Source organism: Acartia tonsa, chromosome 4 (genome assembly GCF_053477335.1).
Source record: "Acartia tonsa isolate MP-2025a chromosome 4, ASM5347733v1, whole genome shotgun sequence".
Lineage (NCBI taxonomy): Eukaryota > Metazoa > Arthropoda > Copepoda > Calanoida > Acartiidae > Acartia > Acartia tonsa.
The window spans coordinates 36,052,245-36,174,504 of record NC_137263.1 but is presented as its reverse complement, the minus strand read 5'-3'; the positions used below and the strand labels follow the sequence as shown (position 1 = coordinate 36,174,504).

Genomic DNA, 122,260 nt, shown 5'->3' with positions numbered 1-122,260 from the left:
TAGGGGTATTTTAATGAAGAGGGGGGGGGGGGTCGTAATATGTCTCTCTAAATTGTTAGTAAAAGTTTAATAAGGATGACAAAATATATGTATATCATTGTATCTATAGATAATTTCTTTATAAAGAGAATTTTGTAGCACTTTTTTCATTTAAATATTTTAAAGCACCTTAACTAGCATCGTCAAATTTAAGGCCTGTAGAAACTTTTGGTTTGTCTCAGGTGGGAGGGAGAGGACAATGGTTGATGAATTAACACACACAAAAAATATTTGGAAGTTATTAATGTCGTATATTGATAACTTTGGTGAATATTTTTTTATCATCAATTGTCTAATCCCTGTATGCCTGAGGTTATGTTGAATGCGTAGGATCATTACTCAAGTGTCAAATCAAATTGAAGATCACATTTATTTGCAGGGCCTTGCTCTTCATTTGATTCTAATAATCCTGATTATTCGGGGAGGGAGGGGACATTGAATTTTGAATATTGTGGTACCCAATGTTCTATAAACACATTCTGTCTTTCGCTGGACAAAATATTTTTTTTTTAAATCCTGACAAAATTAGCAGTGTCCAAACTTTTCCACCAAGATTTTTAATCTTCAGAAAAGGTTACTTTGTATACGTAATTTGGAGTGTGCATAAATTTATCTACCATTGTCTAATCCCTTAAGGTCTCTGAGATTATGCCTTTTTATCAGGGGCGTGCAAAAATGTTTGTTTCTTACTGATACAAAATTATAAATCATAATATTTAAGTACAAAAAGCCATATTGCTAATATTAATGAATAATGGTCATTGGTTATTGGTTATTATTAGTACCTATTTTTCATAGGATGGGAGAAATTTTTCATAATAGGTTTGTTATGTATTTAGGTTTAAAATGGGCTATTTATTTACAAGGACTGTTATTGATGTAGAATATACGTGGATATTAACACAAGGGAAAACTTGTTGTCAATTTAGGTTGCTATTTTCCCTGTCATTTATTGGTCAGTTCGTTAATCCAGTAGATGCTGGGGTAAAGGGCGTCGATGGGGGTATTGTTATTTTAACACGCTGAGAGTTTCACATTCTTAGAGAACATGAAAATCTGGTATAACATCCAAGTAATAGGTAATATATATCCATTAGGACAGTAAAGTCCCTAAATAAATATTTAATCACTTGATCATTCTATTTCATTTTCAGAAATGTTATAACGATTTTAAAAGTAAAATAAATATTTTTTAAATAACTAAAATGTTTCGTCTACGTTGTCTACCTCGCTGGCTGCTTGTCCTGATATCCTGTTTTGGTATCTGCTTTCTGGCAGTCATCATCCAAAGCAAATATGTCAGGTAGAGTTATAGGTTTTCCTGGTCATTTATCATTACTGTGTAATGAATTACTGTTCTTTCTTTAACTAAAATATAATCTAATTGTTCTATTAAAATTACTATAATGAGATATTGGTTATTACAAGTGTCATCACTCACAGAATATATCAGAATAATCAATAAAAGGTCTTGAACGCTTAAACAATTTATATTTGCTGTGTTTTGCTTATTATTCTATCCTATTACATAAAGTATTAAGGTTTTCCTGTCTAGAACTACTGAACTGATTGAGTTTTCTTGTATAGGGAAGCTTCACATCGTTTCCGGGATGGTTTTAGGCTATTTCTTTGCCCCCTACTTAACTATTTAAATACAGATCCCCTAAATGCTAGGGGCGCAGCTAGTGTATATTATATTGCATTGACATATTTATATTAAGGACTGTAACGTGTAAGGTTGATGAGAGAAAAGATAGTTTGGCCGGTCAAGTTGTTATTGTAACAGGGGCAAGCTCTGGTATAGGTTTCCAGATTGCCCTGGAAATGGCCAGAAGGTTAGTTTTATAATATTATTTTGGAGATTATGTAGAATTTAAGCTTTGTGAATAAAAGAAAAATCTATTTGAAAAATTTCAATTTTGAGGTTTAAAGTATCTTTCAAATCTTATATCAATTAATCACAGGAGAGCTAGAGCTGTGTTCGGATGTAATTGTAGACTGTAGAAGATTACTTTCAATTTGATTTTTTAAAAGAAGAATTATTTTTTTGTCGGGTCATTTTTCTCCGGGCGACTGCTAATGGGAGGGTGGTGGTATCCTTCCCCAAAATAACAATAAGCCTCCCAAGGACCTATAATAAGCTACACTGAAATATCGGTTCAGCGGTTAGCGAGATCCTTCTGTACACACACACACACACAGACACACATACAGACACAATTCCTGTTACATTTATATACGGATATATTACAGGGGAGCTAGAGTTGTGTTGGGATGTAGACACCCTGTAGAAGGCCAAGCCGCCAGGCAGTACATCGTTACCAAAACAGGAATAACAGAAATAAAAATAATTAAATATGACATCTTTTTTTTCTGCACATGTAGTTATATTCGGTCACCATTTTTTTTCTAAAGACAGTCTGCATAAGTTTGTATAATTAGCATTCTCTCACCAAATTATGCTAATCAGCCGCTGACGGCGGATGGCAGCTGTGAACATAGATTTACCCAGATTTTTTTATTGAGCCGCAGCCAAATCGTTTTTCATCTTTAGCAGCCCTGAATTGGTCAGTTGGCAAGCTAAACTTTTCTTTTCTCACAAAATTAAACTCGTTATTGTAAAGTAAACTCCCCCATGAAATACAATATTAAAAGAATCTGTTAAAATTGTTAGGAAGTACATCAGTGGCTGTTGTAGGCCTGGATTTAGCTGATATGAGAAAAGTTCATAAGTAAGATTATTTTTATTCTGAAGATTTTTCATGCATTATATTATTATAGAAATGACCAAGTGCTTAAAAAATGATTAGTTGAAAAACAAGTGTACAAGCCATCTAAACCTTATGTACCTCTGCAGATTTAGAATTAAATGTTGTTCAACTTTTAGGTTTCATATTAATTACCAACCCAATTATATAAGGTGGTTAGGATTTATGTCTGTATGTTTAGATCTCGCTAAACAATGAATCCATTGAGTTCTCTTTTATAGAGTATAAATTTTAGGTTCTTGGATAGTTTTAGGCTATATTTTATTCTTAGATGGGTCTTGGGAACCCCCCCGCCCCCCCCCCCCCTCCTCTCTCGAATATAGAATTCCTAGAAGCTGGAGGCTCAGTCGCAAGTCATAGTTAAATGAAACAAACAAACTATTATTATTTAGATTTTATGACAAGATAGTGGAACTGTATGGAAAAGTGGATGTATTGGTAAATAACGCGGCTACTGGAAAAATATCAACTACCAGAAAATTAACCTCACAAGGTAACTCCCCATTCCCTCTTGTTCATTAAGATTGCGGTACGGTTGTACTATCTTGTGTTTTCAACTGGAATTTTAAACACGCAACCTCCTTTTTTTATCCTTATACTAAAGTAACAGGATGTCTGTTTGTCTGTGTGTTTGTACCGAAGGATCTCGCTAACTGCTGAACCGATCGGGTTCTCCTTAACAGGGTAGCTTCTCATAGGTCCCGGGAAGGTTTAAAACTATTTTGGGGGAGGGTACCACCACCCTCCCAAGAGAAATTGCCTCTAGAAAAAAATTTACCCCTCCCCCTAAATTTTTTTTTTACTTTTTCTTTTTAAATCTAAAATAATAAATTGGGTTATCAAATTCGACTCTTTCCTCCTCAATTGCCCCTAGAAGCCTCTAGGGGCGTAGCCGCTAGTTTTTGAATAAAATATTAATTTTGGGCTAAAAACTACCTTGTTCCTCAGTTGTATACTAACTTACTAAGTTATATTTCCATTATTTTAAGGCCTAGAAAAAACTATGGCTACAAACTATCTGGGTCCTATGTATCTTACCAAGTTATTAATTCCATTATTTTTAGGTCTAGAAAAAACTATGGCTACAAACCATCTGAGTCCTATGTATCTTACCAAGTTATTAATTCCATTATTTTTAGGTCTAGAAAAAACTATGGCTACAAACCATCTGAGTCCTATGTATCTTACCAAGTTATTAATTCCATTATTTTTAGGTCTAGAAAAAACTATGGCTACAAACCATCTGAGTCCTATGTATCTTACCAAGTTATTAATTCCATTATTTTTAGGTCTAGAAAAAACTATGGCTACAAACCATCTGAGTCCTATGTATCTTACCAAGTTATTAATTCCATTATTTTTAGGTCTAGAAAAAACTATGGCTACAAACCATCTGAGTCCTATGTATCTTACCAAGTTATTAATTCCATTATTTTTAGGTCTAGAAAAAACTATGGCTACAAACCATCTGGGTCCTATGTATCTTACCAAGTTATTAATTCCATTATTTTTAGGTCTAGAAAAAACTATGGCTACAAACCATCTGAGTCCTATGTATCTTACCAAGTTATTAATTCCATTATTTTTAGGTCTAGAAAAAACTATGGCTACAAACCATCTGAGTCCTATGTATCTTACCAAGTTATTAATTCCATTATTTTTAGGTCTAGAAAAAACTATGGCTACAAACCATCTGAGTCCTATGTATCTTACCAAGTTATTAATTCCATTATTTTTAGGTCTAGAAAAAACTATGGCTACAAACCATCTGGGTCCTATGTATCTTACCAAGTTATTAATTCCATTATTTTTAGGTCTAGAAAAAACTATGGCTACAAACCATCTGGGTCCTATGTATCTTACCAAGTTATTAATTCCATTATTTTTAGGTCTAGAAAAAACTATGGCTACAAACCATCTGGGTCCTATGTATCTTACCAAGTTATTAGTTCCATTATTAACACCAAAGGTATATTTTTATATTAACTGCTCCCTTAGTTTCTTAGGAATAAAATTTCCTCCACCTCTACTAAAGAAATAAGCCTATAGCTGCAGAGATAATCAAATTAATTTATTATTTAGTTACTTCGTTCAAAAGCTTTGTTTAGAAATTTTACATTTTTCATTGATCGTAAAAAAGTGAATGCTGAACATTTTTTTAGTATTTACTATGCGGCTTTAGTTTCCATGTTCATTTTGGTCTTACATTTCTACAATATTGCACTATTGCTTTTTATTTAAGCTTCGTTGGTTATGGAAATATGCGTCCTTGTTTAAAAGTTTTATAATTATTTTTTCAGGGTAAAGTTATTACAATAACATGCAAGGATAACTTAGATTCAGATATTATTGATGCAGATGATTTAAATAGTGTTAACAATTATGATCCTACAAAACTTTATCACAAGACGAAGCTACTCAATATTATGATGGCGAGGTAATATTAAAGCTTATTTTAAGTTTTATATTTATGTTTTACTTGGAAATATTTCTACATATCTAAGACGTTGTTGGTCGAACACTTCTTACATGTACATATTTGTTCAGATTATCAGAAAACTAGTTATTTGGTAGCATTGTCTTTGCCCAACTTTATTATAAATAAACTGCTAACTTGAATATTTAATATTCCATAAAATAAATTGTATCTAGGTATATCAAGAACCTGTTGAAACATGGACAATCCAGCTACACTGTTGACCCAGGTGTTACCTGGACCAACCTGTACGCTGACCTGCACGACCACATGCACCACGATGAAACTGCCACCAGGTTGTCGACGGGCCAGCACGGTTTGCTGGGCTGGATACGGTGGTTGGTCGGGCCGGTAATGCATGGAGCAGCGTGTCCCACCTTGGCTTGGCATGATGCGGTCTGGCTGGCTACAGGTAACAAGACAACTTCTAGAATTATGTGTGTAAATTTTTTATCAAGAAAATATCAATCAAAGAAAGACTATTCTATGATTTGTTCAATTGTTCCTTTATAATTGGGTTAAAGATATTAAAATAAATTACATTGGCAATAAAAAAAAACTCTTTAATTTTAGGAGGGAGTGAGACAGATGATTTGACCTCTGGCGGTCATTTTTCTAACTGCAAAACAGCTGATCACCTGGTAAACAGACAAGCAGACGATACACAACTAATACAGGCTGTGTGGGAGGCCAGCAAGCATCTCATTGAATCTGTTTTTACATCTTAACAATTTTTTGTTTTTGTTTCTGTAAATAAATTATTTTTAGAATGATATGCATTGTATTTAGACTTGGGCTGTGAAAATAATGTATATATGTAATTGAAAAATCAACCATGTTACAACAATTCTTAATATTTTAAGTAAATTTTACACATTTGGACCCTTAAAAAATCTTTGAAATTGGGTAAATTAATGTTTTTTTTCTGATTCTAACTTTTTTCTTTGAAATGCATTTTATATAATTCTTATCTTTGATTTGAATACATTTATATAATAATAACACGTTTCAAATGTCGTAAGATTTTAAACAAAAATGGACATAGAAAATATTTTGACCTTTTTATGTCATCGATTTTTAATCAACTACACTAACATTTAAAATTAATTTTTACCTTTTTTTTAACAAAATTTCTTTTAATTTTTTACTTTAATTGAATGTTGGAGATACTATGTACACTTCTAAATTAAGATAAGAAGATAGTTAAATAATATTAATTTAGATAAAACTAAAAATAGCACATTGATATACCTACTGTTATTACATTGTTAGTTTATCAACAAACTTTGTAGTAGTTAAAAATCTATATTTAAATATTTTCCAGTATGGCTTTGAACCCGTTTATTATCCGATGGATTAGACCGGTTCTCTGCCATACTAAAAAATCATGTATAGCATCGTATTACTCACAATTTTCCACGAATACTCAGATAAAAACCATACAACTATTACCAGTTTTGTTAACAAAACTGGTTTTTATCTTATATTTTTTTTATTTTAATATCCGCGGAAGCTGTCAATAATACGATGCGATAAAATAACATTCTAACAATTTCTACAAAGACATTTTGATTAAATTATGATTATTTGATTTTGATGTTTTATTCGATAAAGATTACTGTTGTATGTTTATTAGAGTAAAAGTATTAAGTTACTTAAATAAAGACTTAAAAGTTCTTTTCTGAAAATAACATTGCTAAAGGGATTTTTAAATAAACTGAAAATTGTTTTATTCAATCAAATTGAAGCTTAAGAATCAAAATTGTTAATGTAATTTTCATCATTTTTTAATGTTTTTAGGAAGATTATGCTGCCTAAAATCTATTGTAGAAATATGCAAATGAAAGCTAGGTGGAAGGGGTTAATGAGCTGTAAATTATACTGCCCCCTAAAGTTTTAAACTCTTCGTTTGCCATTTGTTAGCTTAAAATTTTTGTGGACAAAATGAATCATAATTTGGTTGTAAAAATTACGTATAATGTGTATACCAATAATTTAAATCTACACATTAAATTCTGTGAAATGGAAGACAAAATAATCTTATTCCTAATTCTCCTTAAAATGTTAAAACAGAAAAAAGGATTTAATAAATGTTGGAAATGGAATAATTGACATGGCACTGACCACATCCCTTTAACCCTGAGTATAATGTATATGACTTCACATATTAATTTCAGACTTTTCGTACCAGTTACTTATATTTCTTATTCTTAAACACAAATAAAAATTATTAATACAAGCAAACTTAAATAAAAAAATCTTTCAAGTTTATTATTTACATGTCATGTAAATAAATGTTGTTTAAATCAATGAATAATGTCAGTTTTCAAACTTTCTTTGATCACGAAAAATAAGAACGAATGGACATATCCTATCTTTAAAAGATCTGTGTTATCGAATGGTAAAAAGTACTAATATTTTGTTAACTACTTTTCAGAATATTAAAATGAGTAAGACTGAATTAGTAGAGATTGGGAAAACAGCGCTTAATAATGCCTATGAATTATGCACAAGGTGAATTATGTTAAAAAATTTTAAGTGTCTTAATTGAATCATTGATAAGGTAGGTATTTTATCTAAATATTGTACATTAGAGGATAGCTGGATTGTAGAAACAGTGACATCCCTATAAACTATAGTATGGCATGTGTGTGTCCTACCCTAATATATTTATATCTTAGAGAAGATGGCTGGACTGTAGACACAAATAACAGTGACGTCACAATAGACTATAGTATGGCAGGTGTCCTACTTTAATACATTTATATTTTAGAGAAGATGGCTGGACTGTAGACACAAGTAACAGTGACGTCAGAATAGACTTTAGTATGTGGCATGTGTTCTAATTAAATATTAATATTTTAGAGAAGGTTGCTGAACAGTGACGTCACAATAGACTATGTGTGGCAGGTGTCCTAATTTAATATATACCTATTCTAGAGGTGATAGCTAGACACAAAAATAACTGTGACGTCACAATAGACTTTTGTTTAGCAGTTGTCCTAGATATTTATATTTTAGAGAAGATAGCTGGACTCTAGACACAAATAACAGTGACGTCACGATAAAATGCCAGGTGTCCTAATTTAATATATTCATATTTTAGAGAAGATGGCTGGACTGTCGACACAAATAACAGTGACGTCACAATAGACTGGAGGCCTGGAGAAGCCTTTAATATGAAAATAATGGAAAATGGAGGTAAATTTATTCAACATAAATAAATGATTACTAGACAAAAGCACAACCAAATGTAATATTTTTTACAAAATCGACATATTGATATACAATTACTGAAATCAGGTGTTTAGATTTTTTAGGGAGAGAATATTTCCTTATTAAATTTACGACGCTATTGTCATTTCTTTTCTATGCCAATCCCAAATGAAATCATTGGTTGCTAACAGCTAATTTCATAGTCTTACAGGAGAATGGCGTGCCTGGAGGGTGAAAACTAAAATAGAAGCCAGTGTTGATATGGTATACAATATCATTATGGACATTGATAATATTGCATCTTGGAACTCTTCTTTAACTCAATCTAAGGTAGGTTTCCAGTAACTTTTCAATAAAATAATTCAATGAAAAACGAAGGACGAACTTATATATGTTGAAAATAAATGGAAACTTCTAGAATTATAATTTTTGTGGTTTAGTTGACAACTTACAGTTTTTTCCTACCTATGAAAAAAAACTACTAAAGAGGAGAGTTAAGGAAACATTATTAATTGGGATGGAGGGGAAATTTGTTTATTACACTAGTCCCCAAAATTTTACAATAAAGTTTTCGTATTCGTTGGCTTAACAACCTTGGGGACTTTTATGGAATTGTTGGTTCATTTAGTTGAGTGCCTTAACGTTTAAACTACTAATTGTAATCTACTGAAGTGGTAATTTTGTGTATCATCAATGGGGATGTACATCAATTTATTGGTCATTGTCCTATCTCATTAGATCCCTGCATTACTAACAAGTTACATAACGAACAACATTCAAAAATAAAGATTACTCTTATACAATGATGCTGAGCTTCTGAAGTTATGACATTAATATTCTTGTTTAGATTCTAGAAAGGATAGATGACGTCACCTTATTGACGTATCAGGTGACCAGCGGTCAACGCCCAATAGTCAACCATAGAGACTTTACCTACCTCTACAGAACTGAAAATAGGCAAGTGAATTTTTTATAATTGTTGACTGACATATTAATTTCGGTTAGTTATTAAATTTATTTCTGTTGTTTATATTTAATTCTAAATAAAATTGACCCACATTTCTTAGTTTTTGGCCTAATTTTTATTTAGTGTGTATTTTTTATACCACCTACTTGCTTTAAATATCTGTCAAAAAGATTATATTGCAAAGTTTCTCATCCCATCTATAAAACATCTTGCTAATATTTGTAACCCTAATATGAATCAGGGGAAATATACGGTTAGCTGGCGGCTGTTCAGTTGAAACTGACCTGAAACCTCCAACTAAAGAAAATGTTCGCGCCTGGCAGTTTCCAGGTATTAAGTGATTATTTGTAATAGCATATCTAATTTAAATTTAGTTAGGATTGTTATTGTTGCTTTACTTTTGCAAAGGTAATGGTGGCTTTTGCTTGCCTCTATGTACAAGATTATCGTTTAATTTCTCATATAATTTGTGTGATTTTGACTTTAAGAACACGCTTGATAATCGTTTTTCGTGTAATTTGTAAATTATTTAAATTTTATGTAAAATAGTTCAATCATCCGTTTTACATGAAAAATATTTTACAATAACACAAAACATAAGTAAGACTTATTTTTTAGGTTTGATGATGTTTTCACCGATAGATACAGAAGATTCCGATATGTGTGAATTTACCTGGCTTCAACAATGTCAGTATGGAGGTATGGATAAATAAATATAGATAGAAAGATACACAGTTAGATAGACATTCAGAAAGATAGTTTGATAGAAAGACATACAGATTTATTGAGATTGATAGACAAATAGCTAGAAAGACATACAGTTATTACAGTTATATAGACATTCAGAGAAATATATAGATAGAAAAACACACAGATATGCAGTTAGATAGACATTCAGAAATATAGATAGTTATAAAAGCATAAAGTCAGATAGAAATTTATTTATATACAGTTGGAAAGATATATCCATTGCAATCCTTTTATGTAGACCTAAGACATACAGTTATAAAGACATACAGTCAGAAAGAGACACAGTTAGATAGAAATCCTTTACCCACTGTCAAATAAATGTTACAGGATAGAAGTAAAATAATAGAGAGGGAACGGTTAAATAACTGTATGTTTACGGGGCCGTTGGGGACCCTGTAACAATATTCAAGCAAATATCGTCGGAAATATTAACACTGCCAAGTCGCTACACAAGAGAAGAGAGTAATTGGCTAGCAAACTAAAAAGGTCTCCATCACTTAAACCAGGTAGTTTTCAGGGGTATACTTCTATGCTTATACATTTATTGATACAGGTATGATGCCAGTATCCATGTTGAACCGTGTGTTTCCAGTTGCCATCAAGATGTTCGTCTCATCACTCAAAGCTCAAGTTAAAAAAGTCAAGAAAAAGGACAATAAATAACAAATTTGCTTCACTCATTGATTCAATGAACAACTTGTTTTTTTTTTTAATTTTAAAATTTAATATATAGGTATTAATTTCTTTTATTCTTGTGCCATTTAAGTCTTTTGAATAATTTTCTGATATTTTAAATTTTACATATTTCTTAAAATTAGAAAAAGACATTTAAACAAAAAAGACTGTTCAGACATTTCATCACAAAAAAAAGAACATCATATAACATTTTATTTAAAGACAAATTTTGTTTATAAATTATTTTATATTTATTTATATTTAATGTAATTTTAAATGAAGATTTTTATACATTTTATAATTTTATAGATAAATATAAACAATATAATAGATAAACCCTGTTGCAACGAATGCAAATGGGAATAAAATTCTTGATAATTCGTCAATTCTGTCGACGACATATTGAGTTTCGTCATATAGAAGGTCGCCCTCCACAGGGTAGATGTAAATATATTTGTCCCTGAAAAAATTACTTTATAATTTACTTTGTCCATCTCTAAGATGAAATGTGATTTACTCAGTTGCGATTAGACTTGGACGGCCAATTTTGTTTATTGATATAATTCACTTGTTCAGTCGGTATGCCTGTAATGCTTTTTAGAACATTATTTAAAGGAAATGTGTTTTTCTAGCTTTTACTACAGATAGATGACTAAAATTTCTTGGGAATACTTGTATAACCTCTCAGCAGCAACTGTTTAACTAGCAATGTCCGTACGTTTGTACACTACACTGTAAAGATAGAAGTCTGAAATTTCATGTTTAGATTTCTAATCCAAAGTGCATGTACATCGTTGATATTAAGTCCCTTTGTTTGGCTCAACTTAGATAATTTTTTCCTTGCTTAAAGAAGGTGTCTTAACTTTTATTTTTATAGCTAGTCGGTGTTTTTAGTAAGAATTAGATGTAAAATTTTCCATAGAATTCAGATATGCAATCGTTTTTTTTGTAGACCTCTTATTTTTTAAGTAATTTAAGTTTTTTTTTAAATTAAGTCGGTTTTAAGGTACTAATATGCAACAAAAAAAGAAGAAGAAAATTGCCATTATGAACAACAATAGTAAGATCTTTAATTATTGAAAAAATAAATTTTTTTAACCCACGAGAATAAAAACTTTGAACTTAATTATATCATTACACAGGCATAAGAAATAGGTGTTATATATACTTTTAGAATGAGAAAAATATTACAAATCCATTCTTTAACAACTTTGCTTGTGTTTTGTCAAATTTATTGCTACCTGTAATATGAAAGTAAAATATCCCATGTAGCTTTAAATTTATTCTTATAGCTAGGTCTCCATTCTCTTATTCTTGTGTAGATGTTCACCACAAACCTATTCTCGGTCTCTACCTCCTGAAAACGTATAATTAGGGATTACCTACCCTGTACTGAGGTGGATTCTTTAAAAAAAATTGCCCCACTAATCGCTTAGTGGAGCAAAAATCTTTTCGTGAAAAAAACACCAAAATCACATTAAAAATCTACAAAATTAAACAAAATCATTGAAGGTTTATAAACATAAGATTTTATTTAATTTTTGTAGATTTTTTATGTGATATTAGAGGATTTTTCACGAAAACAATTTTGCCCCACTAAGCGATTAGTGGGGCAAATTTTTTTAAAGAATCCACCTCTGTTTTATTTTATTTTACTGATTTTTTAAAGAATGTTTATGAAAGGTATGAAAATGATTTGCTACATTGCAGTTTTTAAATCACGCGCGGCTTTGTCCTCAGCATCTAGGTGAAGGTGGTGGTAAAGAAATGGTGTATAACCATCCCAAGATATATTTATAATGACCCTGGTACATATGTGAAGCTTCCCTAAAATGGATAACTCAGTAGGTGCAGTGGTTAGTGAGAACATATAATCTTACTAGTTTATATCATAGAAATAGATAGAAAAATTTTATTTTCCATTGAATTATCTCTTAAGATATTTGTTCAAACCTGTATATTTTCATCTGTTTCAAAAGTTACATCTCTATCTGTTGTTATGTCACAAGCTTCAGTTGTTATTTCATCTAAGCATTAGGATGGAATTATGGTAAACTAATTTTAAATATTGTTTTGACTTTTTTTTGTATAGTGATCAAATTAAGACACAGAAATGGCTTCAAAAGATTAAAATGACAAATGTCATATATTTTTTTTATGCTTGGCAGTCGCGAAGTCTGTCGGTCGCTTGAATAAGAGCGTTTGTCGAAGCTAAGCGGTTTAGTCGGATAGTTTTAAAATAAGTTGATGAGACTAATAAGTGAAATAACAGCGAGACTGCATGGTCTTATTCCTAAAGCTTTGCGGCTACCAGGACCTAATACATTCTCTGATATCATAAAAGCATTTAACTGTTGTACCCTAATCAGTATACTTAATTCATAAAGGTTCAAGAGTTGATTAAGAGAAAGATAATTGTATTTTAAGATCTCCATAATCCTTTCCTTCTGCCTTTGCAACAGATATTTTATCAGCTAAATCTTCAGTATAGTTTTCGTCCAAGTCATCTTCAAAAGGATTATTGCTTGTGTTTGTACTTGTTTCAAAGATTTTTCTGTCCTTTGGAACTTCCCTGTCTATACCTATCATAAAGTTATATTAATAACGAACCTTTTCTACATTTAGGGTAGGTCCGTTCGTCCGTGACGGATAGCTCTTACCGTGTTCCAGTCGTAAAAAGCCTGAGTCTATAATCATATACAGAAATATCATGTGTTAATTTTTCATATCATGATATACTTATCCTATTTTCTTGATTCTTAGACTATTGATTTCTAAAACGAATCATTTTAGATCGCTTTGCTAAACAAAATTACCTGTAAATTCTTTTGTTTCTTTTGGTTTAGAATTTAGATTTGATTTCATAATTTCTAGTTTTTCTACTCTTGCCTTTGCTGAAATATACGAATTTGTGAGTACTGATACCTTGAATGCACTAAAATAATTATCATTTGAACAAAATTAATCAATTTTATCTACCCTTTATGTTAATATCTTAAGATTATGGTGCTTTCCCTAATATTGCCTATTTAGCACTTATTCCCCTCCCTTATTTTTAAATATAAATTTAAATGAAGGGGTGTTATAGATTTTTTCCTATGCCTAAAAACTGTAGTTCTACCTTTCTCCGGGTTATCCTCCTCCCACTGTCTGAGCCTCTTGAAGTATATGCTGATGAAGTTGATGATGGCGAACTCTGTGAGAGCAGCGAAGGTGAAGAAAAAACAGATAAAAATGTAAACATCAAGGGCTGTGGCGTATCCTACCTAATTGAAAATAAAATCATGATTTAAATAAACTAAGGTTGCATAGAAGTTCAAGTTCGGAAAACCTAACCCCGAAATTTAAAAAAATTATGTAATATATATATGCATCTTCAATTAGTTTGTGCTTCATTTTACGTAATCCCCCTATCGAGATTTTTACAAATAATATACCTCCTATAGTTAATCACAATTGGGGATATACATCAATTTATCGTTCATTGATCTATCCCTGAAGATCACTAATGTAAGTTAAAATAACCTGTGGTTTAGCTTTTCCACCAAATCCTATTTTTGTCACGCTCAAAATAGTCATCACACCTAAACATATGTATCCAAATCAAATTTGTTAGGGTTAATTTTTATCACTTGGCAACTAATGGAACCCACAACCCTCCCTGCTTTATTCATTTTATTTTCAAAATAATATGTATAAAAGCACCAACTAAAATATTACCTAGGGCAACCCTGGATGGAACATCAGTCTTAACAATCCAGAAGCTGACCCAGGAACACATGACCGCCAGGGTCAGGGGAAAGTAAATACCCAGCAAGAAAAAACCTGCCTATAAAAAAAGAAAATCTGAAATTGATAGGTTGTGTCACACTAAAATTAGTAATACTTATCAACCAGAGACGTGCATGAGGGGAGTGTATCTACCTCTCTGGCATAAGGGGCGTCGTAGCTCTGTGGTTACGCACTGAGTTACGGTGGTGAGAGTTCGAGTTCTGTTCAAGTCCCCATTTGGTAACTCGAATTTTTCAGTCGCACTTCATTCACGCAACTTTCCCTTGGTTGTGTAAGAATGGTGATAATTGGGTAGTTTGGATATTCAATAGTCAAGTACATAATATTAGTGCAACTCTTAACCAAGCTCCTCTGTGGAGAGCGTCATTCATTACGGTGACTTAATTTGGGACACCTGCCATACTTGGCGAGGGTGAGGTAATCAAGAGTAGGTCCATTGTATTTGTACTCGCGCGTGGACCTTGAGCTGGCCCTGGTGCTAGCATACAAAAGTGTCTCGTCCTACTCCATGACTTCTTAGGTCTAAACACTAAGAAACCATGGCTACATATACAAACACCTCTCTGGCATCCCTCCTATTTTTTTTGTTACACCCTAATCACTTCGCTTATCCATCTGGATAAACCCTGTGCACACCAAATGGGTTAAACTACAGCACGAAAAGGATAAGATGCAGCTACATACTTAAATCAGATATAATGTGTACACAAAGTTTGATTTAATCTGCAACTTTGTTCTGCAAGTTATACCTACTCTTAAAACCAATAGCCTATTCTTCAAAATTAGGCACCTATCATAGCCCATTTTAAACTGATTGGTGTGACGTGTCCAAAGTATGTTCTACACTTCGCTACAATATACAGGTAAAAATGTGACCTGTCTTTCAAGATCAAAATTGAGATATGCTACAGAATCATTTCTAAATCCACTTGATAGCTTCCTAAATATATAAAAACAAGGACAATTATGCTCACTTCATTATATTAAGGTTATATACGATACAATAATGTCTAATGTTGGTCATGATATCTACGTTATAAATACAAATGGTCCTTTTAGGAAACTTAATGATATTACCTAACATGGTAAGATGTCATACAATGATCTGAACCATTGGATAATGGGCCAAATCCTATATAATATCTTAGGCTATATTTAGAGTGAGAGTTTCCTAAGTGTTTTATATTCCTGTAAGGCTTAGGAAACTAACCAATTTTACTCTTTTAGGTTTTTCACTGTTACCGCCGTTTTTAACGGTAAATAACGGTGCCAGGGCGGTAAAATAAAATTCAATCCTCCTAAATTTCAATAAAAAACAACTTTGCTTTGTAGTATATCTTAAAATCTCTTATAGTTTTCGAGATAGGAGTAGAGGCATTCAGTAGTGATACCCTTCCAATAAGTGACTATATGGATCACCCTGAAATATGGTTAGTAGATTTTTAAAAGCGAAGCTTTTCTATAATTAGGGTCGGTCCGTCCGTACGTCCGTCCGTAACGGATAGCTCTTTTCGTTAATTTAGGCATGTTAGAATTGTCCTATCGATTTCAAATTTTGCATGGTGATTCCTTTAATAGTTAGGTACGATTTAGAAAGCGTAGCAACTCTATAATCATCACCAAAATGTCCGTACGTCCATTTTAAACATGTTGATTTTTTAAATTTTTTAACAACTAATTTTTATGTGATATAATTATCCGATTTATCTGATTTTTGGTATGTTGATTCCTGGGACAACAAAGTATAATGTAATAAGCGAAGCAACTCTATAATCAAGTCCTAAAAATGTAAGTATGTCCATAAACATTATCCTGAATCAAGCAGTTTTTCAACAAATTTACTTACAATTTTGCTTTGACTCTTATACATTTATATTATTATTATTCAGTTCTGACACTATACAAGTGTTAATGTCCGTTTGTCCTACCGTTTCAGTGCTTCGCTTTTATGGATGTTGTCATCCTTGTTATTATTAGGATTGTTATTACAAACTTTACCTGTTAGTTAGGGTATTATGAACTCCGTATTGCCAGTCTATAATATCATATTGAGCTAATTCTCTATGAAATATTACACATAGAAGTATCCTATTCTTTTTATTTTTGGGGGGGTTGGGGGTGTCCCACCCCCCAAGAAAATAGCTTAAAACCATCCCAGAACCAGTAGGTATATTCCCTGAGAGTAGAGCCGAATCGGTTCAGTGGTTACTGAGATCTTATGCTTCAGACAGACAGACATCGTTCTACTTTGTATTATAGATTGTTTAATAGATCTTAAAGGAATCTTAAATATATTTAGAAATATACTCCAGCTGTTCTATAGATCTTAATTGACAATATCATGTGTAATTTCCTGCTGTCAATAGAGATAGGTTCATTATCCCAAGCGTATAGAACATCACTGCCTGTATAACTGTAGGACCCTTCAATAAATATATGTTTAATAATTTTTTATTGAATTCTTCTTTGTTTTAAAATCAGGGATATTAAGGGATAAGATAAATTAAAGTACATCTTCAATGATGATGAACACAATTATCACTTCTGTATATCAAAATTTTAAGTCCAATATAATTTCTCACCCTATTAAAAATAGATTTATAATGTACATAGATGTATGTATGTTTGTCATGTAAAATCTCGTATATTACTAAAGCATAGTACTGGTCCCATGTTGGTTTCAGGATATTTTGTGAGTATAAGTCACCAAATAAGGATGCCAATACCTAAAGGCTTGTTACAAAGCAATTGTCTTGTTTTCTATAAAGAAGGTGTATCAACTTTTTTTTTATAGCTAGCCGGTTCTTTTAGTAAGTAGTAGATGTAAAATTTTTCATAGAATTCAGATATGCAATCGGTTTTTTTTTGTAGATCTCTTATTTTTTAAGTAATTTAAGTTTAAAAAAAAAAATTAAGTCGATTATAAGGTAATAAAATGCAACAAAAAAAAGAAAGAAAATGGCCATTATGAACAAAAATAGTAAGATCTTTAATTTGACACCTTACTTTTTCAATTCTGTCAGGTAATTATTGAAAAAATCGATTTTTTTAAACCCACAAGAATAAAAACTTTGAACTTAATTTTATTATTTCACAGATAAAAAAATATGGGTTCATATATACCTTTAGAATCAGAAAAATATTACGAATTCATTGTAAGCAAAATTGAAAAAAAAAGTTTACAATATACTATATAAACTACAATAAAAGGAATTATATGAAAATATCATATTATATTGTACAGGCAACGTCTTAATTCTTGAATTGAGTATAAAAATGGGAAGGGGGTAAAGAGGGGGTAAAAAAGAGAAGACGATAGTGTTGCCTGAACAAAAAATACAATTGGCCATTTGTTTAATTTTTACTTTTTTTACTTTTTTTCAATTTTGCTTACAATGGATTCGTAATATTTTTCTGATTCTAAAGGTATATATGAACCCATGTTTTTTTATGTCTGTTTGAGAAAATATTTAGGTCTAAAGTTTTTATTAAACCGAGGTTAAAAAAATAGATTTTTTCAATAATTACTCAACAGAATTTTAAAAGTAAGGTGTCAAATTAAAGATCTTACTATTTTTGTTCTTACTGGCCATTTTCTTCTTTTATTTTGTTGCGTTTTAGTACCTTAAAACCGACTTAATTATTTTTTTAAAAAACTTAAATTACTTAAAAAATAAGAGGTCTACAAAAAAAACCGATTGCATATCTGAATTCTATGAAAAATTTTACATCTACTACTTACTAAAAGAACCGGCTAGCTATAAAAAAAAGTTGATACACCTTATTTTCAATTTTTATCCTAAGTTAGGGTACGAATATACCCAAATAATAGAATAGCCGCAATAAAAATTTGCTTTTCTTACCAGATTCTTAAGATTTGCTATTCATAATTTAATGCTATTTTTGACGAAGCCAAATATGTACCACTTTTGCACCACTTTTGATTCCTGTGACGTCATAAAATGTGGGAGATGAGAGGAGAAGTGGGAAAGAAAACCCCTAAAAAGAGATGGAGAATCCCTCATTTTTATTACGTCACATGAATCAAAAGTGGTGCAATAGTGGTACAAATTTATAATTGCATTTTGTTAACTTTAACAAAGCGTTTATACATACCTAGACTCAAAGGACAGGACTGAAAATCAAAAGGAAATTTTCCTAAATACATGGGACACCTTGCCCAGATGGTAAGTCTCTGAAACAAAATATATTGTAAGATAACTTTAAAAAGTGGAACACTTGAATTAGATCAAGTGCAGTTCACGGTAAAATGTTCCTGGAATAGATTATCTAAAAAGATATTTAATAAATTTAAAGGCTGCTAACGGCCAAAAGCCTGAACCTACATAGCATGTTAGTATAAAACTTTATTTGATAATATAAGAAAGACTACAAATAAATGCGAATGGCCATTACTCAATAACTATAAATTTTTTATGATATTCGTTCACAAACAAACTGCACTTAATCCCATAAATTTATTTTAAAATCCTTTTATGTTTGTTTTCAAAATTAGTCTTAATTTAACCTGCGAATATGAAATTCGTCCTTGTGGAGATATTCTTAAAAATCTGCAAAAATAATTATATATATTAATTGATAAAACAATTATAAGTATTGATTTTAGGTTACTCTCAAAAAAGGTAACTTATTCGAGTATAGGTCCCTTTAGAGGCAACGTCTTTTAATTGGCGTATCGTCGTATTTTCTCAATAGCTTTTCCCCTATTTCTAGCCCCTGCTATTTATTTTACTTCTTTACTTTTTATCCCTTATTAATAATTTTATTCTGGGGGTTTACCGTCACCCAACCATAGGGGGAAGCCACTAAAGTATGTTTATGGATACAGAATTACAGACAAACAGACCTAGACGAATGGCAACTAGAGAAGCTTCGCTTCCAAATACCTGTTTGGCACTGTGATTTTATGAAGGTATGATTTCTGTCCATTCAGAAATGTTGTATCAGGTTTCCAGATTTTTGTCAGGAATTGCCAGTTCAATACCAGCTCTGATACTCCACTTGTGTTAAATCTAAATAGTTGGTTGTGTATTTGTGTGAGTTTCTCTATCCATGTTTCGCTGTATTAGTCATATGAACAATAATACCTATCAAGAATTCATGGCATAAGTTTATGATTATGATAGACTCAACAAAGTATATAGACCAATAACTTAAAAAACAGTATATGTACAAATAACCATAAATAGTAATATTTGGTTTAAAGAATACCTATATTTTGTACATTTTAGTAAAAAAAACTTTTCACAAAATGTTTGATTTTTTTGCCCATATGAAAACTTTTGAAGTCGTGGCATTTTGGCATAAACTATGGTTACAACAATCAGGTACAATTATACTTATAAACTGTACCTTAATCTTTTATCAGCCCAAGATTGTCTGAAATAACAGTCCAGTGAAAATACTCCTTTAGTTTCATCTACTGGTCCCATAGACCTAATCATTTATATTAAATCTTTATCTATCTATGATTGTCTAAAATAACAGTCCAGTGAAAATACTCCTTTAGTTTCATCTACTGGTCCCATAGACCTAATTATTTATATTAAATCTGTATCTGTCTATGATTATATGAAATAACACTCCAGTGAAAATACTCCTTTAGTTTCATCTACTGGTCCCATAGACCTAATTATTTATATTAAATCTGTATCTGTCTATGATTATATGAAATAACACTCCAGTGAAAATACTCCTTTAGTTTCATCTACTGGTCCCATAGACCTAATTATTTATATTAAATCTGTATCTGTCTATGATTATATGAAATAACACTCCAGTGAAAATACTCCTTTAGTTTCATCTACTGGTCCCATAGACCTAATTATTTATATTAAATCTGTATCTGTCTATGATTATATGAAATAACACTCCAGTGAAAATACTCCTTTAGTTTCATCTACTGGTCCCATAGACCTAATCATTTATATTATATCTTTATCTGTCTATAATTGTCTAATATAACAGTCCAGTAAAAACACTCCTTTAGTTTCATCTACTGGTCCCATAGACCTAATCATTTATATTAAATCTGTTTCTATCTATGATTATCTGAAATAACAGTCCAGAGCTGTATCTTTAAATCATTTTAGTGGTGAGCCAGATCGGGGTGAGCCAACTTTTCACCAACGAGAGCACAGCATTTTATGAAATTGTGATCGGCTGAAATTCGGCGCACCCCGATCTGGCTCACCACTAAAATGATTTAAAGATCCAGCTCAGTAAAAAAAACTTCTTTAGTTTCATCTACTGGTCCTATTGACCTAACTATTTATTTTAAACCTTTTTCTGCCTATGAAAATTTAGAAAAAAATAAAAATCGCTTTAAATTAATTTTATTAGTAAACGGCCGGACTAACAAACAAAATACCCCGTTTAAAGAGTAGTTTATTTTAATACCTTATTGCCAAGTTCATTGTGACCTTGATAGGCTCTAGGTCAAAGTTAATTCCAGGTGGCCGCATCTCTTTATTATACCTGGAATTTATAAATTAGCGGTTTTACCACAAAGTGATTAGTAAGCACAAAAATTCATTCCCTCTGACTTTGAAAGAAATTGAAATAAAGAGGGATTATGTATTAATTTAATGTAGCCCTGCAGGTATAGGACATGCAGGGTTAGAGTACCCACAGGGTGCTGGAATCTTGCGCTGTAAGAGAAAGCACTGCACTATTTACAGTGCAATGTGCCTTCACTCTCAAATAGTTAATAAAACAAGAATGCTTTGTTACAGATTAATTATGACACACTAGTTTAGGACTAATTAAGCTTAAATGTTAAAAACAAGAATGGCATATTTCATGAATACGGAGAAATAAATTTTACAGGGTTCTAAGCAGTGGCATGCGGTAGAGGGGTGTCAATACCTCCCTTAATATTAAAGATTTGAAGGCCTGCCTTTGCCTTTGCCTTTATTCACCCCCTGGTGAATCGCTGTGGATGAAAACTTTGTTTTTAATAACACGTGTAAAAAGGATTTTAAAAACATTAATATAATGATTATGTCTCAATTTTCAAATTTCTCTTAATCTCCTTAAAGCCCCCCCCTCCCCCCCCCCCCCTCCTATCTTAACACCCATGAGAAATCTCTGTGAACGGTTTCTATTAAAACTGCTACCTATGTTTGTCTAATAGTTTATCCAGTGTTGAGGATACATCTGCCGCCAAGGCTTTCCCACTCCTTAACAAAATACGATGTAAAATAATGGCGTTTACATATTTTTTCAGATCTGGTGCAGTACATGGTGAAATATTGCTGGAATAGATTATTTTAACAAGGCTTTAAATACTCTGGAATAGCCAAGAACCAATAATGCACATCACAAAGAAAACACCCGTAAGAAAGGGTATTTTTATGCATTTTTGTGCGCTGTGAGTCAACTGTGCATTTTTGAGTATTGTCTATTTTAGATTATTTGTCTCTTTCACTGGTTACAATTATGTTCGAACAAATAAAGTCTGTACATTTTCTTGTTGTTGTTTCTTGTCTATTAGTTACCTGTAAAATGTAGGAGTTGATCTTTTAAATCTGTAAAATTCCATAAGATCATCTTCATCTATTCTCGTCTCTAGTATCTCATTCCCTTAATAATTCAAATAAATAATAATTCCAAATAATTAAATTGCTTTAAGGAAAGAGGAGGAGAAGAGCCGTCCCTCGACTTTTCAGTAAAGTTCTATAAAGAAAAATAGTAATTTTTTATGTGTGGTGAATTTTTATAGGAAGTAATAAACTTTCCCTGTAAAGAAGAACACTATAAAATCAACGGTTAGCGATATCCTTTGCTACAAATACATACACACACGAACAGACAATTCCTTACTTTTATATATCGATATATGTTTATCCTTAATGATGATACACAAAATTACCCTTTCTGTAGATTACAATTGATGGTAAAAACGTTTGGACACTGAACTTCATGAAAAAAAAATTCAAAATTCGATAAAATGTCCCAAAGTTGTTTAAAAAAAGGTAATTATGAAACCTTGGAGACTAGTGTAATAAAAAGCCCAATGTACTCCCTGCATCCCTGAATAGAAAAAAATATTTTCCTAAAAACGTAAGAAAAAGAAATACTATGTAAAATTGATTTTAATCCTTTATTTTGAAGATTTTTTTTTATTTTTATGCATGTTGTTTATTGGGTGTTAGAGTAATCCTCAAGAGTTACTAATATAATATACAGGTGAGATTACATCAATGTTCCTACAATCTTGCAAATAACAAGGATGACAACATACATAAGTTTCGAATCCATACAACATTGAAAACAAACAGAATAACAAAGTGACATAAAAAGTAGATGAAAATAAATCAGATGGATAACCTGAAATAGTCCCACCATGAATTTTTTTTAGTTTATAAGGTTCCAAAATGATGATGGGAATGTTGATAAGAAGTCTTACGGAAACTAACGGACATTTCGAATTATAGAGTAACTTTGCTACTAATTATGCCCATGGAGGATTTAATCTTTAAAAGAATGGTATGTTTTCTTTTCAATTTCCTCAGGGCAAGCATTTCAATGTCATAAACGTCTATAATATCTCATAATGTAATTTAAATTTTTTTATTAAATTTTATATAAATAATTATCTTGTTTCTCATTTCAATATAGGTTTAACGCAAGTTTATACCCTAACACCCTTTTTAAAACGTTCCTTGATTGCATATGATTTAGGCTAAAAAAACAGTAAGTTTGTGAAAACATAAAATTGAAAAGACAGATTTTGCAAATTTGTTAATTCCGCAAAATCCCACCAAATACTTTTATGACTTAATAAACAAATTTGCACACAAAAAAATGCACAATTTTTTTCAAATAATTTTTTTTATATGTGGCTACTCTTTAACTTTTTTGTATGGGTAGTTTAGATCAATTGAAAAGGGCTTTAGATAAAAAGTTAAAAATATTCAAGATTATGTTGAAACTTTTTGTATAAATTAAAGATGATCTTCTATTTTGATATTGTTGATAAATTTACACGCAATTAAAGTTTACCAATCAAAATTTTTTTTCCAAAGAAGTTGTATAAACTTTTTTGCTTTTTATTTAAGATAGCTAGCCGGTTCTTTCAGTAAGTAGTAGATGTAAAATTTTTCATAGAATTCAGATATGCAATCGGTTTTTTTGTAGACCTCTTATTTTTTAAGTTATTTAAGTTTTTAAAAAAAAATAATTAAGTCAGTTTTAAGGTACTAAAACGCAACAAAATAAAAGAGGAAAATAGCCAGTATAAACAAAAATAGTAAGATCTTTAATTTGACACCTTACTTTTAAAATTCTGTTGAGTAATTGTTGAAAAAATCTATTTTTTTAACCTCGGTTTAATCAAAACATTAAACCTAAATATTTTCTCATACAGACATAAAAAATATGGGTTCATATATACCATTAGAATGAGAAAAATAATATGAATCCATTGTAAGCAAAATTGAAAAAGTTTAAAAAAATTGTAATAAAAAATAGAAAAAATAAAAAAGTTATTTTAAGAATTGTAACTACTAAACTAGCCAATCACAAATCGCAAAAATTGACGAATCGGGAAGCTTAATCTATAAAATTAACCTATAGAATTGCCAGAAAAAAAGGAGAACGTTCATACAATATATACAATAGATACTACAATGAATATAGTGATATTAAAGAACATGTAAAGAATGAAAAATTATGAACAAATATGCATCAGTCTGTTTATAAACTTCAAAACAATGCAGTTAAAAATACATTATTGTTTCTTGTGTTTAAAAAATATCTGCTACATTGCATTGTCTTTTGTTTAGGTTTTGTTCAGGTTTGGTTCAAGCTAACCCTTTAAAGCCGAAAATTATGATTCTTAAAATAAACTTATTTTTTTTATTATAGTTTTATAAAACTTTTTCAATTTTGCTTAGAATAGATTCGTAATATTTTTCTGATTCTAAAGGTATATATGAACCCATGTTTTTTATGTCTGTTTGAGAAAATATTTAGGTCTAAAGTTTTTATTAAACCGAGGTTAAAAAAATAGATTTTTTCAATAATTACTCAACAGAATTTTAAAAGTAAGGTGTCAAATTAAAGATCTTACTATTTTTGTTCATACTGGCCAATTTCTTCTTTTATTTTGTTGCGTTTTAGTACCTTAAAACCGACTTAATTATTTTTTTTTAAAACTTAAATTACTTAAAAAATAAGAGGTCTACAAAAAAACCGATTGCATATCTGAATTCTATGAAAAATTTTACATCTACTACTTACTGAAAGGACCGGCTAGCTATCTTAAATAAAAAACAAAAAAGTTGATACAACTTCTTTATCATAAAAAATATCTTAGTTTTACATTGTTAACAAAGATGACAGCATTCATAACAACAAAGCTCTGAAACGGTAGGACAAACGAACAGAACTGAAAAAGCATAATATAAAGCATGTATTAGTCTAAACAAAATTCTAAGTAATTTTGCTGCTAAACTGCTTAAATACATGATACTGCTCAATACCGTTTATAACATTGTACCTTGTTGTAATAGGAATCAGTATTCCAAAAAACAGATGAATGTTTTAAATTTACGTGCAAACTTTCTGGTATCGATTACAGAGTTACTATTTTTTAATCTGTTACAGGAATCACCATGTCGATTGGACATGCCTAATTAACGATAAGAGCTATCCGTTACGGACAAACGGAACGACCCTAAATATAGAAAAGCTTTGCTTTTACGATGTCACATGGGCTGGTGGTTAATATCTACACGTTAAATAGATATACATATTACAAATATTTAATTTAAGAATTATTATGTTTACTCTGTATTCCAGAGGTAATTTGATCAAAGAAAAATTTTACTCCAAAATCAAATTAATTCTGTGTAGGCCCTTTCCCTATAGTTTTTTTGATGCTATTTGATGAATTGTCCTATCGATTTCAAACTTTGCATGGTGATTCCTGTAGTAGTTAGGTACGATTTAGAAGGCGTAGCAACTCTATAATAATTACCAGAATGTCCGTACGTCCATTTTAACCCATTAGTGCCGAACCGGACATTAAAACCCGGTTCCGAAAAATGGAAAAAAAACCGGTTTCCGGCTCCATAATTGCATCATTCTCAGTATGAATCCCTCCTCTACTACCCTGGCTTTCTTTTCCCCCTGGAGCAGGCAGTTAAGCTTACTTCCGTTTTATGGTATAGCTCAACAAAATTTGAAAATCATGAAATTCAAAATACCCCTTCTAACTTTTTTGTTTTTATAGTAAAGTCGCTGATTTTTTTCGTGAAATCTAATGTTTATTGACAAGTGCATCTATATGTGAATTCGTTTTATTCAAATTATTATTTTTTATATGATTTTTTTATCGTTTTTTTACGCCCTATTATGACCCGGTTCGGCTTGGCCATACATACCCGAAAATTTTAAAACCCGGCTCGGTTTCGGTTTTTATTACCCGGTTTTAACTTTTCAACCAATAAAAATAACAATTAACGTCATTAGTAAGGGTTTGAGCCACCATAATAACCCTAGTAATCTCTATAGGTGTCACCCAATAGTTTTATGATCGTTTTCTGATATGTAACACCCAAATTTTAATGTTCTTTTTTTGTAGTGTGTGTCTTTTAAAACTTCGAGCAACGGATTTTTTTCCCGAAACGGCGGCACCTATAGCCGAAACACTAAATTTGAAATAAATCGCTTCGTATTATACTTGTAGCTCTTTAGATTACATGAGGTTGTGTAGTTTTCAATTACGGATCGTATCAAATTTCTAAAAAGTGTTCATCTCACTTTTGGCGTTAAAAAATTACATTTTTCGATTTTTGGTCAAAATAACCGGGTTTATACAGGTCAACCGGGTTTTAAAACTGGGGGAAAGCACCAAAAACGGGTGTTAATGCCTGGTTGGTATTTATGGCCAAGCCGAACCGGGTTTTTTTGCAACTTTCCTGTGCACGCCACTAGAGCAAAACAAAAAAATACGAATTCCGTTTTGACCATTATAAAGCTTCCCTGAAACTTACAGCTCGATCGGCCCATAAAAGTGGCGCTCGGCACTAATGGGTTAAACATGTTGATTTTTTACTTTTTTAACAACAAATTTTTATGTGATCTAATTGTCCGATTGTTCTGATTTTCGGTATACTGATTCCTTGGACAACAAAGTACAATGTTATAAGCAAAGCAACTCTATAATCAAGTCCTAAAATGTAAGTATGTCCAAAAACATTTTCCTGCATCAAGAAGTTTTTTAACAAATTTACTCACAATTTTGCTTTGTCTCTTATTTATTAATTTATTTATATTCTGATTATTCAATTCTGACACTATACAAGTGTTAATGTCCGTTTGTCCAACCGTTTCAGAGCTTCGCTTTTATGGATTTTGTCATCCTTGTTTGACTTTACAATGGCATTTGTCAGTATGAATTTTTATTAGACTTAAAAGAATCTTTATTATAATATATCATTTTAAGATTTAAGTCCATAAGATTTTAAAGGAGTATTTAATTAAAGTCCATGAGTAATACATAAATGTCACAAAATTAGGAACATATGGACATTACCTATTTATATATTAGCTGCACTTTCAAAACTCATATACAGTATATACCTGCAATTTTATTTAGAATAACCAATATTATGACAATGAATATCATTTTAAACATTTACGTTTTTCTGACTTGGAAAAAGCATTTGATACTTGTTGTCACTTTGTATTGTTGTGAGATAAGGAGACAAACTAAGGATTGAATTGTCAAGAATTATTCATTGGTGTGAATATAAAACAACAAAAAGTTGTCCTGATTATGCATAAAAACAGGAAAAAAAGTTTCTATTATAAGAAAAATAAAAGTTAGACAATAAGAAGTTTAGATATATGGATATCTGCATAAGAAATTTTAAAAAAATATCTTCTGTAGCAGCCGAGTAAATAACATTTAATACAACGCTTTATATGTACGTATTAAAAGGCAGACAAACAAGATAAGATATAGAGGAATAAATTGTATTTATTGTCTTTTATGGTATCTGAGAAAATTGCGTTCCTCCTACTAAAAAAATCAATAATAATAAAATGAGTATAGTGGGTGTGCTGTGCTATCTTAATTTTAACTAGCAGCTACGCCCCTAGAGGCCTCTAGGGGCACTTGAGAAGGAGAGAGACGAATTTAATAACCCAAATTCTTATTTTAGATTTTTTAAAAAAGTAAAAAAAAAAATTTTGGGGAGGCCAAAAAATTTTTTTTGAGGGGGGTTCCTCCCCCCCCCCTCATTTTAAAGGGGGGAGGCGGATGTGCCACTTTTTGAAACCAAAACTAAAAGTCAACAAAGGAACTCAACTAAAAAAAGAGTTACAGGTCTGAGATTTTGCATGGCAGTTGCTTTATAGGGGTACAATATGGAACTGTTAAGAAACGGCGGCGCAACCGCCGAAAACCGCCGTTTCCCGCCGAATTTTTTTTTGCAATTTCTCGGCGGTTTTCGGCGGTTGCGCCGCCGTTTCTTCACTGTTCCATATTGTAACCCTATAAAGCAACTGCCATGCAAAATCTCAGACCTGTAACTCTTTTTTTAGTTGAGTTCCTTTGACTTTTAGTTTTGGTTTCAAAAAGTGGCACATCCGCCTCCCCCCTTTTAGTTAAAAATTAAATTTTTTTTATGGGGGGGGATTTTTCATTTTTTGGTGGGGTTGGGGGTGTCCCACCCCCTAAGAAAATAGTTATAAACCTTTCCGGGACCTATGATAAGCTACCCTGTTAAGGAGAAGCCGATCGGTTTAGCGATTAGCGAGATCCTTCGGTACAGACACACAGACACACAGAAAAACATCCTGTTACTTTAGTATAAGGATATTCAGTGTTTTATAAGGACATCTATTCATTCCTTTAAAACAAATCCATGTATTAGTTTTCACGCTAAAGTGTTCGGGGTTGTTTTTCACAGACGGAAATTTTGCAATATTAAATGACTTTTCTATAGTTCTTGATTTTAGTTTGTACTTTCATGTAAGCTTATGTGAATCACATACAACAGACGGAGTCAATATGGATGTCAAATTAATATACAACCCTTTCTTCCCCTAAAACGTGCACAAGACAAGTATTACTTACATATACTTGGTAAAATGAAAGGTTAAAAATAAAAGTTATTAAAGTTATAAAGGGTTCAATTATTGAAAAAGTAGTTTTGTAAAAGGCTGTATAAAAATGTAACTTTTATTTTATTAAAGCATAAAAGGCTTTGAATAATACAGTTGGCCTTTATTTAACCACAACTTTTGTAGCATAAAATTTACTGTAAAAAATCACATGCTACAATTCCTAGTGTTTAAATATCCGAGAAAGCAGAAAAATAATTTTAACTCAAATATAGCACTTTTAATTATTGCTTAGTTGTTTGGCTTAAAAGATAAAGCAAAAATGTAAAAATGGTCTGTTTTGTAAAAATAGGGGGGGGAAGGGGAATTAAAGAAACATTTTTAGTCTTGTGAAAAAAACAAGATTTATTTGAAATTCACAATGCATAAAATTTCAGTTTTGTCCTTTGAAAACCCAAAGGTGTATAACAGACAGACTTAAAAAAGACTGTCAATGTATAAAGAGCACCTTTACTACGAAAAAAGGAAAGCAAAAAATGAGAATAGTCTTTTTAAAAAATATTTGTTACAAGATAACTAAATAAATTAGTTTCCACTTCTACCCGTTTAATTAGATTAACAAATATATGGATAACAGTTTTTGATGGAATTAATTATCCTATAAATATTAAAATTTAAAATTTAACTGTGCAGGGAAATGAGTTTGTTTATAGGTTTTTATTAAGGTCAATCACCTCATATATTAGCAGTAGATAGCATTTAAGAGACCAAGCTTTATCATTTAACTTAATACCAGGAATTAAATTACTAGGAAATTCTTATTTGGAAAGAATCAATTATTATCTAAACTACTTTTGATATCTTTTGATGCACTATATCAATTGTTAAATAAATACCTTTTTTAATGTTTAAACATTCGTAATTATTAGTTCTACTACATTTTGTCAACTAAAAAAATGTGAAATTGTTTTTCAATTTCTTGAATTTCATGGTGTTTCACAAATTATGGCCCAAAATACGAGTTATGGGAAATGCGTTGGGCTGTGCTATTTATAATTCACTTTTTTGTGAAGATACATATTCAATGAGCTTTTCTTATACCGTTGATCTATCACTGGCTTCAAAACTTAAGTATTAAAAGATATGTAAATGATAAGATTTAGATTTCTTGATTGATTTTATATAATATTTGTGGTTAAATTTTCTGGTCTCATCACTTGAAAATTTTCCAAAATATTCAAGTCAAATACATAGCCTTGAAATCTTGTTTATTGTTCATAATTGGCAGGCGGCTGTGGTGAACTAAAAAGGATGAGATAAAATTAGCTAAAGATTTTCAGGTTCATTTCATAAGGGAGATTATACCTAATTTGTTACGGTTATTTTATTGAAATAAATAGGTTTCTTTTAAACTATCTATTTCATATTAAAACTTTTTTTGTCTCTGCTGTTTTTAAAGGATATCTTAAAGCAAAAATTATCTCTCATGCTTTGTCTTTTCTAATGGTTTTCCTATGTCTAGAAGTGGGGAAAATTGAAAAAGTTAATTATGTCTAAAACAATATATTCTATATATTTCTTACTTTACACATCATAATTTAACAAATTTCTATATACTGGAAAATTAGTTATCTGCATAGTATGCCTTTTTTCCGTTTTATATATATTTTACTCTTAATTAAAAAATAAAACCTTTAAATAGTAAAAGTATTTATTTTCCAGAGATCTTACAGCAGCAGAAAATGGTCAAAGAAATAAAATGAACCATACTTCAAATCATGATACACAATATTACCCTTCAAATTAAGATTTAATTAGTGGACTATCCATTGCTAGTTTGTTTAATCCAATCAAGAAATAATGAAAATTTGAATCCAACGAATTAAAGAACATGTCTAAATCATTTTTTCTCCTTTTATATAAAGTAGTAAGGTTTTTTTGTCTAAAGCTTAAGATTTCGATTGATAATGCACTGATTAAGTTCCCCTTTTTTTAGGGTAGCTTCACATAGATCCAGTGAAAGTTTTAGGTAATTTTTTGTCATATTGCCTTTGGGAAGGTTTTAGGTAATTTTTTAAAATTTTCTGTCGCCGTCTTATCAATTTTAATACATAGGGGCGCATCCGCTTGTGATTATATAATTTTGTCAGGTTTAATAGTAGGTGACATATAATCAAAGATCTTTTACTCTTAAAGCAAAACAAAAACTCATTGACAAAGAAAGTAAACAATAATAATTTATGCATAATAAAATAGTTGAAGTTTATTTTGTAAAAAATGATGATTTCTTCGACTCTTGTAAGTTGAAACTTAGGGCGTAAATCATTAAAGTGCACTCTACAAATTTGCATAAATTGAAGTGCACCCTCAAAATGGAAAAATCAAGGAAAAATTTAAACATTGGACTGTAAATTATGGTATTTAAAGCTATGTAAACATACAACAAAATTATGGCTTTTTAAATTCTTGATGTGGTTGTACAAACCTAAAACGTTTCCATCAATAATATTTATCTACAGAGTGGGTATTTTTATTTATCGTTGGTGCTTATCTTATCTTCTAAGATCCCTAGGTGATATTTACTAATTATTGTTATCCCTAATAGTAAGGTATTAAATTTAAATGACTGTTTTAAAAATAAGTTAGTTTGAAAGTCAAAATTACCTAAAAAATTTGTTTATACTTAATGCTTAGGTATATTTTAAACATTTTGTAACGAAACTGACACTTAATATATCCAACAAAAGTACAAAAAGATGATAAATTTAATTTTCTGATTTAAGCGTGAATGTAGTTGCTCTTTTTTGTTTGGACATGTTGAATGTTTTTGTGTAGTGACTGCAGGCCCTCAACATGAGAGCACCTCTGGCTATTTTAGTTTTTTCTATTTTCAACAGGTATGATTACAATTTTTTTAATAAAAATTAAATGAATTCTTAAAATTTTAATCAGTAATTTAAGATAGTAATTAAGCCTTTTTTTATGAATTTGATGGATAGTTAAACTGTCTAAAATAATTTTTCTTAATTGATTAAAATATTTTGATTCATTGGCTTTATGGACAAAATGGTTTTATAAATTAAACTTGAAAATAGTTTTCTTTCCCTGCAAAAATAAAACTTTACACAATAATATTCAAGTAGTAAGGGAGGGGACGATGGGCAATTAATTCAAATTAAGAGTTTTCGCTGAAAAGCAATGAAAACCAGATGTATCCAGAAAACTTGACCAAAATTGTAAAGGGATCATGGTAATATAATTTAGAACACAAATTAGTTCTAAGAAAAAAATCATTTACTTGAAAATTAAATTACCAGTACATCACAATGTAGTATACATTCTGTAATTAATCACTAGAAAAATCACCCTTAGAACTTCGTCAACCCTCTTTATATATTTTCTGCCAACCTAAATATAAGCGGTTCTTAGACAGTTTAATACATAAATATCACAATAGAGTTTCTATACCTTAAATGACATTTTCTTGGGAAAAGTATTTGTTAAAACTAGTCATCTAATAACAAATTTTTCTGTCTGCAATATTCAAAACTAACTCAGCTAGTTAACGGTGCATTGATGCGCTAGTACCCATAGTCAGTCAGAACCTGCTAAATTCTTGCACATTCCCTTTACGCCAGTACCGAAAGTCGGAGACTCTTTAAAAATGAATATTCTATCCATTGTCCCCTTCCTTACTCCCTGATAATATTACATATCTCATTTATTTTGTATTTTAGTTGCCAATGTGTAGACCCTCTCCCTGCAGATAATTCTCAAAACAGGTAAAATATTCAAGATTAATTCCTGTTTTGTTGGCCTAGAGGCTCTAGTCAACAAAAATTAACCTTTTGAAAGCTAATTGAAGAAGATTATTTATAAAATAAATGTATGTTAAACTAGTTATGGTGTTCCAATGAAAGCTGCAGAGCCAGCAGCCCCACCAATGGCAGCTCCAGCTGGTGATCATGCAGACAGTAAGGCAGGAGTGTCAGATTCAATTTTAATACGTCTACAAATAAAAAATTCAAAATGAATAACATTAACTTCATAACAAGCACATGTAATTTTTAAAATAGATTATTTTCTTTATTAAATGTACATTAAAAATGCTAATTTGTCCTTTTTAGCTTGTTTAACTAAATAATTAATAAGTTCTATCTGACATCTACACAAGGCAAAGGATGAATTGCCTAAAGACAGGTGAAGTTTTTGAAATTTTAGATTTTTCCTTATATAAAAAGAACACTTATAAACTTATTATGGGTTTTATATTTAATTTTTATTTACTAATAAATTGTTTATTTATTAGATTGCATCCAGCTATTGCATCAGACGAATGTCAATATATTGGAGATTGGGGGGATTGTGATCCTTTCAAAATGATCAGGTACAAAATTGTATGTTGAGGGGTAAAGACATAACAACAAAAGACATTTTTGTTTTCACTTCTTTAAAAAAAAAATTGTATGTATTAATTTCTAGAATTAATGACTATTCTCTAGTTTTGACACCGGCCATTTGAAAATTTTATTGATAAATAAGTGTGATGAAATAGTAATAAAATTTTATTTTAATGTAAAGAATCAAAGAAGAAAGACTAGTGTATGGTCCTTCACATTGTGAAAGTAGGAGAAACAGCACACGGCATTGTACCAGAGATGATCTGCCACCAGGTAAGAAGAAGTACACATCATTGCACAAGAAAGGTTCTTCACCAGGGACATGACCTTCCTACAGGTTTGAAATGATTTGTTAATGAACTAGAGATGATCTCCTTCTAGGAAGTATGTGACATTGCACTAGAGATGATCACCACACTAATAAATAGGACACTGCATTGCACTAGAAGTATGCAGCATTGCACTAGAAATGATCTCCACCAGGTAAGATACAGTATGCAGCATGGTGCATATGTGACATGACCTTCCACTAATTATGAAATAGTATGGGTTTTGAAGTAAAGATGATCTCCCACTAGGATGTGTGTGAAAATGCTTTATAGATTATATTCCCCCAGGTTAGAAATAGTACACAGCATTGCACTAAACAGCGCCAGCAAAAAAATACTATTTGGAATTAAACTAAAGATGATCATCCTCCAGGTAAGAAAAAGTTCAAGGTTCTGCACTCGAGATTATCTCCTACCAGGTAACATTGCACAAAATTGTCTAGACATTATCTCCAATCATCAGAGAAAGTAGTATCCATTGTTGCACTAATGATAGATTTTGATTGAATTTGAAACTGGTTATCCCTATAATTCAGAGCTAATTATATAATGTTATTGATAAATAGGAACACTATGGTTGATAGAGCAGCATAAAATATGCATTGAAGAATTACAAAAACTTAAAAGCATGATAGAAGATTTACACAGGTTAGTTCAACATTTGGAAAATACCTTTAAAAAAAACTTTTTGTGGTAATTGTAGTTTATTATTATTTAATTATTAAATTTAGATATATTGACCAAATACATCAAAGAGGACAAGCTTTGTTCAACGCTTACAATGATTTAAGAAAAAGGTAAGAACTGTTAAATTTAAATACATTTATCTACATTAGAGTGTTATGGTTTTTTTTATTGTAAAAGAATAGTGAGCAACATCCATAAATAATGTAATAATTTACATTGGATTATGCCAAGTTAAAATATCAAGTTTCATCAAAAAACTTTTCATAAAGAGTACACATTGTAAAATATTTACTATAGTAGTAAATCATTTCATCAATTGATTTTATTGGAGGTTGGGTACATTTGTCTTAAATTCTTATATTGGCAATAATAGGTTCTAAATAATATCAAAATTGAAGGCTAGAAGATGTGAAAAGAGAACTGCTAAACATTGGAAAAGGCAACCATGACAAGGAACAGACTATTATCAGGTAAAGTTTGCCAACTTAGCATTATTCATGATTGAAATGCTTTAGATATCTATAATACAAAGTAGCTTGATGTCTGTCCGTCTGTCCGTCTGTCCGTCTGTCCGTCTGTCTGTCCCTTAAGATCTCGGTAACCACTGAACCGATTGGATTCTACTCTTCAGGGTATATTTCTATTGGTCCTGTGGTGGTTTTAAGCTATTTTCTTGGGGGGTGGGACACCCCCAACCCCCCCAAAAACAAAAAATCCCCCCCCCATTTTTTTTTTTTTTTTTTTTTTTTGCTGAAGATTTCCTAGGTTCTTTAGGTTTTGTAGAAGATTTCCTAGGTTCTTTAGGTTTTCCAGAAGATTTCCTAGGTTCTTTAGGTTTTGTAGAAGATTTCCTAGGTTCTTTAGGTTTTGTAGAAGATTTCCTTGGTCCTTTAACGAATTTCGCCTTAATTTTTTTAATCACCTCTTGGGGCAAAGCCCCTAGAGGCTAGGGGCGAAGCCGCTAGTCTATAATACAAAGTAGCTTGATGTCTGTCCGTCTGTCTGTCTGTCCGTCTGTCCATCTGTCTGTCCCTTAAGATCTCGGTAACCACTGAACCGATTGGATTCTACTCTTCAGGGTATATTTCTATTGGTCCTGTGGTGGTTTTAAGCTATTTTCTTGGGGGGTGGGACACCCCCAACCCCCCCAAAAACAAAAAATCCCCCCCCCATTTTTTTTTTTTTTTTTTTTTTTTGCTGAAGATTTCCTAGGTTCTTTAGGTTTTGTAGAAGATTTCCTAGGTTCTTTAGGTTTTGCAGAAGATTTCCTAGGTTCTTTAGGTTTTGTAGAAGATTTCCTTGGTCCTTTAACGAATTTTGCCTTAATTTTTTTAATCACCTCTCGGGGCAAAGCCCCTAGAGGCTAGGGGCGAAGCCGCTAGTATAATACAAAGTAGAACGATGTCTGTCTGTCCGTCTGTCTGTCTGTCCCTTAAGATCTCGGTAACCACTGAACCGATCGGATTCTACTCTTCAGGGTATCTACCTATTGGTCCTGTGGTGGTTTTAGGCTATTTTCTTGGGGGGTGGGACACCCCCAACCCCCCCAAAAACAAAAAAATCCCCCCCCCATTTTTTTTTTTTTTTTTTTTTTTTTTTTTTGAAGGAGATTTCCTTGGTCCTTTACTATTTTCGCCATAATTTTTTTTTATCACCTCTTGGGGCAAAGCCCCTAGAGGCTAGGGGCGAAGCCGCTAGTATTAATATAACTGGTTTATTTAAATGGTAAAGGTTAAAGGATGAATTAAATAACTGGAGAGAAAAGTCTCAAAAAGTACAGCTAGAAATTGGAAAAATCAATGGTGAAATTAGAGAAAAAGAAATGAAGGTATATAATTTTTTATCAAAAATTATGTATCTGAAGCTTAAGATTTCAAGAACTATTAAACTGATTGAGTTCTCCTTTTTAGTGTAGCTTTAATGGATTGGTTGGCAATAGGCTATTTATATGCCCCCTCCTTACTTATTGTTTCAATACAAAGCCCCTAGATTCTAGGGGCAAAGCTGAAAGTTATTTACAAAAACAATAATAAAATTAATCGTTCTTATCAAATGCACTACTCAGGTAAAATCCTTAAAAGCTGACCAAGAAACACTTGAAAAGAACAAAGATGAGGCTAAACAGACACAGGATCAAAAAAGATCAGAACTTTCAAATCTTAAGGCAGTTAACAGGTATGAAATGTTTGAAAATTTTTAAAAAACGAAAGAAGAGTATTCAAGAAATAGATTCAAACAGTTGGTTACTTTTTTCAACAGTTTTTAAAGTTTATGTAATTGAATATTCATTTGTAGAGATCTCCAAAACAGTTTGATTGACTTTGAAAGATACAAAGAAGAGTTTGATGATATTACAGAAGAAGTAAAGAAGTTGAAAGGCAAGATACAGAAAACTAATGATGAAATAGTTGCCACAAGGTATCATTGTCTTTTATAATGCTTTGAGATTAATATTGTAATTTCAAATTTTATAAACGAAGACATCTTTTCTATCCTTTTATAATTTAGGCAAGAAATCAGAAAGACACAGTTAGAACTGGCTAAACCAGACCCACAGGCCAGATACAAATACAATAAAGACACCAAGGAATGATTTGGATAGCTGTATAAGTTTTTGTTAAGATTTTTATATTGATTTTTTACTAAATGTTTAACTTGAGGTAAATTTTCTTTGGATTATGTCCATTTTATACTTTTACAACTGTCCTAAAATCAAATCTTTGAGGTCAATTTGGACATGGACATGTGGATAATCCACAATATAACTAAGGAAGAAAGCCCATACTACTACCCAGAACTGAAATACGGACAGGATCCTGCTAATTATCCACCTCCCTCCAGCTATGAAGCACCAAAGCCAAAATATGAAAAACCAAAGTATAGTACTCCCAAGTATGAGGAGCCAAAGTACGAAGAGCCAAAGTATGAGGAGCCAAAATACGAGGAGCCAAAGTATGAAGAGTCAAAGTATGAAGAGCCTAAGTACGAGGAGCCAAAGTATGAAGAGCCAAAGTATGAGGAGCCAAAGTATGAAGAGCCAAAGTATGAGGAGCCAAAGTATGAAGAGCCTAAATATGAGGAACCCAAATATGATGAGCCTAAATACGAGGAGCCAAAATATGAAGAACCAAAGTATGAGGAACAGAGTTACACAGAACCATCTGAACACTATGGGGACCAGCCATATTAATAATATAATATAATCATTTTTATTAGATATTTTCTTCTTATTTTATGTGAATTTAATGAAATAAAAAATCACTCCCTTTCTAATGTAATTATCTAATTGGAGCCTAGTTACTCCTAAAACAACTAGCGACCGTGGCTCAACACGTAGCGCATCCGCTCGACGTCGGGGAAGTGATTGGTTCGAATCTCGGCCCAACATCACGTCATAACTAAGACGTTAAAAAAATTCCTACTGCTGCTATGTAATGTGCACGACATATATAATTACAGTAGGTGGAATGCCTTGGCCCAATATGACCAAGATCATTAACAATAATCAACAAAACAATGGTTGACAAAAATAGAATATTTTGGTTGGTTCTGAAAATGATTTTTCATACTATGTGATATTTTTTCTTTTCATAGAAGTTATTGGACCTAATTCAATAAGATTTCCTAAAATAGCCTGGGAGTAAGGGTGACCTTAGCTTTACATAGTTATAGAGAAGAATGAAAGACTTAGGTAACCCCAACAACTAAGCTAGCCTAAGAAATCTTTTATTTTATTTTTGAAATTATAAGACAATTTTCATCGGAAGACTTTATTTTATGAAAGTGTTTTTATCAACAACAAAAAATTCAATTTATAACAATCAAGTGTAAAAATTTCATACTAATTATTCAATAACGCTTTGATTACAATTATTTTAATATGTCTTTTGCGGATTTTTTTTTGTCTAAAATTGAAATTGAAATTAGTTTTAGATTTGCTGAAATAATTTTTTTATCACAATTAACTGTATGAGCATTTGATTAAAAGTATAAGATAACAAATGGTCCATCACCAGATTTTACTACAATAAACAGTATGGCTTTAGCTGCACTAAGAAAATACATAAAATTAACTAGATTTTCAGCCAATTGGAGTTGGCTAAGTGTAATAAAAATTGAGCATTTGGGACTATCTAAAAAGATTCATGTTTTGAAAATATTGCTGGCTTAGAGCTGTATATGGCATCAGAGGAATTGAGTATGGCAGGGCTCGAACCATGTCACATCCGGGATCAGGGGTTGAATATCCTCGGAGCACGCGGTTAATGGTCCTCAACAACGGGTACTTCTCACAGCCGCAGGCGTTGGTAAAGTCGTCCAAGTCTAGAGCCCAAATCATTCCACCGCCAAAGTTATTGTCAACCACCCACTGGGACTTTTGACGGATCATGCTGATGTCGTCATAACCAACCCACTGGTCGCCCTTGTAGGCGTAGGGACCCATACGCTTTTGTGGGTCTTGAACCACAGTCCAGCCCTGACGTTGGACACGCTCGCAAATCTCATAGTAGGCCAAAAAGCCGCCGGCACGGGTGAATTCTCCGGCCTCGCCGCGGCCATAGGCCGGTGAATTTAGTCCAGTGTTGGAGCGCTCCTTGAGCGCAAATGACTGGCCATACATGGGCATTCCTACGACAAGCTTATCCTTAGCGGCACCCAGCTCCACCCAGTAGTTCATCGTGTAGTTAGTGTTGAAGTAGTTGTAATCATCGTCGGGATGCTCAAACATCGGGGCTACGTGGCCGGTCTTTTTGTCCCAGTGGCCGTGGTAGTCGTAGGTCATCACGTTGATAACATCCAGGTACTGGCTCATGGTAGGAACGTCGTAGCCGGCGTCGATCACCTTTTTGCTTGGGCTGACGGCGGCTGAAAGAAGCCAGCCGCGCGGCTTGAACTCGGCGCTGAGCTCCCGGATCAAAGCAGCGAAGCCCTCCTTGTCAGAGGCGGGTCCCTTGTCACAGTCAACCTAAAGAATAAATTAAATTAATAATTAAAAAACAATTGTTTTATAAAAGTTTTTTTCCCGATATTTTGAATACTATTTTGGATATAGTTTATTATTTATTAGAAAGGGTTTAATACATTATTATATGAAATGCCTGTTTTATTTAAAAGTTCGATGTTCTATAGTATAGCAAATATAAAAAATACTAAAAATTTTAACAATCTAATAAAGTAAACGATTTTCCATTGAAGTTTAACTTTTAAGACTTTCAAAAATGAAAATATTTTTTACCTGCCAACACTTGGGGTATTCCCAATCCAAATCCAGCCCCTCAAATCCATATTTCTCAATAAAGTTGACCGCTTCCGTGATAAACTTGGCCCTAGCGGATGGGCTATTGACCAACCGGCTGTACTTGTCGCCCTCAGAGTCGTTCCATCCGCCCAGCGCGATGGACACCTTGACACCCTTCTTCTTGAAGGCGGCCACTCTCTCGAAGAATTTGTTGTCGATGTCGGCCCACGAGTCGTGAGGGGTCATTATCAGTCTAAAAAATTGATGGATTAAGTCACAAATTACAGGAAAGGCTGGGAATGGGATATTGGGGTGTTAATTATACAGTTTCGCAAAGTTAAATGACCTCGTTCTCTAATTAGTTGACTTAAATATTTTAAGGTTTTTGAAAACTTTAATTGAGTCCAAACTTAATTTTGAGGGGATGGCGTTTTGAAGTTTGGGTAGGGATCTATGTCAGCCTTTCCCAATTGTTACATAAAAAAAAGCTGAGCTACTAACAATACTTACTTATTAGGGTGAAGCACAGCAAATCCATAATTGATGTGAGTGCACAGTTTTGAGTCTATATCATCTGGGGTGTACTTGCCCTTGCCCTGGCGGTACCAGGCCCAGTTGGTGAAGTAACATACAACCTAGATAGATAGATAGATAGATATAAATAGTGATAGGTTGAAAAATATAGAGATTGATAGATTGAAAATGAATAGAAAAAAGAAAGAATGATAGATTGGTATTAAAATGGATAGATTTAAAGAGTAATAGATTGATAAATAATGGATAGATTAAAAGAATGATAGATTGATAAATAAATGAATAGATTATAGATTAAAAGAATGAAAAATTGGTAAATAGATGAATAAATTCAAAAGAATGATAAATATAATGATAAATTAAAAGATTGATTAATTGATAGATATATGAATAGATTTAAAGAATTGTAGATAGATAGATAAAGTACAGACAGACAGTAGACAGAAAGACAGAAAGATAGACAACTAAACGTATAAAAAGATATAAAGATAGAAAGGTAGACATAGAAACCGATTATTACAGAAAATTAGACAGATAAATAATAAGATAGTTATAAATATCCTTGGATGATAGACAAACAAACCTACAGACAGATAGACAGACATACAGAAAAATACATTGATATAATTTACCTTTTTTCCAGTATCAGAGACGCTGGCAGGTATCTCCTGGATAGCAGATTCCAGCTCTTCCTCTACCTGGAAAAAAATACCTTAGTATAATAATTTCATAATTATAAGCAATCCAATTGAGCTACTCAAAGTATCTAGCAAGCGAAGGTAACCGCCAACCATTATTTTTAAATAAATTGAAACTAGGAGAGGCGGAAGGGGGAGGTTATTTGGGAATAATTCTGCCGGATCGATACCTGCGAAGCCCTATCCCCGTCAATATTTTTCCAAAAGAGGTCCGTTTTTTATATATTCGATCATGTATTTTGCCATAACTCTGTTAAAAATGCTTACAAAACGGACCTTTTTCGACTTATGATACTAATATACAGTATACGTTACAAAAAATGACCGGTTTTTAAAATGGTCTAGCCCCCCCTGTAATGAAGTTTTAACCCATTTTTTTTGTATGTGTGATCTTTATATACATGTATTATGGTGTTTATTGCAGTAAATTATATCCTTGAACATTTTCCGACATTCAGCAGGCTATGAAAGAAAATATTCAAAATGAAAAAATTCCAACCCTTTTGTATTTTAAGTGAATTTTGGTTAAGCCGAAAAATCATAGATTTTGAGGTCTTGATACATGTTGTTGTTGTTGTTTGTAGCCAACTTCTTCTCATCCATTATCATCATTTACATCTGTTGCCAGGTTCAGGAACCTGGCTGCTTCCTTAGGTCTATGCCAGAGATCAGTGACCGCGAGTTCGGTCACGTTGCTTGGACACGTGAAGAGGTGCTGAGTCGTGTGGGAGTGGTTATTGCAGTTGGGGCAGGTGTCAACAATAGTTGGGTTTAAACGGGCCTTGTAACTGTTGAGAAATTTGCTGTAGCCAGAGCGAAGTTGGGCCAAGGTGGCTCTGGTGTGTCTAGGTAGGTCCTTTTCAGACACATTTATTGGGGGTGGCGCAGATTGGAGAACTTTATTAGGCTCCATATTATTTAGAGCCTCTTTGACAGATTTAGTGTGAATAATTTTCAGCTTACTTTTAAACTCATCCTCAGGGAGATCAGGACGGGACATTTGTCTGATTTCGTCTCCAAATCTGGAGGAGAGAGTCTGCTCCATTTGGCGTGGAGGGGGGGGTCTAGAGAGGTTTACTCTGTTGGGATGGTGTGGCTTCTGAGTAGCAAGTAAGAATTGCTTGCTAAGCATCTCACAGTGAGGTCGGACTTTCATGACCTTCGTTTCTAAATGTAGATGGTCTTCATTGGTCATTAAATGGCAGCCTGTGGCAGTTCTTAGGGCAGCATTTTGTGCTACCTGGAGGCCTTTCCAGGAGGTGTTGCTGAGGGCTGGAGTCCAGATATTACAGCAGTAATTTAGTAGTGGCCTGCCTATGGCCTTGTAAGTATTGACAATCGTTTCTTTCTCTTTGCCCCAGTCTGAACCAGCTAAAGCTTTTAAGACATTTGTCTTAGTTTGGACTTTAGTTTTAAGATCTGAGGCATGCTGTTTAAAAGAGAGTAGATTGTCGAAAGTGACCCCTAAGAATTTAGGTTTTTTCACTGTGGGGACCTTTTCACCGTCAATCTCGATTTCAAGTTCCAAGTTACATTCATTGGAGGCTGTTGTGAATAGAGTAGCAGATGATTTAGCAGGCGAGATGTGAAGGTTGCGGTTTTTGAACCATATGTTCAGGGTGGCCAGGTAAGAATTTAATTCTTCTACAACGGGTTCAATGACAGGTCCAGAATTTAGAATGTTCGAGTCGTCGGCATATGTCTTCAGAACTATATTGCCAGGTGGCGTTGGCATGGAGGACATATAGAGGTTGAAGAGGATCGGGGAGAGTACACCTCCCTGTGGGACTCCTTGTTTCATCTTACGGTATTTTGAGGTGGAATTTCTGAATACCACGTAAGTATGACGACCTCTGATATAAGCACAGAGAAACCGTTTAATGTGGTCGTTTAGGTCGAGCTTGTCAATATCTTGCAGCAGGATGGTGTGGTCGACCGTGTCAAAGGCACGGGAAAGATCTATAGCCACATTAACGGTCCTGTGGACAGGTTTTCTCCTGTTTAGACCATTGTTTATGTGATCTAGGATACTCTGTAAAGCTGTACCTGTCGACCTGCCCTTCCGAAATCCATGTTGATGGTCAGCAAGTTGGACTGCTTCTGTCACAGCAGGAAGTAGCAGGGCTTCAAGAATTTTGATAGCAGGTGACAGAAGGGAAACTGGGCGGTAACTAGGTCCTTTATCTGCAGGTTTTCCAGGTTTCAGCAACGGTATAATTTTACCTGTTTTCCATATGTTGGGGATTATGGATTTCATTAAACATTCGTTGAAAAGATTGGTCAGAAAATTGATGGCATTTGGACCAATATGTTTCAACATGACTGGTGATAAACCGTCTGGACCGTGGGCCTTGGAGCTCTTAGATTTCTTAATGGTGGCTAGGACTTGAGCTGGGGTGAAGATGACAGGGGGGTCCTTTGTTTTCTTTTTAAGAGAGCGAAGGGTGGGTCTGAGAGTCTTAGCAGGTTTGGTTTCAGAGTGGGGGGTATATTGTTTATTAAAACTGTTAGCCATGGATTTAGCACAATTTGAAGTTTTATTATTAAAACTGATACCTTGGTTGTTGGGCTGGTGCGGCTGATTATTAAGACTTTTTATTGTGCTCCAGAGTTTTTTAGATCCAGGTAAACATCCAGATAGATGTTCTTCCCATTTAGCTTTCCGATGTTCTCTGATTTTCTGGGTGATGTCTCTGTTTAACTCTGGTATTCTTGGATCAGCTGGGTTCTGTTGTCGGATGTTATCTCTATCACTAATGAGTCTAGCAGCTTCCGTTGGGAGGGCATTGTAGGTTTTGGGTATTCTGCCGGCAGGTATGTATTTTTTGGCAGCTTTCTGAAGGGTATGTCTAAAGTAAACTTCCGCATTGTGGACATTATTAATTCTGCGGCATCTTTTGAATTTATTTTCTACATATTTGTTGAATGAAGACCAGTTTGCTTTTGAGTAATTAATGAAGGTGACATCTTTGGCGTTTGTTTGTTTTAATTCTGCTGTTATACTTATGGTGATAGGTAGGTGATCTGAACTCATTTTGTTTGCAATCTTCCAGGTGGAACAAGGGATCAGGTTAGATGATACGATACTGATATCTGGAGCAGTGGAAGCAAGGTCAGTGACTCTGGTGGGCAGGTCTTCATTGATGACACCACAGGAACGGTTGGAGATAATATCTGCCAAAGCATTGCCTCTGGGATCATTAGTGGCTTCACTATGCCATAACTGGCTGTGAGCATTAACATCACCAAGAATCATATAAGATTCCCCTAGCCCATCAAATAGATGATCTAGTGGGGGAACATATTGTGCTTCGCAGCTGCTGTGTGGAGGAATGTAAACGTTTCGGATGTATAGAGGTTTATTGTTGGCGCCAGGTAGACTGATGGTCATGGATTCCAGGAACGGGTCCTGTTCCAGGCGGTTAGGGGTTGGTTCTAAGGAGAAGTTCAGGTCCTTGTGTACCAAGAAGGCTAAACCTCCGCCTTTATTTGTACCTCTATCCTTCCGAACTAGAGTGTAGTTCGGTGTTTAAAATGGCTTGGAGTTTTTAGTTAGCTTGGTTTCCTGAATAGCAGCTATGGGGATGTTGTCGGCCTCCATATGATGGAGGAGCTCGTCGATTTTGCTTAAGATGCCGTTGATGTTGTATTGAAGGGTATTCAGGTTTAAGCTTCTGTTTGTAGAGAAGGGGGTGTGATTGCGGGGGGGTGATGGTTGTGGGGGTGGGGGAGGGGGGTTCCCTGGGGGGGCGGGGGGGATTGATGTTTGGGCCGGGGGTCCAGGTGTCGTGGTCTGTTCGCAGCATGGTCCAATCCAGGTCTTGAATTTTAATCTTGCTTTGGCTGATTTTAATTTGGAGCATTTAATATGGAGCCATTGCAAACAGGTTGTGCATTGAACTGATGTTTTTGTTAAAGTTTTGGAACATATTTTACAGTAGTAGATGTCAGGGCCAGGGTTCTGTTCGATGCCAGCTCTTATCAGAAGAAGCCGAATAAGACAGGCTGGTGTTGTCTTATTCTTTGTCAGGTAAGTTAAAAACTCGAGTCAGCTGAGGGAAAATCCTCTTTGTCTTGCATGTTAAAAAAACCGTCGGAAGCATGATGGTAAATGATGATGGTAAGGAAGGTTGGAGATTGGAAGTGTTTGCTCTTGGCTTCTTCTGCTGCTGCTGATGGTGTTGCTGCTGCTGTTGAAGGTAGTTCCGCGGCGTAGACGCGGCAAACGTAGGGACTTGATACATACTTTTTGGGCTCAAATGATTTGTATGAGAGCTAGGAAGTCGGGTAAGGTGTCTATGGAGGCAGAATAATTTTATGCTGAAGATAAAACTCGACACAACCCCTATGCTTAATTCAATTTTACTATGTGATTTTTTGGCTTTAGTAAAAATTACTTTTTAAAATATTTTGAATTTCTTCTTTTAAAGCCTGCTGAATGTCGGAAAATGTTCTTTGATCTAATTGACCGCAACAAACACCATTATACATTATATAAAGATCACACATACAAAAAAAGGGTTACAACTTCATTACAGGGGGGGCTAGACCATTTTAAAGACCTTTTTGGAAAAAGCTTTTTCTTTCGTGGTATAAACGTGGGTATTGGATGAAATGACCTGAAATTATTGTACCTGACTTTCTTCTGAAGCTGGAGCTGGAGCAGGAGCTGGAGCCGGAACAGGATCAACAGTGATCTCAAGCTCACCAGAACTGGATGCGTCACATTTAGCATTGTCAGGCCAATCACAACGATCCTAAATAACATTTTATGTGTTACATACTTTGTTAATGTCAAAAAGACATAAAGAAAAATTAAATTCATTACAAAGTGAAAAGTAGTCAGGGATCTTAAGGGATAAGACAATGAACTATTAATTATTATCTACATTTCTCAAACAAACATACATTTTATATTGACATGAGTGATTTACAGTTTAGACTTTACTAAGTTTAAAATTGCCAATTCAAAATTTAATAAAAGTACCCAAAGGTTTTTAGTCAACCATGAAATAATGTTTATACAAATCTTTTAATACCAGTGTAATTTACAGTCCAATCTATCTTGCCACCCTGACAAGTAGCACAACCTAATGATTTAAAACAATTTGAAACTAAAATGATCATTAGAGTAAAAGCTCATTGTTCAAGGGATTCTTCACGAGAATATTGATAACAAGAAGAAATAATGTAAAGAAAAATAACCTACCCTATTCCAGTGAAGCCCCGGGGGACACTGCTGTACACTGTACTCTCCATTATTACACACTTGATAAGCCCCACAGTCACCAGACACAGGCGCAAAATTTCCCTTGTCACAAGTGGCATAGGGGCGCGGGCTCAACTCGAGGTCGCCGATCCTGTAGTTGCCGACTAGGTCGCAGCTGTTCGGCATGGCCTTGTTGCCACGCAGCACGCTGTTGATGGTGCTCAGTAGAGGGTTCTCGCCACAGCCGCAAGTATTTCTAAATTACAATCATATATAAGACTTCCAAAAAATTCACTTTAAACATTAGAATAGCAAAGATAATTGTTTATCTCCTGAGAACAAACAAATATTTTCAAAACTTTGTAATCGGGTAACTATTATGAAAGAAACGTTAATTTTAGTATACTCGGCCGGACGGAAACCCTAGATATAGATTAGCGGCGCTACTAAAATAAACAGCTTGCCTAAAATCATCCAAGTCGAGGGCCCATATCATGGCACCGCCCAGACCCATCTTCTTGACGTACTCAGACTTGTGCTTGATCATGGCAACATCGTCGAATGAGACCCACTGGGTGCCCTTGAACGCGTACGGTCCCATGGTACCTTAACATTTGGTCAATTGATATCTCTAAAACGACTAAAAAAAGGGATTAATCATATCTTGTATCTGAATTAATATTAATTAAGTAATATAATACCTGTCTTTCTGTCAAATAATATTTCTATAAATTTGGTTACCCCCCCCCCAAAAAAAAAAAAAAAAATAAATAAATAAATAAATAAAAGTAGAATGTTGGTCCCCTTCCTTCAAGTTACCCTAGAGGCCTTTAGTATATAATAGCGCAACAATGACAAGGTTCCAATACATCTATTGAAAAAGAAAACTAATTAGTGTTCAGTCATAAAAAAAAACTGACGGACAAACAAAAATATGCTAGTATAGTGTGGATTGGCTACATAATTATATATACCTGAAGGATCTTGAATAACAGTCCATCCCTTGTTCTGAATATTATCACAGATCTCATAGTACGCCAGGAAGCCTCTGGCCCGTGTGAACGGTCCAGCGGTGCCGCCGCCGTAGGTACGGCTGTTCAATCCGTTAGCACCCGCCGAGGCGAGGGTGAATGACTGTCCGTACATAGGCATGCCCATGATAAGCTTCTTTTTGTCCAAGCCTCCTTTCAACCAATATTTCACAGTGTAATCCTATAAAAAAAAATACATATATAAAGGAAATAAATACGATAAAGTCTGAAGCTTTTTAAAACTCTAAAGCTTGACAAAGAAATATAATCAGACAAGAAAGAAAGGGTTCCTAGGAAAGAGAAATTATTTTAAAAGGAAGAACAGACGGGGGCGACCAATTTTACAAGTAGCAAACATACAGTCACTGTAATTTTTACACAAAAAAATAGATGTGTTGTGTATTTGTCAATTTTAATAGAGGATGTAAAGTTGGCATTAATTCTTTGCTTACTGGTAAAATTACATCGTAACCAATGGCAAAAATATGAAATATGTTGCTAAAAATACGGTCAAACAAAAATACCATAGTCATAAAGTAGCTGCACATACAAAACAATTATTACTTACCACATTGAAAAACTCATTAAAGTCGTCTTCGTGCTTGTACATTGGCGCCACGTGACCGGTCATCTTGTCCCATTGGCCGTGGTAGTCGTAGGTCATCACACTGATGTAATCCAGGTACTTAGATAACATCGGGATGTCGTATCCAGCATCCATGACCTGGAATGGAAGAATCCTGTTAGACTTTGATTTATTCTTGTATCAACACCAAACGAGAGTTGTATTACTATAAGGGAGGGAATAAATATTGGACGTTAATTACACTAGTTCCCATTGTTTTAAAATCAAGTTTTCAGTATGTAAAAATCAGCATTTTTTCAGTGGACGTGAGGATTTAACTGTACTTAACTGTAATAGGATTCAAAATGCAAAGTTAAAATTGATAGGACAATTCTAATTTGTCTAAATTAACGAAAAGTGCTATACTTTCGGATGGTCGGACAGACCCTAATTATAGAAAGCTTTACGTATAAAAGTCAGTGTCTACCTTATTGCTAGGAGATACAGCGGCAGTGACGAGGAACCCGTGGGGGCGGAATGCCTCGGCAAGCTCCTTCACCCAGGCGGTGAAACCAGCCTTGTCAGAATCAGGTCCTACACAATATTAAAAAATTCAATTCCAATAGAATAATGTATATAATTTTTTTTCTCGTACTCTCGTGGATAGGAACCGGTTCTCGTCCATACGAAAAAAAATATGTCTAGCATTGTATTATATCCAGCTTTCTACGAATATAAAATGTACAATCATAAGATTAAAACCAGTGTTTTAGCCAGTGCCTTCGGCACCTCGGGGCTAAAAACTGGTTTTAATCTTATAATTGTACATTCTATATCCGCGGATAGCTGTTTATAATACGATGCGAGAAATAACTAAATGAAAAACAGCAATATATCATTAATTTTGTGTAAAACTGAAAAATTAATCAAAAAACAGTAAAATTACAGAAAATCTGTGAATGGATTGTTTATTGTCTGTTTTATTTTTGTTTAAAGTTACTTAATTTACTCTGATAGTAATGCGTATGGACATACTTCTAGGTATAGTTATAGGATATTTGCTACATAAAACTAATAGATGAAAAACATTTTAATAGGTAAAATGAATATAAAAATCTAAAATAATTTAAATAATAAAGCAAAATATTTAAATCAATAACCGAATAAATAAAAGCCCCCAATGAAAAATATAAAGGAAAAGCTTTATACCTTTGCTACAATCCACCTGCCAGCACTTGGGGTACTCCCAATCCAGGTCAAGGCCGTCAAAATTGTGCTTCTTCAAGAATCCAACAGCATGCTCAACAAACTTACGCCTGTGAAGTTAAATACTTAAAAATTTTACGCAAAGGATATTATGTTATAAAATATTTAATTTTATAAATCTTGATAAGGCGGTACAAAATAGCAAAGATATGGGAGCTAATTTTGTTCATTATAATTGGGGGTTCACATCAATCTATCAATGTCTTAACCATTAAGATCTATAATAAGATATCAAATTTAATTTATCTTTAAGTATTCATTCCTGTTTTCAGGACTGTTGACAAGCTTGCTGTACTTGTTGCCTGCGGAGTCATTCCATCCTCCCAGGGCCAACAGCACCTTCTTGCCCTGAGACTTCAAGCTAGTCACCTTCTTGTAGAATTCTAAACAAAGCAACTATAAAGCCTAATTGTAGCAGAACAACAATATGTAAGAAACTTTTTTTCAACTTTTCAAATATTTCTAAATTTATATCTTCACTAAAAATTTAATATTAAATAAAGCTGTATTAGTTTTAGAATAAAACTAAAATAACTGGATTTTGAAATATTTATTAATTATTTACTTGATTTACTTATTTGTACAATTTATTTTACTATACATTAGTACAAAACACCAATAAGTTGTAAATACAAGTTTTATAAAGCTGTGGGGGATTTCTAAACCTGTTCCAATTATGTCAGTCTGTTTCTTCAGTAAAATTTTTGGTGCCCTCACACAAGTGCCTGTTGATATTATTTTTTCCTATGCCCAACCTTGCAGGGGACTCTAACCCGTCGTTGCTATCTAGAACCCAATATAATGTAACCTAACTAAAACTAAACCTCATATATTTTCAATTTCTTTTCAAAATAGGGAGCTGAGGGGTTCAGTACTCAACATGGTACTTTGTGTGGAAGTGCCACATCTTTAAGTATACAATAAAAATGATTTTAATTGGCGGCAAAATTTGACCAAGAATTGCTTACCGTTATCGAAATCAGCCCATGAGTCGTGAGCTCTAATGACGTACTCAGTGTTGTGTAGGACAGCGAACCCGTAGACCACGTGGGTGCACAGGCTGGCGTCGATGTTGTCGGGGGTATACTTGCCAGCTCCAGGGCGGTACCACGCCCAGTTAGTGAAGTAACATACAACCTGAATACAATAAGTATAACATATAAAAAGTCAAAACAAAAATAAGCTATAATAAAAGAGCTATATCAATATCTAGCGACTGCGCCCAAAGCATCTGCAAGGGCTGTATAGTATATTCGAAGGAGTAGAGAAAAACAAAAGAATAGCCTAATCCCATCTCGATAACATAAACCATTGTATCGATTTCTACAGAATGCTTAAATTTTGATGGGGTTAAAAAATGTTCATGTCAGATGCGACAATTTTTTAATGCGAAAGATGTAAATTTTCTAAAATTTCAAAATAACTATAATTTAATACTGTCTTTGCTGTAACATACAAATTATCACCTTTGCACCTTACTCCGTCTTATAAAAGATGGAATTGTCCTATTAAAATGAAACCCACCTTGTATCCGTCATCTGAATCCACAGTTTTGGTCAAATCCGGATCAACAGCAGCCTCAGCCTCCTCCTGGGTCAACGGATCCGCCATTGGCTCCGGCTCAGAGATCGGCTCAGGTTCTTCGATTGCGGCTGGTTCAGCAACTTTTTGGATCATTGTTGTAGTGTCATCAACTAGTTTGTTGTCGGTTGTTCTGTCACATTGGTTAATTAGATATATTTTGTGGAACGAAATTTTGCGCAATTAACAAATATTTTATTTCCAAAGCATAGACAAAATCAAACTTTAAAAAATATGTTAATCAAAACGTATTTTTAAAAAAAATAGTTAAAAGTTAAGCATTTGAATTATAAGTGACATAAAAGAAAACCAGTAGACCTAGAATGTACACAAATTAAAAATGTACAAGAATCAAATAATCAATAAATTACTGCTTATAAAAATTTGCTTAAATATTTGGTTTAAGTTACAAGTATGACTTTATACAATTATATAAAAATTTTCTTTAAAAACTTTTAGTTTTAATATCTAATTAACCATTCCTAGAATATTGTCCCTTGGCGGGGCCTAAGACTTCCTTGATTGTGTTCATAAGGGGGTGAGCACCCTCCCCACAAGTGTTTCTAAACAAAACATGTTCATAAAGTGTTGTCAAAAATATTCTCTTAATTACAAAACAAAACTATTTTTAAAATAGAAATATACCTATATTTTTTATTGGAGAAACATCTCCCACAAACCTATCCATTTTCCGTACATTTATAGAAATGAAATTGAAAGTAATAATGATTTTTGTGCTATTTTTAGTTTTATTGGCTTATAACTTGTAAATATTGAAAGAACTTTAATTTCTCTATTAATCTTCCTCACCCTTGCCCTTCAATTTGACCGTTTTTTACAAACATTGAACTTGCCTGAAATCATCCAGATCAAGAGCCCAGACCATACCTCCCGCCAGACCCATCTCTCTTACATACTCAGACTTGCGACGGATGGTCTCGACGTCATCATACCCCACCCACTGCCTGTCCTTGTAAGCATAGGGGCCCATCAATCCCTTGGGGTCCTTCACCACGGTCCAACCTCCCTGCTTGATATCAGCACAGATTTCATAGTAGGCGAGGAAGCCGGCGGCACGGGTAAACTCGCCGGCCTTGCCCTTCTGGCCGGCGGGCGCGTTGAGACCGTGATTGCTAGCGCTGTCCAGGGTAAAGGCCTGACCGTACAGCGGCATACCCATGACTAGCTTGTTGCGAGGAGCTCCAGATTCGATCCAATAGTTGATGGTGTAATTCTAGAAACGATAAAAGATTAATATTATGCAAGTTTTCATATTGCAGTTCTTAAAAATTTGAATTCTATTTTAAAACTATAGACTAATGAATATTTGTTGTAAAATATTTACCGTGTTGAAGTAGAAATATTCATCTTCAGGGTGTTCATAGAAAGGAGCCACATGCCCTGTCTTCTTGTCCCAATGTCCATGGTAGTCGTAGGTCATCACAGCAATCCAGTCCAGGTCCCGAGCAATGCTAGGAATATCATAGCCAACATCCATAATCTTCTTGCTGGGGGACACAGCTGCAGAGAGTAGGTATCCGCGGGGCGCGAACGCCTCCTTCAATTCTTTGACCCAGGCGGCAAAGGCATCCTTGTCCTTGTACCTCTCCTCCTTGCATTCAGTCTGCCAGCAGCTAGGATACTCCCAGTCAAGGTCCAGACCGTCAAAGTTGTATTTGTGGATGAAGTCCATGACGTGTTTGATAAACTTGGCCCGGGCGGACGGATTGTTGACCAACCTACTGTACTTATCGCCCTGGCTGTCGTTCCAACCGCCAATAGCGACGGTAACTTTGATCCCGTTCTTTTTAAATTCAGTGACCTTGCCGTAGAAGTCATTATCAATATCAGCCCATGAATCATGGGGCTTGAGCAGCAAGGTAGAGTAGTCAAGAACAGCAAATCCATAAACAATATGGGTACAAATGGTTGGGTCAATATCATCAGGTTTGTACTTTCCAATACCAGGCCTATACCAAGCCCAGTTGGTGAAGTAGCAGACAACCTTGTAGTCACCAGACAAGGGGCCCTGCAGGGGTGCAGCCTCGGTGGTTCCGGCAAATGGCTTCAATGGCTTTGGTGTTGATGGCTTCCATGCTCCTTCATAATCTCCACTTTCCCATTGGCCGTTGTCGTAATCTCCACTCTCCCACTGGCCATTATCATAATCATTACCATTGTTGTTGTTGTCAGTGTTTTCTCCACCACCCACTGATTCTACGCCTGTTGAGCTGTCGCCATTGGAGGAATCACCACCGCCGTTAGAGGTACATCCCGCCAGTTCAGCATGGTTACATGACATGATTTTGGTGTCCCAATGAGTACCTGCCTGACACTGGAACTTCTCAAACTTGCCGTGAACACAGAAAAGATATGATCCGCAATCATTAGGATTGGCCTGGAAGGCTCCTTCTTGGCAGGCGGCCTTGACAGTCTTGTCATCCTGGTATACTTTACCTTCACAGCCAGCATTGATCGGCCAGTCACACAGGCTCTTGGAGGCGCTGAAATGAAGTCCAGGGCTGCAGGATTGCTTCAGCTGGGCACCGTTCACGCACTGGTAGAATGAGGAACAGTCGCCAGGAACGTTGGAGTATTCGTTGCCGGAGCAGGAGCGAGCTATCTCGCTAATGACAGCAATACCGACAGATTCAATTTCGTTGTTCTCAACAATAATAGCTTCGTCCTCATGGTTAAAGACTGAAAAATTATAAATATTGCAAGTTAATAATAGTTATTTCTTGCATCGTATTATAAACGGCTTTCCGCGGATATAGAAAGTACAATTATGAGATTAAAACTATTTTTTTTAGCCCCGAGGTGCCGAAGGCACCGGCTAAAAAAAACTGGTTTTAATCTTATGATTGTACATTTCTATATTCATAGAAAGCTGGATATAATACGATGCTAGACATAGTTTTTTCGTATGGATGAGAACCGGTTCCTATCCACTGGATTCGAATGAATACGAGAAAAAATTTTATAACATTTACCATAATAAGATTTTAAAAATAGGCTAATATTTATGTTCAATATTGTTACCAGCGGCTACCCCTCTAGAGAGTTGGGTTGGTGTGTCGACCCTCTCTCATTATTTTAGTTCAAAAAAAGAAAAAGTAAAAGAAATATGGTGAGGGTGTACATTGTTGATGGAGGGTAGGGGCGATATTTCTTCGAATTGTGGAGTTACTCTCCCTCAAAATAGTTATAAACCTTCCCTGGACGTAAAGGAAGCTTCACTATAAAGGAGAACAGTGATTAGCGAGATCTTAAGCAACTTACAGACAGACATCATGTTAATTTTGGATAGAAATAATGATAACTTACTCGATCTTCTATGACACTTGACATTATCCTCCCAGTCACAGGTGAGTGCTAGTTGATCCCAGGCAAGGCCACCAGCACAAGAGTGAAGCACCTTCACACCGTTCAAACATCTAAATTATACGAATTATATAATATACTCACTCAGGTGTGTGACTAATGGGTCAAGCACATTCTAACTAGGGTTGGGCCGGATATCCGGTGTGGCCGGATATCCGGCCATTTTCAATATCCGGCCGGATACCGGATATTGAAACTATCCGGCCGGATATCCGGTTCTATAATTTTTTATACTTTACACCAAAAATCTCTGCTTTTTAAAATTTTAAATGGCTATAATTTTCTTATTATTGAAGCTAGAAGAACTTTTTTTCTGAACAAGTTTAACTTTATGTAAATTTATATAAGATTTCTGAAAAAAAAAATTTTGCTACCTTAGTATCTGGTAATTTGGCCGGTTATCCGGCCGGATATCCAGTAATTTGGCCGGATATCCGGCCGATTACCGGATATCCGGCGTTTGAAATCAGCCGGATATCCGGTATCCGGTATCCGGCCAAAAAAGTATCCGGCCCAACCCTAATTCTAACATATTCAAACATTATGATTTCTACTGTCAGTCTGCTTATATCTCCTAAAAGTGTTGATTGAATTTCATAAATATTTATAATTGGTCCAGAGCAGGATTAAGGCTATTTGGGTATGCTATAATTTGAAACAGACATTATATACGTAGTTTTCCAATTTTAGTGATTTGATAATTATAGATTGTTCTAACTTAAAAAAGCATGTATAACTTATAAATATTTGATTTTCAACTTTCAGATTTTAAAGAGGGCAATACAAAGCTCTAATTATGTGCTATAAATATAAAAGTTTTGAGATATCAAGTAGCATTTATACACACGGTTGTTAAATTTAAAAATGTAACCTGTAATATTTCTGGCAGCTAGCAGGATGTCTGTAGTACTGTCCTTCCTGGCACTCTCCCTGTCCTCCTAAATTTCCTGCTGTAGTTGTGGTTGTTGTTGTTGTAGTAGTAGTGGTTGTTGTAGATGTAGTCGAAGGCGTTGTCCATGATGTTGACTCCTGTCCTTGATCCTGTGCAGCCTGACTCCACTTATTGCTAGATCCATCATCCCAGGGATCTGTTTGGGAGGCTGGCTTAGGGGCGGGTGTTACAGGCGGTGCGGGGCGGCGGCATCCCATCACAGGTGCTGGAGTTCCCAAGATGACATTACTGATGGTTGAAAGCAGTGGGAAGGCGTCTTTGCAGCAAAGGTTGGCAAAGTCATCAAGATCCAGGGTGGAGACGGCTACGCCGCCAAAACCAGCTGCCTGAACAAATCTTGCTTTAGCAGCGACATCCTGCATGGAATCATAACCAACCCACTGCTGGTCAGCATTGTTAAAGGCATAAGCACCGCCAACTTCCTGCACCGACCAACCGGCATTTCTGATCTTCAGGCAGATTTCATTGTATCCCAGCATACCTGGCTGTTTGGTCCACTGGCCGGCCTCACCGGGCCCAGACGTAGGAAGACCTACGCCGCCAGGATTACCTCGGGTGGTAAAGGACTGTCCATAGAAAGGAATGCCAACAATCAACTTGGCCTTGTCCGCACCTTTGGAGACGTAGGTGTTCAAAATACGTTCCACACTAGGTCCATTGGCGGCCTGCAGGGGAGCATGATGGTTGGTCTCACCGTCCCAGAATCCGTGCATATCATAAGCCATGATGGTGAGGAAGTCAAGGTTGTTGGACAGGGTGGACACGTCGTAGGCCTTGTTGATGACGGCCTCGTAGCCAGCCAGAGTTGCGCCAACCTGGTAGCCGTTGCCAAGAGATTTCTTCAGAGTTGCCATCAATCTAAAGTGAAATAAAATCATGAAAATAACAACACAATTGCGAATTTTCCTTCTTTTCCTTAACAAGTTGCGTGATTTTAACATAAAAAGTAAAAAAAAACATTATTTATGTTTTGTTAGTTTTAAACCTAAAATTAATAAGCTGACATGGTATGTGGAGTTTATCAACTTTGGGAGTCAGTATAATTTATAATAAATAATACCTTCACCCCCATGGACGTCCAAGCTTTTTTTAATTGGGGAGGGGGTAAAAATTAAAAATAAAAAGTTTTTGGGGACCCCCAAATTTATTTGGGGAGGTGGGTAATCACCCCTTTACCCACCCACCCCCTTTGGACGTCCCTGCCTCCCCCCTTATTATCATATTTATTTACATAAAAATTTCTGGAGAAAAAAAATCTTCTAAAAATCATAAAACTTTGTGACCTTGTAAAAGCAGCCCTATCAGAATCCGGACCTTTGGCACAATCACTTTGCCAGCACACAGGGAAGTGCCATTCCATTACAATACCGTCAAATCCATGCACCTACAAATATGTTCATTAATCACAAACATCAAAGAAATAAATAAAAAACGTCTTTAAGCATTTCTTTGTATTATAATATCTAGCTTCTAGGGGCTCTGAATTCGAAGGGATAGGGAGCGACAAAAAAATAACATTAGACCCCCAACCCCAAGACCTTCATTTAGAATTAGATTGGACTTATGATTAGCCTTATGTGAGCTTCCCTGAAATTTTGAACTCAATCGGTTCTGTAATTATCGAATTATTAAGCTACAGACAATAAAAAACACCTTTCTACTTAGAATAATAAGATAATTGCCGAAATTATAGTTAAATCTAATTTTTACCTTCAAAAACTTTTGAGTATTGCTAACAAACTTATCCACATTAGCGGGGCTATTCACCAACTTCGAGTACTTATCCCCTGCAGAGTCCGCCCACCCGCCCATGGCAATCAACACCTTGGCGGCGGGATTGCCCTGTCGCACAGTCTTGATAACCCTGGCGTAGTAGTCATCATTGATGTCGGCCAGGGGACCGCTGGGCGCAGGGCTCATTGCGTTCTCGTCCAGCTTGGCAAAGGCGTAGACAACGTGGGTGCACTTGCTGGCTGGGATGTTCTCGGGGACGAACTTGCCGTCGCCGTCCCGCATACCTGCCCAGTTGGAAAAGTAACAAACCACCTGAAATATTAAAAATTATATTCTAAAAAGGCAAACTTATATATTTTTATTATCTACAAAATAAAGGGAATCTGGGATTGGACGAAGGACATTAAATGAATTTAAATGATGTGTGTGATGTTTTGACTATCAGATTGAGAATATTTAATAAACCGATAATGTTCCCTTTGAAGCTATTAAAAGTGGCTGACTTAGATTTTGACGTCAAAAAAAATTAACCAATAAGAGGCCAGTAAATACTGTAATTGTCCACTGGTAAAATTTATAGTGGCCTCTCATTGGTTAATTGTTTTGACGTCATAATCTAAGTCAGCCACTTTTACTAGCTTCTTCCCTTCAATGAATTTATTTTATGAGTAAATACATTTAGTTTTTATCAAAAGTAATATTTTTGTGATTATGTGTGCAATTGCAATGGATTTATTATTACATGGATCTTACACCAGATTATCGTATACTAGCTCTAATAAAGTGAAACTTGTAGCTGTCGAATCAATGATTCCTACATCAACCCCTTTATACTATTCCCTCCCCTCCTACTGGAAGAACGAACTGAGCAATAAATGATGCCCAAGTTAGCAACTTAATTTGACCACAAAAAATCCATTGCAACTGCAAAGACAGAGAAAAAAATGGAGATTTTATTGTGAGTGTAAAGCTAGATACGGAAACTCTATTTTAATTTCAATTTTGTCATTTTTGCTATTTTTTCAAATTACAAAACTACTGTCAAATTACCTTCTTTTCATTGTTGTTATACATAGTAAGTTGCTGTGATTTGCCAGAAGGCACCAGACCTCCAGGATATCCAACTTGCAGGATGTATCCAGGTATAAATCTAAAAATCAATATCATATTGGAGGTGAAGATTGCCTTGGTAGCAGGCTCCAATAGATCAAGGAAAAAATCAAATCAAAGTTCATAAATAAATTCTCAATCTTTTCATTTTTTCCAAAACCTAACTTTCATTTATTAAAATTTAAGAGCTGCTTAAAAAAAGTTATGGATTAACAGAATCAATTTTTTTTACCTGACAAACTGAACATTGGTGCATGTAGCTGTGAGTGCATCAAAGTACAAACCAATAGGACAGGACATCTGTACCCGTCTGCCTGCGGTACAGTGGAAGAACTGGTTGGCCATCACAGGATCTGTGTACACTCCGTCAGACAAGAGGCCGCAGATTTTATCCTACATAAAATTATTTATTTGAAGTGGTGAAAAAATGCCAAAGTTTTCATTTTCGATTATTAAAGGTGTGTGGGGGAAGGCTTATTATGCAAACAAAATATAGAATCTATGTAGAAAACAATGTTTTAATGAAATGGTTCATATTTTTTACAGAAATATGATATTATTTTTTTTTAGTTTAAAAGGGCTACTTTATAAACTAACATCTTTTTTATCAAATATATATTCAAAAACTAAGATTTACATTCTTAATCATTCTACATATAAACATTTTGGACACTTTAAACATATTTACAGTCGTTCTACATAGCATTTATTGCTTTTTTATAAGTTTCTCAATTATCTTATTTTGCATTTAAAGACGACAATGCTTTTCCAATAATCTTATGTTGATACAAAAGAAGCATCAGAGTAAAAATTACCTTGTAAAGAGTTGGAGTAGGAATGGATGCGCAGGTGACGAGTTCAGGCCAGTTACAGGTGCCCTGCTTAGAGTCGAACAACAAACCATCAGCGCAGGTGAATCTGTGAGCCTAACAAAATAAAATAATTTAAATATTTTTTTTTTAAATATTTGAAATATTACCGAAGTCAAGCTTTAAAAAAGCATTGTTTTTTGGAAAAATATTCCAAAAACTTCTTAATATTGTGTATTGTTATCAAAGCATTATTTTTTTTCTCAATTTTAAATCATTTGAAATAACTGTATAAAAGCCACTTTCTTTAGTATCAGCCAAATAAATAACTGCCTACCTTTCCATCCTGTGTGCATGTGTAGAATACATCACACCTGTCTGGGCTGGCAAACTGTCCCTGTCCTGTGCACACAAAATTATCCTCCACATCCGTAGCTCCAGTGTCCCAATCATTCTCACCTGATCACGGTCAGAAACTTAAATATTTTTTCCCACCAAAAATTAATTTGTTAACAACTTCAATGAAGAAAAATTTGTTTTTAATCTTTCTGATTTTATTTTTAGGACAAAAATATAATTAGATGACAAAAATAAAAAGTTCAAACGAATTTAAGCATGACCTACATATAGAAAACAACAAATTAAAAAACATGCACAAAGCCAAATTATCTAATATAATTATTGTATAAAAACATTAAAGAAACTAACAAACAATCATAAATGCATGAAGATTAAGCTACAGGAATACAGTCACAAAGAAGAAAGCAAGCAAATAAAAAAAGATAGAGAGAACTTTAAAGCTAAATTAGACAAACAGTCATTAAGAAAGTTAAAAAGAATAACAAAAAAAACTAGAAGACAACCAGGTAAAAACACTCAATATAAACACTAACAGGAAGCCTTACTAAAAACAAAAGTACAAACAAACAAAAAATAAAAGAATGAGTATTTGAATTATTACTAGAAAAAAAAGATTATTTAATTGACCAAAATGTAATATTGTTAACACAAATTTAATTAAACATTTAAGTATCCATCCCTGACTGTTGCCAGCTACCAGTGTCCTCCCAGTTGCCACTGTCATAATCATAGTCGTTGCTACCACCCTGGGTGTCGGTAGTCAGGTCAGCTACTACCTCGACGTCCGTCTCTGCAACAACACCTCCCTTGGCTGAAATAATCAAATTGTCATTCAATTGTCATAAATTTAAGTTGCTAACATTGACCTCATTTATTGTTCATCTAGTACGATTGGATTATTTTGGGTTAGGTAGGATCAAGAAGACCCCATAGGGTTAAAAATCTGTTTGGACTATGATTGGTTGAACGTGAAATAAATATAAAATTCTATACTGAAATAGATTGTAATTTTAAATATTTTACTTTTTCTTAAAGTAACTATCGAGAAATAACCCCACCTCCTAATATTTAAAATGAATTGAACATGTCATAACCCGACTTGTAGTAATAAACAAGCAAACAAAGAAATACCCACTCCAAATGTTTTAATTTTATTACAAATAGTGTAGGTGGGGTTATGTGCTCAATATGTCACTTTGAGGAAAATTGCCCAAATGTTTTCATTTGTAATGTAAAAAACATCTTACGTCTAAGAATCAAGTTCATATTGGTGAGGAGGGGAGCCTTGGTGCCGCACACCCCCTTGTAATCATCCAGGTCCATGGCCCAGATCATAGCACCTCCGAGGCCGGCCTTGCGGACAAAGTGCATCTTGCGCTTGATGGCGTTGACGTCGTCATAGCCGATCCAGTGATCACCCTGAAAAACATATTGGAATAATACCAAATATATCATGTTTAAGCCCAGTTAACAAAAGACAACGGTCGACCTCTGAAAATTTTAGGTCGACCTATAGAAGCTTTAGGTTGACTGATTTTATAAAGGTAATTGTGGGTTGTACTTGTTTAGGTTGACCTACAGAAAAAAATCGGCCGACCTTTAAACGTTAATTGTGAACTGGGCAATATAATTTTTGTTTTCTACTTCTTCATTTTTAAGGTTTATCTAATTCTATTTTGTATTTTTTGGCCCATTTCTTCCACTCTTTTTTTTGCCTCTCAATTTCTTTTTTTATACTTTTAGCTCTGCCCCCTTGCATCTTTCATTTGAAAATGTGTTAAATAAAGATGTACATATGAAGCATCCCTAAAAATACATTAAACAAATCGTTTGCAAATCTAACAGACAGACAAACGCCTTATTCATGTTTTTGACTATTTATTTAATTTCCTTTAAAAAAAATCCTATTAGTTTTATACAAATTTCTTAATCTCTAGCTCATTAATGTTAATTTTACCTTTACTCCCTGAATTTATAATTTTTACCTTAACAATATAAGGATTATTATCTGAATCCTTTGCCTCCGTCCATCCACCTTCAGCTAGCATCTGACAGATCTCAAAATATGACAGGTACCCAGGCTCCTCTGTATACTCTCCTCCAGGTCCTATAGATAGATAGATATAAGATATCAAAATATGCCAGGTACCCAGGCTTTTCTGTATACTCTCCTCCAGGTCCTATAGATTGATAGATATAAGATATCAAAATATGCCAGGTACCCAGGCTCCTCTGTATACTCTCCTCCAGGTCCTATAGATAGATAGATATAAGATATCAAAATATGCCAGGTACGTATTTAGTTGTGGCCCGGGTTTAGATATTTAGATAGATGGATAAAATAGGTAGATTGAAAAAAAAACGTACCTGGACCCTTAATTCTGGCGCCAGGTTTATTTTTGCTGGCATCCTTCAGTGTAAAAGATCTTCCATAGAATGGTGTACCAAGCATAAGCTTCTCCAAAGGAGCTCCCTTGGCCTTCCATAAAGCTAATCCTTTCTCCTAAATTAAAAGGTTATTATCAATTATAAACATTTTTGAAAATAAAGAATATAGAAATTGTTTTGCCTAACAGGCTTAAATTGTTAAGGACTTTTTCAATGTTCTTGAATTTTTAAATTTATTAAATTTTGGTTTCTTAGTTAAAATAAATAACCTTTAATTGAATTATTGCAAGCCTTGCATTTTTTTTTATTTCTAATTAATTCAACCCTGTATATCTGCTAGAAACATAGTCCTTACCGTGTTGAGAGACTGGAACTCCCAGGAGTCATGCTCCCTGGTGTGTAGGGGGGAGTGGTGATCAGCAAAGTTGTCCCATGACCCATGCAGATCATATGTCATCACATTGATGAAGTCCAACTTGCGCGCGATCCGAGCAACATCATAACCTTCTTCAACACGGAAAGAAGCTGGGGAAACGGCGGCGGACAGCAGCCAGCCGCGTGGGGCAAACTCCTCGCTCAGCTCTTCAACCAGATCGGCAAAGTTTTTCTTGTCGGCCCACTTGCCGTCGCGGTCCGTAGCGCCCGGGTATTCCCAGTCCAGATCAAATCCGTCGAAGCCGTGCTCTTCCATCATGGCGACGACAGAGGCGATAAAGGCGGCGCGCGACTGCTTGCTGGATGCCATGTCAGAGTATTTCTTGCCACCCTCATTCCAGCCGCCGATGGCAAGCATAATCTTGAGGCTGGGGTTAACCTGCTTCAGACCAACTGCTGATTTGTAAGATCCTAAAACAAATTATTTATTGATGAATTTATTGAAACATACGAATATTCTCAGATTACTTTTTCATTTTATTTAGACTTTTTTCGAAACAATTTTAGTTTTCCTTTTTAAAATTCTAAATCTTTAAAGTTAACTAAATAAATAAAAACTCAAAAAGGGTACTTTAAAAATGTTTCAAAGTTACATAAGCTGTATAGTTTTCTCTTTCATAGATTTATTCAAGTAAAAGTTTTGGTCAAAAGTGAGATTTAGTATTTTCATAAAACAAATAAGTTTGGGGGTATGTTTAAGAGCTACTCTTGTAAATTCATTCTTTTTTTCGTCCGTCCATAATTAAACCTTAAGGGTTTTTTACCCCTTTAGTCGCTTGTTTGTTTTTGAATTTGTCTCAATCTGGTCGTTTTTGCATGTTATACCAAATAGTAGACTATAAAAAAAGAAAAAAAATGATGCAGGTTAGTTTTTAATTCTAAACTGTCCATATTTAAAATGAAGCTTCCTCAAAAAAGATAATCTAAAAGACCGGGCGGTTTTCGTAGAGGCAGCTAGACAGACATTATAACTAATCATATTATGCCCAGATATTGTTATTTTTTGCTAAAATAAAGTCTTAATCTTTGCAACATTGGAAGCAACATTTAAGATCTAAATTGTTTTTTGTTTGGAGCTGTTTTGAAAAGGTCAGGCCTAGGCGAGTTCATACAGATATAAACTACGTTAGGCTGGCTACTTTTTTAGCGCATTTTTAATCCCTCAAATTCTTCATATGATTATTCAATAATATGTAATACGTTCAAGCTATATAGACAAGAGATAAATTTTGTACTTTTTAAACAGGGTAAGATTACTATATATCATCCTTAAACTTGTATTAATAACTAATCCCCATAAAGTAGTTTAATATTACAATAAATTCCATATTTTATGACGTTTGATTTAGTCAACTAATAGCCAATGTCAAAAAAATAATAATATTTTCCATTTTTTTAGATCCTATGTAGTTATTAAGCTTTGACTTAAATATCAATTACAAGAATAGAAAAATAGTTATCATAAATTTTGAGCCAGTCTACTCGTGTGTCCTACATATCTGTCCAGACTAAAAGAAACAGGTTTGAAATATCCAAACTAAATACTAAGGAAGAGAAAGCAAAGAGAAATTTTAGAACATTTTTGCTTTAAAACGTTTTGACAAAACAACCAATTCAGAATATAGCAAACGATAGCTATTTTCTGTCCAACAGAAAAGTAAAGAACCAATGATAGCCAATAATTTAAAATAAACTTTATAAAATAGCATATTATGATAATATTAAAATATTATGTAAAGGTTAGGTATGCCTATTTGTAAATAGATCACCTTTGTAGGGATAAGCACACCAAAGTGAAGATAAGTACGCTTATCCAAAATAGGTATGCCTACATCTTTTAATGTGACTCCATCTATTTTGTTGCATTTAGTTTGATTTGGTGTAAATCCCCAACAATCATACATAAAATTACCCTTTCAGTAGATTAAAATTAGTAGTTGAAATGTTTAGACACTCAACTTAATGAACCATCCAATCAAAATTCAATAAAAGTACCCAAAGTTGTTGAGCCAACGAATAAGAAAACGTTATTACAAAACTATGAGGGCTAGTGTAATAAACAGCCTAATGTCCTCTCCCTCCCTGCATTTAGACTAACAAATAAGTAGAATAAGTTTGAAATATACAGGGTTGAATAATAAGGGGGGGGGGGGGGTCGTGTGGAATAATTTAAGGTCCGATTTTTACAGTACATATCTTTACATATAGATTTTGGGAGTTTGAGAAATAATTCAAAACAAAGAGGTTTTTAAAACCAATTATAATTTAGAAGCTGTGTGTTATAAGTTATTGTAATATTGAACTCTTAACTTGCGTACATTATCGGTTTACTGGGTGTCTCTCATCAAATTTAATTAAAATTTCCTTATTTAAAACCCACGATAAATTTATGTAGTCTTATCTCTCATATAACGCAATAATGCGTGTAACGATAATCGTTATGATAATGACTAGAAAGCTAGATATTTTATCTGAAAGTTTACAAAGATTTTTATTATTGTTTATTGTGGAGGAAAAGCAGAACAAAATAAAAGGGGTCGTCGCGAAAATGCTAAAATTATAACTTTTTTTTAAAATTATACAATAATAAGAATAGTTATTTGTGGCATCGTATTATAGACATCTTTCCGCGGATATAGAATGTACAATTATAAGATTAAAACCAGTTTTTTTAGCCCCGAGGTGCCGAAGGCACTGGCTTGTACATTGATTGTACATTTTTATATTCGTAGAAAGCTGGATATAATACGATGCTAGTCATAGTTTTTTCGTATGGATGAGAACCGGTTCCTATCCACCGGACTCGAATGAATACAAAAAAAGAATTTAAGAAATAAAGACTTTAGACTCTTTCAGTCGCTACACCTGGTCCTGAGTGTCCCAGTATTTATTATTTTTCTCGAGGGGGTGGGGGGATAAACACCCCTTTACCATCCCCTCACATCCCACCCACCTGTATATACTTAATGCTACACTAATGAAAATAAAAGATCAAACCTACCTTTAACAATATCCTCCTCTTTGTCCAGTGAGACAATGGTGAGAGTCTTGTTGTCAAGGCCGGCAAAGCTGTAGATGATGTGGGTGCACGCGAAGGGGTCGATATCGCTGACGCCGAAGTTGAAGGGGGCCTTTCTGTAGACGGCCCACGCCTCGTAGTAACACACGATCTTAAAGTCTTTTGGACTGCCTAAACAAAACAAAAAAAGTTCAAAAGGCGGTTTCCCTCAAAAAGTTTTACATAATAATGTACATAAACAATAAATTCATGTCGACCTCCAATTATATAACAAAAGTACACTGCCTAAACAAAACAAAAAAAGTTCAAAAGGCGGTTTCCCACAAAAAGTTTTACATAATAATGTACATAAACAATAAATTCATGTCGACCTCTAATTATATAACAAAAGTACACCTTCTGAAGATTTAAATTATCTATTGAAAGTATTGGACACTCCTTGCAATTTTGTACTAAATAATCAATATTTAATCAAAGTCCCAAAAGGTTTTAATAAGCGTGTTTATGAAACTTTGTGGACTCTAATATTTTTATTTCTGCCAAAAAAACTGTACGTACTTTTGATCAATGGCTGGCTGAGTTCATGGTAGTGATGACCAGCCTTGTGACCGGGGTTAGCCCGGGCAGACAGGAACTCGCGGTCATGCAGGGACTCAAACTGGGTCTTGTGCTCAGATAGAGACTTCTGGAACAGTCTAAATAATATAAAATTCATTAATACAATTCAAAATTTCGAATTTTTTAGCCGATAATTTAAACCTGTTTGGTTAACTGATTTACCATTTAAGTTTCTATATCCACAAAATCCTAACAAGTTTATTGTCCATACTCAAATTTTAATTACGAAGTAAAATTGAAAAAAAAATACTAATTACCTATGTTAAAATTCAATAACAGAAGAAATTAGTATTTATCTTTAAAGCTAATGTTTTTTACTTGATATATGCTATTCTTTCTTCTTAAAAATGTAAATGATATTTAAATATTTTAAAGGAAGATTCTTCCAAGTCCTAAGGGCATTAAAAAACCAAGGTGTTTTCCCTAAAGTGCCTAGTCGAGCATATAACCCCTCACCACCTTATTTTGAAATAAATTAAAAATAGGAATAAAAAACAGGGATAGCACACCAATGACTAACCTAGAGGAAGAGGCATACATGTTAAGAGGTTCAGGTACATAAACCCTTCGTTCAACGTCGGCCCGCAGGGGTTTCTTCACCTCTCCCACGGGTACGCGGGCTTTAGCTTCCTCCAACATCGATCTAAATTTTAGAAATATAATTGATAAAATCTCTTAAATTGCAAGTGGAGATTAAGATGATTACTTTTTATCACAAATTTCCTTCTATACCCATTTTATTTATACCTAATCGTCGCTTATGATCCTTTATCTGTATCATTGCATTCAACCATCCCTTTGAATGCAGTTTGTTTTTCTATATAACATTGTTTTTTAACGGGTTAGGAAATTCCCTCTACTCTTATAACTAGGCATTAATAAAGACCAATTTAAAATTTTTGGTTCGTCATTCTCGAACCCGAAAACTCATTATCATACCTCGCATATAGGAAAGGATTGGCATTAAGGTGCGTAGCTGCTCCATAATAAGTAAATCCGTCTTGTCCTAGGGAACTTGGAAACTCCAGGTCAGCTGCTGGATTCTCCAGAGTATACCTGATATACAAGTATTATATTAGATTAAAAGTAGTGGTTAACTGTAAGTAATTAATTTAGCTTTTTAGAATAGAGATATTTAAATTGTTATAGATTCAAATTTTTAGATTTTGACATTTTACTAAACTGTGTAGTATAAAATTGCATGGAACTAAAGGGATAAGACAATAATCGATAAATTGATGTACATCCTTAATGATGACACACAAAATTACCCCATCTATAGATAAAATTAGGAATTGAAAAGTTCGAACACTCAACTTAATAAGCCAACCAATCATAATTCAGTAAAAGTCCCCAAAGTTGTAAAGCCACGAATAAGAAAACGTTATTATAAAACTTTGGGGACTAGTGAGTAAACAGCCCATTGTCTCCTCTTTCTCTGATAAAATTGTTGTTCTTTCGAAACTTTTAATTCAACAAGAGAAGGGGGGGGGGACGTATTTTATTTGGCTTAAAATTTTATTTCTAATTTTGGTTTAGGTAGTTAGATTAAAAAAACTTCCCCCTGGGATATAAAAATGTCTACAGGGTCATGAAACAATTATAAGAAAGGTTTACTGAGTTTTCTCTTTTAAACTTTTACATATTTTAACAATTACCTTTGGATATTTTTAAGAGCATCTACATTAGAGTAAGATGCTGGAGAGTATCCCCCCGGGGCTGCTCCCCCGTAATATTTCAAGGATCCCGCCTCCACAAACTGCCTGTTAAATGGTCCTACATTTTCTGACCTTTAAACATAACATAGGTGTCTTTTATTAATCACAAAAATAGTTTTCAATTTTACAATGGATTTATTAATACTTGGATCTTACACCAGATTATCATGTACTGTAATAAAATGAAACTTGTTGCTGGCGAAAAAAAACGATCCCATACCATTACCCCCTTTATCCCATTCCCTCCTCTCCTACTGAATGACCGAGCTGACCAATAAATGTTAAGGGTAATAGCAATCTAAATTGACGACAATTATTCCCTTGTCATAATATCCAGGTATATTCTACATCCATTACCATAACATACCGACTACTCTTTAACTTAGTTTCTCCATTCGACCGACTTTTATATTGTACATTCCCTTTTCTTGTCATGCATTTTTCTTACTCTTCCCTAGCTAAATTTTAAATTTGCTCTTTAACTCTACCAAAGCTAATAAATTTATCTGTTTGTGAAAAAAGTTCAAGCCAAAAAGTTTTATTTTCATTTATCTTCAAACAATATGAAAGTTTTTGCAGTATTATATATCAACATAATTGTTTGTTTAATCAAACTAGATATTCGGATATCAAATTATAGTTTAGAATAGGAATGCAGATAAAATTATAATTATGTGACACCCATGGACCTGAGATAAGGCAGTGAAGCATGTTTGGAGAATGTGGGTAATTTCAGGGAATCAGGAGCAGCCTCCACAGAATCACGACTAAACTTTCCGGGTTTATCCACATCATCTGTGTTATAAAGATTTGAGTAGAGTCTGAGCTGTGGCTTTCCATCCAACAGGTTCTCCAGGTCAAAGTCAGGTGAGGCAGCCTGCACAAATCTGTCGTCCAGAGCTAGGCTGGAGCCAATTAATAGACAGGTAACCCCCGCCCATCCAGGCAGGTCTAACCGTCTCATCCTGAAATGTAAATTTTTGTTAGGAATATATATTTATAATCTTAATGGCTGTACCCCTAACAACTAAAGCCATCCCAAGAGTGAAAGAAGGTGTCTTAACTTTTATTTTTAAAGGTAGTCGGTGTTTTTAGTAAGTAGTAGATGTAAAATTTTTCCATAGAATTTAGATATGCAATCATTTTTTTGTAGACAACTTATTTTTTAAGTAATCTAAGTTTTTTTTTTAAATAAGTCGGTTTTAAGGTACTAAACCACAACAAAAAAAGAAAAAAATTGCCATTATGAACAAAAATAGTAAGATCTTTAATTTGACACCTTACTTTTTTAATCCTGTCAGGTAATTGTTGAAAAAAAATTTACTATTTTGTAGACTTTTTATTTCAATTTTGCTTAGAATGGATTTGTAATATTTTTCTCATTCTAAAAGTATAAATAATTATGCCTGTGTAATAATAGATTTAAGTTTAAAGTTTTTTTTCTTGTGGGTTAAAAAAAATAGATTTTTTCAATAACTACTCAACAGAATTTAAAAAGTAAGGTGTCAAATTAAAGATCTTACTATTTTTTGTTCATAATAGCAGTTTTCTTCTTTTTTTTGTTGCGTTTTAGTACCTTAAAACCGAATTAATTTTTTTTTTTTAAACTTAAATTACTTAAAAAATAAGAGGTCCACAAAAAAAAACCGATTCCATATCTAAATTCAATGAAAAATTTTACATCTACTACTTACTAAAAACACTGACTAGCTATAAAAATAAAAGTTAAGACGCCTTCTTTGAAAATATAAGATCCCAAACCATCCTGGGTCCTATGTGAAGCTTCTCTTATATTGAGAAGCAAGCTTATCCAGGTCAGTGGTTAACTAGATCTTAACATACAACAAAAAAAACCTTACTATGTCTTTATACAAAAAGATATGATTTTATAATGTTTAAATAGTGATATTTTTTTAATTATTGCGCCTTGTGGGGGAATTACATAGCCCTTGGCAATTGACTAGAATTGTGTTGTTTTGATGATTTTAGATAAAATGTGGAGAAATTTAACTTGTTTTTAATGCATAGAATATGAAAGTTTTCCTGACATGCTGTTATAACAACCAACCCTGTGAATTACAAATTAGAGTAGTACACAAATAATTAAAATTGTAATTCTTATTATTGATTTTGAATCAATATACAATTAAAATGTACAACTACATAAGCTAAAAGAATTTGTATTTTAATGAAAAAAAGCAACTGTTACAAAATATTTAAAGTTGAATAATCAATTATTGATGTAACGGGACAAGAAATTTGGCCTGGGGTCAAAATCTAATTCCAAGGCAACCTGTTTTCAGTTCATCTTCCTTCATCAATTTCTAATCCTTCAAGTCGTTGAACTTTTTATCTCTATATATATTTGATTTATTTCTTTTTGACATGAGATATTAATTAAGAAAAAGAGTAGAAAGAGTACAGTTTCGCGGATTTTAGGAGTTAAAATTTCTTTAAAGGTTTTGACAAAGTATTAATTTCTCTTTTATAAAATTATTTTGTCAACAATCAATCAAAAAAAATTTATTAGGATTTTAGATTATATATTTAAATACAATTATAGATTTAAATAATCATCAATTAAGTTTTGTAAAACAGAATATTACTAGCTAGATAACTAAGTAAAACATAATTTTTGTAATAGTTTTCATGAATTGTCCTAATAGACCAACACAAATGTACATGATGCATAAAATGTAATTTGTTATTTTCTACCACATAATAGCATAATAGCTTGTAGAAAGAGAAAGTGAAATTATTTTTGCAACCAATTTCTATTTGTGCTAACAATCAAGAATGGATGTAAAATATACGTGGATATTATGGATATAATTGTCGTCAATTTAGCTTGTTAACATGGACATCACTTATTGGTTAGTTAGTTCCTCCAGTAGATGAGGATGGGATGGACTATGGAGTAAAGGGGGTGGAAGGGAAAATTGTTTTTTTTCCAGACCGCAGCATGTTTCACTTTATTAGAAAATGTGAAAATCTGGTGTAAGATCCAAGTATTGATATACCCATTTTATCAAGATATATTTGGGAAGGTGATAGTACTGAATCTCAAAATTGTAGCTGGCTTCAAAAAGAGTCTAAATTACTTCTGGTAGCAAAATTATCCCTCCTCCATAAAAAAATTATTTGAGATACCCCAAAGACGCTATAAATTTATAGTAGGTATCATGAATTTGGACTTATTTGGCTACTTTATCAGATTCAAGACAATAAAAATTAGTCACATCTCATGATAATAAACGCACAGATATATATGAGTCAAGACTTCAAATGGTTGATTGGACAATTAACTTTCTTTTACAAAATAAGTCACTTAGGATTTTTTCACGTTATCTTAAAGGAAAATGAAATTCAAAAGAAAAGAAAATAGGAAGATAATCATTAAACTTTCAATGGAGGCTTCCCCGCTGGTCATACCAAGGTTTTTGGCTATTTTCATCAGAGATGCGACCCCTCTTCCCAAAAAAATTGCTCGTCCCCACAAAAGAAACCAATGTCTTCGAGTAAATAAGCGCTCATTTAATTACATTGTAAAATCATTAGGTATTAATTACCAAATTTAAATTTTATTGTACTTTGAGCATTAAAAATATGTTCTAAATTAAGAATCATCATATTTAAAGGGTCACATAATAAAAGATGTGTTAATCAATTCAAAATGTCTTCAGTTCAGTTCATTGAACTGAAAAAGTTTATGAAATACAACAAAAATTATGCTAAAAGATATCTTATCCAAATCCTCTAATAGTAAAAGTATAAATAGTATTATTAATTATATTTATACTGATAGTGTTATTGCTATTTGTAAAAGCTTGAAATGGCGTTCTTACAGACTGTATGACAGACCAACTGATTTAGATAATAGCTTTGTTAAAAAATACTGCTGGTTTATCTGAACACCGCTAATATCCTAATAGAGAAATTAAAATATTTTCAGGTTTTCATATCAGATTAACACTTTCATATGTAGGCCTTCTTTTTTATCAGTATGGACAAATATCTTGAAAAACAAAGAAAACAGTTTTTGAAAAACTTTATCACACGATAGTAGTGTTGAAAATCCCGTTGTTGACAGGGACGTTAGACTTTCAATTATACTGGTCCACTAAGATCTATTATAAACACGTTCTCTTATTCGTTGCATTAAAACTTAAGAGACATTTTGATTTATTGAATCTTGATTTGATTTTACAAACTAGCAATTTTTACATCAATCTTAAGAAGGGGTATATTTGTTTAATTCAAATATCCAGTTGTACTTTAAATTGTTAATAAGAAAGTTTGGGAATAGTCCCTTTCGTAACATTGCCCCATAAGGGACGATTCGTCGTATTTTTCAAATGGCTTTTTATAGGTTATTTTAGGTTAGGTTATATTGGGTTAGGTGATTGCCCCGCATGGTTAGGTAATTGGCCCCGCAGGGTTAGAGCCCCCGCAGGGGCTAGAAATAGGAGAGAAGCTACTGTGAAAAATACGAAGAATCGCCATATCAGGGATAAGGGATGGGAAACATAGGAAAATATTATTTCAGGCCTAGGCCTAAAAAACTAGTTATGGGATGGTGCATTATTAGAAATATGACTTTCTCAGGAGCCATTAAGAATAACCTGTTGACGGGTGCAAAAAAATCAGTTTCTTGATAAAAAAAACTTTGAAATCATGAAAATCTTATCATCAGAAAAAAATAAAAGCACAATTATATAAAAACTGCGCTGAAATAATAACAATAATTTTTATGTCTACCGCCGTAAAAATAAATTATCAGAAATAGTTTTGTTAGCAATGATACTCTACAATTTTTAACCTCTTTCACTTTTATGTTCTTGTCATCATTTATCTTAACTCAAACTAATTTGCCAAAAGATTTGTCTGTATGAATTTTGACTAATTGATGATAAGCTAAATCATTGCCATATATTGTAACTAGCAGCTTAGCCCCTAGCCTCTAGGGGCTTTGCCCCAAGATTTATAATTACATTTTCTGTTACCTACCCAGTCAAAAAATGTGAATGGATTGCAAATTTTTGGAAATAAATGGCGAATTCGCAAAATTCGTTTAAAAAAATTTGGGTGGGGGAATTTTTTTTTTTTTGGGGGGGGGGTTGGGGTGTCCCATCCCCCAAGAAAATAGCCTAAAACCAGCACAGGACCAGTAGGTATATTCCCTGAAGAGTAGAATCCGATCGGTTCAGTGGTTACCGAGATCTTAAGGGACAGACGGACGGACAGACTTCATTCTACTTTGTATTATAGACTAGCGGCTACGCCCCTAGAAGCCTCTAGGGGCACTTAAGGTAGGAGGGGGAAAAGTCGACCTCATCCCATTTTAAATTTGAGTTTCAAAAGAGTAAAAATAGTTTTTTTGGGGGGAGGGGGGTAAAGACACCCTTCCCAAAAATAGTTTAAAACCTTCCCAGGACCTATAAGAAGCTTCACTGTTAAGGAGAACAATATCTGTTCAGCGGTTAGCGAGATCCTTCAGGACAGACAAAAAATGCTTACTACTTTATATAATAGGATTATAGATAAATATATTTTTATACACATTTCTTGGAATGTGGTCTTCCTCGAGTTTTAAAAGGATCCTTATATAAAAGTAACAGATGTCTCTCTGTAAGTCTGTCTGTACTGAAGAATCTCGCTGACAGAAAAACCGATATGGTACTGGAAGGTACCACCACCATCTAAAGAGAAATTGCATCTAGAATAAATTCCCCAACCCCCCCTCAAAAAAAGTAGTATTAGTACTATATAAAGAGTTCTTTAAAAAAAATTTATCAATTATAATTCTATAAATGAATGAGTAGTATTTTGTAAATTGCTTGCATTTGTACTTTTGTCACTTGCTTACATTTTCAATCTACATTTGAGAAAATTTTATTTAATTTTTCGCAGCTTTTTTATACAGTTCTCCCTGTTTAAGTTAATCACAGTCTAGAAAACAATTGTACAAAAAATATTATTTTAAGTCCTCAAATAAAAAATCTATTTTTAAATGCGAGGCTTTTCTACATTCAGAATATAAATGCGTACACAACAATGTCCGTCTTTTAGTAAATATTATTAAAATCTTTTATTAGTAGTAAGCAAGGTAGTAAGGAATAATTTCAATCTCACAGTTCATAATCAAAACGTTCGTATAAAACAAGTTTATTTTTGCTTTTTGGAACAAAATTCTATTTGATAGAATTCTAAAATTAATATTATTTTGAAATTGCGATTCCTTGGACATTTATACACAGTTTTATAAGCTTAGTTGTATAGTTACATTTTGTGTCTCTTGTTTCTTTAATATCAAAATAGCAAATCAGTCAATCTATTTTTGTTATTCTCTGATTTGTTGAGCTTCGCTATTATGAAAGTCAACATCCTCCTGTTTTTATACTGTATATTATGAATTATTATCTTATTGGCATTTTTCACAAATCAATTTTATCAATCTTTAATTGAATAAAAAATAGAAATTTTTAAACAATTTCTATAAGAATTTCTCCTATTTTTGGTTTAATTTTTTTTATAAATCCTGAAATGTTAGGGCACTCCCGTTCATGAACAGTGTAATAGAAAGCGATTTTATAATTTTTTGCTATCACAGTACAAATTAATTATGAGGAAGCAATCTTTAGAATGGTTTCGTAGGGATATGACAATTGAGGCGAGTAAGCCTGTCACCCCTTTTTTAATTATGCCTTGAGAAATTATGTTCTTTTCCTTGTTAATTAGGGAAGGGAGAAGACATTGGACTGTAAATTTTACTTGCTCTCAGTGTTTTATAGACACTTTCTCTTGTTCGCAGGCCTAAATCTTTGGGCACTTTTATTGAATCTAGATTTGGTTGTACAAACCATCAGTGTCCAAACTTTTCCACCAATAAATTTAATCTACAGACTGAGTATTTTTGTTTATCATAATTGAGGAGGTTCAGCAATATATCGTCAATTGTGTTATCCCTCTAGATCCTCGGGATAGTTTAAATTTTTTCTTTTTAAAAAATTCATTGACTTTAGCACACAAAAAAAATAATTTCAGTGCGAATTTGCAAATCTTTCTAAATTACAGCTTTGACAATTCAATTTGCATTTTTTAACAATTATTGTCGTGTCGTGCTCGTTTATTATGGTAGCAATACTACTCCATAGTTGCAGATAAATTCGGCATGTTTGTCAGGAATTTTTTGTGAGGGAAAAGCTATTTACTCGGTTGCTATCTAAATTAGACGGCTGATTCAAATGTGAAGATTCTCCAGACTTAAAAAGCAACTATTCTATAATTTACATTTTTACGTCCGTACCTATACGAAAATAATATACTTTAATTGGAAAACAAGTGAAAAATATTACATTTATATTTATGTATTGTGTTAACCGCTTCTTATAAATTATGTTTTACTTGTTAAATCTTTATTTTTCTCCCTCTCTCTATCTATCTTTTAAAAATTATCTTGTTAATCAAATTATCAAAGGTTACGACACAGGATTGGTAAAATTATTCGAGAAAAATATAAAAAATATTTATGTATGCATGCAAATATAACATTTTTAATCATTGATTTTGCTTTTAAATTCTAAGTAGTAATAACTGACCTATTATAACTGATGTCGATACTCTTGTATGGAATTTTAACTATTTTTGTCGGCTAAAGGGTTTTAATAAGAAGAGGTGTTTGATAAAAGATTAACATATCATCGACATTAATCATTACATCTAAAAACCTTTATCCACATTGTAACCTTATTCTTTCCTTGACATAATAGTTTTAGTCTTATGTTAATATAATAACAGCATAAACATCTTGCATTGCATACCTATTGATATATTTTCTTTTATTTTCCTAATTCTTATGGCTACACCAAGTTGCAACATTATTTTGAATGAACGAATACAATTTTGACAATAAAGGATGAAATAAGTTCACAGAAAAAAATTTTCATCAAAATAATATTAAGAATTGCAAAATTCAGCAAAAGGTGTTTTTATTTATTACACAAGGGCGTGCATAATGAGGTTAGGTCACACTTCTAGGTCACAAAGTAAAAGGTATTTAGACAATGGATTAATTATTACTTACACCAGATTATCATAAACTGTAATAAAGTCAAACTTATAGCTGGCTCTCTCAAACTCCTTGATGAGCGAACTGACTAAAAAGTGATGTCCATGTTAGCAACCTAAATTGCGACAATTTTTATTCAATTTACCTCCAACCCATTTCCCCCATCTCCTCCTCCTCTCCTACGAATAGAATAGAACGAATAGACCAATAAATTACAGGGTAAAGAGGAACCTAAAATTGACGACAAGGTTTCCCCTGTCATTACATCCACGTATATTCTATATCCATTTTTAGCCATTTTAGAAAAAATTTAAAATAGATTAAAGCGTCTTTTTAAATTTTCGTCTATCCGCCTTAATCGTAAATTATGGTCTGTTAAAATCGTCCTATCATTTTCAAACCTTGTGCGAGAATTAGTAAAATAATAAGGCGTGGCAGCTTTATAATCGAATAACAGAAAAATCCTCGCGATCATTTGTTTTTTTTTATACTAAATTTTATGGTGTTTGTCATTCTTGTTTTAACTATCGAAATGCTCTGCTTAGATTAAGTTAACCAAGATCGCACCCAAAAAAAAACTATGACAGTCAAGAATAAAGTGAAAAATAAAACAAAATTAATTTTTATAATGGATTAGGACAAATTAGTAAAGACATTTTTAAAGACCAAGGATCTCGCTAACTGCGAAACCAATATGGTTCTATTTACAATGTAGCTTCATTTAGGTCAGTAGAAGGTTTAGAACCATTTCTTTTACTTTTTTCCTTTTTAAAAACTATAATTTAATAATGGGGGGGGGGGGAGGCAACCCTCTCCCCCTCAAGTTCCCCTAGTGGCCTCTTGGGGCGTAGCCGCTAGTACTTGATATATCATTAATGTTAAAATTTTCGTTTTAAAGAGATAAAATAATTCCTATATTTTCAAATAAATGTTAAAATTGGCAAGAGTAAACGTAGAAGTTAAATTTTTTTCTAAATATGGATACAGCTCAAAGGTTAATAGATGGTTGATATACCATAATTTCAAGAAAAAGAGGAAAATCTATTCTTTTAACAAAGATTAGGATGTTCTTATGTGTGCATGTTATATATTACCCCTTAAACGGCTGAACCAACGGATGTTATTTTCAATCAAGCATTGATTTTTTACAGATTTTCAGCTATTTGATTTGTAGACAATTTTTTAATGAATAATTAATATTCCTTTTTAATCTAAATTAACATAAAACGATTTTTTATCTCTATAAAAATTAATAATTATAAGATTTGATTTTAATAGCTTTGCCAAATTTTTTCATTTCAGATTTCTTTAAGATGGAAGTATTCAAAAATTTCCTTAAAAGATGTTATATATGTAGAAAAATTCAAGTAAGTAAAAAGAATGTTGTAACAGCAAATGCCTCTGAAGATATTTTACTACAATTTTGTTTAAGGACAGGCATATCAAAATTTAAAGTAACAACGCTTCAAAAAAATCTAAATCACTATACATTTAATATCACTATAAAAAATACTAATTGTGGTTATGTGTAATTTTAGAGTGTTTATGTGTGTGTTTATAGTGTATTTGTAAGTATGTGTATTTTGTAATATGTGAAAGTAGGAAGGAAGAAAAAAGTTGGTATGTCTTACCCTGCTCACCTTTACACGGTAACTGATACAAGCTTTCTTTTTCAGACCCACTTCACTTTTCATAAACCATCCACACGATAGCCTGATATCTAGTTGCCGAAAGTGTACGCAGTTTCCTGGGTGTTTCCTCATCCTAGCTCAATATTTACTACTAGCCAAAAAAGCTTCAAACTTCAAAAAAAAAATCAAAATTTAAAAAATTCAAATGTATAATGTATAAATCGTTTATACATTCAAATTTTGATTTTTTAAAGGGAAGTTTGAAGATTTGTAGCTAGTAGTAAATATTGAGCTAGGATGAGGAAACACCCAGGAAACTGCGTACACTTTCGGCAACTAGATATCAGGCTATCATCCACACGATACGGTGTGCCCTTTAAACAGCAAAAAAATAGCCCAGTTCTATTTTCATTAACAATTTTGATGATGGTGTGCGCACTTATCCAGGGAGAAAAGGGACTTTGGGCTGTATATTACACTAGTCCCCAAACTTTTGTAATAACGTTTTTATTCGTTGGCTCAACAACTTTGGCAACTTTAATTGAATTTTTACTGGTTTGTTCATTGAGTTGAGCGTCCAAAAAATTCAACCACAAATAGTAATCTACAGAATGTTAAATTATGTGTATCAACAATTGGCCTTCTATTGTCTTATCGCTTTATATCCCTGGTAGTTTCCAGCAAATTAAGGCCCCATTATATTTTCATATTTTTTTAATTAGAGCCGACAAGAAAGTGTTAAATTAACCATTATATAACTTTTTTTGTTTGTTTTTATTTATAGCTAAAAATATTTTGAATGACTAAATGTGCTAAATGTGAATGGCTAAATATGCTGTTTTTAATGTCCACCTGTAATACTTCCAAAAGATATAAAGCGCCCTAGAAAAGAAAGTGTCCTACAAAGCTGTAAATAATTATAGGTAGTCAGATATTTTTAGTAGCGAAGCTACTCTATAATTCGAAATGTCCGTCCGTCTGTCCGTCTGAGACAAATAGGGGGAAACGTGATTTTCTCGGCTCCTAGAAAAGATAGACAGCTGAAATTTTTAGTGAAGATTCTCATAACATATGCCCATCTAATCTATACATTATTGTGTCCATCTGTCTGTTGTTTGGGGTGCTAGATCGATTCCTAGATTTTCATGTTTTCGTGATTTTCTCAACTTCTTTTTAAGATAATAGGCTGAAATTTTCAGGGATTGCTTAAATTTACATTCTACATATTTTCCTCAAGTTTTATTACGGTTTTTATATTAGTTGGGGTGCTAGATCGATTCCTAGATTTTTAGGTTTTCTATGGTTTTCTCGATTCCTATTTAGAATTTTCGTCTGAAATTATCAGGAATTGAATATGCTCATATTCTACATCAAGTTTCATTAAGATTTGTCTATAAATTGCGATGCTAGATCGATTACTAGATTTTAAAATTTTCGTTCTTTTTAAGGTTGCGTGATTTTTAAGGTTTCCTTATTTCCCTATTTTATCAAGATTAATTTTTTTCCGACATCCATTCATAATTTTTAAGCTTCGCTACTTATGGATGTTGTCATCCTTGTTTTTGGAATAATCCCTCCTGCAAACAAAAAGACCACCAAAAACTCGGTGGTGCTTACGTAACCTAACCAAAAGGTGATCACCATAAGATATTTCGGAATCATTAATTTGACCGTTGTTAGGTAAGGTTAAGTAAAGTTATAGTTTGAATATAGCCTAAAGATCATAAGCCTAGTGTGATTTAATTGTGAAATCGACATGGTTTGAAAGAGAACAAAATTAGAAGAACTTATAAAATTCCAGGTTCGAGTCTAAACCAAACTGCGTAATACTAGAAACGTTAAAACGAGTATTTATTATTTAAGACTTTACGGGTAGTACTTCCATTAAAATGATTGTTAAATCAAATGTTTGGTTGTTCGTTTGATATTGATTTACCTCGTGTACCATTATAATAGGCAGCAAAGACTTTGCTACTTTAAAGATTACAATTATGTTGTTTTGGGCAAATACTATATAGAAAACCCCTAATCTGATATAGACTTGTAGACTTGCTTAGAAACCAAAAAAACTCCCTAATTTCCTCCTTAGATAATTTAACCTTTAAATATTGATAAAAAATATCAATAATTTTTCTCTAAATTTATGTAAAATCCTACCTTTGGTAACAGATAAATAGTGAAGGTCAATTTTAACAAATTCCCCGCCCCCTCTCTGGCTTAATAAAAAGATAGATAATTTTATAACTTTAAAAAGTAAAAAAAGTGTATGAAATTGAATTAAGTTATTTTTCTTATCTTTCTTACTCTTTCAAATACATTAATATAACATTTTACTGATTACAAGCAAAAACATTACTATTAAGAATTATGTTTAAAAATCTAAAAATAGTTTAAGAAAAAAAGTGAGAGAGAAAAAATGGGGGCTTGGGCTTGGTATAAAAAAAAACCATCAATATTTATACATTAGTTACTTCAATCTATCTATCAATCAAATAGCTCAATTTATCTATCTATCAACCATCTCAGTCCATCTATCTATCTGCCAATCACTTCAATCTATTAATCATCTAGCTCAATCTATCTATCTATTAATTACCACCCAAATCTATCTATTTATCAAACACCATATATATGTATAATTATATCTTTACTTGTTCAAAATAACCCTATAACTAAAGTCTGTAAGGGACCTAAAGGGATAAGACAATGGCCGATGAATTGGTATACATTCCTTATGATGATACACAAAATTACCCCTTCTGTAGATTACAATTAGTGGTTAAAACGTTTTGACACTCAATTAAATGAATTAACCTATCAAAATTTAGTACAAGTCACCAAGGTTGTTAAGCCAACGAATGAGAAAACGTTATAATAAGACTTTGGGGACTATTGTAATAAACATAGTGTAAATGTACCCTGGTAGTCCCGGTAGTCGATTCATATGTGTTTAAGTAATTATTATGGCACAATAATTCAGGAAGAAAAGGTAATAAAAGTGTAATGATATATTTTTATGGTAAAAACAAAGATGGTATCTTCCAGTAGTATGAAACCCCTTAAATAATAATAATTGTAAGTGATTCTTCTCAAATAAATTCTAAAACCTATCTCATATAGCAGCTTATTTATTTTAGTTCTTCAATCACATGCTGGGCGAAGGAAAGAAAAAGGGAGTCATTAAAATTTTCACAAAAAAATTAACTTGCCTGTATTTGATTTTTTGTTTTACTTTGTTTTATTTTCTAGTCTTTTTTTTGTATGTATCTTTCATAATAATCTTCCTGGTCCGAATTCAGAACCGCAGGACTTGGCAGCCGCTTTCTTAGAGCACCTTGGATGTAAGGTGTAAAAATAGTTAATGACGATCACGATGCTGCTTCGTCAGTCTACCGAACAACCAAGTAAAAAAATGTGGTTCAGCTGCAAACAGCGATCATCCGCATTTTGTTGAAGCTATGACTACCCAAACTATGAACTATTAACTTTCTTGCGGCTGATCGCAACTGCGGTTGCGGATCCCTGGAGAACTGGTTGTTAAATTTCTAACTGTGTCCTTTTTAAATTTAATCTTCTTTTTAGAGTGTTTTTACATTCTTTCATCAAAGAACAATATCTGCTGTATTAAAAATCCTTGTTTCATATTCTATAAGTAGTAAGCTCTTTTGTCTGTAGCGAAGGATCTCGCTAACCACTCAACATATATGGGTATCCTTTACAGTGGAGCTACTTATAGGTTAATAGAGGTAATTAACTTTTTTTTTTGGGGGGGGGGGTACCTCCAACCTACAAAGTAAAATAGGCAATAGAAAAAAATGACATCCCAAAAATTGTTTCCTTTTTTTCTAAAATTGAAAATGTGGGGTGGGTCTTTCCCCCCATATATCGGTATCCTTTACAGTGGAGCTACTTATAGGTCAATAGAGGTAATTAACTTTTTTTGGGGGGGGGGGGTGCCTCAAACCTACAAAGTAAAATAGGCAATAGAAAAAAATGACATCCCAAAATTTGTTTCCCCTTTTTTTTTAAATTGAAAATGTGGGCCCGGGGTGGGTCTTTCCCTCCCCCCCTCCTTACCTCTAGTGCCCCTATAGTCAAATAGGGGCGTTGTAGCAACTAGTTGATAAAAACTAGAGGTGTTTTTTTCACAAACACTTTTGCTAGTTGTTGAAATGGCGGTACCCCTCAAGCGTAACCTACAGACTGACCGACTAATAGACTAAGTAAATTTTGTATTCATGCGGATTTTAATTGTGTAACATTGTATAAACACTTGTTACAAAAATAAGTTAAAGCATTCATGTAGAAGAATTTATAATGTTTTTATATGTCAATTTTCTTATTTTATATTAGAGCTAACTTTAAAGAACATTTTAGGATATAGAATATACGTGTATATTATGTATACATTGACAGGATAAAAATTGTCGCAATTTAGGTTGCTAACATGGACATCTCTTATTAGTCAGTTCGCTCATCAAGAAGAAGGGGGGGGGGGTGTCGTTATTTTAGCCAGCTACAAGTTTAACTTTATTAAAGTACATGAAAATCTGGTGTAAGATCCAAGTAATAATAAATCCACAAGAACATTGAACTATACATTACATACTGTTCCCAAAGTAAGATTTAATCCTGAGCTGGATCTTTAAATCATTTTAGTGGTGAGCCAGATCGGGGTGAGCCAACTTTCTACCAATGAGAGCACAGCATTTTATGAAATGCCGCGCTGTGATTGGCTAAAATTCGGCTCACCCCGATCTGGCTCATCACTAAAATGATTTAAAGATCCAGCTCTGCTGAGTCGTACAAACTAGCAGTGTTCAAACTTTTCCACCTATAATTTTGTTTAATACTCTGTTCTAACCCAGCGAGGTAGTATTCCATCAAAACCCCTCTAAACATTATTTTGCCTAACTAATTAGCTGGGATTTTACTAAATAGTTTGTGGTTCTGTTAAAAGAAAGATTTTATTTAAAAATAAAGTCCAACTCTTTTCTGGAATTGTGCCGGCAGCATCTAGATCTAAATAGCCAAGAAAACTAACTTGGAAGGATATTCTCTAAATTTTGTCTGTCACATATGATCCCAGAAAATAGGTAGTTAGTTCAGTCGTGCGAATAAATATTTGTTTCCAAAAAAAAAATATTTATAGAATGCGTAGCATCTCTAATATTCATGACTAGCGGCTACGCGCATAGAGGACTCTGAGGGAAGGGGAAGGAGGTAAGTCGACCCTACACTGTGAGTTTCAGTATTTGAAAATCCAAAGCAACAGACAGACACGGATACACTTAGTCACGTCAGACACACTTTACTTTCATATAAGGTTAATGCTTTTCCTAATAATATTTTATTTTTGTTAGCTATGAAAACTGTTTAAAAAAAATGAAAAAATCTATTTATCCTTTTTTTTTAATTCAAAATCCTTATTGCCAATATAATTTTTTTTCCTTGTTATTTTAGAAAGCCACTATTAGGGCATGGCACGTACTTTTACAGAAATTTTTCAGGGACAAAGTTTATAAAATGGGTCAAAATATTCAAGTTTTTATGAATGATTTTATTCAACTCCTATACAAGGATGGCCAAGCTTTTTATTCTTGGGGGGCAAACGGTCTAGATGGAGAGGTGCATTTTACATTTTAAAGGGACTATGAACGAAAAAATTTCTGATCAGATTATCAAACCTTAACATCATCTCATACATATAATCTCAAAGATTGAAAAAATAAGTAATATATCAAATACAATAACAAAGCAAAAAACATGTTTTCTTATTAGTATCCAAGTAACTTAAGTCTCTCGCCAACCTTTAATTTCAAATTTGTAAATAATAAAGGTGCAATATTTCTTTAAAAACAGTCTGATAAAAGTGTACTCTAAATCTCCTAAAGTGGGTTATTTATTGTCCGACACAATTAAAAAAGGATATCATCATTTCAAATAACCTCTGAGATTCAACCTTATTTAGACAGTGAGGTATTTTTTGTCAATAATACGAATTAAAATAAATATTTTTATTTGTTTTGTTTTTGAAAAAAAAATATTTATTACCTAATTACTACCTTATTAAAACATGAATTGGCAATTTTATGTCATAGAATAAATTCTTAACAGTAAGTAAATTGTGTAAACTTTATATGACAAGGTAAATATCCCTAGAAACATTTTAATAAAAAAAACGTACATATTTTCCCTGTTTTTCCATTTTTCCCTCCCGAAATGCCGTAAAATCAAGGCATAAATCGTCGATATTTTTGTTAATAGGACGTTTTTGGTTAATCAGTTTAGTGATTAGAAACTGTTAACATTTAATAAATTTGATTAGAAATTTAACATTCACAGTCCCTTTAAGAAGGAGAACTTAGTAACCCCTTTCTACAAAAAAAAGTTAATCCTCTTAATTTGGTCTGCATGCCTTTTATTACATAATAAAGTTCTTTAAGTATAGTTTAAAACTGCAACTAATGGCTGGATGGCAGTTTTCCAATTATGATATTCGATTCTGTCCTAATATAAAAAAGTTTAGAAGTCTATGAGCACTAAGAGATATAAGTTTTCCGGAATTTTAATGTGGGAGTAGATTTGAAATCTGCATCAAATTTTAAGGATTTTTTATAAAATTCGTTTTTTGTAAAATTCTTTATCTAAAAACGAAAATACATTTTAAGTTAATTAATTTTGACCAATAGGATAGGTGGATTTTAAACTACCTGCGCTCTAATTTGTTGAATGATGTACGACATCCAATCAGAGCGCAGATTTTTTAAATCCACCAATCACAGATGCCAAAATTAATTAACTTAATTTGTATTTCCGCTTTTAGATAAAGAATTATACAAAAAACGAATTTTATAAAAAATCCTTAAAATTTGATGCAGATTTCAAATCTACTCCCTACATTACAATTCCGGAAAACTTATATCTCTTAATGAGCACACTGTCTACAATAAATTAAACTAACTCTTCACTTCATTAAGAATTTGATTTTAAAAAGTTAACATATTTCAGTTAAATCCAAGCTTACTCGACGATTCCTCACAGCCTAAATAGAATAGACTTTAAGTGTATTAAACTGTATGTAAGACATTTGCGAATACAAAAAATGAATATTATTTATATGCTTTTTATAATATTTTTATCTTGCTAAAAATCAAATTTAAAAATTGAGTCACCAAAAATGCTTAACTGATTATTTCTCTAGAATCATCATTTTTGGAGCTAGATTGTGCTTAATACTTCATTTTAATAGCCTGTCATTGCTTTATAATATACAAGCTGCCGCTTCCCCCTGAGATGTAAGAAGTTTTTTTAATGTTGGGCCAAAATGGCTTTGCAGTTGTATGTGTAAGTATGTCTAATATCATCCTTTGCTATTTTTAAAATCCAAAAAAATTTCTGCAAGAAAATTGCAAATGTTTGCAACCTTTTTTTGGAATTGGCACCACTACTTCAATCGAGTTTTTTAAACTTTTTATATAAAATCTTTTATACAAAAATTATCAATAATTACTTACAATAAAGTATGACATATGTTAATTTTCATATTTATATATTTTTTCCTTTTTTGACAATAATATATATTTTAACAAATCAAAAAAATAATAAAACTTAAACAATTTTTCCTGAATAATAAGTTTAAAATTTCATTTAACATGCAATTTAAGTGATAAAAATTTCAATAAATCATATTTTAATTTTTAAGAATTGCCAATTTTCTACATTGAAAACAAAATATTGACAGAATTTAAAAACATTCTAACATATAACTTAAAAAATCTTTTATTATTAATTTTATAAAATGATGTTTAAAAAATCAGGTAAAGGTATTAAAACGCATTTTAAAGTACTTAAAATTAAAACAAGAACATCTTTTTACACTTTCTTTGTAATAGAGAATAGTCGTCATTTGAAGAAAATTAAACATTTAATAAACCAATTGAATCTTTTTGTGACCATATTTAAACTATTTAATTTTTACACAAGGTGTTTTTTAATTAAAATCTTTGTTAAATTATCTCTTGCGACAAAAAAAAACAGAGGGATTTTTATTAAATATGGTAGGAGCTGTAGTCCACTACTGCTGTTTAGGTTAATTCCATAAGTTTTGATTTTACAACTAGATTGGTACCTATGCCAACTTGAACTCAAACAATTTGCATAAATTACTTCTCCAGCTTCCTCTGACATGTACCATAGATTTTTACCCCTTGAAAACAGAGGGGCATTTAGGCTGGGTATGAGCAATTAAAACGTAAGATTTTGATGTAATAGACAGATTTACATTTTTAATTGCAGATTTTGTTTCTTAAATTGCCTGCTCAACTCTTGGTCCATTATCAGAATCAATATTTCTGGAATTAAATGCTAAATCTTCAACGGTTTTGGTACACTTAAGAGCAGTTACATAGGGTTTTATTAGATCTTTGTCTATATCATCATTCATTAGAGATTCAGCCTTATCAAGTAGTTTTTCACTTTAGTTTCCATTTAACTGTTCTCCATGTAGAAAGATTACGTGTATGCTAATGTCCTTGAGATTATTCTCCATAGTTTTTTTTGTCATGTTTTGACTATTCCCTCTAAATAGATATGGTTTACAATTCCTTCATAATATGCTGTGCAACATAAGGGCATATAGACTAAATAAGATGATTTTTTTCACCTTTTATAAGACACTTTTGTGTGCATGTTTGGCATCCTTGAAATCACTTTGATAATCATTTACAAGTGCATTGTGGTATTGGTCCAAATCACCAAATGTTGTAAGGCTAAAGTTATTTTTAATATATCTTCATTATTTAACACTGAGTTTAATCCAGTATGGGCAAGGTTCATGCCTTCGCTTTGAGAATCCAACCCAGCTTTGGGATGAACAGATGAACCTACTTCGCACAAACATTCCTCAGAGCAGGGAGCTGCCTATCAAAATCTTTTCATACTACTATCTTAGCATTGCTCAAAAGCATGTTGGCCTGAGATTGCAATCAGACAGATTCAGCTTAGCATAACGCATTTTTGCAGTGCAAATTTGAACGAACCAAGATTTTCGCTAAAGATTAAATTCTGTACCAAAGAAAAATTACTAACATTACTGAAATTAGAGTGATGGAACAAATATTTCTTTTAAGTTTTTTATTGAAAAAATACAAGAATAAATCACTGGTATTAACAGTAACACGTCATATATATGTACAAAAATTGAGGTAGATACAGAATTTTTTTAAAGATCCAATATGTATCATTGCTGGAAGCTCTGGAAATGTAGACTTTAGACTTCTTCAATCTTATTTTAATCTGTGGAATGTTACTTAAAAATGTTATTTTAATATCCCTGTATTTGAGAGATTATTTTGTTATGCAAGAAGAAAAAGTTTGGTGCAGAGACTTTCCTGTAGTTGTCGGATCAGGTTGTGGTTGTTGCGTAGCTGGCCTACTCTGCAGTAAAGTGGGACTCCCAACATTGGCTGTGCCCTGCACACCCTTGGGTTGTGCTTCATTGGTGTCTGTCCTCCTCATAGGCATTGGCATAATCATAGGAAAAAATTAAATCCCTGATATCTTCAGTAGCCCTCTTCTGTAGGGTCCATATTTGAAGACAATCATTCAGATTTCCTGCATCCATTAATAAATTATTTAATTATATCATTATTGGATTAAGTCTTAACTTAATAAATTCTCTAATTATTTTACGTATCGGACACTAGATGTTTTCAGTTTTAGATGTTGTATGCCTTAAGTATCAAATAAAATATTTTTTATTGTTGGGAAAAGCTTCAATATTTATTAAATTTGCTTTCATGGAAGATATTTCTATCTATATAAGTTCTATCTATCTCATATTCTATCTATTCTTTTACTTACATGGAGCATTGGGTCGAATAGACTCTTCTTTAAAAATCTCACATTGCAAAACAACAATACTCTTTAGGAGACCCATTTTTGTTCTGAAATGGTGTTAAATACTGCACATTTTAATTTGATAAATCAATTGCATGCATAGATAAAATTCGATCATTTTAGATTTCATAGATAAAAATAACTTATCAATCTTTCAGATTTCTAGCATTAAGATTTCTTGATAAGTTAATATTTTATTTTAATTATTTCTTAAAGGAAATTAGGCATTTTATACAATATTTATATTGTAGGTGAGAATAAAATATCAATCTTCTTAAAAAGGCATTATTAAGTTCTGGTAAATTCATATCTTATTTTTATGTATGACATACTATATTAATTTCAGGGATGTAAAGGGAATTAAATATCCATTCAATAAATTTTAAAGATTTAGGGGTATAATGACATTCATTTTATTGTTATAGAAATATCTTCCAGGATGTAAAATTATCACTTAAAATTTATAAACAACATATTTATATGAATTTTGTATTGCTTTCACCATACTTCTTAAATTTTTACAAGCTTTAAAACTCATATTTCAAATTGTGCTGTTGAGATCTTGGGCACTTTCTGTGCCAGGCTTAAGTGGTATATCTGGGTACTGCTAAGATAAAATAGAGGCATTTGGAGGCCACACCACCTACCGTGGACCATTGTGGCCTCCAGGCTATTGCCACTCTTGTGAGGCGGTGACTCCACCAGCCTTAAAACTGGTTTTGGAATAGGACTTCCTAATTTCATATTGCAGACAGTACTTAGATGTGATTGAGGTCGGAATTAATCCTGCAGAATCTGATGATATTCAAATACAGGTAAGTAATCTTTATAATACAGTAAAATGATTTCTGTCTGTCTATGTGTGTGTGTTGTGTAACAAAGAATCTTACTAACCACTGAAATGATTTGGTTCTCTTTTACAGGTTAGCTTCTCATAGGTCCTGGGAATGTTTATAACAATTTTGGAGAGAAAGAAGTCCCTGGAAAAAATTGGTTTTTTTTTCAAATTATTATTGAAATTAATAAAAACAAAATATACTTAAGGTCAACTCAAGTAATCCAGATTTTGCTGCTGTGACCCCAGATGACAGTGAGCCTGAGGATGATATAGAGAGGAGCTCATGTAACTAGGAGTAATTAGGTACCAAAAAAAATTTTTTTTTAATTACTTTGGGTTCTTAAAACAATGTTTTTACTTTAAAAATATGTGGCTTTGCATCCTGTTACTGTATAGAGAAGAAAAACAATAAATATTTAACTTATATTTAATTTAATTCATGGTTGACAGATATAAATGTTAAGTACAATTTTTCTAATTATTTAGATAATATCTGATGAGGCTGTGGCTGCTTTGGCAAATTCATTACTACAAGACTTCTCAATTATAAGCAACTATTCCAATCATGAAGTTATAAATGCAGCAAAAATAAGAAGGGAGAAGCTTTGAGTTGGCGACAAAGAAGTTACAAAGAGGCAAGTTTCAAAATTAAAATTATCAGAACGGATGGCAAGCGAACAAATAATGCAAGATTACTGAAAATAAATGAAAAAGATGGGGAGAAATTTGTTACAAAATGCAAAGAAACAGTGGAATATATTACTTACACAATAGAATAAGGTACTTACTATCTATCTATGTATCTTACCAGGGAGGGAGGGGACATTGGACTGTCTATTACACTAGCACCTAAAGTTGTTGAACCAATGAATAAGATAACATTATTATAACACTTTGGGGACTTTTATTAAATTTTAATTGGTTGGTTGATATTTAAGTTAAGTGTCCAAACATTTTATAGGTTTTGATCAACAAGAGGGGTAATGTATTGGCTATTGTCTTATCCCTTTAGATCTTTGGTATCTTAATATATAATTATCCATCTAGCTTCCTTTTATTATCTATTTATCATCTTTTTTCACTAGGTATCTATGTTCTAATATTTAATTCTATTAATTTACAAATAACTGTTTTTTGCAGACAAAACCTATGCAGTCATCAATTCTTACCAATGTCTGGATGATGTTGAAGTGGTCTTGGTGGATAATACTCCAGCCAATACTGGTTTCAAAGGAGGGCAAGTTTATCTCCAACAAGAAATGCTTGGTAGAAAACTTCACCTGATTGGCTGTTCTCTACATTTCAATGAGCTCCCATTAAGAAATTTAGTAGAACACATAGATGGAGGAACTACTTCAGGAACACAATGGAGTGGTTCAATAGGAAGCTTACTAGGCAAGAACCTATGTGATAAAGATGTTATAAAGTTTACACCAATCACCACTGATATGGATGACATAACAAAGGAAGTAGCTGCAGATTTATCTACTGACCAAAACCTTTTTCTGGCCTTTTTTAAAGCTGTTTCTTCTGGGGTGTTAACCAATGATATTGCCCGCAGATAAATTGGATGGTTATGCCAAGCCAGGTGGTTGACATGTGCCATCAGAATCCTCAGCCTGTACTGCAGGTCACAAGATTAATCTGTTGAGCTTAAAATCCTGGTAACATTCATACAGCTAGTCTATGGTAAATATTGGTTCTTATATAAAAAATAGTCTAATTTTACACCTGGACCACAGATACTATTTGATTATATTCAAGACTTCAAGAAAGTTGAGAGCATGTTTCCAGGTCATGGCATATGGGATCAGAACATGAAGGTCATACAGAGAAATGCGTTTTGTTTATATGGTGAGAACTTTCTTGCATCACTTCTCTACAGTGAGAATCCTGAATACAGGGACAAAGCTGTTGATCTGATCCTTGCAATTAGAGAGAAAGGCAATGCTTTTATTGTTCCAGTTTATGTTCCAGATATTAATTTTAATGCTCAATCTTGGGACCAACTGGTTGATGCTGATAGTTTTATTACTAATTCACATTCTTCTCCATGTCTTAAAAATGTCAGTAATGATGAACTGGAAACAATTAGAATCTTCCCTGGTGTTCCTCCCAACTATCCAATTCATTCTCAAAGTGTTGAGAGAGCTGTTAAGATGACAACTGCTGCTGTTCAGAAAGCCTACAGTTGGGATCAAAATAATAAAATTTTTTCAATATGCTTTATCCATTAATATCAAGTAGGAAGGTTTTTTTTGTCTAAAGATTAAGTTCTTGCTAATACTGATCCAAATTGGCAACTCTTTCTAGGAAAGGTTAATAAATGTCTTTGGGGTAGTTTTAGGCTTTGTTCCCGACCTACATAAAACTCCCCTAGAAAAAAAGGATCAAACAACTAGTATTCTATTATTATACAGGGTGTTTTTTTTTAATGGAACAAAAGTATTGCTCAATATAGCCCACTTGCCATTGACAGAAATTAATAATCTATATCTTAATTTCTTCATTGGGCTGGGGAGTTTTGTATATGAAAAAAAAATTTAGCGATTTTCAACAAATTATGCCTTAAAAACCGGTTTTTCCTAACAACCTATTTTTGGAAGATTTTTGGATCATGACCAATTTAAAGAAAGAGCAAAAATGCGTACATTTTTAAAATTTAAATTGTGTGGCTTGTGTTAATAGTAGAAAAATGTTATGTATATCGTTGGAATTGTCATAAACTCTAGTATTTGGGTGTTTAAGAACTATTACTGTGCTACGTATAGTTTAGGAGCTACATGGTAAAATGTCCCAACTTACTTAAAACTTTTCAACCTTTCTCACATTTTCCAACGTAGCTTTTATACTACAAATAGCATCAATATTATACATATATTTTCAAAAACTAGAGTTTATGATGATTCTACCGATATGCATAACATTTTTCTACTATTATCACAAGTCGCACAATTTGAATTTTAAAAATGTATGCATTTTTGCACACCCTTTAAATCGGTCATGATCCAAAAATCTTCCAAAAATAGGTGGTTTTGAAAAAACGGTTTTTAAGGCATAATTTGTTGAAAATCGCTAAAAATTGTTTGCTTATACAAAACTCCCCAACCCAATAAGGAAATTAAGATATAGATTATTAATTTCTGTCAATGGCAAGTGGGTTATATTAAGCAATACTTTTGTTCCATTAAAAAAAAACACCCTGTAGCTTCTAAAATCCTTATTTCTGAACCCATTTTCAAAAAATAAAGGTCTAGCAGCATGGTTATAGGACTTGGAAAACAATTGAAGCAATCCTTATATGCATAGATTAAATCATAACAAAGATAATAAAAACCGCATGAAGATTTAGGGTTCACAGAGTTATAAAATTTTTTAAAAATTTCCATCAAGGATATAAACTTTTCAGATAATTGGCAATTAAAATCCTTATTTGTATCATAAAAGGTAATAGCTGCACTATTATTCCAAATGTTATAGTCATTTTAGAGAATATTGACTGCACTTAATTATTAGTGACCAATGTACACTTAATCTTTATAGAAGTTATGATATGTAACAGTATGAATTCTCTTTTAATCTCACTCAATCTGAAAAGAATTTAAAAATTGTTTTAACAACTTTTAATAGAATTACAGCCTAAAAATAAATGCCTTCTCTGCGGCAAGGCTTGGTGGCAAACGTATTTCACAGCTGCTGATTCTAAATGTCCACAGCTCCGCAGGTATATCAGGTAATTGCTTACAGCTGTTTGCTTTCCTTTAATATCATCATTAGATCTTTTAAAACATGGAATAATACATGGCAACGTTGTTGAAAAGAGACTAACCAAGGAAAAACACACAGCACAATTGTAGGAATATATTTCGATTAAATCATATCTAATCCTTGTCAACCTGCACAAAATTAACCATATTTCATATATTTATAATAAAATCAGATACATAATTCTAAAAAAGTGGGTTATTTTAAAATAAAGAAACCAAAAAAATAATGAAAAAGTGCTTGAAAATACAAAGAATAAGTTATCCATTCTATAGTTATTTCTTGTACAAAAGTTTGTTTGAAACTGAGCAATTTAACCACTGGTTTTGGTGTAAAGGGAAGGGGTAGAAGGGATGGGGGAATAAAAGAATCAAAGTTGTGTACTGTATAACTTTTTTTTTTTTTTTTTTAAATTGTAATTAGCAAAACAGAGAAGATTTAAAATTATACATGAGTGTAAATTAAAGAACTCAAAAATTAAACAATAAGGTATTTAAATTTTTTGTTAAAGGGCGAATATAGGTTCGATATGATATGAGCTTATATCAAAGGTGCCATTACATACTTTTAGAATATCTATGCCAAATTTAAAAATTCAAAAAAATCCTTAAGTAGATTTTGCAATTTTCTGTTTCAATTGAACATATAATAAATGAGATTGCTGACAAAATCGTTTATTTTAGCCCTTTACAAGACTTTTTTTTGACTATTTTGCTTAAGTTTGATTGACTATTACATTGGCACACACCTTAAAAGATAATTTAAATGTTTATTATTTTAGATTATATACTAGTTTATTTAATTTTTTAAAAAGCATAAAAATAATTTGCGTAGAAGGGTGTCAGGAGTATTGACAGGGTAAATAATACGTCTTAAAGTTTATTTTCTGTACAGAGATCTTTGATTAATTCATGATGATATAAACAACCCTTGTGTACGCATTTTCAACACACACACACACGGCCACAAAAAAACAGGGATTTGAAATCATTCTTCCTCCAAGAAAATTTTATTGATTATTTTTTTTACTTTTTACATTATTTGATGTTTTTTTTAAACTTTTAAATAATTTACTTTATGAAGGTAGAAGGAGGGTATATTTACCCCTGATTAATTGGTTTCCACGTTATTACGACTATCATTTAACAAAAGCTTTTTAATTCAACCTTGCCACGAAGCCTTGTGTGATGCTAGGGTGTTAGAGTTCTTAGGGAACCACACTAATTACAAAATATTTTCTATATATGTCAATATTTTTAAGTTATTTATAATCTATGGAATTGCACCTTTGATATAAGCTCATATAATATCGAACCTATATTCGCCCTTTAATAATAAACAAGAAAGCAACAAAATGTATATTTATATTTAGATAAACAAGTAAAATTACAATTTTTTATTTAATCCATTTCTTAGTGTGTCAAATTTATTGATCTACTCAGCTTACCAAATTTTTCTGTAGTTAGATGAGTCCAGTTTACATTTTTGTAAGACTGAAAGCTTCATATTGGCCATGCTATGTCCAGGTAGATTGAAATGTATTCCTGTTGGGTATTTGTCATGATCTAGACTTCTGACATAACCAAGGTGTTGGTCAAAGCATTTAAAGCATTTTAAAATTTAAGTATTTTTTCAATTTGTTATCTAAGGCAGCATTCAAATATGTTTACATACATACAGGGACGTCTAATATGGGGGGGGGGGGAGGAGGGAGGGTTTATGAGTGATTACCAAATTTTTAATTCCTCCCCTTTTTTCCAATTGAAAAAATCCTGGATGTCCTTACCTATATGATATAAAGATTGCCCCCCCAAATGATTTTGAATATTTTACCCCACCCCCAACTAAAAGAGCTTGGACGTCCTTGCATACATGGTTAAAATTTTCTAGAGACTTGGATACTCAGATACTGCATGATACTGGAACTTAAAGTTGAATTGGATACTTAAAATTATTAAATACTTTTACTATTGTAGAACATTTCATTGTTCTTTCAGATTAAAAAATCCTTTTTGTATATTTACAAACTTCCTGAAAGGAAAGCAAACCATTTTTTTTCTGAAAAAAAATACTGTAACTTTTGAAATATTATTATCTTAAAAAAATTCTTTTATATTCATCACATTAAGTTCAACATAATAAAACAATGATATTTTTGAGCATTTTCAATGGCCTTAGCTGCCTGGCGCCTGAGTAATATAAATAGTCTTGTATTAGCAACTTGTTCACTACTGACATATAAAATCTTATATTTGTAAATGCTGTTACATCATAGCCATAAACAGGTTTAGATGATAAAAGATGACAGCTGTTTGACGTAGAGAATGGTTAGAAACTTGTCTTTTGACAACTCCCCTTAGTCAATCACACTTTGATTTCCCATGTGAAATGGCAAAAAAATTCAAATCAGCAGAAAATTCAATATCCATCTGTTAAGGACAAGATTCAGAAAATTTTATCTATTAGATTTTATAAAATATTATGTATATAATTAACCAAAACTGTATCTGATATATACTAATCCTATAGTAGGAGTAATCATTCCAAGGGGGAAAGAGAATTTTTAACCTTAAGATGGTGTATTTATAGTTATTTTAAGTCAAGAAAACATATCTATAGAAGCATTAAGTAATTATATTTTTAGTTATATAAATTGTTTTTAGAAACAAATAAGAACAATGCATAGTAGTGTAAAAATAATTTGAAATAATTTTGCCCATTCAACACCTTCTGGTCAAACTTTAGTGAATGTTTAATAGATATATAAAGCTTCTTTAAAGCCAAAATTTTTGAAAAAATTACAGTTCAGAATGTTAAAACAAAAGTGTGTTTAACACTAAGCAGGTAGCACAGGAAATTCGGTGGGTCAGATGGGAATTTGAGTAGGGTCCACATAGAGGTGGAAACTATACAGAAGGAGTCCAGTAAAGGATTAGTAATTTGAAGGAGTATGTATATGGTTGTTAACAAACTAGTGCCAAACTAAACCACGCGGTGGGGGCGTGATTTAAATGTGTAGTATACTCCTTTTGTTAAACTCAATTTATGGTTTTGTATATGATTGCAACGTATTTATAAGACTTTGGGCAGCAATAAAATGAGACATTGGGTATCCCTCTAACTGAACCGATTTTTGATTAGTCAACGAATCTAAATTTGTCTCGGCTAGGATATAATTAAAAGCCTAAATTGGCCAAGGAATAGCCGAAAACGATATTTTTAAACTTAAAAAATTAAAAATAAGGAGCTAAATGAGCGATTGTGTCTTTCTCTTTTTATCGACAGACGCACTTGGATGTATTATTTTCATAATGAATGATATGTATTTCCTATTTTAACGTCAGCTTATGTATGAATTTGGTGAGCTATATTATTGAGTAGCGTTGTTAAGTTCGGATGGAAGAATTTTGTAATGAAAGCGAAAGTGGGGTAGAGAATAAGGGATGGGGTAGGAACCAGTTACAATAAATCCAAAAACTCTTGTCAGTGGAACAAATTCCACCATGTATATAAGAGGTAACAAAAATTTGGTGTAGGATTTTTAAAGTGGATGTGGGCTTATAGAGGAAGGGGCTAGCCAAAAATAGCCTTAAAAAAGGTGAAAAATTATAATTAGATAATTATTTCTTCCATTGCACATTGGGGCAAATCAACCAAAAAGGGGATTTAATTATTTAGTACCCTTAAAATTCATCTCACAAAAATTTCATTTTATACTTTTTTGTAGGTAATTCAACAACAAACAAATTTGCTTTTATGTTTTTTTCTGGCATTTGAAGGGAACATGGAGATAAAGGTCATTTTATGAAGGTAGAAAGAAAATTACCAGATTAACCCCTCCCGAAAATAGCCCCCCCTTACCCTATCCATCTATCTATCCATCAATCTATCCATCTATCTATCCATATATCTATCCATCTGTCTATCCATCTATCTATCCATCTATCTATCCATCTATCTATCCATCTATCTATCCAAATATCTATCCATCTGTCTATTCAACTGTCTATCCATCTATCTATCCATCTATCTATCCATCTATCTTTCCATCTATCTATCCATCTATCTATCCATCTATCTATCCATCTATCTATCCATCTATCTATCCATCTATCTATCCATCTATCTATCCATCTATCTATCCATCTATCTATCCGTCTATCTATCCATCTATCTATCCATCTATCTATCCATCTATCTATCCATCTATATATCCATCTATCTATCCATCTATCTATCCATCTATCTATCCATCTCTATATCGATCCATATATCTATCCATCAACTATTCATCTCTTTGTCCATCACCTGTCAATTTATCCATCCATCAATCTATCCCTCTATCTATCCATCCATCTATCCATCTGTCTATCCATTTACTTATCCATCTATCTATCCATATATCTATTCATCTACCTATCCATCTATCTATCCATCTATCTATCCATCAACTATCTTGAATTTCGTGTTTAAAATGTCTAATTAGGGGTTTTGGTTATCAGAGCAATATGAGAATTTTTTAGTAGCGCAGCTACCCTATCACTAGCTTTTGGGGCCCTTTAAAGTGTAACTAGGTTAATTGTAGTCCTATTTTAGTGTTCAAAGTGTCAAATTTGGGGTCATGGAATTCATTTCAGTAGGAGGGGAGGGGATGGTGTAAATGGGGGTGGATGGGGATCCTTATTTTAGCAAGCTACAAGTTTCACTTTATTTTTATGTTTAATAAATCCATTATAAATGTGGGCATGATTAACATAAATTTTTATTAACTAATATCTATATTTATAATGATATTATGATTCTTGTTTACTGTTTATATGTACACTAGCGGCTTCGCCCCTAGCCTCTAGGGGATTTGCCCCAAGAGGTAATTAAACAAGGATGACAACATCCATGAAAGAAGCGAAGCTCTGAAATGGAAGGACAAACGAACATTAACACTTGTGAAGTGTCAGAACTGAATATTAATGCATGTCTATACAAAATTGTAATAAAAACTGATTAAATACATGTTACTGTTTAAGGACATACTGACGTTTTTAGGACTTGATTATAGAGATGCTTCGCTTATTACAATAGACGTTATTGAAATAGGAATCAGTATTCAAAAAATCAGATGGATAGGATATTTTTAACATTCAAAACCATTATTTGTTGTCAAAAAAGTAAAAATCAGCCTATTATAAATGGATGTACGGACTTTCTGGTAACGATTATAGAGTTGCTGTGCTTTCTAAGTCGTACCTAACTGTTGTAGAAATCAGCATGAAAAGTTTGAGATCGATAGGACAATTCTAGCCTGTTTAAGTTAAGTAAAAGAGCTAACTGTACCAGACGTACGGACGGACCGACCCTAATTATAGAAATATGAAAAAATTGAGGAGGATTTTTATTTTTGAAAAAGATCTTTAAACAACCACAGGACCAGTAGATATATTCCCTGAAGAGTAGAATTCAATCAGTTTAGTGGTTAGCAAGATCTTAAGGGATGGGCGGACAGACAAACAGACATCAAGCTACTTTGTATTATATATTAACACCTAGGGATCTAAGGAACAAAACAATAACCGATTAATATGTACATCCCCAATATTGATACATATTTAATAAATTATATTACAAAATTATTTGTCTGTAGATGAAAATTAGTGGTTGAAAAGTTTTGACACTCATCTTAATGAACCAACCAATAAAAAATCAATTAATTTCCTGTTCTTAAAGTTCTTATGCTAACGAATATAAAAACGTTATTATAAAACTTTGAAGTTTGGGGACTAGTGTAATTAACAGTCCTCTCCCTTTCTAAATAAAACTGCTGACTTTAAACATGAATACCCTGTAACTTCATAATTTAAAAACAAAGCATTACCAATAGACAGACAGAAGACTACTTGCTAATTCCAATTTAGAATGATTATAAGAACCTCACGTTATTTGCATATTAACTTTACCTTTCCGCAGTGAGGTAGGGGACATTGGGCTGTTTATAACACTAGTCCCCAAAGTTTTACAGTTGTGTGTTCAAACGTTTTAACTACTAACTTTAATCTACACAAGGGGTAATTTTGTTTATTATCATTGGGGATGTACAACAAATTATTGACCTTTGTCTTATCTCTTTAGATCCCTGATATTTGTAATAATCTATAGAAACGATTATTTAGTTACATTAAAACATCAAACATAAAGAGGTTCAGATTTAGGTTTAGCCCCCCCCCCCCTCTCCTCTTCATCATTTAGTGCAATAGAACTTGAAAAAATTTATTATTAACTTTAATTCTAAGTCAGAATAAATATTTCCCAATATGTCTATTTTTTTGTGTCTTTTATTTATTTGAATTATATCTTAAGTTTTGACTTTAAAAGCGCATTTAAACGCCTTTTCTTACAAGCTTTTCGTGCACCCACGTTCAGAAAACGGGCTTAAAACCCCTACGGGGGCGCGGGGGGGTAAATGAAACCAGTACTGGCGATTAAAATATGTCTTTGGGTAATCAAATATCGTTTTTTTAGCCGGCGACACCCGGCGAAAACGTGTTTCCTCTTACTGTCTTCTTAAATGTTGATTAAAAAACAAACAAATATAAACTAAAATCTTGACTTCAACTAGAATTATTTAGGACTAATTTCTTCAATTTGTGTTTTTTTCTTTTATACTGTCAAAATATATGTAATGCATGACTCATCAGAAGTTATTTTGTCTAATTACGTTAATTCTAAGAGATTTTATAATACTTTTAAAATTGTTGGTGAAACACAAAAAGTATGCCTTTTTCTGTAAGAAAATTTTTGCATTTCTTGACTTCCATGCATTAGAATGCTTACTTAAAAAGCGTATTTTTACGATTCCTTTGAAATCTGATGTACATTGGGTATGATAATACTCATAGAATGTTTAAAACTTGATTTGGGGGTGGTGAATTGTTGCCCCTTGTTGCCCCTATGTGCATTGTAATTTGAAAACATTTCTAATTGCAAGAAGGAATTAAAACTTTAGAACCACTGCACTGTCTTACTCTCTTGAAGATCTTCACTAAAAAAGCTTTAAATGACAAATTAAAATGCAATATTATTCATTAAATCCAATACCTTTAAGGAGATTGATAACAATGTTGTTAATATTGTTATTCTTACCCCATCAAGGTTATTTCTCTATAATTTTGTTTAAAATTCAAATATTCACATATATATTCTCAGATGCAAAAATAGAAAAAAAACCAATTGGTTATATCATGTAAAGGAAAGGTATGTTTATGTGCAATTAAAATGGCGAGGATTTGAACAGACTGGTGTCAAGTGCATGGCTTACTAGAGACACCATCCAATTCTTTTTGAAATTGGAATATGACCTAGTTGAATAAGTCATCCTGTCCCCAGCTCTGTTTGTGACCCCTGGAAAGGCAGTGGAGGCAGTTATCCGGTCTCACAGGGCAGAGATAATTAGGGTAACATCAGGTACCCAATTTGTTATGTTTTTTATCTCACTACACTGATGCTCAGCTATTTTAAAATATTGGCTTCACCCATCTGTATCTATGCAGTGTGTAATTGCAAGCAAAAAAATACCCACACACAGTAAAAACATAACATAAATGTATGATATATGTCCCAACATAATGAAACACAGCCAATACTCTAAATGCAACCTCCTTATTCAAATTGATAACCACTACCCCACTATATTCCATAGTCCTTTCTCCCCTAACATTTAGGAAATCATTTCCTAGTGATAATAACTCAAGGATTCGTGTGACGAAACAAACCACTGGAGTCTGGTGATTGTGGATGAAGAGGATGGCTCCCAACATGACAGCATTGAAAGTCCCAAGTCCTTATAGGAGGTAGAGACAGCATTCTGGTCTCAATCCTAAGACAAGTGGGTTACCACCCTCCGGTAAGTGTTACCCATGCGCCTCTACAGAGAGCACGCCAGCTGATGGACAGATGCAATAGTGGAGTCTTTGTTTGTGCCTTTGCGTGGGCATGTGCAAATGACCACCCCCTTGACTTTGACCCTGCAAACATTGAGGATTTCCTGATGGAGATCTTTGGTGAAACACTTTTCCCCCTAACTTTGTGGACTTTCTCAGGTAGTCCCACTGTTCCTTCATATTTTCATGGGATTGTTTAAATACTTAGAAGAGCAATTCATGAAAGAAGTAGAAGCCATTGATATTGTCACAATAAATCCCGATGAAAGAGAAAGATTGATAGAAAGCATTGACAGTGAGAATGAAAAACTTACTAGATGTAATAACCTGTCTAAAGAATGGATTGAGTTGAAACAAATTTCTGAGCTGGATCTTTAAATCGTTTGATGGTGCGCTGAAACGGGGCGATTCAGAGGTGCGCCGATGATGCGCCACATCCACTGCTATAAAACATGGATCTTTAAAAGATTTTCGGCGTGGTGTTGCTAGATTGCTTGCGCACCTCTATACAAGCAGGGACAACTTTATTTCTTAGGCCGTGTCAGTACGGTATATAATATAAAACAATAAATTAATTTATTTGAAAAATAACTATAAAAATGTTTTGATTTAAAGATTGGTATTTATAATTTGATGGTGCACTGAACTGAATCGCCCCAATTCTGCGCACCTCTAAACGATTTAAAGATCCAGCTCTGAACAATTTGCCTCCCCTACAACACCATCAGTTGACTGTAAGTCACTGGTGTGTGGGTAAAAGCTGTAATTATATAGCTTGTGACAGTGTTACATGTAAAAATCTTGATTAGTGGATGCATTCTGAATGTAAAGGTTAGTAATTATTACTTTACTGGGTTATGTGTGGCTTTGGACCTTAAGTTCACTAGGTGTGATTGAAGATGGGTGGGGGGCGGGGAATAAAATATAGTTTTATCCCTGTATCAAACAATGCTTATTTCTATGTGTAATCATATTAATATTCTCAAAATATACATTGTAGGGCTGGCATTTGTACTTGACAGCTGCAGCCGCTTCAGTGTGTGGGAAAACAGCTGTGGATATTTATGAAAGAGATAGATGCATGAAGTGCATTTAACAAGTAGGGGATATTTGCAGAAGTGAACCTTTCAATGTTTTGGTAGAAAATGATATGAATATAGGATTGCCATGAAGATATTTGAAATAAAAACAAAATTTTAGATAAGTTTAAAATTTGAAGTCTCTTAGTCAATAGTTGCAGTAACAGGAGCTATTTTAAGATTGCTGGAGACCTGGAGGATTAGGATCTGATAAAAACTTATCTTTCTTAATTTTAGGAATAACAAGTTTTGATGTTGAAAGAATGAATATTTAAAATGAAGATTTTATCTGTTATAAATGTAAAAAATTAAGTTTTGAAGAAATGAAAGAAGAAACCAGAGAGAAAATGAAAAGGGTCCATTATTCCTTAATAGAGGCTGAACTAGTATATTCAGAAATTAAGTTGAAAAGAGTCAATTCTGAAAAAATAATTGAAGATACTGCATGCCCTATGGCAAAAACAATTCTTGATCTCAAAAAACAATTGAACATCAAACAAGAAAATTAATATGGAAACTTTTAAACAGGTAATTATTTAAGTTTACAAAAAGGGCCAAAATTAAGACTTTTCATGGATATAATAAAAAAATGCCTGGGAACAATACCAAGGCGTGGTAGGGGTTTTCCAATCCCCCTTTATTTGTTTTTTCTTTCATAAAAAATGGGTGAAATTTTTTTGTTTTTTAGGAGAAGGTCAGTCAGGGCTATCCCACACCCCTTGAAAATAGCTTGAAACCACTAGAGGACAAATTCCCTGAAGAGAAGAGCCCATTAAAGTTCATTGGTCACCAAAATCTTAGGCTTCAGACAGAAAGACATCAAGCTACTTTGTAATATTGATAGATATGTCATACTGTGAAAGGAATAGGCAATCAGTAAAACATTAAAAATAATTTATGGTTTTTTAGGTTAGAATACAGTACTCCACTTATCCTTTAGGGGAAAGGAGATACAAACCTTTTTAGTAAAATAAATACACACCATTACATAGTACATAGTTTCAGGTTCTAATGCCATGTTGTTTCTTCATAATTTCCAAACTTTTTTCAATGTGTTTGAAGATAACTTTATATGAGATAAATGGTACAATATCTTCAACACTTTTGAATTCATTTTCACAAGGTGAGACACGCTTCTCCTCAACAGTTTTGCAGATTTAAAACCAACACGCAACAAGCGGTCAATGGATCCTATAAATAGGCATATTATCTGAATCAAAACTGCCAAATTAAAATAAAAGCTATTCCCAACAGTTACCATGGGGATGTGTTTGAGGGCAATGCATGCAGGCAGATGCTTAAGAATCCTGATGTTCTAGGAGATGTTAGTCCTCGCTGTACAGCATATAATAATGGCCTTAAAGGTATGAACAAAATAGTAGATGATTGTTTTTCTACTGGTAAAGTTTCAAAATCTCTATCTGACGATGTTATAGCACTGAACAGGCTTTACAAGGGAACTGAACTTAATGAAACTCTAAAGAGTCATGTTGTCCTACATCACCTAGAGCAATGTTTAAGTCATATAACAGACAACAGAGGTTTTGGGATGGTATCTAAGCAGGCAGGAGAATCCATCAATAGAGTATTCCTGACCTACTGGAACAGGTATAAAATCAATCTTATATAGATCCATCCTATCCTGAGAGACTGCATAGAGCTGTGGTAGAGTTCTCATCAAGACATTTGTAAAATAAACAGACTTTAATTATATCCAAAGAAATTATGTTATATGTAATTTCTGTAAAACTTATGGTTAACCAGTGACAATTGACAAAAATGACACATTATATGTCAAATACAATGACCAAAAATTATAAGTTATATGTAAAAACAGTAAAGCTATTAAATGTATAATGAACTATTCAGTTGTTAACTATTTTGACTATACTTAATAATAATGAGTAATTTCATCAACAATCTATTGTTTATGTGTTTGATAACTTAATGTTTAATACTTTTGGGCATTTTTTTCTTAGATAATAATGTTTCTATATAAAAAAGCATGTAATGTAAGTCAATTGTGTCAATATTTTTTAGTTAAATAATATGTTGATTTTTTATTACTGTTTTTACTTTCTAAGTTTAAGATTTGAAGGTAATTTGAAGAAAAATGCCCTCCTCTATCTATCTATAACTTGTATATTTTACTATTTATATTGATCTGTTTTGTATTGAACTTTAGTTCTAATAAAGCCATAATTGAATGAACATCTGCAATTTCAATCAGGCCACCATTTAAGTCCGCGGAATCTATCAGACCTTGCGCTGCTAAGTAGGGTTCGAAACGGCTCACATTACAACAATAAGAATTGTTTTTGTACTTTAGGTTGTTAAAATCAGAAAAATTTAATGAAGATGAATGCTCTCAACTAAAAAAATAGATTAACAACTTTAGTGAGCTCTGGAATGAATCTTTTAAAAAATATATGTCTAAAATTTGACTGTCTAACCATGGTGATACCCCTATTTTTAGACAACCTTGAAGGTTATACTGGAGCAATATCTGAGCAAAGCATTGAGCGCCTCCTAAAAGTAACCAACAAAAAAGCGAGAACTGCCATCCACATACCTAATCCTGCAGATAGGATTAAAATCTTTTAGAGGTACATATATTTATAAACATATCATAACAAGGATAATAACATCCATAAGTAGCAAGCTCAACATAAGGGTTGCACATCCAGAAATAATTTACTATACAGCATTGAATATCTAGGAATGATATAGCCCCCCCCAACCAATAAGCAAGTCTTTTATAATTTAATGAAAATATGTATATGCAGTGACCTCACACATAGCAAAATCTGTTCTTCCTAAGGAAAGAAAACGAAATTGCAGATGTGGAGAACGCTTCTCTATAAACCATGATCAATGTCCTGTCTGTGGAATAGATTACAATAAAAAATGTAGAAGAAATTTGTTTAATAGTCTTCAAACAGGGGTGTTATTTGTGCATTTTTAATATTTTCTTAGGTTGGGCACAAATATAGAATTCCAGCAACTGATTACATTTTTACATTAAATTCAGTCCTTTATATAGTCCAAATCTCTCAACATAAATTGGTTTAACTTCTGTATAAAAACCACTTTCTGTGTGAAATGTTATGTAATACTTTTTGTAGGGGGTTGGGGTCAAAAACGAAAGTATGCAAAAGAGGGTGTAGGAAGGTATATCAATCCCCTGGCAAATTTCGATATAAAAATTGTACCGTATTAGAGCAACTTCCATGCCAAGTTTTAGTGTTTTCTTCATGTTTTGAAGTCTTAAAGTACACATGCTTTTACGGAAAATAATTACATAAATGACCCCCTTTTTTAAAAGTGTCAGATAGTTTGTTCTAATGATCAGAATGAAATTTTAAAATTATCAGACTTTAAAATTCATAAACTTTAGTTGTCATTTTTGAGACATTTTATTTATAAAGATTTTAATTTAAGAATTAATATAAATAAATAAACTAGTTTTCTCTATCTTAAGCTATAATTTTATGTAAAAAATCGTTTTATTACATGTAAAAAATCACTCTAAGCTTTGGGGAAATATATCGACAAAATGTGGCGACTCTGAAATTTAATGGCTAAATTTGTGACAGAGCACGAATACCCAATTAGTTTTGCTCTAAAGCGCCCTGCGGACTAGGCTTATGTACCAAGTTTCAAGAATCTAGCTCAATATTTAGACCAATTTGCTCACTGTTTAAGTTTAGATGTCATAACGACCCCCCCCCCCTTAGTAAAAACTATAACTGAAATTATGAAAATACAATTTAATACAATATATAATTACTAGCGGCTACGCCCCCTTGAGGCCTCTAGGGGCACTTGAGGAGGGGACAGTCGAATTTAATAACCCAATTTCTAATTTCAGATTTTAAAAGAAAAAAAGTAAAAAAAAAATTTTTGGGGGGGGAGGGGGTTGGGGGTGAGGGAGGTGCCCCCCACCTATTTTTAATTTTAGTTAAAAATGTAAAAAAAAAGTTGGTTGGAGAAATTTTTTTCTAGGGACGATTTCTCTTGGGAGGGTGCTAGTACCCTCCCCCAAGATAGTTATTAACCTTCCCGGGACCTATGAGAAGCTACCCTGTTAAGGAGAGCCCGATCGGTTCAGCGGTTAGCGATATCCTTCGGTACACATAAACAGACAAACAGACAGACATCGTTCTACTTTGTATTATAGATTTTTAAATTCAATTTAAAATCCAAGGAAACATAAATAACAATCTCTAGATAAAATTAAGATAAATAATTAACATATCTCACGTACGTACGTGAACAACTGACAAAAAAGTCAGATTTTTAAATTTGAGTTGAAGTTGATAAAAAGTTGTTTCCGGTGTACCCAACAAACTAACCTACAAACAACACTAGTAGAGCAGCGTCACTGCAGAAGAAACAGGTTCAGTGTATTTATTGAGATGAAACAGAGAAATATTGACATCAGTATTTCTGGAGCTAAACTACTCAAAAATTAACTTTATAATATGAACTTTTTATTGATAAATTTAATATGTCTAAATTGTTAATGCTATTAAAAAAAAACTATCGAAAAATAAAACTCTCAAATGAAATCCTTCTAAATATAATAATGAAAAAGTTTATAAAAAACAAATACCTGTTTAAGATGTTAAAGTTAAGGATTATTTCATCCTCTCTAAACACCTGCTAAACTTTACGTACTGACATGTCGAACTGCGCTTAAACAATTATTTGTGTACTTGTGAATGTTTGTTATTTATTGGGGTAAAAACATTATCTGTATATCTTTAGTAAGGTCCAAAATACAGGTTGATTAATAAATGACACTGCATAAATACAATCAAAATGTTGGTTCTTTAAATCCTTCATTTTTTAGAGAACTATCCTTGCGGGGATCTCACTAATCTTATTTAACCTAACCTAATTAAAAGAATTGGGACAAAATAAGTTTTTGTACATTTATCCTTTTGTCAGCGTTTTCTGTGCACACACCTAAAACAATTTATGAATGTTTCTACCTGTATAAATGTTTTTGAAATCTTTAAGTGACAAACATATTTTTTTGTGTTTCCTTCTTAATTTTAAATATGTTTCGTTTCAATGGGACATTCAATGTATAACTTTTTTCAACAGTTGAATGAAAATTTAATCTAAAGCGAAACAGTCTTCCAAATTAGGTATGAAACTTCCCGGGAACCATGAGAAGCTACATTGAAAAGAAGATGCATATCAGTACATAGTTAGCGAAATCTCTCAGTTACAAACAGACAGACTCATAGAAATAATGTTACTTTATAAAAGGATAATATTTTAAACAAACAAAAATAAGTAAAGGAATCTACTTTTAAGTGAATGTCCTAATTCTTTTTTGTTAAACATACTTACAAGTTATTTATGTGTTTCTTAATTGATACTTTTCTCTAGTATAATGTCTTTTCTTTATTGAATTAACTTTTTAATTTAAAATTTACTTTAATTTACTAAGATGTGTAAGCTTTTGATGAGAGTTCTTTTTCATAAAGTTGTCTGTCTACAACCTCATGTTGTTCGTTCGGAAAAATACTTTAGGATTTTGATTAAGGGTTTTAAAAGTAAGCAATTAATTATGCATGGTTATAGCTCAAATTGGTATACATTTAAAAGTATTTAAAGGATTAAAAAACGGCTGAAAACTAATTTCATGGGGTTCCTCCAAACTGTATATGATACATTTTTATCACGCAACCTCGCCGTCAATATTTGATATTTGGTTGGTTTACCTGACCACCTGCTATAATAAAAAAAGTATTCTAGTATTGTTTCGAAATTTACATAATAACATACATAATAGCAAGTATTGTTTTGAAACTGATTAACATTTGCTGTATTAGAACCGGTTCTTAGCCATTCTGAAAAATTATGTATTGCAGACAATTTTCCACGAAAGTTAGAAATAATAACTAAAATTATTACCAGTTTTGTTAGACTGGGGCTGGTTTAATCTTATATTTTTTTCATTTTAGTATCCGCAGAAAGCTGTCTATAAAACGATGCGACAATAACTATTATCACCTTCTAAGGAAGGTCAGGGATATGAACAGGGGTAAAAATTGAAAATTCAAAATTTTGGGGGGTGCCTACGTCATTTTGTATTCTTTATATCATATAGGCAAGGACGTCTAAGCTTTATAATTCAAATTCATTGGGGGGGGGGGGGTAATCACCTTTTTACCCTCCACCCTTATTGGACGTCCTTGTATATGAATAAGGCAAAGGATAATAAATTCCTCTATCGGCCCCCACCCCAACAAAATTATAATCGTTATTTGTAGGCGAATCAACATTAATTTGATTTAAAGAAACAAAAGATGTAAAGAATTAAAATTAAACCAGATTTTCATTTAATATTTTAATTTATTTGCTTATGTGGTATGTGGATATAATATAATACACGATAAAAAAAAGGTAAAATAAGTAGTGACATGATATTAATACTCAATAATAATTTTAGTGATTAAAAATCAAATATTTTTTTTTAATTTTCGGTTTAAATTTGTTCAAACATACTTAAATATGTATATCTCCTAAATGATTTTTCAAAGAATTAAAATTTGATTTTGTTTTTATTTTATTTTAAGGTAGACTTGAATTTTTATCAAAAACAAACATTGGTAATTATTGGTAAATATTAATATTTATTTTTTAATACATATTTCATATTTATAAAATTTTATCAATGAATAAATGTTAATAATATATAAGGGACTAAAGACTACAATTCAAATCAAATAATAACCCCAGACACTGATAACCTTAAACCTGGGGTCGTCGTTTTTTAAATATTTTGATTCAATATATAATAATAAATATTTAATAAATATTGTTCTTAGCTGACATATTATCGACTATTATTCTAATATTATCATTATCAATTAAATTACATAAATATATGTGGCAATGGCTGACATCATGATGCCTTTGTAAGTACAATTTCAGGCTTGTGTTGACAACTTTTAAAAAATTTTGGCAAAATTTTCAAAATCTAAGGATAACCATTTTGTGGCTGGGGCTATTATTTTACAATGATTAAAATTATGAGCATGTTTTTTTTATATAAATTTGATTCTAATATACATTATAGTTATCAACTAATTACAGTGTGGCATTTGCATGAACTTCAGTTCACTTGTGCATTTAAGATAATATTTATTTAGAATTCTTTTCTATCTGTTTTTACCACAGTAGCGTGCTTGAAGGTTTTGAGTTTTACACTACCCTGACTATAAATTCAATAGGAGGGTTAGCACCCCCCCCCCCCTTACTGCCTCCCATACTTTGTCTGAAAATTATGGATGGAAAATTTTCCTTGCACTTTTTCCTAGACTTCTGGGTAACCCTGTATTATTAGTTATTAGAACAAAATTATCCTCATACACAAGTGAGCAGATGTCTCTACAAATTCCTAACTGAATAACATTCATAATAATACAATTTTTGGATCATATGAAGGAAATGAAGTCATTCCTAAAAAGGACAGAAATTCCCTTCCTTGGGTATAGGAAGGCTATTTCCTTTCCTTTTTCTTACAAATTCTCACTAAGGAAGGTAATTTCTGTCCACTATCTTACAAATTCTCACTAAAGGAAGGTGACCTCTGTCCACCATCTTACAAATTCTTCCTAGTTCTTAGAAATTCTTCCTTATCCTCACTATTACAACCATGTTTAATCAATCTACCTTATTTTTCCAAATTCTTCCTTATTCTCAGAAATTCTACCTTAATTACACAAATTCTCCCTTATTCTCAGATAACTTACCTTATTCTAAGAAATTCTTCCTTATTCCAAGAAAATCTACCATATTCCCACAATTCTTCCTTATTCTAAGAAAATCTACCTTATTCCCTCAAATTCTTCCTTGTTCTAAGAAATTCTTCCTTATTCTAAGAAAATCTACCTTATTCTAAGAAATTCTTCCTTATTCTAAGAAAATCCACCTAATTCTCCCAAATTCTTCCTTATTCTAAGAAAATCTACCTTATTCTAAGAAATTCTACCTTATTCTAAGAAAATCTACCTTATTCTAAGAAATTCTTCCTTATTCTAAGAAAATCTACCTTATTCTAAGAAATTCTACCTTATTCCAAGAAAATCTACCTTATTCTTCCTAATTCTTTCTTATTTCCCTAAATTCTACCTTATTCTGAGAAATTCTTCCTTATTCTAAGAAAATCTACCTTATTCTAAGAAATTCTTCCTTATTCTAAGAAAATCTACCTTATTCTAAGAAATTCTTCCTTGTTCTAAGAAATTCTTCCTTATTCTAAGAAAATTTACCTTATTCTAAGAAATTCTTCCTTATTCTAAGAAAATCTACCTTATTCCCCCCAATTCTTCCTTATTCTAAGAAATTCTTCCTTATTCTTACAAATTCTTCCTTATTCTAAGAAAATCTTTCTTATTCTAAGAAATTCTTCCTTATTCTAAGAAATTCTACCTTATTCTAAGAAAATCTACCTTATTCTAAGAAATTCTTCCTTATTCTAAGAAAATCTACCTTATTCTAAGAAATTCTTCCTTATTCTAAGAAAATCTACCTTATTCTAAGAAATTCTTCCTTATTCTAAGAAAATCTACCTAATTCTCCCAAATTCATGCAATATATAGGGGTCCCAAACTCAAAAACAAAGTTTCAGCGCGATCTGACCACCTGTTCTTGAGATACAGTGACCTGGTGTCCTTGGTATCCACAGTAATATTTGGGAAATGGTTCGAATCCTTAGTAAATCTGGTCCGAAGTCCAAAAATATTTTGACACTTTTTTGATCAAAATTATTTGTCCACCTGGGTATTTTTTCTTCAAAATTTTGACTATGTGCCAAAATATTTTTGGACTTTGACCAAATTTACTAAGGATTCGAACCATTTCCCAAATCTTACCGTTGGTACCAAGGACACCAGGTCACCATATCTCAAGAACGGGTGGTCGGATCGCGCTGAAACTTTGTTTTTGAGTTTTGGATTCCTATATATTGCAAGAATTTGGGAGAATTAGGTAGATTTTCTTAGAATAAGGAAGAATTTCTTAGAATAAGGTAGATTTTCTTAGAATAAGGTAGAATTTCTTAGAATAAGGAAGAATTTCTTAGAATAAGAAAGATTTTCTTAGAATAAGGAAGAATTTGTTAGAATAAGCAAGAATTTCTTAGAATAAGGAAGAATTTCTTAGAGTAAGGAAGAATTTCATAGAATAAGGAAGAATTTGGAGCAATAAGGTGGATTTTCTTAAAATAAGGAAGAATTTCTTAGAATAAGGTAGATTTTCTTAGAATAAGGTAGAATTTCTTAAAATAAGGAAGAATTTCTTAGAATAAGGTAGATTTTCTTAGAATAAGGAAGAATTTCTTAGAATAAGGAAGAATTTCTTAGAATAAGGTAGATTTTCTTAGAATAAGGAAGAATTTCTTAGAATAAGGTAGATTTTCTTAGAATAAGGAAGAATTTGGAAGAATTAGGTAGATTTTCTTAAAACAAGTAAGATTTTCTTAGAATAAGGTAGAATTTGGGGGAATAAGAAAGAATTAGGAAGAATAAGGTAGATTTTCTTAGAATAAGGTAGATTTTGCTATGTTTTGCAAGAATTTGCTATGTTTTGCAAGAATTTCTTAGAATAAGGTAGAATTTCTTAGAATAAGGAAGAATTTCTTAGAATAAGGTAGATTTTCTTAGAATAAGGTAGAATTTCTTAGAATAAGGAAGAATTTCTTAGAATAAGGTAGATTTTCTTAGAATAAGGAAGAATTTCTTAGAATAAGGTAGTTTTTCTTAGAATAAGGAAGAATTTGTTAGAATAAGGAAGAATTTCTTAGAATAAGGTAGATTTTCTTAGAATAAGGTAGAATTTCTTAGATTAAGAAAGAATTTCTTAGAATAAGGTAGATTTTCTTAGAATAAGGAAGAATTTCTTAGAATAAGGTAGATTTTCTTAGAATAAGGAAGAATTTCTTAGAATAAGGTAGATTTTCTTAGAATAAGGAAGAATTTAGGGGAGTAAGGTAGATTTTCTTAGATTTAGGAAGAATTTCTTAGAATAAGGTAGGTTATCTGAGAATAAGTGAGAATGTGTAAGGAAAAGGTAGAATTTTCTTAGGAGTAGGAAGATTAAGTGAGATTTAGGAAGGTGATTTTTATTCTCTTTTTCAGATATGTGAGAAAAAGGAGAGTGATTTTTGTCCATATTTCACTTATCTGAGAAAAAGGAAGATGATTTCTGTCCTTTTTGGAATGAAATTTCTGTCCTTTTAAGGAATGACTTCATTTCCTTCATATGATCCCAATTTTTTTGAGCAATTTTTCTTGAAATTTCAACTCTTTAGTAAATATTTTGTTAACAACATTTTATTGATATATAATAATTAAAACTTTTTTAACATTTATTTTTTGTAGAAAATATCTATTTAGACAATGCTTGTTATGATATCTTTTTTCTTTTATTTTGGTGGCTTAAAAAGTTGTGCGAATCAGAGTACCTTTATGGGAGATGATATACCTACCTAAATTTTATAATATTTTAAATTTTTTATAAATTTTTAAATAAAAAAAAAGTATTTGAACAAGCAAAGTCTAAATAAATCCTTTTAAAACTTTTAAAAATTTCAACAATTTTAAAATTGCAAATATTTTTATTTGATAAATTGCATATCTTAGATTACATTTTAAACAATTTTATTTAAAATGTTATTTTATTGCAGTTTTTTTTCAAAAGTTCTGTAAAATGGTTTTAGATATTGTTATTGATGATAATATCATTGAGAATATTGCTTCTTTCTGTTACATAGCTAGTGGGCTTATTATTGCTTTCTGAATTTTTGCTTTTATCATCTTTATCAGCTGCTTCTTTATCATCTGAGGCAGCTGTGGCTGCTGTAGCTGCTGTAATCATTGATTCATTGTTTGTAGTTTCTTCTTGATGACCATCATCTGTAATAGCAGTTTTTGTAATTCTATTTTCAATATTTAGTTAGGCTTGTTTTTATTTAAAATTTGGAACTATATTTTAATCAGGGGGGGAAGAAGACAATGGTAGATTGATATTTTCTCTGTATAAAAGTATTGAAGGGGTGGGGAAGATACATTCCCTTATCCATGACCATAATATCCACTTAATATCTTGTAATTTTTTGAAATAGTTATTTATTGCATCATATAATAAACAGCATTTCGCAGATAGTCAAATGAAAAAAAAAAGTTTTGTTGCCCCGAGGGACCGATTACCCGGGCCAACAAAATCGGTATTAATTTTATGATTTTATTTTTTATTCTTAGAAAATTGTTTATAATACGATACGATTCATGTTGGTTCAGTATTGCTCAGAACCGGTTCCAATCCAGTAAATAATAATCGGTTTCGAAGCCGTACTGGAAATAAAATTAAGTATTAGACTGTCATGAAAAGAGAACAAAATATTAACATCTTGAACAAGCTGTGTCCATATCTTGTTAAAACAAAGAAATACCTTTTGAATTGTGTTGAGAATGGTTGATATTATTGATAGGATTCTCACTCACATTGTTTTCTTCAGAGTTATCTTTAATAACAATATGATTCAGAAAAAAAATTTAATATACTGGGCAATAAGCTAGTAATAATTGATTTATTTATGAAATTACTTATTATCATGTACTCTACTAAGATGAAACTTGTAGCTGGCTAAAATAACGATCTCCCCCCCCCCCCATCCACCCATTTTACCCCATGTCCTTCCCTCCACTGCACTGGATTAACGAATTGACAAATAATGATGTGCATGTTAACAACCTAAATTAACGACAATTTTTCCCCTGTCATAAAATCCACGTAATATTCTAAATCCATTCTAATAATGTTTCCATGTATACGCAAGGATCTTCAGGTATTAGCCAGGTATTATTGGACGATAAATTGAAATACAACCTCAATGGTTATAAACAAAATCCCCCTTCAGGAATCAGTAGCTTAAATTATTGATTGAAAAGTTTTTACAATACTAGCTTGTAACCAACAAATTAAAATCTAATAAAAGTTTTGAGTCAACAAACAAATTAACTTAGGGAACCAGAGTAATATACAATCCATTGTCCACTCCTTCACTGTGTTGTGTCTATTAGTTTATTCCTTAACAAGCTTTAAAAAAGAAATGAATATTTAAAAATTCTGGATTATATATTTAAGTCCACTTGTTTTGGTTGAGTTATATTTATGATGAAATTTTAATTAATTAATTTATGGTAACTTTTTTTTAGCAACAGAATTCTTTTTGAATCACATTGTACCTTGATTTTCAGCCTGGATATCAATCATATTTTCACTCCGGTTATTATTATCATCATCAATTCTATTATCAGCTTGATTGATATAATTATTATCAATAATATTGTCAGCCTGGTTGTTGGAAGACATATCATCATTGGGAGAGTTGTTATCCTCCAGCATGTTTTCACTGTCATCATGTTGATTTGAATCCTCACTAGAAAATAATAAAATATCATGTATGAAAGACGACATTTACATTCTTCTTGAAATCAAAATTTTTATCTTACACAAGCAGTATGATCTTTCAACAAGTTTTTAGCTTTAAATTTTAATTGCTAGGGGGTTATAACCTGAGACTTGTCTCGGGAGGGTCCACGACCCTAGCCTCGTAATTCTTACCCCCTTTATGTTTTAAAACGTACAAAAGGAAAGTTTTTTACTATTCACATGCAAATCTAAATGTAATCTATATTATTCTAGAACTACCTGTTATGAGGTGGAACTGTTTGTTTTGCCTCAGGTTTACTGGTAAACTGAACCGGAATTGAGTCACCGAAGGCTTTGTAGTCTATACAATCGTCAGACTCACATTCCTACAAATATTACATATAGAGTGGTTGCGCCACTAAATATTATTCTACTATAAAAAGTAATACGTCGGTTTTTATCGCTAAACCTATAGAGTTCGCCATTTTAGAGAACTCCTAAATTCAAGAAAGCAAATAAAGTAACTTTGTGACAGGTATCATAAAAAATTTTCAATTCTGTAAAGAAAAAATACCTCTTTAAGAACTTCATTGTGTTTAGTGAGCTCCTCCCTAGCCTTGAGCGCCTCCAGTTTCTTGGTGTAGCAGATGCCAACACAGGGTGGAGGACCCTCACGTTTCTCATCTGGAAAATTACAACAATATTATAACCGTCGCAACGATGATATTTATCACACAGGCACAAAATGTCTCAAGAACCGCAGTTACATTCAGCCACAAGCCGCCAAAATTATATTTATTTAGAAAATAAAACTTACGTTTTTTCTTAATAAATGGAAGTTCATCATCTTTTCTTTTTTCCTCCTCAATCATTTCTTTCACAGCCCAGGGAACTCGTCTGCTCGCACATACAGAGGTCACATTAAAAATCTTTGATATGACACAGTCAGTCAATAAATTAAGATTTTCAATTTTACTGATAAAAGTATATTTTAATGGAAACCTTTAATAATATTTATATCATAGAGTTAGAAAAAGAAAAAGGTAATGTTTTGGGCCAAGGAATTCCCCCTTATCTTACTCTTAATATCTCACATCATATCTAACGTCTTTGGTTATGACGCAATTTGAGCCAAGATTGGAACTATATATCTTTCCCATCAAGTCTCATCAGGTCATATTATAAGCTATATTTGGTTTGGGTTTCCCCCATCTGGGAGCAAAGCAGCTCTATAATCTAATAGTGACCGCTATGTGCTGCCTGGTATGGTCAAGTTGATTGAGATGAGCCGGCTTCTTGCCCAGGGTCAGCCCTATCCGTGACATCAACGAGCCAGAGCCACTGAAATTTAAAAAGAACGATTTTGTCCAACCTATATAAAGTACTAAGATTTTTATTTTCTAAAGCTTAAGATCTCAATAACTACTAAACTGATTGAGTTCTCCTTTTTAGGAAAGCTTATATATATATTGTATAATAAAAAACTTGGGGTGGTTTTCACTTATTTATGTCCATTTTAGCGCAACATTTAGTTTATATTATTGTACTTTCAGCTTTAATAGCAACCGCAAAAAATAAAACCAACAGTGGTGTAGTTTTTTCTTTTGTCCTACTCGTGTGAGGCTACCAGTACCCTGTACTGAGTGTACCCAATATAACTTACCTAACCTGACCTAAAGTAACATTACCACACGAAAAACTACCCCCACTCCTTTCTCTTCTTTTCAATTAATTTCAAAACTAGCGGATGCACCCCTAGCTTAGAGGGGCATAGAAGTTGCAGAAAAATAGTCTATAGTCATCCTAATGGTCAAATCTAAAAATGAAATAGCCTAAAACCATACCAAAACCTAAGTAAAGCTTCCGTAAAAAGGGGAACTCAATCAGTTCAGTATTTATTGAGATCTTTAGCTTCAAATTTGATCAAAGAAACAAAAAACCTGTTTTTAATTTGAATCTCTCCCTTGTAAAATTAACGTCAGTCAGATCTCATATTTGTAAAATGCCTTTTGACCTTGAAATCAATAAAATTGTTACCTGTGAATTATCGTAGCTAATACAGTTACTAAAACAATCTTCATTTTTTATTATTTTTATCTAAAATACCAACAAAAGTTACACTCTTTCACCTAAAATCACTTTTACTTGGTTTTGTAATAGTTTTTATTCTGGTACTAGAAAGTACTGTTAAAGGTTAGAAGATGATAGATGAAAGATAGGGAACTTTGAATATTTTAAAAGTTCCTCACTTTATGTGAATAACAGTAGAGTTTCTTGGTTTGTTTACCTGTAAATCTATTGTGACAACGAGGAAAATTATAACCCTAGAAACCATGAATATCTGTTGGGAGAGAAGTGTACACACCTCCCAGAGAATGGTAGGGAATATTTTTCCGGAATTTGTGTTTTTCTCAAAATAATTTACTGGACAGCTGAGAAATGTCCCAGCTTTTTATATTTTTTGTTATGGGTGGGGGAAAAAATCTCAACATGGGGGGTAAATCAATTTTGTGGGGGCGTGGGGAGGAAAAACAATTAAAAGGTAATTTTAACCTCCCTAAATTTTATTGGGGGTAGGGGTGGAAGGTAAAAATCCACATTTAGTTATGAAATGTCAATGATTCACCTGTTTGGTAAAAAATATTAACTATTTGAAGCTCGCACTTAACCCACTCTTCTTTAAAAAAATTTACTAAATTTGAACACCAAAAAAGAACTTTCCTAGAACAGAGAGGAAGGTAAACTGAGGAAGCTCGACAAATGGTCCGAAAAAATGAGCCGTGTGACGTCATAAAAGGGAGAGATTAGTAGAGAAGTGGAAAAATAGATGGATTGACGTCACACGGCTCATATTTTCAGACACTTTGTGGAGTCTCTAAACTTAGGTAGATTTGATACCGGATTTTGTTTCATTACAATCCATCTCTTCAGCTGATCCGAGGCTAACCAGATAACCATACACACACAAATATACACACACATACTACACACAAACACACACACCCACATACAACGCACAAACACATACACACACATTCTGAGATAGGTCTACAAGAGGGATAATAGATGGTACCTAGTATTTATGGTTCAAGGAATAGTTTTACAAGGTGTGTAAATTGACAGATTTATTGACATTACCTGTCAAATATCAAAACTGTCTATCTAATTATTGATTGGGAGGCAGGGAGCAGTAAATAGCCTTGTACCATCCTAGGAACTTTGTAATTAAATTTGCCTAAAATGAAGAAAGATCAGTTCAGTGGTTAGCAAAATCATAATGGACAAACAAAAAAACTTTATCATACTAGCGCCCTCTCCCCTATCATCTAGAGGTTCTGTATTCGACAGGAAAATACTTAAAACCACCAGAAGACTAGAATATGAAAATAAACAGCCTAAAACCATCACAGTCGTTGGCTTTTAAAACTGTATGGGTATATTCTAGCTTTTAATTGGGTTGTACAAAACTTACAGTGTTTAAACTTTTCTAGCAATAATATTAATCTATTGAAAGGGTAATTTTGTTTATTGTTATTAAGGATGCTTAACATTTTATCTCCATTGTCCAAACCCTTGGTTATCTGAATTAAACATATGTTCTGTTAACAATTTTCTTTTATATTAATAAAAGTGGGGTTTAAGTGTTGTTTTACATAATGCAAATTACCTCCTTATAAAACAACAGAAAAAAGTTTACAGCACTCATCAAAACAAGCAAATTTTTAAAGATGTTATTATGAAAGGGAAGCCACTATTTGTGATGTATTAATAGTTTACTGTTCAAATCTTTGATAATGTAGAATCTTCACAACAAAATTCAGCCATAGCTACTTTTCAATGCACAATAAAAAAGAATATTTTTTCTCGTATTCATTCGAATCCGGTGGATAGGAACCGGTTCTCATCCATACGAAAAAACTATGTCTAGCATCGTATTATATCCAGCTTTCTACGAATATAAAAATGTACAATCATAAGATTAAAATCAGTTTTTTTAGCCCGTGCCTTCGGCACCTTGGGGCTAAAAAAACAGGTTTTAATCTTATAATTGTACATTCTATATCCGCAGAAAGCCGTTTATAATACGATGAAAGAAATAATTATTGTTGTTTTATGTTTGATGTCTTCCAGACCATTGCAGATGAACTGACGGATCATCTGCAAGTGTGTTACATTCTGAATCTTCACACACCAAAAAAGCAGAAGCATCAAACAAAATGAGATGTAGAGAAGCTTCGCTACTAAAAAAGCTTCCCAATAAATTGATTCAATAAAGTTATTTACTATATGTATTGCTGCTTATCTTAACTTTATAGCAATAATGGTAAGAATAGGGGGAATGCTTTGGTCCAAAAACAGAAGTAATTAATTTCCATTTCCATAACATCCAGAAAAAGTATGATAATAATTGTCTATTGTTTTTTTTTCCTAAAATTGATCATGCTGGAATGTGTATTCCAAATTTTCTGTTAATGTTTGATCACATATCACAGAGAAGATTGTTTTATACTGTAATTCATATATTATCGTTTAAATTGCGATATAATGGTATTTTCTAAATTTTGGGGGAAGAGAAGGATTGTAAATTTATCAAACCATCAGAAGTAGAGCAAAACTTCCAAAAATACAACATAATTGATTTTGCTTTCAAGTGAATTCTTCAACCGATAATTTTTCCACTCCTCTTTAAAGATGCAAAATTTTGGCAGACAAGTCGGATCCTTTAAAATTATAAAAGTTTACAATGTAAAATATTAGAAAGGAAACTCAGCCAAAATAATAAATGAGGATTTTTTTTAAAAATCATCAAAAGATATTTTTTTCTCTTTAACTAATGACTTTTAGGTTTATGACAAAATTTTGTCATATGCGTAAATATTTCAGGTAGATCGTCAAATTCAGAGAATTGCAAAAACACAAAAATATCATTGTTTGTTCATGGTAAAAATGGAATTCGAAGAAAGTCCCTCAAAAAATCAGCATGTTACGTTTTCATTCCCACTCCTCCTCTCCTCGTCCCTTATTTTTATGACGTCATTGAGGGACTTTCTTCGTCTTCGTAAAAATGCCTTATACATAATCAATATATTTAAGAATCCACCTTTCCGATGTTTATAAGGTGAATATACGTTGAAGATGTCAATATATAAATATTCAAATTTTCATGCAATCCAGGTCATATCCTTTTAGGTAAAATAGTAAGATTTTTTTGTCTAAAGCTTAAGATATCAATAACTACTGAACCAATTGGGTTATCTAATTTAGATAGGCTTTAAATATTTCCTGTGATAGGTCTATGCTGTTTACTTATAGATTTACATGTGATGGTTTTAAGCTATTTATAAGAATACAGAGAATCATAGTTTTTGTAATTTTTTCATTCTAAATGTAAAAATAGATTTATTATTAAATACTTGGATCTCACAGCAGCCTTACATTTGCTCTAATAAAGTGAACCTCGTAGCTGGCTAAAATAACGTTAAAATAACTTTTATTTCTCTGTCTCTCTCTTTCTCTTTCTCTCTCTCTCTCTCTCTCTCTCTCTCTCTCTCTCTCTCTATCTATCTCTCTCTCTCTCGCTATCTCTCTCTCTCTCTCTCTATCTCTCTCTCTCTCTCTCTCTATCTATCTATCTATATATCTATGAAAATAAAGCATGTTTACAAGATGTTTTCACAGCTTGTTACTTCTCAAACCCATAATTTTATTATTCTTCCTACCATTTCAATTTCTTTTTCTTTCATTCTCTCCCTCTATCTGTCTATCTACTATTAATTTTTTCTATTTTCCTTTCTCTCTCATTCTTTCTTTCTTTCTCTTCTTAATCTTTCTTGCTTTCTCAATATTTCTTTCTGTTACTCATCCTTTTTATTATCTCATTTTCCTTCTTATTATCTATCTAAAAAAGTCCCAGTCATTTTTTTTCATCATTATTTCTCTATCTCTAACATTTTTCTCTTTCTCTCTATTTTAGTCATTTGCAAGTTTTTACTTTTTAGTTCTTTTCTTCTCTTTCTTTTTTCTTCTTTCTTTTTTCTCTCTCTCTCTCTCTCTCTCTCTCTCTCTCTCTCTCTCTCTCTCCCTCTCTCTCTCTCTCTCTTTCTCTCTCTCAGCATGAGTGTATGTTTGTCTAAATGTATATATTCAAAATATTTTCATATTTAAGTTATTCAGATGCCTTTCATTTTAATAGTGTCAAAACAATGTAACCTAAAATATTTTCAAAAAATTTTGTTTAAAATTTGTGGCAGAACTAGTTTGTGGCAAGTTAATATATGATTTAGTCCTAAATATGATATCTCGATGTTCATGTTCGTTTGATTGATTTGTAGAGCATTGCTTTTATGAATGTTGTCATATTTGTTTGTTATCATTAACCTAGAATCTTTAAGAACCTACTCTTTAATATACTTTGTAGGCTTTTGCTATATCATGATACTAAAACAGATCTACACGTGATTGGTTATTAAATCAACATAATACCTCGGCTATAATGTCATTATAACAACTTGATTTCGATATTATGTCAGTTATGACAACTTTTTTATATGACGACCCTATAGTCGACATCAAACCACGCAGTAATTTATAATTTTTCTATATTGCAAACACATAAAGATCCTACTGCGAAGGTATCTGCACCTCTTCAATACCAGGGCATTCTCCCACCAGGGGGGGAACTAATGTGCAACCCAGCCCCCATCCCCTCCCCCGCCTAAATAATTGCGTAAATAATTTTTCTTATGATTTGCAATCTTCTGATTTTTTAAAATATATTTCCAAGACTAGCTTCTGTGCCCCTAGAGGCTTTGGGAACACCTTGAAGATAAAACCAACCCAGGGAGTGAGGGGATATTTGGCTGTTTCTTACACTTATAGAGGCTTATAATAACGTATTTTTATTCGTGGGCTTACAACATTGAAGACTTTTATTAAATTTTTATTGGTTGGTACAAATAGTTGAGTGTCCGAACGTTTCAACCACTTATTGTAATTCACAGAATTGTTAATTTTGTGTATCATTATTGGGGAAGTACATCAATTCATCTCTTTAGATCCCTGGGGTCAACACACCGTCTTAAATATTTTAAGTACTTTTAACATAGAATTAACTTTTGAATAAAATTTTTCCAGGCGCCTTTTGAAGAGGGTTGAGCTAATATCCCTAAAAAGTTACTAAAAACCTTCCCGGGATTTATAAGAAGCTTCAAAGTAAAAGAGAGCCATATCTTTCTAGCAGATTGCGAGAACTTTCTGTACAAACACACAGGAAGACTATTGCCGTCTAATTTTGGGGGGAAGGGGGTAAAAGGTGTTTACCCCAAAAAACTTTTAAACCCATCAATTTTACTATACCTCAAAATTATTTTTTTTTAAATGCATTAGATAACCCCTATCAAATCTTTCGAGCCTTCCCCTCTCAAAAAAAAATAAATCACGCAACCTCTATTGGTTAATTGCTTAGTATTTTTGTTAATTTTTATCGGTGCTATACGATTATGGTGGGTCTACCGTCTTTACGTCTGTAAAGTTAGGTCTTATATCTAATCTAGGTAAGTTTACATTGCTTTAACGATTTCAAACCTTGTATGATGAATGATGATTTCTGTAATAATTAGGTACAATTTGAAAAGTTTTATAAGCTTAAAAAATTTGAGCACAATTTTTTTAGAAATCATTTTTGATTGTTGGATCTTGTGACAATATATTTTACTGTTAACATTGTGGGATGTTCATTTAACTGACATTGACCTAGCCCTGAATCTTTATGCGCTATCTAATGAATATTGATGTTCCATTTTTCACGCTCTTTTGCGTGACACAGTCCAGCGTTCACATAAAAAAGTAAAAAAAATAATTCAAGAATATTTGGGGAAGTGCAGCTGTAAGTAATAAGATCGATACTGGTACCCAAAGTTTTATAATCTCTCATTCGTTGGCTTCAAAACGTTGGATATTTTTATTAAATCTTGATTGGCTGGAACAAACTTATAGTGTCAAACTTTCCTACCAATAATTTTACTGTAAACAATGGGTAATTTTGTCTATCTAAATGCCGGGGTAAGAAGTTTACATCGATTTATCGTCCATTATCTTATCCTTTAATTTTATTTTAAAATAGTAGTAACTCCCCCCCCCCCCCTACTCTCTTATTTGAAACTAATCATACAAAATAATCCCAACTAATCAATGAAATAAGAAAAGGATGATAGAAAGGTGGAGGGAGGGGGGTGTAAGTGGGAATAAATATGAGAAAGACAGTGGTTTATTCCATAAAAGGAGGGGACAATCGGCTGTTTATTACGCGGGTCCCTAAAGTTTTATAATAAAGTTTTTCGTTGGATCAACAACTTTGAGAATTTTTATTGAAATTTAATTGGTTTGTTTATATGGTGAAGTTTTTACCTCTAATCAATAGGGATGTATATAAACTTATCTGCCATTGTCTTATTCCTTTAGGTCCCTTCGTTTGTTCACATGTAATATGTAAATATGTTTACTGCAATATTGTAGATGTTCCAAATAGCTCAAATATAAGCTTTGTTGCTTATGTAAAATATAATTTTTGTTTATTTTTGCTGTTTTTTTAGTAGTGAAACTACTCTATAACAGTTTGTGTCATTCTGTTATAGAGAAACTACGTTTAACCATTACTATTATTAACCAAGTAAGGTTTAAATAATTCAAACATGCATACATTAAAGCTTACCTTAACACCTTCAAAAAGAGAAATCAGGGATTTCCCTAAATGTAAAACCGTTTTTATCAGCACCTTGATCTTAACAAAACAGTTGATTGTGTTCATTTTTGAAAAGCATATCTTTTCTACAAATATAGAATTCGTGGATATTGTGACACATAAAGAATTTTTTTTCGTTAATTTATTATGCTGCTATATTTATCAGATACTAATCAGTACGTTCATCCATGGTCAGTTAGCCAGCCAGGAGAAACATTTATCTGACTGTAAAAGGTTATATTTTTTTGGGGGAGGGGGGGGGAAGAGGCAAATAGAAGGAAATAAAAAGGGGAAATGCATATAGTAGGGAAAAGATTAGGGTTAATTGTATCAAAACTATTTTCTTAGTCAATACGTTGGTTTTCTTCTATCCCTCCCACTCTCTCTCTCTCTCTATCTATCTTCCCTTCTCTCTCTTTTTTTTCTCTATTCATCAAACTCTTTATCTCTCTCTCTCTCTTTCTCTCTCTCTCTCTCTCTCTATCTATCTATCTATCTCTCTCTCTCTCTGTATCTATATATCCATCTATCTATCAATCTACCTATCCTTCTATCTATCCAATTATTTATCCATCTATCTACCTATACATCTATCTATCCTTCTATCTAACCATCTATCTATCAATCTATCTATCCATCTATCTATCCAATTATCTATTTATCTATCTATCCATGTACATATACATATCTGTCTCTCTATCTTCGGTTTTTTGTGTATAATTGCGTAACGTAATGGTAATATACGCTATGGTGGGGTCATAATAAGAAAGATTTATGTGCATTATCGCCTAATCAGCATAATCTACCCACCAACATCCTATAGTCATCATTACAATGGATTTATGTATTATCATTTGGATGTTACACCAGATTATCATGTTCTCTACTAAAGTGAAACTTGTAGCTGGCTAAAATAACGATACCCTACATCCTACCTCTGTACCCCATCCCCTACCCTTCAAATGGATGAACGAACTGTCCACGTTAGCAAACAAAATTAAAG

General features: G+C 32.7%; 6 protein-coding genes across 9 annotated transcripts; 3 read left to right on the top strand and 3 right to left on the bottom strand.

Moving 5' to 3' along the window:
* Positions 1-1,188: 1,188 nt before the first annotated feature.
* Positions 1,189-7,730, top strand: LOC145316997 (retinol dehydrogenase 13-like). 3 transcript variants are annotated; one of them, XR_013878807.1, is made up of 10 exons: positions 1,189-1,342; positions 1,761-1,874; positions 2,293-2,372; positions 2,717-2,771; positions 3,200-3,300; positions 4,697-4,776; positions 5,108-5,244; positions 5,460-5,695; positions 5,857-6,672; positions 6,847-7,730. XR_013878807.1 is itself a non-coding variant. In XM_080157852.1 (9 exons), the coding sequence occupies exons 1-9, from the start codon at positions 1,245-1,247 to the stop codon at positions 6,009-6,011; spliced, it is 1,056 nt and encodes a 351-aa protein (XP_080013978.1). In that variant the 5' UTR covers positions 1,189-1,244; the 3' UTR covers positions 6,012-7,730. The 3 variants fall into 3 exon arrangements, 1 of the variants encoding a protein (XP_080013978.1); XR_013878806.1 differs by having other exon boundaries at positions 5,857-6,682; positions 6,797-7,730; XM_080157852.1 differs by having other exon boundaries at positions 5,857-7,730.
* LOC145316998 (stAR-related lipid transfer protein 3-like) lies at positions 7,682-10,922 on the top strand. The gene is made up of 7 exons (XM_080157853.1): positions 7,682-7,797; positions 8,390-8,484; positions 8,711-8,829; positions 9,347-9,456; positions 9,708-9,796; positions 10,085-10,165; positions 10,770-10,922. The coding sequence occupies exons 1-7, from the start codon at positions 7,682-7,684 to the stop codon at positions 10,877-10,879; spliced, it is 720 nt and encodes a 239-aa protein (XP_080013979.1). The 3' UTR covers positions 10,880-10,922.
* Positions 10,923-11,118: 196 nt separating this feature from the next.
* LOC145316996 (gamma-aminobutyric acid receptor subunit alpha-6-like) lies at positions 11,119-27,415 on the bottom strand. Its single transcript, XM_080157851.1, has 19 exons — positions 27,296-27,415; positions 22,204-22,288; positions 21,823-21,885; positions 21,104-21,181; positions 20,057-20,140; positions 19,591-19,716; positions 19,212-19,254; positions 18,800-18,878; positions 17,039-17,106; positions 16,682-16,746; positions 15,560-15,623; positions 14,612-14,720; positions 14,417-14,475; positions 14,013-14,157; positions 13,708-13,785; positions 13,338-13,473; positions 12,845-12,920; positions 12,133-12,248; positions 11,119-11,351 (listed from the first exon to the last, which is right to left on the bottom strand). Exons 1-19 carry the CDS (start codon positions 27,348-27,350, stop codon positions 11,195-11,197), a joined length of 1,686 nt encoding a protein of 561 aa, XP_080013977.1. The 5' UTR covers positions 27,351-27,415; the 3' UTR covers positions 11,119-11,194.
* A 4,146-nt stretch (positions 27,416-31,561) lies between these two features.
* On the top strand, positions 31,562-37,472 carry LOC145316994 (uncharacterized). Of its 2 annotated transcripts, none has more exons than XM_080157849.1 (14): positions 31,562-31,680; positions 32,521-32,565; positions 32,684-32,762; positions 32,958-32,983; positions 33,093-33,170; positions 33,365-33,456; positions 34,079-34,160; positions 34,244-34,309; positions 34,598-34,669; positions 35,931-36,027; positions 36,265-36,374; positions 36,495-36,617; positions 36,708-36,787; positions 36,926-37,472. In XM_080157849.1, exons 1-14 carry the CDS (start codon positions 31,637-31,639, stop codon positions 37,387-37,389), a joined length of 1,458 nt encoding a protein of 485 aa, XP_080013975.1. In that variant the 5' UTR covers positions 31,562-31,636; the 3' UTR covers positions 37,390-37,472. The 2 variants fall into 2 exon arrangements, with proteins under 2 accessions (XP_080013975.1, XP_080013976.1); XM_080157850.1 differs by having other exon boundaries at positions 36,708-36,788; positions 37,014-37,472.
* A 481-nt stretch (positions 37,473-37,953) lies between these two features.
* Positions 37,954-76,570, bottom strand: LOC145316993 (putative chitinase 10). The gene is made up of 37 exons (XM_080157848.1): positions 76,549-76,570; positions 67,539-67,814; positions 66,790-66,921; positions 66,071-66,187; positions 65,652-65,774; positions 65,072-65,208; positions 64,496-64,684; positions 61,415-61,905; positions 61,039-61,174; positions 60,657-60,778; positions 59,919-60,090; positions 59,355-59,482; positions 58,649-58,774; positions 58,318-58,428; positions 57,735-57,895; positions 57,443-57,542; positions 56,369-56,704; positions 55,942-56,042; positions 54,578-55,516; positions 53,650-53,759; positions 51,668-53,022; positions 51,177-51,556; positions 50,807-50,885; positions 50,266-50,457; positions 49,710-49,878; positions 49,008-49,124; positions 48,685-48,795; positions 47,963-48,069; positions 47,479-47,634; positions 46,854-47,091; positions 46,344-46,485; positions 45,880-46,135; positions 45,305-45,427; positions 40,605-40,670; positions 39,949-40,073; positions 39,436-39,691; positions 37,954-39,165 (listed from the first exon to the last, which is right to left on the bottom strand). Exons 2-37 carry the CDS (start codon positions 67,811-67,813, stop codon positions 38,329-38,331), a joined length of 8,715 nt encoding a protein of 2,904 aa, XP_080013974.1. The 5' UTR covers position 67,814; positions 76,549-76,570; the 3' UTR covers positions 37,954-38,328.
* A 33,880-nt stretch (positions 76,571-110,450) lies between these two features.
* On the bottom strand, positions 110,451-114,690 carry LOC145316992 (uncharacterized). The gene is made up of 8 exons (XM_080157846.1): positions 114,555-114,690; positions 113,778-113,858; positions 113,335-113,414; positions 113,092-113,201; positions 112,797-112,903; positions 112,331-112,524; positions 111,535-111,606; positions 110,451-110,998 (listed from the first exon to the last, which is right to left on the bottom strand). Exons 1-8 carry the CDS (start codon positions 114,596-114,598, stop codon positions 110,799-110,801), a joined length of 888 nt encoding a protein of 295 aa, XP_080013972.1. The 5' UTR covers positions 114,599-114,690; the 3' UTR covers positions 110,451-110,798.
* Positions 114,691-122,260: the final 7,570 nt, after the last annotated feature.

Bases quoted from the DNA above. Each gene is read 5' to 3' on its own strand.
- LOC145316997 (XM_080157852.1), top strand. From the start codon at position 1,245: ATGTTTCGTCTACGTTGTCTACCTCGCTGGCTGCTTGTCCTGATATCC. The intron at 5,245-5,459 runs GTAATATTAAAG...AATTGTATCTAG, and splicing joins CTCAATATTATGATGGCGAG to GTATATCAAGAACCTGTTGA. The intron at 5,696-5,856 runs GTAACAAGACAA...CTTTAATTTTAG, and splicing joins TGCGGTCTGGCTGGCTACAG to GAGGGAGTGAGACAGATGAT.
- LOC145316998 (XM_080157853.1), top strand. From the start codon at position 7,682: ATGGTAAAAAGTACTAATATTTTGTTAACTACTTTTCAGAATATTAAA. The intron at 8,830-9,346 runs GTAGGTTTCCAG...ATTCTTGTTTAG, and splicing joins CTTCTTTAACTCAATCTAAG to ATTCTAGAAAGGATAGATGA. The intron at 9,457-9,707 runs GCAAGTGAATTT...AATATGAATCAG, and splicing joins CTCTACAGAACTGAAAATAG to GGGAAATATACGGTTAGCTG.
- LOC145316996 (XM_080157851.1), bottom strand. From the start codon at position 27,350: ATGTTTAAAATGATATTCATTGTCATAATATTGGTTATTCTAAATAAA. The intron at 19,717-20,056 runs GTACAGTTTATA...CCAACTATTTAG, and splicing joins TGGGCTGATAAAAGATTAAG to ATTTAACACAAGTGGAGTAT. The intron at 12,249-12,844 runs GTTTGAACAAAT...ATACGTTTTCAG, and splicing joins AAACAGATGAAAATATACAG to GAGGTAGAGACCGAGAATAG.
- LOC145316994 (XM_080157849.1), top strand. From the start codon at position 31,637: ATGAGAGCACCTCTGGCTATTTTAGTTTTTTCTATTTTCAACAG. The intron at 33,171-33,364 runs GTACAAAATTGT...TTTAATGTAAAG, and splicing joins GATCCTTTCAAAATGATCAG to AATCAAAGAAGAAAGACTAG. The intron at 36,375-36,494 runs GTATGAAATGTT...ATTCATTTGTAG, and splicing joins AATCTTAAGGCAGTTAACAG to AGATCTCCAAAACAGTTTGA.
- LOC145316993 (XM_080157848.1), bottom strand. From the start codon at position 67,813: ATGAGACGGTTAGACCTGCCTGGATGGGCGGGGGTTACCTGTCTATTA. The intron at 50,458-50,806 runs AGGAATGGTTAA...AACCAATGTGAC, and splicing joins CCGCCAAGGGACAATATTCT to AGAACAACCGACAACAAACT. The intron at 48,796-49,007 runs ACAGGAATGAAT...GTATTTAACTTC, and splicing joins GCTTGTCAACAGTCCTGAAA to ACAGGCGTAAGTTTGTTGAG.
- LOC145316992 (XM_080157846.1), bottom strand. From the start codon at position 114,598: ATGAAGATTGTTTTAGTAACTGTATTAGCTACGATAATTCACAG. The intron at 113,415-113,777 runs GCAGCACATAGC...ATGTGCGAGCAG, and splicing joins AATCAACTTGACCATACCAG to ACGAGTTCCCTGGGCTGTGA. The intron at 112,525-112,796 runs GTAGTTCTAGAA...ATTATTTTCTAG, and splicing joins ACAGTTCCACCTCATAACAG to TGAGGATTCAAATCAACATG.